This window comes from Notolepis coatsorum (genome assembly GCF_963971535.1).
Source record: "Notolepis coatsorum genome assembly, chromosome: 4".
In the NCBI taxonomy this organism is placed as follows: domain Eukaryota; kingdom Metazoa; phylum Chordata; class Actinopteri; order Aulopiformes; family Paralepididae; genus Notolepis; species Notolepis coatsorum.
In genome coordinates, this window is record NC_140168.1 from 150,724,429 (window position 1) to 150,868,607 (window position 144,179).

The following is a 144,179-nucleotide window of genomic DNA, read 5'->3' on the forward strand; positions in this document are numbered from 1 at the left end:
GGGGTAACCACTGGAATCGCTGAGTGATGAGAGAGGGTGGGGGAAAACGCAAGAATAAAATAAATAAAAATAAAAGCTGTAGGAAACACAAGACACCAGTATAAAATAACTGGGGTAAAAACCCAAAGTAACCACCACTGCCAGTAGTGATGGCCGTGTGAAACGAAGGTTATCCTATAACCCTAGTTACATGAGTTCTTGTGAGCATTCTGCTCTATGGGATTTCACCTGCTTCTTCCTTCCCGAGTCTTGACCTTCATTCGGAAGACAATCAGGGGTCCTCAGTGAGTGAGGAGCAGAATGCTCACAAGAACTCATGTAACTAGGGTTATAGGATAACCTTCGTTACATTTCGTTCTTGTATCTCGTTCTGCTCTATGGGACACAGGAATGGAGCAGGACGCGAGAGCCCGACAAATGCACCCGCTGAGGTCCCCTTACAACCATCCTAGTGAGGGGTGGGGGGGGGGACAGGACCCCGACTGTGTGAAAAAAAGGGGACAGCACCCAAAAAACGCACAAGGTGAGTAGACCACGGGACAGAAGAACCCGCGACTACCCCACCGCGCGCCCCGCTCACTACCAGGGAAACGTACGCAAAGCATAAGCTTGTGTTACCGCTCCCACACCTCGTGGGGTCGGGGTTGTTAAAGACGATGCTGCCGTGGCATCGAGACCTCTCCAGGCATTTACTCGTGACACCACCCTTCAGACCCACCGCCAGCGCATCAAACAGGACACAACAGGTGAAGGCCCTTCTCCGCCTGGCACGCTGTGAGGACCCCCTGAGGAAGAGGCTCTGAAAACTCCTGGAGGAGGAGGCTCTGTGAGGAGGCTCTCTCTCTCTGAGGAGGAGGCTCTGAAAACTCTCTGAGGAGGAGGCTCTGAAGTACTCCATAAGGAGGCTCTCTCACTGAGGGGGAGGCTCTGAAAAACTCCCTGAGGAGGCTCTGAAACTCCCTGAGGAGGAGGCTCTGAAGGGGCTTTCCCCCATAATCCCATGGGGCCAGCTGGCATACCAGGGAGACAACCACTCCAAAAGAGGGGGTTGGTCCCTTAACCCAGGCCGACAGGTAACAAGAGCAAAGCTCGACCTGCGCCTGGAGGACTGTGAACTACACAGCAGCGCCTAGAGGGGCTGACCGTAAAAACAGTACCCCGACGGCCCACCCGCCGAGCAGGGGGGGAGGGGAGGGCGTTCGGCATGCCATGTACAATGTCATAACCTCGTGGGCTCATAATCTCGCGGGTCGGGGTCAACAGGTAACAAGAGCAAAGCTCGACCTGTGCCTGGAGGACCGTGAACTACACAGGAGTGCTTAGAGCGGGGAGGGAGGGGAGGAGCCCCTGTGGTGTCCGGTCCACCCTGGCATTTCCCCCCAGAAATGCACAGGGCCCTTCGGGTTAACAGAATATATTGTACAAGCAACTCTCGCCTGTGACCCAGCGGACACCGGGTTGAACCGATCTGGTCCGGCGTGACCAGGATGAGTCCCGTGTCCTTCAACGCTGCCGCACCTCTTCAAAGGAGAGGGGGATAGGTACACGTTTCGATCAAAACACCACAGGAGGCGCCAACGAGACGGTCTGCATACGTAAAAGCACAGCTCACGGTGGCCCACCCATCGGACGTGAAGCCCCCCTGTTGACGCTTGATCTGCCCCGCCATTTCCCCCCGGAAATGCATGTGAGCCCTCAAGCTGACAGATTCATTTAAAAAAAATATATATATTTATCTTTTTCCCCCTTCTTTTTACGTTTTTCTCCCCTCCCGGTGTTAGTCGTTATGCCAATTCCCAATCCCCTTCCTGGTCGTTGCACACTCTACCCCCTACCGTCGGTCTTGGAGTGCGGAGACTATCACATGCTTCCTCCGACACATGTGTACCCAGCCCACCACTTCTTTTCACCTGGCAGCACGGACTCTTACTGGGAGAGTAACGTGTGGAAGATCACACTACCTCCCTCCAGATCCTTCCCTCGCTGTGCAGGCGCCCCGACCGAACTGTAGGAGTCGCTGTTTACAATGACCCAGACCCACCCACCAGCTTCCCTCCCGCTGACTCTGCCAATCGAGCCAGTATGACGGCCGGCCAAGCCGGAGGCAACGCTGACAGCCGGATTTGATACCAGTGTCTCTTGCATTGGTGACGAGCGCTTAGTCCGCTGCGCCACCCAGCCGCCACAGATTCATTTTCACGAGGAGTGCTCGCCTGAGGCTCGGCAGAGGTAAACTCCTTCCCAGCCGACCGCATAAACGCTGTTATGCTTCCGGTTACGCTACAACATGTAGCACACGCATTTTGCAATTGCTCCGCTCCCACTAACGCTAATTTCGTTTAAAAACATTATTTGGACAGTAAAGAAAGAGAATAGACCACATCGTATGTATTGTTAAGACCCTCTACTAACCATATCAAAAGACAATATGGTTAAAGGTGGAAAGAAGGCAGAGAAAATAACTACGGCAACTCCAACGGCGCAGGACGTAAAAATACGAGATAGACGCGTCCGAACCGTCGCTGGTTCTGAGCCGACGGCGACAAGCTCCGAGGAGGAGAAGGAAGAGGACAACGTACCGGGATCATCGATTACGGTCCCCGTAAGAGAGTCAATAGAGACCAACATAAAAGAAGGTACAGATTCAAGCTCCGTGAGAGGGAGAGCAGTCAGATTTATGGATTCCAACGTCACTGCATCTATCTACCATTTGCCGTCAACTGAAGTAAGCAGAAATCCACCCGATTTCAACACATTGTCTAACCTGATGGTAGAACAGTCTAACATGATGAAAGAACAGTTAGAACAGTCTAACCAGATGAAAGAACAGATGGTAGAACAGTCCAACCTGATGAAAGAACAGATGGTAGAACAGTCTAACCTGATGAAAGAACAGATTACACACATCAAGGCGCTCGAGGCAAACGTCGAGGCTAAATTCGATCGCATCGAGGCTAAATTCGATCACATCGATGAGAAATTAGAAGAAGTCAAGAAAGCGTTCGATGCACAGTCAGAGCGAATCACGACAGTGGAGATTTCGGTGACAGAAAACACAAAAGCAGTCAAGGCGAACGAAGGTATCATGACAGTGATGGGAGAAGAGATGGAAAAAGTTAAAGATGAATACCGGAGGGAAATAAAATTGCTTAAAAACGAAGTGATGGAGAGGCAACTAGAAACCCATCGTTACCACAGGCGGAATAACATCCGCATAGTGGGGCTTGATGAATCAGTGAACTGCGATGACATCAACTTTCCAAACGAGTTATCAAAGATTTTGAATAACTCCGATCCAAACAAAGTGCCAGAAGTGGAACAAGTTTACAGAATTGGTTCCCAGGGGCAAAATACCAACGGGCCGAGAGTCATCATTGTCACTCTGAGGAAAACTACAACAAGGGATGAAATCATCAAATATGCTCGCAACCAACGTGGGAAGATGAAGTATGGTGATAATCCAATATTTATCTACGAAGATTTGAGCAGAGAGGCCATCATCCGACGTCAACCATACAAAGTTGTGATGCAAAAGCTGTACACAGCCGGCCACAAGCCAAGGCTAGCATATCCGGCGCTGTTATCATACTTGGACAATAACGGCCGCAGGTCAGGTCCATTTACACCCTTCGATGCTGAGGATTTCCTGATTCAAAATGCAGCAAATAACCCAAAGCATGACGGAAATGCCGGAATCAGTTAAGCCTCTCTCTAAATATATACCAGTGTAGGAATGACTTTATTGTGTTCATCAATGAGGTCATTCCACCAGTGTTGGAATAACATTGCTGTGTTCATCAAAGTAGCAAACGATATGCAAGTCGTCTATAACAATGTTTACTGTGTATAATACGATTCATAATACATTATAATTTCAGTCTCTGGTCTCTGAGGGGACAAATAAATAAATATCAATGCAAAAAGATCTATCTGGAATATTCTGGGTTTATCGCTCAAATGCCCTGGGTCTCTTAGATCATTCTGGAATGTAAAATAGTCTAGGCACTAGTATATTCTACAACCTTCTAGAATATAAGGCACCATGACAACGAAGTAAAATAGTCTAGGCAATAGTATATTCTACAACCTTCTAGAATATAAGGCACCATGACAACGAAGCATACAACTCTAACAATAACATTCGGTGTGCATACACATAGCATATATAAATTAAATGAAGTGCAATCAGCCCTTAATAATACTTTAAAATTATCCACACATAAACGTATGGGCACAGCAAGGTTATTCTAACAATTTAAGTAATCACTCCATTAAAGGCACATTGAAGCGCTAAAAGGCGCTGCTTTTCTATCTTATCTAATCAGTTGAATCGGTTCTAGTGGCTTCTCCACGCTGATAATTATTTATCTCTTATTCATTATCTATATCTTTCCATTGATTTTTATTTTATTAAATTTTTTCTTCTCATCACCCTATATTTTTTAAATATAATTTAACTTACATTGTTCTTTTCCAATGTTCTTCACATTAAGGTGTCAATATTACTATATATTTTTTAAATATATTGTAACTTACATTATTCTTTTCCAATGTTCTTCACATTAAGTGTCAATACTGATCTACAATCTTTTCCTTTTTTTTTTTCCCTCACACGTTGGTGGAGGGTTCAAAGGAATATGTCGATAAAGGTTTATTCTCTTTTTATTTTATTTTTATTTTTTATCTTTAGTTATTTATCACAATACTTCATTACAGTAAGGGAAGGTGCAAGACCAAAAGCGACATTCTATTGCAATAGAATGGAAATGTTAGATCCTATGGCAATGAGCATAGGAAAATTAGGATTACAATGCTCAGGTTGGGCAATCCGGTGGACCATGGGAGAAAGTCAATTGCGGAGGATGTGTTCTTGGAACACAGGCATGTTCGACTTTCTGGGAGAGGGGAAAATAGGGGATTTTTATTTGTATATATATATGTTTTTAAGCTCAGCTCTCAACGGGACCTCATTAATTGGATGTGCATCTATTGTAGCTTCATACTCCAGAAACATTACCAAAAACTACACGAAAACATGCATAGACTATGGCTAGTTTGAATATAATGGTATGGAACACCGGTGGGATAAACAAACAACACAAGCGCAAAAGCGTGCTTACACTGATGAAAAAAGAACATGTGGACGTGGCACTATTAAGCGAAACGCACATTTTAGAGGGAGACATAAATACGTTAGCGGATAACATATACCATAATATTGGTCACTCTTCTTTTGCTACGAGAACTAGAGGGGTAGCCATAGTCGTCAGACGCAAATTAAATATCGAATTGAAAGGGGTATGGTCGGATGCTGAGGGGCGCATAACTATAGCTAGGATTATACACAATAACAGGAAAATTGCATTGGCAGCGGTATATGCCCCGAATTTGTACGAAGTGGGTTTCTTCACTTCACTAACAGGAGAAATGTTAAACCATCCCGAGTACTCATACATAATAGGTGCGGATTTTAATGCCATTTGGAACCCAAGGATGGACAAAACTTACCTTTCCTTCTCCAGCGAACAAAAGAATTCATCTAAAGCATTAAAAGATTGGTCAAAATCAACAGGAGTAACTGATTTATGGCGTTCACTTAACCCCTTGACCCGCAAGTACTCCTGTCGTTCGGCGAGACACAACACACTATCCAGAATTGATTACGTCTTTGCATCCCCGAGAATATTTGATAAATACGAAGTGGAAATGACACCCAATGCGCTATCAGATCACTGCTACTTAATCCTGAAAGCAACATTTGGTACATTATCTACCCGGGCCCCAAGATGGCGTTTTAATTCGATGCTGCTTAACAACAAGGAATTCATTACACAAATTAAAGAAGCTCTCACAGTATTCCTACAAGTTAATGCTAACTCGGTGCAAGATCCCAGAATATTATGGATGTCGGTAAAGAGTATGATCAAGGATTTCTCGGATAGATTTACCTCCATATTGCGCAAAAATCAAAACACAAAACTGTCTGAAAAAGAAACGCTTTACTCAACGCTTTTTAATTCTTTAAAATACAACAACTCTACTAGACTAGATAACCAAGTTAACATTCTAAAGACCGAGATCAAAGCAATTTACAGACAAAAATCGGAATTGCAAATACGCAGCACTAGACAACAGCAGTACTTCCAAGGTTCTAAACCTAGTCACCTTTTAGCCATGCGACTAAGAATTAATGCAAAATTTGCAGATATAACTGCCATTAGGAAACAACAAGCTCTAGTAACAGAACCCAAAATAATAAACGATACATTCAAAGAATTCTACTCCGATTTATATAACTCAGAAACGACCTTTGATCAAGACAAATTAGACACATATCTTAATCAAATTACTCTCCCTAAACTTACAGATGAAGACGCTAAACAGTTAGAAGTACCGATCACATTAGAAGAACTCAAGAAGGCCATATCCGGAATGAAAAACGGCAAAGCCCCGGGAATTGACGGTATCCCATCAGAAATGTACATTTCTTGCTGGGACATATTTGGACCCTTATTACTAAATATGATCTTATACTCAGTCAAAGAGGGAAGCTTCATCGAACACCAAAATACCGCACTCATTTCAGTTCTTCACAAAAAAGACAAAGACCCCACTGAATGCGGTAGTTACCGTCCTTTAAGCCTCCTCGGAACCGATGTCAAACTGTACTCTAAGATATTAGCCATCAGATTGCAAAAGCATATGACGTCTTTAGTTCATACGGACCAAACAGGCTTCATAAAAGGTCGCCTGATCAATGATAACATAAGGCGAATACTGCACGTACTAGATACAGACAAAGAGGACATCACACCTAAGGCGATACTATCCCTGGATGCTATGAAAGCATTTGACAGGTTGGAATGGTCGTTTCTATGGGCAGTATTGGAAAGGATGGGGTTAGGAAAAGGTTTCATTGATATGATTAAAGTACTATACAAGGACCCATCGGCCATGATTACAACAGGCACAATCATCTCCAAAATCTTTCCGGTATCACGCTCTGCCAGACAGGGTTGCCCTCTTAGTCCCGGACTATTCAATTTATCATTAGAGCCTTTAGCACAATATATAAGACAATCCCAATCCATAGAACCAATCGTAATCAAGGGCACACAACAAAAAATTAGTTTATATGCGGACGACGTAATATTGTTCATGCAAAACCCCAACACCACATTGCCTCATCTGCTCAAGTTGATTGAGAACTTTGGTGATTTATCGGGATTTAAGATAAATTGGCCGAAGTCGGCTTTCCTTCCACTTAACACCCCTGCAAAAAAAGATATAACCCTCCCAGGTGCGATACCGATGGTAAAACATTTCAGATGCTTGGGAGTGGAAATATTCCCCACCATAAGACAAACGGTGAAGCACAATTACACAAAAATACAGAACAAAATCAAGGACGACCTGGACAGGTGGGCAAAACTTAAAAACTCAGTACAGGCAAGGATATCAATAGTTAAGATGGATGTATTACCAAGAATCAATTTCTTCAGCTCAATGCTTCCGTTACCTCCTCCAGAGGGCTACTGGAAAAGATTACAAACCTCCACATACAAATTTATTTGGAATAACAAACCACCTCGCATAAAAAGATCCACCGCACAGAGAAGTAAAGCAGACGGTGGCATGGCAGTCCCAGATTTTTTACAATATTTTAATGCCTTCACATTAAGACCATTGAAGAAGATATGGTTTGACCCCGAGGCTTTGGTATCTTGGAGAAAATTAGAAGAAAACATAGTAGCCCCACAGAGATTGAAAGACATAGCATACACTAAACTTTCAATCAAGCATTGTGAGCGAGAATTTGGCCCAATAATAACCCATGCAATCAGGACATGGCGGGAAACTCAAAGGAAATTTCCTAACAATCAAGTATGGCATAATCACACTCCCATATTCAATAACAATGCTCTCTTAATGGGAAAACGACCTATAAGATTCCCTGTATGGGAAGAAAGAGGCATACACTCATTAGGGGATATTTTTAATAACAAGGGCCTCTGTAGTTATGTCGAAATATGCATAAAGTTTAACCTCACCGAGTCCACATGGCTTTTTTACATACAGTTAAAACTTTGTATGAGATCCCACGGTGTTCCATTACACATACCAATTGAACACCACAGATACCACAAATTTTTCTATGACAGAAATACATTGGGAGGTTTTGTATCAGGTTTTTATTCACAATTACTAACGTCCTCGTACGAAACCCTTCAACTAGACAATGTCTGGAGGAGGGATATACCAGACCTGGAAAATGACTTTGATTGGCAAGGAGCCTGGGCAAATGTCCGACTTACATCAAGGAACCCGGATCATCAACAAATCAATCTGAACTATATTCACAGGACATACTTGACTCCTATAAGGCTGTGCAAAATGGGGCTTATACAAAACTCCAAATGCTCCCAATGTACAAATGGGGACGAAGGAACATTTATGCACATGTATTGGGACTGCCCACCAGTTAAGACATTCTGGGAAGATGTGTCCCAACAATTATCAATACTCGTATTTTGGAATATACCTGTACACCCCGCTGTATTGCTATTGAATGATGTTTTTGAGTTTGCAGTGAACCCACAACTAAAAAGATTGGTTTTATCGGGTATCACAGTAGCTAAAAAACTGATTGCATCACGTTGGTTTCAACCGGAAAAAATGTGCCGGAAAGTGTGGTTTCTTACATATCTTGATGTGATATATCAAGAAATATCAACAGCAAGAATTCTAGGGCTCAATGAATCCAAAATGTTAATGTGGTTAGAAGTGGTGGAGAGAATAAAAGCTAGCCTATAATGGTGATGTCTGGTTAGGAGTGAGGGATAATGGAGGTACTATCCAAGAGGGGGTCCGGGAGGGGGGGATTTGAGCTGGAGCATATGTGTGTAGGGTTTTAGAAAATAGGTATTCGGGGTATATTATATACTAACATTTATATAATTGTAACTTCGCTGGATATACACGGTATACGGTTAAAATGTTATTATTGACTATTTTTGTTTTATCCTGTTTCTGTACTTGCATATATTTTAACCACCTTTACTGAAAGTTTCATTATACATTGTGTGTTGAGTACTGACTTTTAATAAGTTTTGTTTTGCAATAATAAAAAAAATTAAAAAAAAAAAAAAACGCCGTTATGCCGTTCGGACAGACCAGGATCCCTAAAAAGACTGTTTCAAATAAACACTCGAGAACATGCCCGGGGCCAGCACTGACATCGATCCCTTAGGACCAAGCGCTGATATCGAACAGCGTTTAGGCTCGTAAAACCTGAGAATGGTGTTTGGGCGAATTCTAATAAGAAAGAGCCCCCAACCCACCGTCTCTCCCCCCTATTTTGGTAAACCGGGGGAAGACCGGTCCTCGCAAGGACACAGACACAGGGTTTATATACAGAGCCTGGGAAAAAACCATCCGTCACAAATTCCGCTCCCACGAGAGGGGAAGACGCCAGGTTTATCCCGTAGAGACCTCTCTTTTGACAACGCAAGTTGGAATCTGCCACGCAGGTCCCAACTCACGGACATATCCCTCGGGCCAATAAGAAAACGCTAAAACCTGTGCCGTTTACTATGGCCGGGAACCCCAGCCCCACCCCCTAAGCTGGTGGGTATGGGGAACCCTGTAACGTTTGGGGTTTCTATTCTCTCTCAGGAGTGGAAACCCTACTGCCATTCTGGAGTACTTCACGCTGTTCTCTGCACTTAGCTCTGATTGATTGTCACCTGTGATTTGTTGTCACTAATTACTGCATGTGGTTTGCTGGGTATTTTGCCTTTATAGTAATCCTTTTTTCTCCTGTCTGTTGTCGGATCTTCAACAAAAGTACTGCGAGCAGTCGGCCACGGACAGAAGTGGGACATCTGTCCGGTTTTGTTATTATGTTGTGTTAAACAATTTCTCCGTCTTGTGTACGGTGTTCGCTATGCTAAATTATCTCTCAGTTGTAGCCTGGCTACATTATGCTTTCTCGTTCCATTATCTTGCTCTAGTGTTTCTGATAATAAAAGAACACATATTTTGAGAAGAGCAACACCATCTCCGCCTCCTTCTTCCTTTCTACTATTGGACTCAACATTCCTACCTTGAATCATAACAGAACCCCTCCCGCCCCCCGCCCCCGCGACGAGCAGGATATGCAAATACTTTCCCTGACGTCGAGGGAGCTGACAGAGCGAAATCCCACGTACGTACGTCATGACCACGTCGTTTTTACACACAGAAATACGCAATTTTAGAGTAATTAGAGACGAATACTGAAGAACTAGATTAGAGTTTTTTAAAGTGAGGTCCAGGTCCATGAGAGGGATCTGGGCAGTCCCCATAGAAAATTCGAAGTTAACAGGACCAAATCATCAGTTTCTTATTTATTTATTTAACCTTTATTTAGCCAGATAAAACATTGATATGGTCCAAGAGGCCCCAACGAGAGTACAAATATACATACATACATACATACATACATACATACATACATACATACATACATACATACATACATACATACATACATACATACATACATACATACATACAGTACATACATACATACATACATACATACATACATACATACATACATACATACATACATACATACATACATACATACATACATACATGCATACATATATATACATATACATACATACACACATATACACCAATAACAAAATAAAAACACAGTTAAGAATCATACACATAAGCAAATAAACAAACAAACATTATGCACAGCCTATGTACAAAAGAAATAAACAGTTAATCTCTAGTCTTTACAGTTTTCTTCGATTGCATAAACACTCAAATCAAACGTATTACACAATTATCAAAACCTTACACTCAAGGAGCAAAACATATGCCCAGATTTGCACCCCTATAAGCACAAAGTCAGCCTCACACTTTTTGCAAAACAATACACACAGTGATTTGCAAAACACTAAACACACTTGCATTACATTACACATAGAATGTCAAATTACCACACATATGAGCCAATTGGTTAAACACAGCAATCAGATGCACAAACACACCATTGCTTAATTGTAGATACACCAATCAGGTTTAAGCACTATAAAAATGCAGCAGGTGAGTTCACCTGTCTTCAACCAAAATGGAAGGAGAGTGAAGTACTGTACACATAGAACGTGAAAATATACAATACATTCACCAAACACTACACAAGACAACCAATGAAAATATAGATCCAGCTAGGCAACGAGATAATGTCTAGTATTTTCTGTACTCTATTAAAAAAAATTCTATTTTCGTTTTTGATTTACTGTAATTTTAACCTGTACTGGATACAGTATTTTATGTTTGTCTGATATTTGCTGAGCTTACTGTGTTATGCACACTGTAGTACCATGAAAACTGGGACATGTTTTGTTGAAATGTTGACCGATTTGGTTATATGGAGAGAAAATTTATATCTGCATCATTGATTTGGGTATATGGAGAGACAATTTTTTTTCATCAGTCTGCATCATTGATTTGGGTATATGGAGATAAATAAATTATATTTTCATCTACAGCATTGGTCTTGTGTAGTGTTTGGTGAATTTATTGTATATTTGCACATTCTCTGTGTACTTCACTTACAGTACTCTAATCACTGAGAAGTAGAATTGCTAAATGTGTTTTAGGTTAAGCACAGCAGTGTGTAACTGGTTCAAACAGAATTAAGTCATATGAAACGTGTGTTTCATATGGTAACAAAATGTAGTTTTTATAAATTAGTGTATAGTTTGTGTTTAATTTAGCAAAGGATCTGAGGTGTTCTGATAATTGTGTGTGTGGTTGTGCTAATTGTGTGTAGTGTTTTGAAACACCGGGCCCTGTTTTCAAAATCGTGCTTAAGCAATCGAAAAAATTATATACATAATGTTTCAGTCTTCTCATACATTTCTTTTTAGATTTTGGGGTATTTTCCTGCCTTTGGTCCGCTTTGCATTCACATCTCAAATGAACCGCAGCAGGGTTCACTTGCAAGAGTGAATGAGCTTTCACACCACCCCAAACCAACCGGACTATCCGAGGAAATGAACCAGGGTTTGATTAAAGCTTATTATAGTTTATCACAGTATCATGAGCATGTCTTTGTCAGTGGACACTGGACATGGGTATGGATGGCTCCAGGTGCTGCTGCGTTAAAGTGCACATCTTCAATACCTATCTGTACTATTTAAAAGCACAGTGCAGGACACACTCAAAGGTTATCGCACCTCAGAGATGGCAGATGTATGACAGGACAAAGGCCATATGTAATGGCCTTGGGATTGAGGAACATACTACCAGCCAAAGGAGGAAGCAGAAAAGGATGGACAAGTATGTAGTTGAGTCATCTTGTGGCACAAGCTCAGACCTCATGGAGATCAGCTGAGACAGAGACTGTTCTATCCAGTCCTCAACAGAATGCTGCAAGAGCTTGAGAACAGGTTCTCATGAGTTGGAGAACAATGTATGAGAGGCATACAGGCATGTTATCCAGCCTCAGACCAGTTTCTCTCAGTGGAATTGCTGCAACCCCTCGCCACACATTACAATATCCAACTACTGCCAGAGGAGATCACAGTTGCAAAGTGTTTCCTGGCCAGGACAGGCAGAGATGCAGTCCCTACTATCCAAAGTGTCTTTTCCCTCCTGGATGATAATAATGCATTTTATTTATAATGCGCCTTTCAAGACACTAAAAAAAAAGTCCACAAATCGGTGAATGAAAAAATTATATAGGATCAAATGAAAACTACTACTTGCTAAAAATCGATGTTTAAAAGTACAACAAACCGGGGGCGTGGCTAGGTGGTCAATGGAGTAGCACGCGGTTTGTTTGAGCTCTCGTCGAGCTTCTGCTTTATTTTAATTTAATAAGCTTTCTACTTCACGAAACTTGGTGAATTTTACTCAGGAAACATTGATTAAACCAGTGGACAATGTTTTCATGGACAGATGGCGGCGAATCTACGTAAATTCAAATACACCGGGCCGGCCTCCAGTAGGCCCGACAAAGCCTCGACTACCAGTTCCAAGTCGCCGCTAACCACATCGCCAAAGATGCCTGGCGTGGACACTGCAGCCTTGAAGGCGGAGATTCTCCTCACACTAAAGTCGGACTTCGCAGCGCCGATAATATCAGAACTGAAAGAGGCACTTTCCAAAGAGTTCAATGGTATTAGAAAAGATCTGAAAGAGATGAAAGCGGAAATGCGAAGTAGCATTGCGGCATTACACGAGGAGGTTGACAAAATGAGGGTTTCAATCAAGGACGTGGAAGACGGTCTTTCGACGTGGTCAGACGAGGTGGTAACGTTACAAACCACAGTCAAAGACTTAAAGACGGAGGTGGCCGGTCTCAGGGGAAAGTGTGAGGACATGGAAGGGAGAATGAGGAGGTGTAATGTAAGGATACTCGGAGTGGCTGAGACGGATGGCTCGAGTTCCACTGCGTCGGTCTCAAAACTACTGAAAGACGTGCTACAAATGGATAATGAAGTGCTGGTAGACCGCTCGCACAGAACACTGGGGCCGAAGAGGACAGACGGGAAGCCTCGTGCTATCGTGGCTAAACTCCACTACTACCAGGACTGTGTCGAGGTGTTGAGCCGGGCGCGCGCCCAGACTCCATTACAGGTCAACGGAATGACTATTGCTATCTTCTCCGACTATGCCACAGGTGTTGCGAAAGCCAGGGCTGCGTTTACGGAGGTAAGGAAGCTATTACGCGGTCGAGAGGACACCCAGTACGGCATTTTTTTTCCAGCCCGACTTCGCATCACGCACAAGGGAAAAGATAAAGAGTTCATCGATGCAAGTGAAGCAATGAGCTACGTCAGAAAGAACATTGTGCACGCAGCAGCGGGTGAGGTCGGATAGGCTACCTTTGGCACACACAATTCTAGCATTCTTTAGGAAAAAAAAGATAAAGGATTCTTGTGATACTGTTTGCGCTGCACATCACTATAAACTTTTTTGATCAGAAAGGGGAGATACTCGGATATCTATGTGTTATATCTGTACCGTACAGATGTTGTGAATGATGTGCCATCTTGTCCCCAACGGGTTACTGCTTGCTAAAAGGCCACTGTAAAATCTGCTAATTAACAATATAGTGTAATGATCCACCTACTCAGTTTCAAGAATTAATTTACCACTGGTTGTTATTAAGCTATACAACAGACTTAACACCCAGCAAATCTCTGATCCTATATCAACAGACCACATAGAAAGAGAGATGTATCGGTGTGTACGTGCTGCTTATGTTATGCAGGTGATGTGAACAATGTATCATATTAACTTCAACAGGACAATGTATGTATAGAGGCTACTGTAATGACTACTGTGTGATCATCTATGTGTAGCATCATCTGCCTAGCATTGAGAGGACGCCACTGGATACCATATATCAAGCTAAGTGACTCACCAATCTCCAGCAAATTCATTACCCTCTACTTATGATGTACAGGTGATGTGAACAGTGTATAATTTTGGCTCCAATAGGACAATATGTGTATACACATACAGACATATAAATATGTACACACACGCTCACACCTACGATGACGCACGTGCTCGCACACCTAATGGATGCACTATCTAGAGATTCTAGACGTACCACACACACGTAGGCGCATATTACGCGCATGCACAGACACACATGTAGACACACATACAAAAAAGGTTAACCAACGGAAGCAGGCAGCGCACCGGGGAAACCAGGCAGCAGGCTGTAACCTGAGCCTGGAGCACTGCGGACGAGACAGGCGCCAAAGGAGTCAACTGAAAACAGCCCCCCCCGGCGGAAGGGGCGTATGCTGGCGTTGTTGATCACCATGACAAAGCCTCCATTAACAAACCCCCACCCAGAGGGGTCGAGGCAGAGAAGGCTGACATGATTGGCAGACGTCATGAACGTGCAGGGGCACACTCAACTGGGTAACCCGGGAGTTGACTCTGCTCCAACACACCAGGGAATCAACCACCCTCTCGGTACAGACGGTGGTTGTTCCTATAACCCCTCAAGAAAAAACTCCAAAACACACCTGCGGGTATACACCGGCTATACCGCAGTACAAGTGTTTCAGTTTTCAAAAAAGGGTTATTCCAGGCCTACGGGTCGACGAAACATTACTTCGGACCGGGCCCGGCGGCTCGGGAAGCACAGGGTTACCAGAGGAGGTCCAAGACCACCCCAACAGCCCCCTCTTCGCCACGCGTAAGAGAGGAGCGAAAAGAATGGAGAACCAGCCCTAAGCACACCGCACTTGGTATTCCCAGGCGGTCTCCCAACCAAGTACTAACCAGGACCGAACCTGCTTAGCTTCCGAGATCGGATGAGATCGGGCGTGTACAGGTTGGTATGGCCGTAAGCCATTACGATAGTGCAGAGTACAACATGTACCCAACAAAGGGTCTCCATAACGCCTAACCCTGTGACACCCGGGCCGACCCGGCATTTTTCCCCCCGAAAAAAGCACAAGTCCCTCAGGGTACCAGAACAGCAGATCTGCATCCCCGGCGGACAACGGGTTAACTGACCTGGACCAGCGCGACCAGACCAGTCCCGTGCCCTAACCACGCCGACATGCCCACTCCAGAAGAGGGGGTAGGTATGCGTGTCGATCTAAAACATGAAAAGAGGGCGCCACCCAGACGGTCCCATTTGTACCGCGCTCAGTGGCCCACCCCAAGGGCGTGAGACCCCTCTACCTATGTTCTGATCTATTCCGTTCCGCGTCGAGACCCAAACACATCAATGGATAGTCTAGCAAGACACCAAACATTGTTCCTCCACGTCGCCTGGGAGAACGACACGGAGCCGTCGTGCTTCATGTTCCTTCCTCTTTTTATTTAAAAAAGAAAGAAACACAGACTGACATGTATCCCACGTGACGCAGCTGAGGGTACATTTTTTTACATTTTTACATCCCACCACCCTCGCCATAGGGAAGAGACGGAAATCCCCAGAGAGACTTCCCATGCGAGCTGTATAGATTGAAAAGAACATATTGCAACATTGAGCTATGTAATACTTGGGTTAGGGCTTTCCGAGGAGGAGGCACTGAACCAATACACACTCAATAATCTAATTGAATCGAATACACATACAATAGAGCAGAACTCCTTTTTGAAGTTCTACTCACCTTGACAATCTGAGGAGGAGGCTCTGAACTCTGAGGAGGCTCCCTCACTGGGAAGGAGAGTCCGAACTCACAGAAGGCCCGAGGAGGAGCTTTGTGAGGAGGAGCCCCGACAACTCCCTGAAACAGATCCATAACATGGACCTGAACAACTCACGGAAGTCTTACCAACAGAGACGCGTTCAGTGACGTACTCTATGGCGGGGGCATTTCTGCGGTGCAAACGCCCAATCTTCCAGGGCGTGGGACCAGGAAACTCCCCCCCCCTCCCCCCTCTTACCCTGTAACGTGCTGAACAGCAATGTGACAGGAACCTTGAAGGACAGGTGGTTTTACCCCTGACCAACAGAAAAAGGGGGAGGAAAGTGTCGTATATTTCTAAATGAAAACATGAATAAAGCAACTAAAAGTGTACAACATGATAAAGACAGAATGCTGATTGATAGAAGGGCCATTAGATATCCCCATGTGAGTTATTTCTGTGGCCCTAGGCTAAAGAGGTTGAGAGGGAGATCGCCCCGCACTCAGCCAACTGGAGGACAATCTGCCGTCAGGGTTTCACAGATGATGGTTCGCTGATAGGGCAAAAGACTGTTTATGACGTTAGTGCACATTCCACTGGTTCAGAATAGCACCTAATCGGATGAGGTTAGCAGCTGTGGTTTAGGAAATGGCCATCTCAAACAGAAGGAAGGATATAATTATCTTTGAAGGAACTAAACCAAACTGAAGAAACAGTTGGGATCAAAGGTCATATTTACATTAAGCCAAAGCAATTTAAGTTACAACGGCAGCTGCTGCTGACTAAGGTACAGAGGTCAGAAAGGTGACACCAACGGTTGGAATCTCCATTTCACATCACAGTAGCCTGCCACCCGTTAAAAAGTTATCTGTCATACCAAATAACATTTGATAATAGGTTTAGCAATTTCATAAGTTACATGTAGGCATAACTCTTAAAACTATTAGAATAACAGTAGTCACAATAAAGAATAACTCTTGAATAATAAGGATAAAAGAAACCATGACACATGATTCCTTATTGGATAATCAAGAGACAAAGTATTCTATTTTCTATTGAAGGACGTATGCTATTATCTGTGAATCAGGAGCTTACAATCTAGACTATGTAAACATTTTGTCACAAGCATGAGGATGTGGCACTCAGTGAAAAACGAATTCCCTCATAAGGTAATAAATTAAACAGCCCGGCAGATTCTAATTGTGAAACTGTGTAGTGTCAGCAGATCAAGGCTGTGTAACATGTTGTCGCAAGACCTAGGATGACGTGTCGCGACAGACAAGTTCCTGTTAGAAGGAATTTGTCCAAATAGGGAAGCCAGATTGTGGGAGTGACGTCACTAGACAGGCAGGCGAGAGGTCTTGTTCTTCCCTTTTTAAATAGGGCTGATGGAGACAGACAGAGAGACACACCCGGAGACGGGAGCGAGGAGACGGAGAGAATCCTGGAGGGCGAGCCACACAGAAGGAGCCGAGCCGGAGACTCAGAGCCACTGAGACCCGATGACAGACGAATCGCCTCGCAGCAGGAGAGCCTACCACCGAGGAGAGACGAAAAACAAGCGCTCTCTCTGCCTGAGCACTGATACTCACGGAGACCAGGTTGCCTTGGCAACCACACCACCAACCACGAGAGGAACCGAGTGTTGGCATGGGAAACCCGAGACAACAACCATACCACCCCAGCACGAGAAAAGAATGCTCTGACGGCCGCAAGCTGATCCGAGCATGGACCAAACTGCCACATCAAAGAGACAATTAGATATACCAACGAGACGATGTACGTGTTTTGATTTCTAAGCTGTGGTTTATTAAGAAAGAGTAATAAACACCGCAGTTTGTTGATTTGACCACCTCGTCAGCTTCCCTTTAATTGAACCGAACATCTGAAATACCAAACCATGCAGGAGAAGGGTAATAGAAGACTATACGATCACTGAACTTAGATATAGGTATAAATGAAGCTCGAGATACTTCAATTGGTCCGTGACCCGTGCTGCATTCGACCAAAGCCGGTTGGAGACGACGGAAAGCGACTTCTGGAAAATGGACCAGTCCCTCATCGAAGCCCTCTACGACTGAATGATCGTCACCACTTCGGCCGAGGCCAGCGGGACTAGGTAAGTAGTAATGGTGCGTTTAAGATTGGTAGTGGTCGAAGCAGTCTCGCCGTTGGGGTTGCTATTGCTTTAGGTGGAAATGAGATGTAAATGGACCAGGATAATGTTGGTGTTGGAGAAGACCGGGGTCCAGGGTTCACAACCTGGCGCTGGTCTCAGCCACACACCGGCGCTGCACTTAGGAAGCGTAGGGGATAGAGGATGTTCGGTTAGAATGCCTATGATTGGTACAATGCCAGGTGTGGAAAGATTAGTCTGGGTAGCAGTATGGTGACTACCAGTGAGGAGAGGATATAGATGTCTGTATTTAGATAATAGCTTAGGGATAGGTTGGGATAGGTAATTAACTAGAAGGCGTAGGCGTGGAGCGGTAGAACGGGGAATAGTCACAGATATGCGGGAAGAGAGACTGTGAAGTGGCTAAGTGGTTCATTAATGGGTAATGCGGAGTAGTCAGATCTTAAAGAGGAGATTATAGGGTAAGGTAAAGAATGAAATGGGAGAACCGTGATTGTAGTACAGGAGATCCTGGTTCCACGGTGAGGACAGAGTGCAGAAAACGGAGTATAGAGTACTGAGAACAGAGTACAGGGTACAGATAGCATAGAAACAGAGAACGGAGTGATGGGGTTCGGGCCAGATTGCTTAACGAGATAGGGACCTGCTTATAATCGGTACGACTGAGTAATGGACTTTGGAAGACGTTCCATAAGCGAATTACCGAGACTAATCCGACGTCATTTAGGCTCAGATTGGCTATGGTCCAAATCTGAGGAACATCAAACTCGTGGAGGAATGAGGGAAGTAGAAAAAATGGAAATTGTGGTAATAACAGCCACATAAAATTCCAATTCAAGCCGACAAGGGGCTCTACGGGTAGCGGAAAGTACGGTCGAACACACGATTTGGCCATATAAAACTCCGATTCAAGCCGACAAGGGGCGCTACTAAAACTCTCCACGAGCTACTATACATGAATGGAGGGGGTTTCTCAGGGTATAGCAAGTCGGACTCAGTAGATATATGAAGCACTTTGGGAGTAGATACTGCACATGAGATTAGAACTTAGGAGAATATTGTGTGAAATGGGCGAGGTAGGAAATGCGTTTAGGATGAATGTGGCCAAATGAATGGTATGCTTATGAATGGGACATTGTTTTGCTAAGTATATGTGTTTGAATGGATGAATGTTAGGCGCTCTGAGTGAATGCCAATGTATTTTTTGTATTATTGTATAAACACTGGTGGCCAAGGCGGCAGCGGAGAAACCGCAACACTGTCCGGGGGAAGAGGCGTTTATTTAGCTGCCGGCGTTAGCTGAGGGCAACGAGACTAACGTGTGGACGCTGTGTTGCGTTATCGGGTGAATTGAATGAATGGCAAGTGTAACTGAGGGGTACAATTCCCTGACTGTATTGTTAGATATGGTATTTAATACCACTACCTCTTGTACTTTAACTTCTGGCCATCCAGTACATGATATAAGTATGATCAACACTTTCCCACCTGATGAAACGAATCCACACAAATGTACAAATCGAAGGTTTAATATAGCAAAAGGTATATACAACGTTCACTTGTTTACATTTATGATTTGAAATATGCACTTTTATGGCAAATGAGTATTCGTAGGTAAATCAACATTGAATGTCCAATCTCTGGTTACGCAGGGAGTAAGTATACAACCTGGAATATTTAGGAAACGATAGCGATGGTACTTAAATGATTATAGCTGGATACACTAAGGGGGGGGGGGGGGTCCCGCTGGTTGTAAGACAGTAGGAGGGGGGGGTTAGAGAAGCCGCTGGCGGTATCCCATCTGGCCGACGGTTTCTTGGGAGAATTCAAAGTCTTGAACACGGTGCCCACAGAACCTCGGTCCGCAGACGAATACAGCTGGACCCTCTGTGGACGGTAGCTGCCGGTCCACAACGGAGAGACGTGAGGCGACCTCACTGGTGTAGAGCGCCGTCTCACCTGGAGTCCTCTCCGGGGGGTAGTTCCAACACTCCGCAGTGTTGGCCTTTATCCATGGAATAATCAAAGCACCCAAAGCATAATCCAAGCCGTGGAAGGCTCGCCGTCGTCCGGGTAGAGTAATCCAATATACAGGTCCAGTCGCCCTGGCCCGGAGCTCCTCGGATGCAAGAACCACTAGGGGTCTGCCCAGCCTGGTTAAGCGTCCAGATAACGTCAGGAACGATGGGGGTACTGATAACTTTAGAACTCTAACCGAACGATGCACCATACATAAATAGACTATTATTAGCTTAATAGAATACGTCCAACTCGACGGTATAGTGCCAAACTATGACTATTCAACTATTAATCTACACGATATCTCAAAGCCTATTCTGGGGCCAAGTAGGCCTTACTACACCACACGTGCGTCGTGGGGAGGCTTCGCGTCTGTCACTCTGTTGGAGGGTAAAGAACTGGACTAAAAGGAAGTTCTACTTTACTTGCGCCATATATATATGCGCTATGAACAAATAGTACCACTCGTATTTCGCCCGACATATTCCTGCGCGGAACCGGGGCTTGCCACGACATGTTGGGCGGCACGATTGAACTTGGACCTAGGGGTATGGCAACCTGGCGCCAGGTTCTCGTCCAATGGTAGAATGAAACTATTATGGGCTGTTTAGTAGACTAAAGGGATATTCAGTGCATATTGTACAAGGAATATACAGGGGATATCAAACGATATACAAATACAATTAAATATATATATATAAATAAATATATATATTCAGTTTAATCTGATCCTTCACAACAGCCGCCCCCTAATTAGTCCCACCTAATTAGCTAAGCAGAGACAGATTAACCGCACTGTCTACCACTCAAGGTCCGCTGTAAGGGTCAGTCAACTCACAAAGTCATGGGGTCATGGTCATCATCGATAGTATCTGGGAGTCGGGGCAGTTCTATGAGCCTCGCCACGGGACGTGTGTAAGTGCGCCCTTGGACGAGTACTTCAGCTGCTCGGACCTTGCCATCGGCACCGGTGATCACTTTGCTTACGCGGCCAGCCGGCCACATAGCTCTGGGTAGTGACTGGTCAATAATCATGACGACTGTTCCTTCTGTCAAATTGTCTCTCTCTTTTACCCACTTCTGGCGGGTCTGTAGAGACGGTAGGTAGTGAAGTAGGAAGCTGCTCCAAAACTTGTCAGCTAGTACTTGGCTGTACCTCCACATTCTTCGGCCGTTCGCTTCTTCAGGCCTGTACATCGTCTGGGGTAGCGCGGGGTCCAGTCGCCCCATTAGGAGTGTGTTGGGGGTGACTGGGTCGACATCTGCCACATCACTGGAGACGTAACCGAGGGGCTTTGAGTTCAATACTCCCTCGATCTCCGTGAGGACTGTCATTAGGACTTCCTCCGCCACAGTCTGGGCCCCAAGTACGGCGTACGGGGCTGTCTTTATAGAACGTACTTCTCGTTCCCAGGTTCCACCGAAGTGGGGTGCGTTCGGGGGATTAAACTGGAAGTCAATCTGGGATGGAGCGAGGTGGGTCTTAAGTTCTGGGCCCATAGCCTGGAAGCTCTCTCTCAGCTCTCTTTCTCCGCCTTTGAAGTTGGTCCCGTGATCAGACAACAATGTAGACGGTTTTCCTTTCCGTGATGTGAATCTTCGGAAGGCCATAAGGAATGAGTCTGTGCTCATGGTCGGAAGGAGCTCGATATGTATCGCTCTGGTGGTCATGCATTTGAATACAATACCCCACCGCTTCTCGGTGCCTCTTCCTCTCTTTATATACAACGGGCCAAAGCAGTCCATGCCTGTGGAGTGGAATGGCTTGTCGCCGATTCGGAGGCGACAGGGGGGTAAGTCAGCCATCCGTGGTATGCTGGGCTGCGCGCGCCACTTACGGCAGTCTAGGCAGGTTCGCTGGAAGCGCCGTACTGCTTCTCTGCCTTGCAGTATCCAATAACGACGTCTGATCTCCGCGAAGACTCTCTCTGCTCCTGCGTGGTGTACATCCTCGTCGTATTTCTTTATGATCAGCTCTGTGACCTTGTGTCGGCTGTTCAAGACGATCGGGTACTTAATGTCGTCTGGTAGATCGGGGGCTCTCCGCAGGCGACCACCCACTCTGATGAGATTATGGGCGTCACTCTCTGGTGCCAGGTGAATCAATCTGCTGTCTGATGGGACGGGGTTTCCTCCCTGTAGACAGTCTAGCTCATCGGGGAACGAGTCTCTCTGGGCTCGTTGTAGTAGAAGAAGTTCTGCTTCTTCGTAGTCAGCTGCTGACATGTCAGTGGTGGACTGAATCTCTGGGTGGTGCCGCAGGAATGTTCTTTGCTGCGCACTCTCTAGGGTAATGCAGTCATCTATGTTGGGGTCTGTGGAGGCGACTGTGCTCAGTCCACAGAACATAGGTTTCTTGTTCTCAGCCTCCTCGTTACTTGCTTCCCGCGGGGTGGGCGTAGGCCACTCTCCTTCCGGGAGCTTGAGGAATTCTGGTCCGTCACTGTAGATGTCGCGACGGGTTAGGTCATCCAGAGACATTCCCCGGGTGATGACGTCAGCTGGGTTGTGTTTGGTGTCCACATACCGCCAGCTCGCTGCTTCTGTTAACTCTTGAATCTCGGTGACTCTGACTCCCACGAAGACTTTGTATCTGCATGAATCAGACTTGATCCATGTGAGTACTGTCGTGGAATCTGACCACAAGATTGTTCTGTGCACCGGAATGGTGAGTTCACGTTGGATTAACGTGGCTAGATGCGCTCCTGCTAGGGCTGCGCAGAGCTCTAGACGTGGGATAGATTGTTGCTTACGTGGGGCTGTTCTTGAGCGGGCCAGGATGAAAGCAGTGTGTATCTTTCCTCCCTTCTCTTGGGCACGCAAGTAGGCCACCGATCCGTAGGCTACTTCGGAGGCGTCGCTGAAGACGTGTAGATCAATCTCGCATGTCTCTGGCCTCACTGTGGATGGGAAGTAGCTGCGGCGTATGTTGACGCCTGGGAGTGAGCGGAGTTCCGTCTCCCACTCTCTCCATGTTGAGGCAAGGTGTGCGGGTATTGGGTCGTCCCAGCCCTGGTCCTTGTCCCATAGTGCTCGTACAATCATCTTTGCCCTGGTGGTGTAAGGTAGAATACATCCCAACGGGTCATGTTGTCTGGCGAGTGTTCTGTACACACTCCGTCTGGTGCTCGGTGTCGCAATGTATGACGCCGTGGATGGCGGATACATCGGCGAGCGTTGGGGGAGAGGCCTCCTAGGCGAGTCCCCTCTTGCGCCTCTCTGTGGGCTGGTACCGACAGGGTACCATGGCCCGCTGGTCCAGGGGCTATTCCTCGGGGCTGGTCGTGCGTCGTGCTCACCCGTGAATAGAGTCGGGGGTCTGTAGCGCAGCGCCGCGGGGGTATAGCCTGGACTGTACTGGACCTCCTGGTCCGGTGGAGTACTGTGCTGTCGTCGGGCTTGGTTCTCCTCCTCTCCCTCTTCTTCCTCTATCAGGTCTTCCAGATCCTGTAGTCGTTTATTTAGCTTCTCCGCAGTGTATGCCGCTCCTTCCTTGTAGCTGGGTCTCGCTTGGACCGGTCTGGGAAGGGGGTCTGCGGGGGGTATAGGCTCGGTCTGTTGGTCAAGTTCAGGGTCGCTTGCTCGTTTAGGAGGCGCTGCCCTTGACTGTTGTCTCGACGAGTTCCTTGAACCCCTGGCGGAGGGAGAGGGTGTTGCCCTGGGGATCATCAGCCGCTTCATTAGCCGCGCCCGTAACTTGTCGCGCTCGGCTTGTAGTCTGTCGCGCTCGGCTTGGCGCTGGATGAGATCGATGTTGCGCTCTGCTTCTCTTTGGGCATAGTCAGCGGCGCGCTGGGCTTCGGCGGCGGCGCGCTCTGCTTCTCTTTGGGCATAGTCAGCGACGCGCTGGGCTTCGGCGGCGGCGCGCTCTGCTTGTCTTTGGGCACCGTCAGCGGCGCGCTGGGCTTCGGCGGCGGCGCGCTCTGCTGCGGCGGCGGCGCGCTCTGCTGCGGCCCGGTCTCTTACCATATTAATTTCCGTCTGAAGGCGTCTCATCTCCCGGCGTATGCGCTCTTCTTCGCTCCGTTGCTGCGCTTGGAGGCGTTCTCTTTTAATGGTAAAATGTTCGTGCTCGCTAAGCGTCTGTGCTTGGAGACGATCGCGTTCACCCTGAAGTCGATCGCGTTCGGTAGAGGCTGTCAGGCTGACGAGGAACGCCTGTTGTAGCATCCTCTCCGCTTCGCTGGGGGAAGGCGGTTGTGGAGGTGAGCCGCTCCTGCGTGAGCCGCTCCTGGGGGTACTCGTTGGGGAGTCCTGGAGCTCTATTTCCTCGGCGCTCTCCTCCTCTTCTTCCGTGCAGAGTTCTCTCTCTGTAGGGTTGTCTTCCTCCCGGGGGTGGTCGGGAACTACTTCTTCTGTAGTGGCGGGGGGTAAAGGCATGTCCGCTCCCTCCTGGTCCCCACCGTGAGCTTGTTCAGTTACATTAGGACCTACTAGGGCCTCTGTGGTCGGGGAAACCTGGTCGTTAAGGTCAGACATAATTTTACTTTCTACTTTTACCGTGTTTACCGTTTGTCGAAGGCTAGGTAGTTGACTGACAGTGTAAGCCTCTAAGTACTGAGGTGTCTGTCGTCTGCGCCGCGGGCGTTCTAGGTTAGGAGGACCGTTTCGTGGAGTGTTCATCATAGGCCATTTCAATATTAATAACACTATATTAATATTACACTAGTTACCATCCGGCTCGAAGGACCAATTGTAACTGAGGGGTACAATTCCCTGACTGTATTGTTAGATATGGTATTTAATACCACTACCTCTTGTACTTTAACTTCTGGCCATCCAGTACATGATATAAGTATGATGAACACTTTCCCACCTGATGAAACGAATCCACACAAATGTACAAATCGAAGGTTTAATATAGCAAAAGGTATATACAACGTTCACTTGTTTACATTTATGATTTGAAATATGCACTTTTATGGCAAATGAGTATTCGTAGGTAAATCAACATTGAATGTCCAATCTCTGGTTACGCAGGGAGTAAGTATACAACCTGGAATATTTAGGAAACGATAGCAATGGTACTTAAATGATTATAGCTGGATACACTAAGGGGGGGGGGGGGGTCCCGCTGGTTGTAAGACAGTAGGAGGGGGGGGTTAGAGAAGCCGCTGGCGGTATCCCATCTGGCCGACGGTTTCTTGGGAGAATTCAAAGTCTTGAACACGGTGCCCACAGAACCTCGGTCCGCAGACGAATACAGCTGGACCCTCTGTGGACGGTAGCTGCCGGTCCACAACGGAGAGACGTGAGGCGACCTCACTGGTGTAGAGCGCCGTCTCACCTGGAGTCCTCTCCGGGGGGTAGTTCCAACACTCCGCAGTGTTGGCCTTTATCCATGGAATAATCAAAGCACCCAAAGCATAATCCAAGCCGTGGAAGGCTCGCCGTCGTCCGGGTAGAGTAATCCAATATACAGGTCCAGTCGCCCTGGCCCGGAGCTCCTCGGATGCAAGCACCACTAGGGGTCTGCCCAGCCTGGTTAAGCGTCCAGATAACATCAGGAACGATGGGGGTACTGATAACTTTAGAACTCTAACCGAACGATGCACCATACATAAATAGACTATTATTAGCTTAATAGAATACGTCCAACTCGACGGTATAGTGCCAAACTATGACTATTCAACTATTAATCTACACGATATCTCAATGCCTATTCTGGGGCCAAGTAGGCCTTACTACACCACACGTGCGTCGTGGGGAGGCTTCGCGTCTGTCACTCTGTTGGAGGGTAAAGAACTGGACTAAAAGGAAGTTCTACTTTACTTGCGCCATATATATATGCGCTATGAACAAATAGTACCACTCGTATTTCGCCCGACATATTCCTGCGCGGAACCGGGGCTTGCCACGACATGTTGGGCGGCACGATTGAACTTGGACCTAGGGGTATGGCAACCTGGCGCCAGGTTCTCGTCCAATGGTAGAATGAAACTATTATGGGCTGTTTAGTAGACTAAAGGGATATTCAGTGCATATTGTACAAGGAATATACAGGGGATATCAAACGATATACAAATACAATTAAATATATATATATAAATAAATATATATATTCGGTTTAATCTGATCCTTCACAACAGCAAGTGTGATGGAACTAAAATGATGTGTAAAGTTCGTTGAAATTTTTCAAAACGGTGGTGTTGGGGTCTGAATTGAATGTAGAAGCGATCAAAATAAACGAAGTTTTTGGAGCTGATGACGTCACTGGGAGCGTCTAAGCTTGGGGAGCGTTGGATTTAATATACTGTGTATTTCGGCCAGGCGGGGCCAAACGGGCGAGCGTACTAGGATAAAGATAATGATATATGTTCTGTGAACGGGGGCTAAATAGGATTAAAGTTATGTTGCGGGGTATATCAGGGGTTGTGTAAACGTCGCGATGCGTTGTGCCGCTCGGATCAACAGGATAATGGGCCGTTTAGGAGAAGTGATGTTGGATGCTAAGCTAAGCTAATGGAGCTAGCAGTACTGAGCTAACGAGGCTAAGATGCTAAGCTACTTGTGCTAACAATATAGCATGATTGAACTCTCGGGGAATATCGTGTGTTGCTACTCTTGGTGGCTGGCGCGAGACCTTGGAGGGGCGAGGACAGGGGACTTCCGGTGTAGGGGGTTCTGGGGATTGTGGTTTTGTGGTTGAGGTGAGACGTCGAGTTGACGTCGAGTCAGGTGGTGTTATGTGATGACGCACTTGCGGGGGAGGGCGTGGGCGCCTCCTGCAGGACGTTGTGGATGCTGTAGTGCAATGGGGTGATGGACAAACGTTCCAGCGGAGGGCGGTGTTGCCTCTTTGATAGTTACACCTCTCCTTCACAGGTAAACGAGGTGCAGTAGGCAACGGCAGAACAGTTGTGGTTATTATAGGTTTTAGGTAGCGACCATCTGTGGGAATTTGTAAATTCTTTTTATCGTTTTTTTTCAGTTATTGATGACGAATGTTTATACTTGTTTGATTATCAATCTGTATTTGTTATGGGCCAAGTATAATGGCGATAGTGGGATGGAAATGTGTTAGATGTGTGGGTTTGTTTTGTGGCTTTTCTAGATGTTATTCGAATTATAGGCTGCTGATGTGAATGAGTGTTGGGACATGTGGACGGTATGTGTCTGTCTGCACATGCGCGCCACGGTCGGCCGGCGCAAGGAGGATGGACTATGGGCTTTTGTTGAAGGCAGTGGACGGTGAAGGGCTATAGGGGGCGATGTTGGACAAGACTTGTTGGAGTGAGACGTGTGTATAGTGCGAGACTTGTGTGAACCCCCCCCCCCTTTTTTCCTCCGTGTCTCTTCCTCCCTCCTTCACACTCTCCCCTCCCTGCCTCCCTGCCTCCCTCCCCTCCCTCCCTCCCTCCCCCCTCCCTCCCTCCCTCCCTCCCTCCCTCCCTCCCCCCCTCCCTCCCTGCCTTCCTCCCTCCCTCCCTCCCTCCCTGCCTTCCTCCCTCCCTCCCTCCCTCCCTCCCTCCCTCCGCTCCATCCCTCTCTCCCAGCTTGACTTTGTGAAATGACAGGTGCACAAAGGAAGTTTTGTTCGGGATAGGTTGCCTTTATGGTGGGCTTGGAGTGTTGGTTATGTTAATGTAGTGTTTACTTTCTAAATTAGGATTACTTAGGGATAAATAGAATATTCATGGTCATTTTGGAGCCCTCCCCCCTCCCTCTATGTCTCTCCTCCCTCCCTCTCTCTCCCTCTATCTCTCTCTCCCTCCTTTATCTCTAGTTACTGTTGGGCGGCCAGGGTTGATTCAGGTTGTGGTGCCCCGGCAGTAGGATTTAAAGTATGGTGTTAGATGTTAGGAGCTCCATGCGGACTCTTTTAGTCTGATTGGAGTTAAGGTTTGATTTAAGTTAAAGTTGGCAGCAGATGATGGTGATAGTGTTTGAAGTCCTGTGGGTTAACTGGACCATGCAATACGGGGTAGTCTGCTGATTAAGTATAGACGGTTTTGGTTATAGTTAATGTTGCATTGTGGGCCCCCCCCCCCCCCTTCCTCCCCTTAGTCCCTGTATCCTTGTGTCCCTCCCTCCTTTTTCTCTTCCATCCACCCCCCTCTGTCTCTCCTTGTATTTCTCCCTGTGATTCTCCATCCCTAGCTTTGCGGCATGTTGTGGGTTAGTGGTTGTATGTTTATTTGGACTGCGTTGTTATTGTGTATGTGAAGTAGGTTCCAGATGGGCGTTGGCCTGTCTGGGTGCAGGTGATGGTGGATTGAGTTGTGGTATTCCTTGGTAGGGAGCTTGGGGTGTTTCCGTTCAGGTTCGAAACTGAAGGGAGGACGCTTTGGGCTGTGAGTTGACGGTTCGTTGTGTGTTCAGGGAACTGGGTGAATATTGCAGGTGGCATAGTGCGGGTGTCCATGAATTTATTAACATGGCCAGCTGTGCTATGTGACGGTCAGGGTTTTAGTGATCTGAGTTGCTAAAAGTTTATTGTTTTCCCTGATTGGTAGTTGGAAGCAGTAACAACACTAATGGATTTGTATTAGTGTTGTGAGGGGGTAGTGGTTGTGTGTAAGGATGTAAGTGTGTGTGTGGGGATGAGTGAAATTGATGTTGTATGAGGAGTGTGAAGCAAAAGCGAATAATACATTTAGTCGATACGCTAATCGGGCATTTAAAGTAAGAAATAAGATCGGGATGAACAGATTCATCAAAGCAAAAAGAAATTGGAACAGATGGCTAACCAGGTTTACAAAGGATTATTAGACAATTGATAAGCGTGGGACTAATGATTATTTTTCCCAGAGAATCAGGTGAAAAGAAAACACAAGAGATTGGAACCTCCAGTGTTCCTGTGGGAGGAACGGACAAACACAAGATAAGCTGTATCGTTATATTTAAGCAGATCACACCATAGCTCTCTAAATATTTTAGTATAGTGTTGCCCGACATTTCCAATGCATAACGAATAGTGGAAATTAGGGCTGGGCGATATGGCCTAAATATGATATCACGATATTTTCTGACCTTTCGGCGATACACGATACGCATCACAATGTTTTTCTTTTTTTCCCCAAACAATTCATTATGAGGCTTACCAAGACAGTATTTGAGTTTGCAAGCTAACATTAAAGACAAAATAAAATACCCATGCATTTAGCATTTTTATATTATATATTAGATTTAGATTATTGGATTATTAGATTATATATTGCATATATTTAGCAATGAGATATTATATGATTTAGATATGAAATATGATGAATTGAAAATGGGGGACCCTGATGTAAACAAGACGAAAGTCTTTCTCTGGTCTGCATCCTCCAGTCCACTGTTGACTGTTGTTGTATTGAGCTGTACTGTATTGTACCCATGCTGCAATCTGTTAATAACGTTTTCATTCATTCAGACGGCAAACAGAATCATTTTGATTGACAGTCGCGTCTGCCAATTACGTCACATCGCTTGCACCCGCCCAGCTGTTCTTAGCACCAATCGGCAAGCGCGTATTCATTTTTTACTTCCGCCATTGGAGAGCTCAATGACAACAACAATGGCAGCGGTAGCTCGCCGCGGCCGACGTTTAGCTTTTAGGTCCGTACGACTGGAGGCATAATGATTTTACTGCAACGGATGTTATAATAAAAGCCTTTCCATACATCTGTCTGATTGAAAACTTTATTAACAGACCGCAGAATGGGCACAACTGAGTCAGCACGGGCTGAGATATGAACGACTAATGCTTGCTATATCTAGGTCGACCTCGGACGTTGCTATGTAAATACGCTGATGTTATTGAAAGTGTAACTATATAACGTTAATGCCACAAAACGAATGCCTTTGTTATCATAAGTAGTAACTTTTGATGCAGTAGTGTGTGTGTGGGGCGGCGCTGTTCAAAAGTGTCAACGTGTGGACCAGATTGACGCGACACAAGCCTCTTGGGCAAAACATCACGATATCCACGATACGTTTAAAAAGTGTATCGTTAATGAACTGTACCCGATATTTATATAATATCGTCATATCGCCCAGCCCTAGTGGAAATAACAGGGAAATGCCACTGACGATTAAGTTGGATGTTTTTGCTTTCTTTCTGCACAGGTGCTCGGCCGGACAGGAGCTCTAACGATTTCCATAACCAACTGGGAAACGGCAATAGAAGCCTTGGTATAAGTATGAATGATAAGCCAGTTATCAATCCTTGTCTGCACAGTAAAAGTTTGACAGTGTGAGTGTTTTAACTCAAGTAAGTAGAAATAGTGTTAGAGACGGAGAAACTGGTTTTTTCAAACGGTGATTGCAGGAGTGTTTGAAAGTGGAGTGAATGACTGTAACATCGGAAGTTAAGCGTTAGATGCGATAATAATAGAATAACAAAGACGAGAGTAAACAATCAGTCTGTTTCAGTAACCTGTAGTAAAAAAAAAAAAAAAAAAAAACAACAACAACAACAATATGGAAAAGGCCCTTAGTGATCAGGCCATTGGGGGGAGAAGGCCGAGAGCCTCTGCAGACATTTCCCAGATAGACTTTACCAGTGATGATAATCTGATTGATTGGAATAGGATGGACTTCTCTCATGTGACCAGTGCGATAGAAGAACTTGAAATGTTGACTTTGGTTCCAATACAGGGGAGAGAACCTGTGACAACGGTGTTACTCCAACCAGAACCGATCCAAGCTGGAGTGTCCATTGCAGGCGACTGCAGTTTAACCAAGGGACAGAAAAAGAGACTGAGAAGAGCGGCGTTGTTACAGCAGTCCCACGAAGTCCACTCTGGCCGGATGGCTGGAACTGAGACCGACAGCAGGTATGGAACTATACACGAACAGTTTCTACAGCCCACCCGTTTCTCATGTCCAGTCGTCCCTCGAGACCAAAGCGGGGATGAGAGGCGGGGCCCAGCGATGGGAAGTCAATCCGCCAGCGCTGAGATGGGGGAAGAGGCGTTGTCCTATAGACAAAAGAGAGCGTTTGTGACAGCGTTCGAACAACACGAGGCAGTTCATCGAGATCTGATGAAGACACAGCTGGAGATCGGTCAAGCCGCACACGAGACTCAGAGATTGGAACAAGAACTGGCAAGAAAGGCTGCGCTACTAGAAGCGACAGCTATTGAGGTCATGCTTCGGGCGTCTGACCTAGGCCGCCGTGATCAAAGAGTGCCCTGTGCTCCGTTGCCCGGACAGGGAACTGGGCCGCGACAGGGTGAGCAGAACCGCAGGAGGGGTGAGTTTCCAGGCCCCTCCCAACAAGAGAAGGCCCGAGGAGAGGCAGCAGAAAAGGACAGGTATGCCCCTCTCTCCTCCAGGCAACAGGACATGCAACCAGGGAACAGGAGAGGGGTTGACCTGGCGAGGACTGTGGGGTGCCAGCCGAGAGACTGCGGGAGTCGTGGTAAACTGGGACCACCTGGGTGGCCGGCGTCGGCTGTGTGCTGGCATTGTTGGGAGATCGGCCATCTCGCTCGGTCATGTGACAAAGGGTGGCGGGCTCAGCAAAAGTCCAGTAGAAAGCGAGAGTCCATCAGAGAACAGAGTTGCTGGAAATGTGGAGAGTTGGGACATTTTCAGAGGGGCTGTAAATAGGTTTTGTCTGCATAGGTCATAGGTTGAATAAGAGCGAAGCGGAAATGCACAAACAAAGCTAAAAGTGCTCGGGAAAATGGAGTTATTGATAAATTAAAATGGAAGATGCGACTGATTAAAATAAGGATAGAGGCGAAGATACATAGATAGGGTTTGATTAAGTGTGCAAGTTACTAAAATGGTTTGGAAGACTAACCAGGGAAAGTTGGGGCTGTAGATGAGGTGAAGTAACTGAAAATTGCATGGGCTAATCGTACTAACAAGAATTGATGATGTTAAACAGGAACAATGGAACATTTAAAATTAGACAGAGTTAAAAACAAAGGACTATTTATAGTAGTGATTACATACTTGATCCAAGGGTGGTCAAGGAGACTAAAAAAAAAAAGAAAAAAAAGAAACACAACAATATTATTATTTCATTACTTATTTTATTTCTTTTTGGATTTTTGATTTAGCTGTCTTAGTTTTTGCGGGGGTATTTATGCCTCTAGATGATAGTTAAATTCTGTTGGATGGGTGTGTAGCATGTAGGCACTCACGATTTTTGTTTATTTGCAATTTTGTTTGTTTTTCTTTGATACTCTATTTTTTATAGGAACTGGCTGGCTGGGAGGGATCTCTCACCGGTCAGGGATAGCAGGTGGTGGTGACACAGCGAGACTGGTAGGGAGTCTGATGTAATAAGCTGGAAACGGAGAATGGACGGGAGCTGGTTCATGGTTTGTTTTCCGCTCATTAAGAGTCCAGATGTAGAATCTGGGGGGTTGTGTCACATTTTGGGATATGGTAAGTGTTGGGGAAACGTGTTTCTCTGTCTATAGGTAAGCTCTGTAGGTTTTTGGTCGCAATTGGCCGAATTAGTGTTCATGTAGGGTGCAGACATGTGTATTTGATGATTGACTTATGGGAGACTCTACACCGGCTTGTTGAAGGCTGGCGGAGTGTGTGGGATGTGTGTTTGAAGGGACTGTGGTTTGTTGCCATTTCTGTTGGTGATTGGCCTCGTCTAGAGCTGGCTGTCCGGACCGAGGAGCTGTCTGGAAACGAGGTATTGATAGTGAAATAATGGATATTCCACTTTCAAGGGTGGAAGTGGTAGTTGTGTTGAACTTGAGATATTTGATCTAGGAAAACAGTACAGCACAAAAAGAAATGAGACAAAGGTGATTTGATTGAATGATAACATAAGAAGCTGTGAAATACATAGATAATTAATTTGGAGAAAAATGTATTGTCAAAATGCAGAACAGTAGAGATGTATCTGCGAAAATAAAAGTTTCCAATCTATTGTGTGTTTGTAAATAATAATCCAAAATGCAAAAAGGACAGAGGGAAAATCGTTTCCTTCTGTGGAGAATCGGAGCAGTACCGAGACCCGCATACAACAAAGAAGAGGCGGTGATTAGCACAAGATACAACAAGAAGAAAACAGTCAAAATGAGTTAGCAGTAAAGACCTTAGGAGGTTGAAATAGGGATAACTGACAGGGATGAATGTGAAGAATAATTGAGGCCTCAGTGGTCTTTTCAAGGAGAAGAAATGATTTATGTTGCTTGTTTGAATTTCCCCCAAATGTTTAGAGTGTTAATCTTTTAGTGGTGTGATGTATTAATCTTTTCTTGCAGAGTCCATTACACAAAATAGACATTTGGTAATTACATGGATAAAATAGTCTAAACAAAAAAAGCTATTATTGAAAGAGTGTTTCTTGTAAAAACAGGAACAGCTTTCTTAGTCTAAAGTCGTATTTATAACTGATAAGGTGTATAACTGTGAAAGGAGGAAAAGGTAGGTGAAATGATGATTTTGTAACTGTACAGATGGAAAGGGGTTTGGTAGTTCGATTGGTGTCAATTTTGGATTTTTTTGAAATTTTAGAAAATATTAGAAAAAATGATAATTATGATTTTAATGTTTAATTTAGAAAATATTGGTGCTGTATAGTGGGTTATTAAACCCCCTAAGGGTGGATTGTCGTATATTTCTAAATGAAAACATGAATAAAGCAACTAAAAGTGTACAACATGATAAAGACAGAATGCTGATTGATAGAAGGGCCATTAGATATCCCCATGTGAGTTATTTCTGTGGCCCTAGGCTAAAGAGGTTGAGAGGGAGATCGCCCCGCACTCAGCCAACTGGAGGACAATCTGCCGTCAGGGTTTCACAGATGATGGTTCGCTGATAGGGCAAAAGACTGTTTATGACGTTAGTGCACATTCCACTGGTTCAGAATAGCACCTAATCGGATGAGGTTAGCAGCTGTGGTTTAGGAAATGGCCATCTCAAACAGAAGGAAGGATATAATTATCTTTGAAGGAACTAAACCAAACTGAAGAAACAGTTGGGATCAAAGGTCATATTTACATTAAGCCAAAGCAATTTAAGTTACAACGGCAGCTGCTGCTGACTAAGGTACAGAGGTCAGAAAGGTGACACCAACGGTTGGAATCTCCATTTCACATCACAGTAGCCTGCCACCCGTTAAGACAGTGCAAATAAAAAGTTATCTGTCATACCAAATAACATTTGATAATAGGTTTAGCAATTTCATAAGTTACATGTAGGCATAACTCTTAAAACTATTAGAATAACAGTAGTCACAATAAAGAATAACTCTTGAATAATAAGGATAAAAGAAACCATGACACAGGATTCCTTATTGGATAATCAAGAGACAAAGTATTCTATTTTCTATTGAAGGACGTATGCTATTATCTGTGAATCAGGAGCTTACAATCTAGACTATGTAAACATTTTGTCACAAGCATGAGGATGTGGCACTCAGTGAAAAACGAATTCCCTCATAAGGTAATAAATTAAACAGCCCGGCAGATTCTAATTGTGAAACTGTGTAGTGTCAGCAGATCAAGGCTGTGTAACATGTTGTCGCAAGACCTAGGATGACGTGTCGCGACAGACAAGTTCCTGTTAGAAGGAATTTGTCCAAATAGGGAAGCCAGATTGTGGGAGTGACGTCACTAGACAGGCAGGCGAGAGGTCTTGTTCTTCCCTTTTTAAATAGGGCTGATGGAGACAGACAGAGAGACACACCCGGAGACGGGAGCGAGGAGACGGAGAGAATCCTGGAGGGCGAGCCACACAGAAGGAGCCGAGCCGGAGACTCAGAGCCACTGAGACCCGATGACAGACGAATCGCCTCGCAGCAGGAGAGCCTACCACCGAGGAGAGACGAAAAACAAGCGCTCTCTCTGCCTGAGCACTGATACTCACGGAGACCAGGTTGCCTTGGCAACCACACCACCAACCACGAGAGGAACCGAGTGTTGGCATGGGAAACCCGAGACAACAACCATACCACCCCAGCACGAGAAAAGAATGCTCTGACAGGCGCAAGCTGATCCGAGCATGGACCAAACTGCCACATCAAAGAGACAATTATATATACCAACGAGACGATGTACGTGTTTTGATTTCTAAGCTGTGGTTTATTAAGAAAGAGTAATAAACACAGCAGTTTGTTGATTTGACCACCTCGTCAGCTTCCCTTTAATTGAACCGAACATCTGAAATACCAAACCATGCAGGAGAAGGGTAATAGAAGACTATACGATCACTGAACTTAGATATAGGTATAAATGAAGCTCGAGATACTTCAAAATGATTACCAGTTCACCCCTTTACGACCCCTCACCCATGATACGATGTAATGACAAGCAGAGCATGACCCAGTCATAGCATGCTACATGAAGTATCTAACAGCTTCACATAGCTCATGTGCTAACCTGCTATCTGATTTTTACTAAGGAAAAAACACAGAATAGAGAGGGCCCCCTTTAAGAGCCCCGGTACCAGACTTACATATGTGCTTCTGTGGGCCAAACCTAACCCAGTTGTAGATCACAAGACACACACAACCCTTCATCACAACAAAAAATGGCAAAGTACACTCTTGCAACAGAGGAACGCCGTTTTTCATAACGAGAGAATACAGAATCCTCGATTACGTATTGGCCACAGGCCTTGCCAAGCACACATGATAAGTGACCAAACAATCTTTTCTTTAGGAAAATATAGTTTCTCAAGCGGAAAGCACAACCCCAGCAATTAAGCAGAGGGTTACATCGTATCCCCACAAACACAGTGACACAATATACTGTAACAACATGTCTGAGAGGAGGGTGGGGAAGCCCCAGGGAAACCGGGGGGACCACCCCTCCTTCCTTACCCTTGATACGACCAAGTTGAACAGGTAACCCTGTTAATATGTGAACACACTGTTCATTGTCATTACAGGCTGAGAAAAGAATTCATTCCTCAATCACATGTCACTAAGAATAGCGTCATAGGTTAATTAACCCGCTTAGTTGTGAGTTCACGTTACATGAAGACACATGTTCTCATCACAACTAACCAGATCATTTTTACACATGTAAACAACAACCCGATTTCTATGGAGAGAGAAGCTATACCAGTGACAAGACAATTCACACACAACACGCGTCGTATCCTCAATGTATTGCAGCAACACACGTTTTGGAAAACATCGTTATTACAAAACATTTAGAAGGGAAGGAAAGAAGAAGTGTTTAAAGTCCGGTCGGGACCTTCCTACCCTGAGCGCAGGCCAAGAGAACTGCAATCTGGCTAACGGGGCACCGAAGTTGAACACAGCATCCCTGTGTTGACGACGAGGGTAACGTCGTTGCGCCACCCTGCTGCTACGTTTCTCCATGTTTGATGCAGTCCTCGCTGGCAGGGCTCCCGGTGTAGGTTCGACTAACATCCTCTGTCAAAGATGACGTCGTAGTCAGAGTGTTTAAGGCATGTTATAGTCATAGAAAACGTTCAACAGTGTAGCATTAAGCTAACAGCCATTCGACTGATAGCAACAAGCTAATGTTTACTAGCCTGGTAAACACAGCGAGCTAACGCCGCAGCTAACAGCTGACTGGCTAACACAGTAGGCCACAACTAGCACGCCAGCTAAGCAGCTATCCGACTGATAGCAACAAGCTAACGTTTACTAGCCTGGTAACACAGCGGGCTAGCGTCGCAACTAACAGCTGACTGGCTAACACAGTAGTCCACAAACTAGCACTCCAGCTAAGCAGCTATCACCTGAACTGTATACAACGACATAACAAGCCACACTTCAGACAGGCCGCTGTCCAAGTCCCTCCCCTAAGAGGGAAAAGAAAAAGAATGTCAGAACACAGTTTTCAACGGTGATCCAGACATACAGCGGGGCCAGCACAGTTCCCATTTCGGGCTGCAGCCGACTTTGAGCATGGAACTCCCGATAAAGAAGATCCTATGCCCACATTTCCTCGTTAGGGTATACTTTAATTTTTATATGAAAGATGGGGCCTGCACGGGACAGAGAAGCATCCGCTCGAGAATCCTGGGTTCACCAGGACCTGGTCGCGGCCCACTAGATTGACCATCATGGGCGTCAGACCAAGATCCTCCGACCGCCGTTTAAGCCGAGCAGAGGACCCCAGCCTGGAGTTGGCGTTTCGTAAATTGTCAGCTAACCCCCACAGCATCAACAACAACCAGAGCTCGCAAGCAAAACAGTACGTACCCCATCCTGGAAACAACCGCTTCTCACAACAGTCGTTGTTTCCCACAGTCCAGCTGTGTGGCCAGAGGGCAACCCCATCCAGCCGCAGCAAGGAGAACTGTAGCTGGGGAGCATGTCAGCGGCGTGAGCTCCCAATACGAAAAAGCCGTTTGAAGGTCAGAATCAGGGGCGGAGCTAGGGGGTGGCTACCTGGGCTCAAGCCCCGGATGTATTCTGAAAAGCCCTGAATCTATTTAAAAAAAAATAAAAAAATTAAAAAAAAAAATAAAAAAATGTTTTTTTTTTTTTTTTTACAATTCATCATTGTTACATGAAAATATGTTTGCACCAGATTTAGCAGAAGCTAATTTCCATCTGTGGTCTATCCAGCTGCTAACTGTATTTGAGTGAGTTAAGTCTTGGTGTTATGGTAGACTCAGACCTAAGCTTTAAATCACAATCAACAAGTTGACAAAAACTTAATTCTTCCACCTTAGAAACATAGCTAAAGTACGGCCATTTATAAATCAAAAGGACGCTGAAAACCAGATCCATGAATTTATCTCAAGCCAACTCGACTACTGTAATGCACTCCTTACCGGCCTCCCGGAAAAATACGATGATAACTATTTTATTGCAATGCACTATTGCATTATTTTATTCTATTTACTAACTATTTTATTGCACTGCACTATTTTACTTTGTATCAGTGAATCATAGACGCCTGGCCATAAGAGCATTCGGAGCATCTCTGGTCTCCCACTATTGAACTTGGGGGAGCAAAGGTATGATCTTGCTCCACCACTTTTTGATTATATAAAAAATATGATATATCCCCCCCCAATATATAAATCTAACCATAACTACGTTATGGTTAACTGAGTTTTATAGTGAAAAGAGCAGCTTTATTGGTCAAGATTGAAGGCTCTATATTGCAGGAAATTGCACGTATAGGTTCATTAAATTCAAAAAAAATCTGTCCCTTGCCTGCCCAAAATAAAAAAAAAAAAGAAAAAAAAAGGGGGGCCCATCTGGGCTAAGCCCCGGATCTCCTACAATCCTAAATCCGCCCCTGGTCAGAATGATCATCATCTTCCAGACACTCCAATAACGAAGACAATATCGCCGTATTTTCTCGAAAATAGTGAGAGAGAAAATAAAGATATGATGTCAACGTATCTTCCCGTTCTTTTGTTTTCCAACTTTCTTCTACTAACAACCTCGTCAAGTGGGGATCTACCGAAGGCACTTCCTTGTGGTGAAAGTGAAGAAGGAGGCGAGTAGGTGACCACACACCTGCTTATGAAGGTAAGCGGATGGGGGTGTGGCCAGACGAATGTTGGGATGTAAAAGTACATGGTGGAATTTTTTATTCAGTGCTCGTGCACGAAGTGAAGTACAGTGCAGTATGATGCTGAGCAGAGCCATAACGAAACAGAACTACATTTCCCTCAAACCCTGCTTTAAAGCCTGCATTGGTACGGCAAAAGTCACGTGACCTATGCCGTCCGAAGCAGTAAGTGTATTGTTCTCTCAGTGAATCATGTGACTGGTTTCGACATGGCAAGACTGTTTTGTAACGTGAGACTGTTTGCGCGGCATTCTACTCTACATAAACGCCAAAACATTTCATTCGATGTGGGGTTTTGTAGTAGGAGTGTGCATGTGCATAGTTGTTATTGAGTTGTTTTGAGCCAGCTAAGAAGAGAAGCCGTTCTCAAATGTGGGAACACTTTGATCTGATCAGTCCTAATAAGGTATTATGCATTATACTCCTTAATAATGTGTAATTCTGAGAGTGTACAAATAAGAGTAGCATTCGTTTTCTATATGATTAGATGTTGTGTAGCCTATTTATTATGCTTTGTAGAGACCATCAAATAATTTGTTTGGATGCAAGTAGATTTTTCTACAGGTCAAGTGCTTGCTGTGTCATAAGCAGGGCATCATGGCTAATCTCTCTGTAAAAGGTGAAGAAGCTGACTCTACAGTTCGTCGGACCCCCGGGTACAAACGTCTGGAGCGTCATACATGAGCTGTGGTGGCCGACGCCCCCTTCCTCACCATCATCTCCGGATCAAACCAACCAAGCGTTGTTAGATCTTCAAGATGAGATTTTGAATGAATGAATGAATGAAGTTTATTTTTTCGGTCTTGTTTACAGACAAATCAAACACACCCGTGTGGACTTACAAAAGGAAACGAAAAAAGGAAGTAAAATCACAAATGTACATAAAGGCAAGCTCACACACAAAATCCAAAATCAATGACCGAAAAAAAGGAATAGGCTGAAGCACATGCTTATTTTTGCCTATCCTTTACAAATTCTTAAAAACTAAATATATTTTGATATAAGAAAGAAAAACTTAAAATCTGCTGCAAGATATATGTTTTACTCAAAACTGTTCCTGAATTATTTGATCCTCTAAGGTTTTTTAAATCTCCCCTGAGAAGTACACAACTTCAACCCGTCACTAAGGCTATTCAATAATTTAACTCCCAAAATTTAAACACATCTAGCTTTTACATTAGTTCTTACTTTTTACATTTTCAAGAATTGTGCAGGATTCAGTGCCGGGGTATTCACCCCGTAGCCCGGATATAGACTCTCCTGTGAATTCATCTCTGACTTTGGATCAACCAGACGGTTTGCGTCCTTCTGAATTAAGGCTGAGCCCAAACGTTCAAACGTTCTGACCTTCGTTCGTTACGTTGGCATTCGAATTCTGAATCAACATTCGAATTTTAAATGTCTAATAAGAAAAATATATATATATATTTTTTTATGTGTCTATTCATTCTGTTTAAACCAATGGGGTTTTTCTTCACAGTTGCAGATAAAGATTAGGCTACACTAATATTATAGTATTAAAAACTGATGAGTTTAAAGTTGATTTAATAAAAAAAAAATACTAATTTAATCAGATTAATGACTTTATTCAAATTGAGGATTTAGTTTGAGGATATTTATTTATATATATATATATATATATATATATATATATATATATATATATATATATATATATATATATATATATATATATATATATATATATATATATATATATATATATATATATATATATATATATATATATATATATTTATTTATTCTTTTCTTTTCTTTTTTTTTATTAAAAATTATGGTTCGAACGTTTGTTCGAAAAACCCTGATGAAGTTCGAAGCCCAAAAACAGGCTTCGGGGACAGCCCTATTCTGAATATGATAAAAGGATGAGTTGCATGCTACTTTGCTCTCTGGGGTTCTTGATGATCAGATGAAAGAAGATTAGCTACGGCTGCCAGACAGAGCCTCCCAGCCAGACACAACATCTATGTCTCTTTCCTCCTGAGTCGTATTATTTATTCATTCGTTTTAAAGAATTAATGAAGAAATGATGGACCAATAGATTTCTTCCAGGAGTGATGAGAGTGTTGGAAAGTCAGGGCATTGTATCTACACCGTCCAGAGTGCAGGGAGCTTCAGAAGCTTTTCTTCACAAATTGAAGAATGTGGAATATATTCAGGAGAACATTTAAAAGATCACCGCTGCATTGGCAGATAAAGATGATGTCAAAATGTATTTGATGAATGAACGTGTTACCTTCTGGAACAACCCTGAACTGCACCCTGTGTCTTAGAATTTCTTAACTTTGTGTGTTAAATATATGTTACGTGGTTTTCTGACCTATATGAACTCACATCGCTTTTAAAACATGCTATCGCTAATCAAGTCAATGACGTATCGTGTAAGCGTGAATGTCAATACAGCTTAAAACCTTTTGAAAAGATGATGGTGCTTGTGAGAGAGAAAGGAGGGGTATATAATTGGAAATATTTGGAACTCTCAAAGGATAAAAGTCTTCTTTTTTAAAACATCATAGGTAGAATTTTAGATATGATGAATGATCATTTTGATAGAAATTGCAGTGTACTCTTATGCTTGTACACTGCAATAGTAGATGCAATTGCTTTTAAACTGAAGAATCAACATTGTATTGATATTAATTATATCCTTGATGTACTGCATGCCTCTATTATTGAGAAAAAAGGTTACATTATTCTTTGCAGTGTTGGAGTGGGTGGCCAGGCAACATGGGGTAAGGTCGTGTTTCAATTCGGCTCTCCAAAGTACCTCTTAACATGCAAGGGCCCACCGGCACTTTGGCAACCACTAGTGGCTCGGGTGTGTATATTTTGTAATACAATATATATATATATATATATATATATATATATATATATATATATATATATATATATATATATATATATATATATATATATCGAATTGAAGGCTTATTTGTTGCCTGTCGATAGCGACAAAATCAGAAACCTCAGAATGTCATCATTCAAAAGTGACCAGGCTCATGCATGTGCTATAAGTATAAAGTATGTTTGCAAAAAAAGTATGCATGGGGTGCTCCAGTAGCACACCATGTTACCGCGCTCGCGCGGGACTCCGTGCTGCGTCACAGATCTGGTTGACTCCGAGTTCGATTCCCAGACTCGCCGTCATTTGCCGAATGTCTCCCCCTGCTCTCTCTCCCGTTTCACCCTGCAACTGTCCGTCATGCTTGACCAGAAAAGCGATAAACGCTAAAAAATTAAGTTTAAAAAAAAAAAAAAAAGTATGCAGTCCTCAAAAACGAAAACCAAAATAGACACTTTTGGGGGCGCAGGTTAATGAAGCAGATATTTTATGAGAGTGGGGACAGAGCTTGCCACCTGTTGGAATACCGCATAGGGAAACAACAAGCCCTGTCAACTGTAGCCAAAATGAAGTCAACCAAAGAAGGGAACAACTCGTATTTAGCAAATCAGCCTTCGCAGAGTTTTATAGAATGCTTTATAAGAATACCGGTATCTGTAATGAAGTGAATGAGATAAAAACTTTTTTGCAAAACATTAAACTCTCAAATCTGTCAGAATCGGCAAGAGACAAAATGGAAGCCCTGATTAAAGATTTTGAAATTAGAGAAGTCATTGGAAATCTTAGAAAATAATAAAAGTCCAGGCCCGGACAGATTTTCTAATAGTTTCTATCAGACATTTGTGGAACTTTTAGCCCCCTTATTGCTGCAGGCATATTGATTGATTGATTGAAAAGTTTATTAACAGATTGCAGAATGGGTACAGTACAGTACAGCTCAATACATACAATTGTTAAGGGGATGCAGACCAGAGAAAGACTTTCGTCTTGTTTACATCAGGGTCCCCCATTTTCAATTCATCATAACATATGTGACATACATGACATACAGATAGACAGTACTGCTACATCTATACATTTATGACATATCAGATTTGCAAATACAGTACTGTTTGTGATACAAAAGTGTCCAGAAAAGGAGTGTATATACATTTGGCATAGAAACTGTACATTGGAGGAGGTTGGTTGGGTGGGGTGGGGTTGGGTGGGTTGGGTGAGGGCTGTACATTGGAGGTGGGGGGGGGGGGGGGGGTTGGGAAGGGGACACACACACATTTTACACTGTACATTGGAATATTGACAAAGCCTTACTTGGTCATTTACTGTACAACTAGGTTAGGACATTTGTAGGGGCCAGTTTCGAATTGCAGTCTCACGTAGGTGTTTTTTGAGAGTGTTTTTGAAGGTGGGTAGTGATTCACATTCCTTTACAGCTTTAGGTAGGGCGTTCCACATTGATGTGGCATAATTGCGAAACGTGTTTAGTCCCTTGTTTGAGCCGAATCTGGGTTTTACATGATTTGTGGAGCTCCCTCTGGTGTTGTGATCGTGGTATTCACTGACCTTTGGGAAGTATTTTGACATGTACATGGGTACCTTGGTCGCGTAGTGTATCTTGTAGACCAGGCCCATTGCAAGTTGCTGTACTCTGTCGTCTACTCTAAGCCATCCTAGGTTGTCAAAGTGGGCAGGGGTGAGGTGGGTTCTAGGAGTCAGGTCAAGTAGTAGTCTGACTAGCTTGTTTTGAGATGTTTGTAATTAGTTTTTTAGTGCCTTTGAGGTGCTTTGGTACCATGAGGTGCAAGCATAGTCGTAGTACCCTTGAATGAGTGCTCCTGCTAGAGTCTTCAGGGTATTCTTGTTTACCAGAGAGGAGATCCGGTACAAGAATCGCGTTCGTTGGTTGACTTTTTTTATTACATTGGATGCCATTTTGTCACAGGAAAGATTAGCCTCTAGGATGGAACCCAGGTAGGTAATTTCATCTTTCCTTGTGATAATATTGTCACCCACTGTAACCGAGAAGCCGTCGGTCTTGCTGAGTTTGTTATTTGAACCGAAGAGAATGGACTCTGTTTTGCCCATGTGTAATGATAGTTTGTTGTCGGCGAGCCATATGCAGATTTTGCCTAGTTCCGAGCTGAGGGCTTTTTCAACCTGTAACTTGTTCTTGTCAGAGACCAGCAGGGCTGAGTCGTCCGCAAACAGGAACAAGTTGCAGTCACAAGCTGACGACATGTCATTTGCATAAATTAGGAATAGTAGCGGTCCTAGTATGCTTCCTTGTGGAACACCACAGCTCACTGTGAGGGGGGGGGATAGGGTACCGTTTACTTCCACCATCTGTTCCCTCCCCTCCAGGTAGGATTGTATCCAGCTCACTGATAAACTATCAAAACCAATTGCTTTTAGCTTGTCAATCAGAATGGTGTGATTGACAGTGTCGAAGGCCTTTTGTAGGTCCAGCATGACCATGCCGCAGTATTTGCCCGCGTCCACCTCTTGTTTGATGTGGTCGTTCAAGTAGAGAAGGCATGTGTCAGTGGAGTGGGATGTTCTGAAGCCAGATTGGAATTCGTAGATTAGATTTTTTTCCGCGAGGTACTTTTCGATCTGTTCGTATACTATTTTTTCCATGACTTTCGAGATGGATGTAAGGATAGAAACAGGGCGGTAGTTACCTGGGTCTAATATGACCACTCATTTCAGACTAAAACACTCCCTGAAACGTGGGGGGACGCTATTGTCACAGTGATTCACAAAGAGGGGAAAGATGCAACACTATGTGGATCCTACCGCCCAATATCTTTACTGAACTGTGATTTAAATGTTCTTAGCACTATTTTAGCCTGGAGGCTGAATTATGTCATGAATCCTGTTTGATCAGTATAATTTATTTTAGAACAGGCAGATATTCTGGTAATAATATACGAAGGCTCTTGAATGTGATGGCGTTTTCCCAGAAGGGGCAGGATGAAGCAATGGTCTTAGGATTGGATGCCGAAAAGGCATTTGACCGGGTTTCGTGGGAATTTTTATTTCAAACTTTCGAAAAATTTGGTTTTGGCCCAATATTTATTAATTATACTAGAGTATTGTATTCAGATCTGAAGTCCTCTGTGCGTGTGAATGGCAACATTTCCACCCCTTTCAGCTTACAATGGGGAGTTCGGCAGGGTTGCAGTCTTTCTCCTCTACTGTAGGATATTTCAATAGAAATTGATAAGGGAAGAGGTGAATATTAGGGGAGTGAAGGTGGGCGGGGAAGAACATAATATTTCTATGTATGCTGATGATGTCCTCTCTACCTATCTGATCCAGTGAGGTCGATTCCATGCCTTATGAGTACAATTAAAACATTTGGTTATTACTCTGGATATAAAATCAACATAGATAAAACAGAGGCACTGGCTATTGGGGGGAACATTTCTCAACAAGCGAGATCCCTCTTCCCTTTTAAATGGCCAAGTACTGGTATTAAATATTTAGGCATTACTATAACACCCACATTTGACCAATTGTATAAGGCCAACTACACCAGGCTTATCAATAAGGGCCAGCCGTGTATAGGTATAACAGACTGACAGCCAATGAAATGGGTGCATTTGTCACGCTGTCCAAGGAGCTGAACTGCTCTCGTGCAGCCGTGTTCGAATCCCGGTCGGGGCAAAAGCCTGTCATACTCTGCATCCCCTTAAACATTTTGTGTATTGAGCCGTACTGTATTGTACCCATTCTGCAATCTGTTAAATAAAGTTTTCATTCATTAATTCTGTCTCTGTCTCTCCTTGTTGCACATATTTAGATCATCATTAGATTGCAGCGGCAGAGGTTTTTGTCAACATAAATCATGTTAATTTATGCACAGGACTGTGTGTGGATGACCACCTCTGGGGTCAAACACCATCTCCTCAGTCTTCTTAACATTTAAAACCAGACAGTTATTGTCGCACCAGTTTACAAACCTCTGGATTTCCAAATAATAGTCAGCTAGGTCACTGTCATTCTTAATTAGAGCTAAAATGGCAGCATCATCAGAAAATGTTCATATCATATCTGGTGAATTACCTAGCTCATGGAAGTCGGCTATGGTTCTCCCCTTGTTAAAGTGCGGAGACCCCTCTGACCTAAATAATTATCGCCCTATTTCCAGATTGTCTGTAATGGCCAAAGTCTTTGAATCTCTTGTAAACAAACTGAAAGAGTTTCTAGCTGACCATAATATTCTTAACAAGTCTCAGTCAGGCTTCAGATCCATAGTACTTCAGCGACTATGCTAGTCTCAAATGACACAATTGAAGCACTAGACAAGAAAAAAACACTGTGCAGCATTGTTTGTTGATCTGTCTAAAGCGTTTGACTCTGTGGATCACGCATTACTGCAGAGGCTTGGCTGCATATAGGTCTTGGTAAAAACGGCTTTGAGCTGGTTTAAAAGCTATCTATCTGAAAGAACTGTGTCTCAGTAATAATAATAATAATAACTTTATTTGTATAGCACCTTTCATACAGGGGATTGCAGTTCAAAGTGCTTTACATCAGTAAGAAATAAAACATAAAATCAGTGTAAAACAAGCAGCAAGAGCAAAGCATAAAGTGGGATAAAATAATGCAGATATATTAATCAATTCATATCAGAACCTCACGTTCCAATATGCTTCTGTAATCCGTTACAAAACATGATAAGGTTATAGTATGCACCCAGCAGATAGTGGGGCGTAAAGATAAAAGTAGAAATAAGTCAAATGAGCAGACGTATAAAATCACAGTTTTTCACATTAGGATCTAACATCCTTTAGGCCACCTTGTTTATAGTTTGATTCAGTTTTAGTAGAATGTAAAATACATGAATGATGAAATGAGCACATAAAGTGCAGACATACTATAAAATCCTCTGATATATAAAATAAAGGAGAATAAAGACATGGGGAATAAAACATCCCCTGCCGCTTCAAGGCCTCCAGCTCCCTCTGAAAAAACTCTGTCTCAACAAAGTCCTGGAATGGCATCCTGGGATTGGTGAGTCCTTCTGCTGCATAGGTCTGGAAGACCTTAGTGGAGCAGTAGAAGTATCTCACCGCTCCAGTCTGATAAAAAAAAAAAGTGGATGGTGGAGCCATCTCTGAGGAACCGGGACTTTGGCTGACCACAGGCGAGGCAGTTGCGTGTCCTCTTGGGGAGCCGCTGTTGTTGTTGTTGCTGCTGCTGCTTCTCCAGCATCTCACTGAATGAATGAATGAAAACTTTATTTAACAGATTGCAGAATGGGTACAATACAGTACGGCTCAATACACACAATTGTTATGGGGATGCAGACCAGAGAAAGACGTTTGTCTTGTTTATATCAGGGTCCCCCATTTTCAATTCATAGTGACATTTATGACACACACAACATACATGACATCATGACATAGGGACATACATGACATACAGGTATATACAGTAGTACTGTTACATTTGTGACATATACGATATGCAAATATACAGTACTGTTACCCATAGATCCTAACATGGATTATATACATATGACGGGGAGGAGACTGTACATTAGGAGGGGGTGGGTTGGTGGGAGAAAAAATATATACCTCACGATCTTCTCCACTGCAGCCTGGTGTGGCTGGAGCTGGTGGATTCACCAGGGCTGGCGGAAAAGTGGTGACAGGGACACTGACCGCTTGACTGCCTGCACAAACATAAACAAATTAAATAAAAAGATTTTAAAAATCAATTGTTATTGAGAGAAAGTAAACTGGTGAAAAATAGACAACAAGTGTTGTCAAGAGTCAAGAGTCACTTTATTGTCCCATCAGCTGGGAAATTTGTCTTGGGCTTACACCCACTACAGCCACAGACACATACATACAGACATGACACAACACAACTGACTCCAAACAATACACAATATAAAAGATACAGTAAAGTACCTGCACAGCAGGATGTCTGGCAACACCACATTAGAATAGTATACACAAATAATATAATATTAATATTAATATTATAGTATACACGATAATATAACAACCAAACATCCGTTATTCGATAGTTGCCCTTTATCTGGCACTATTTAAAAGTTGAACTGATATCAGAATAAAGGAGTTTTTAAACCTATTTAGTCTAGAGCGTGGAACTCTAAACCTCCTCCCAGAGGGCAGTAGCTCATACTGTCTGTGTTGGTGTTGTTGTTACTGTGAAAAAATAAATGAAAAATGCATACACTGTAATGCCGCAACAATTACCAATGTGTTTTTACACAAATGGCTTAATAAAGGAATCTGACTATTCTATTGGGGTGACCTTTCACCCCTATGATCTTCCATGCGGTCTGCATCAGACGGACCAGTTTGGACTTTAATTGTACAGACAGGTTACCAAACCAAGCTGTAATACCATATCTGATGACTCTCTAATACAGATTGGTAGAAAAGTAACATACATTTTTGATATACACCATGCACTCTAAGGCGACGTAGTCGTTGTTGTAGTCTGCTACACAGGCTATCTACATGGGTGTTCCAGGTTAGTGTGTTATCGACAAAAATCCCAAGATATTTATATGAAGAGACCTGTGAGATGGACTGTGTGTGGATGACCACAGGCCTGTGGTCCCCAACACCTCTGGGGTCAAACACCATCTCCTCAGTCTTCTTAACATTTAAAACCAGACAGTTATTGTCGCACCAGTTTACAAACCTCTGGATTTCCAAATAATAGTCAACTAGGTCACTGTCATTCTTAATTAGAGCTAAAATGGCAGTGTCATCAGAAAATGTTATGAAGCGGTTGTTAGGATAGATGCTTCTGCACTCGTTTGTATATAAGGTAAAAAGCACAGGTGAACTTACTATACCCTGGGGAGCTCCAGTGCTCAGGGTTCTAGATTCTGAAAGAGTGCCGTTAACACTGACAGACATACGGTGTACGGTTAGTTAAAAAGGAATGATACCATTTTATAATGAGAGGGTGGACATTAAGCCCATTCAGCTTCTCAATTAAAAGGTGCAGCTGTATCGTATTAAAAGCTGAACTAAAATCTACAAATAAAAGTCGGACATAAGAGGTAGGATCCTCTAAGTGCTTAGATATAAAATGAACCAAGGCTGAGGCCGCATCATCAGTACCTGGGGGTCGCGGCCTGAAAAGTTTGGGAACCCCTGAGTTAGACAACAAGTGATGTGTGGGGGAGATGTCAACTACTAACTAACAGTTATTTGTAGACATATGTCTGACTTCAGTATAATTAGAATTACCTGTGTCCATAAAAGAGCCAACATCACTTTGCAGGCCAGTTTGTGCTGCTGCCGGGGAAAAAGGCAGGGGAGAGCTCACTGATGTCACAGCTCTCCTGGAAAACACACCAAATTGCTATTAGTGATTAGCTGGTAAACAGCTGGACAACACTGTTAGACAACAGGAATGTGTAAAAATCAAGTTGAATGAAGATTACCTGTGAGGTGACTCCCTTTCTATCATCTGATGTGTGGTGGGCATGGGGGAAGTGAAACACCACAGGAGGGATAGACCGTGGGCTGCTCTGCTTTTACAGCAACAGGAAGAGGAGGAGGAGGGGTTGACTTTAGGGACTTGTGTTGGTCACAGTCCGGTGGAACTGGACCACAGCCTGGTTCAAGGTACTGCAGTCCAAACCTCTCCCCCGTGTCCCTGACAGAGAGGTGGAGCGCTGGGTATTTGATTAGCCATCACCATCTCCTCCGTCAGTGCTGCAGACTTGTCTTGCAAGGAGGGATTGTCTTTGATCCTCCTTGCCTCCTCAGAAGGGGTCCTGCTGTAGATGGCCCGGTGGACCCTTCCTGAAAGAGACATCCATCCTTCCAGGGAAGAAGTTGAACTTCTTCATTATTTCCTGTACAAAGCAAAACACTATATGACATATCTTTATATTACACAGACAAGCTGCAGCGTTCTGGAACACCATCCCATCACACATCCGCGGTACTAATACACTCAGGTCCTTCACACAGACTCAAATCAGGTCTGTGACCATTAGCAAGTCACGTCTCAGTCCAGCTGCCCAACCCCTGTACACTTGCCCACTAGCCTGACTGTCCTGATTATGTATATGTGTGCCTGCCTGCCTATACAGTGCTTATACATGTATGGGCTTTGATTTGTCCCTGTACACTGTTTTTTTTTGTTTTCTTTTATATAGATGCATGAATGCCTAGTAGTGAGTACAGAATATGTTTTAAATTGTTTTTATATTAGCTTTAATGTCCTTCTATTTTTCTGTTTGTTTCTGGCTTAAACATCTAGCCCAGGGACTACAACTGAAAACTAGCAACCCTGCTAATGTTGGCATATTTACAGTTTTTAATTTGTATTCATTTATAAATGTATAACTGTTGATTGATATGCACTGTCCCTGATCAAATAAACGGAGTAAAAAATAAAAGCATAGCAGATAGTGAGATAGATATATAGGACACAATGTATTAATGTAACAGCTTTAATCAAATGTAAACGTTGCAAACTCCCATCTTAACGTTATTATATAATAGATCTGCTGTGCAGAAACAAAACACGACAGTTTAACCTATTGGTAAACAAACGTATTGTTGAAAATATACACTGACTGCTGTTGTGACATTGTTTGGGATTTTATACTGTAGTTTACATTTGAAAAAGAAAACGAACTCAGTCACTCGGTAAATCAATCTCTTTAACAGCGGCAACACAAACCCAATAACCTATTGGTAAACAAACGTATTGTTGAAAATATACACTGACTGCTGTTGTGACATTGTTTAGGATCGTATTTAGTAGTTTAAACTCACCTTCAAACGTTAGTTTTGCTGCTATTCGAAAGGCAACAGGTTAATGCTTCCACGTTCGCGTTTCAAAACACAATTCATGATTAAATCCAAATGTTGAAAGAGTGCCAACACAGACCCAAAAACAGTTTAACCTATTGGTAAACAAACGTATTGTTGAAAATATACACTGACTGCTGTTGTGACATTGTTTAAGATATTATTGACTAGTTTACATTTGAAAAATAAACGCGACTCCAGTTGCAAAACAAGGTCTTCTTCTTCTTCTTCTTCTTCTTCTTCTTCTTCTTCTTCTTCTTCTTCTTCTTCTTCTTCTTCTTCTTCTTCTTCTTCTTCTTCTTCTTCTTCTTCTTCTTCTTCTTCTTCTTCTTCTTCTTCTTCTTCTTCTTCTCCTAAATGTGGATACAGCAGCGCAGCATCCACAAACTCGCAACAGCGCCACTATATGGCCAAAATAATACATGGTTTTGAATTATCTGGTAGTCTAAGCCAGGGGTTCCCAAACTTTTCAGGCCAGGGCCCAGAAAATAAGGCGTCAGAGAGCCGCGGCCCAATGCACATCGTCTGGCTTTATTTTTTTTTTTTTTTGCCAGGCGACCGATTTTTTAAGCCAAATATCACTTCAATCCTATTAAGTTAGTTCAAGTTAGTTATTCATTTATATGTGCTATTTATGAGAGGGCTAACTTGTTGCAAAATAATAATGATAATAATAATAGCCTCATTAAAATACTATTGTTGCTTCGGTTGTTTTCAGCGTTTTATGTGCATAATCTGTTATTTAGTTTGAAATGTTTGTTGAAATAAGTAGATTTTTCGTTTTTGTTTATTTATTAAGTTAATATAAAACCATATAGTCACATTTTAGAATACAATAGAATAGAATTTTAGAATACAACTAGAAACACTGTCCTGGCCTGCTTCTAAGTTCAGTGGCCTGACAAAAAAATAAATAAATAATTTTTTTTTTTTTATCATCTCGCGGCCCACCCGTGGCTGTTCGCGGCGCACCTTTGGGTCGCGACCCCGACTTTGGGAACCACTGGTCTAAGCTAGGGGTGTCAAACTCATTTTCACAGAGGGCCACATCAGCATTATGGTTGCCCTCAAAGGGCCAAAGACCGTATAAATGTTAATGTAATGTAAAATAAATGTAGCTACACATTTACATATTGTTAAACATGGTGTTTCTGTATTTATTACTTATTCAAGTTATACATATTGCATATTCATTTGCATAAATGTAAAAATATATGTTAGCTTATGTTATTTTAACAAATAATTTTAGTTTATCAGAACTCCATATTACTCCACCAATCAATGATCAAACCATTCAAGTAAATAACAAAGAAGAATATCATCAAATACAAGCTATGACATTAAGTTTGTTCAAAACCTTTTTGTCACAGTCAAGAGGGGCAGAACTCCAGGCCTCCAGCTCCCTCTGAAAAAACTCTGTCTCAACAAAGTCCTGGAATGGCATCCTGGGATTGGTGAGTCCTTCTGCTGCATAGGTCTGGAAGACCTTAGTGGAGCAGTAGAAGTACAGTATCTCACCGCTCCAGTCTGATAAAAAAAAAAGTGGATGGTGGACCCATCTCTGAGGAACCGGGACTTTGGCTGACCACAGGCGAGGCAGTTGTGTGTCCTCTTGGGGAGCCGCTGTTGTTGTTGCTGCTGCTGCTGCTTCTCCAGCATCTCACTGAATGAATGAATGAAAACTTTATTTAACAGGGTACAATACAGTATGGCTCAATACACACAATTGTTAAGGGGATGCAGACCAGAGAAAGACGTTTGTCTTGTTTACATCAGGGTCCCCTATTTTCAATTCATAGTGACATTTATGACACACACAACATACATGACATCATGACATTTATGACATAGGGACATACATGACATACAGGTATATAGTACTGTTACATTTGTGACATATACAATATGCAAATATACAGTACTGTTACCCATAGATCCTAACATGGATTATATACATATGACGGTGAGGAGACTGTACATTAGGAGGGGGTGGGTTGGTGGGAGAAAAAATATATACCTCACGATCTTCTCCACTGCAGCCTGGAACACAGGGGACTCCTGGAGGCAGCCCTCAGCCAATGGCACCAGGGCTGGCGGCAAAGTGGTGACAGGGACACTGACCGTTTGACTGCCTGCACAAACATAAACAAATTAAATAAAAATATTTTAAAAATCAATTGTTATTGAGAGAAAGTAAACTGGTGAAAAATAGACAACAAGTGATGTCAAGAGTCACTTTATTGTCCCATCAGGTGGGAAATTTGTCTTGGGCTTACACCCACTACAGCCACAGACACATACAGACATGAGTATGACACAACACAACTGACTCCAAACAATACACAATATAAAATATTCAGTAAAGTACCTGCACAGCTTTTACAGCAACAGGAAGAGGATTGATCCTCCTTGCCTCCTCAGAAGGGGTCCTGCTGTAGATGGCCCGGTGGACCTTTCCTGAAAGAGACATCCATCCTTCCAGGGAAGAAGTTGAACTTCTTCATTATTTCCTGTACAAAGCAAAACACTATATGACATATCTTTATATTACACAGACAAGCTGCAGCGTTCTGGAACACCATCCCATCACACATCCGCGGTACTAATACACTCAGGTCCTTCACACACACTAAGCATGGCCATTAGCAAGTCACGTCTCAGTCCAGCTGCCCATTGCCCAACCCCTGTACACTAGCCTGACTGTCCTGATTATGTATATGTGTGCCTGCCTGCATATACAGTGCTTATACTGTACATGTATGGGCTTTGATTTGTCCCTGTACACAGTTTTTTTTTATAGATGCATGAATGCCTAGTAGTGACTAGTGAGTACAGAATATGTTTTAAATTGTTTTTATATTAGCTTTAATGGCCTTCTATTTTTCTGTTTGTTTCTGGCTTAAACATCTAGCCCAGGGACTACAACTGAAAACTAGCAACCCTGCTAATGTTGGCATATTTACAGTTTTTAATTTGTATTCATTTATAAATGTATAACTGTTGATTTATATGCACTGTCCCTGATCAAATAAACGGAGTAAAAAATAAAAGCATAGCAGATAGATAGTGAGATAGATAGATAGGACACAATGTATTATCGTTATTATATGATAGCTCTGCTGTGCAGAAACAAAACACGACTCAGTCAGCTTCACTGAGTACATCCAACTGTTGAAACTGCCAACACAAACCCAAAAACAGTTTAACCTATTGGTAAACAAACGTATTGTTGAAAATACACTATGACTGCTGTTGTGACATTGTTGGGATCTTATACTGTAGTTTACATTTGAAAAAAAAACGAACTCAGTCACTCGGTAAATCAATTCAATTGGAGTCTCTTTAAACAGCGGCAACACAAACCCAATAACCTATTGGTAAACAAACGTATTGTTGAAAATATACATATATGACATGTTCTCCTTCTCCTAAATGTGGATACAGCGGCGCAGCATCCACAAACTCGCAACAGCGCCACTAATGGCCAAAATAATACATGGTTTTGTAAACAGGGAGTGGATGGTTGTTAAGGGAGTGGATGGTTGTTAAGAGGGGAGTGGATGGTTGTTAAGGGTAACTACTCAAGGGTCCCGCCCCCCCCCCCCCCCCCCACCCACTCAACCACCTCCAATGTGCAGCGCCCCCCCCCCCCCCCCCCTACCCAACCTCCTCCAATGTACAGTTTTTACGTCAAATGTATATACTCTCTTTTCTGGACTCTTTTTGTATCACAAACAGTACTGTATTTGCAAATCTGGTATGTCATAAATGTATAGATGTAGCAGTACTGTCTATCTGTATGTCATGTTATATATGTCCTGATGAATTGAAAATGGGGGACCCTGATGTAAACAAGACGAAGGTCTTTCTCTGGTCTGCATCCCCTTAACAATTGTGTGTATTGAGCTGTACTGTATTGTACCCATTCTGCAATCTGTTTGTAGACACCTGAATATGTCTAACAATAATTCAATGTGTCTAACGTTAATTCCTTGCATTCTCTGTGTTCACGATGACGTTGTGTAACTTGCTGACCCCTCTTGATCCTCCCTATCCTAACATTGACACTTAATAGTGGGACATGATACAGGTACCGCCAGGGGGAGCTGGTGGCGACGTTGGGCAGGGGGACACAGGTGAAGAAGGATGGGCTCAGGGCGCTGCGCCGGCGGCGGAACTTCCTCTTCATCGTTTTCCAGAGAAGGAAGAGGTCGCTTGGAGCTGGAGCTCTGGACATCAAGCATGCAAGATATAAACCCAGTTACGAGGCGGGTTAGTAATGGAATATGCGATCGCTTAGCTTTCAGTTAATGCTAAAGAGACATTGTGAACGAAGAAGCAGACAAGCTACTGCCGAAGAGTGTGGTAGATATTGCACATGTTGCGTTTTAGCTAAAGTATAGGTGTCATGACAGGGGGTCGTCCCGACCCACAGCTTAGCTTCAGTTAGGCTAGCACCACAGTTTAGCCCGCGTGTCGCCCCACCCCTTCAGCCCAGCAGCGGACGTCACTGCACTGCACGCACCTCCAGCCCCTCCGAGCCGTTACCCCAGCAGTCACCTGCCTAACGTCTACCCAGCCCCGCCGCCTGCTATCACGGGACCTCTCGAAGGCCATCTCACCACACGGACGTTCGGTGGTGGGAGCAGGCCCGCCCTTGGTTAAGTACACTCAAGTCAGTTACAGTGAGCGCTCAGAGTGCTGGAACTTTATCGGTAGACATTCTCTTTGTGCGGCGCGGGCCCTTTAAGGGCGAAGAGAAGCAGTACTTTGAACTGACACTGGTAACAGTGTTTAGGGGCGCCCCGACATTTATTATTTTGGGGAAGCCTGCTATAGATAGGACTTTTGTTTTCAACGTGGGCCCACTGTCTTTTGGTTGAATGTGGTGTGATAACGTGTGTTCTTTTATAAAAATTCCCATTGAATAGCTCCTGTATCCCTCTCCCTCTTCCTCCCCTCTCTCCCCACCTACGGGGAAACAAACAGGTATCTAAACCCTTAAAGGGACGGGTTTTATTACTGTGTCTTGCCCAGTGTGGGAAGAACTTTAGTCATTACCGTAGAGCGAGAGCACTAGGTGCCCAGTGTGGAAAGAGCTTTGATTCTTGTGTAAATACATGTCAAAAGAATAAGATTTTCAGTAAAAGAGAGCTAAATGGGAACACTGTGTGCGTGTCTGTTAACACTTTGATCGCCATTGGTTAAATTCATAATTTACCATCCCTCGCCATCTCTATTTGTCTATGGAGAAGTTCCCCTTCTTTGCAGGGCTATAACTTTTTAAATTGTATTGCTAAATTGACATTATTATGGCCCATTCAATGTCCTATATCTATTGTTCAGGGTGTAGCAACGTTATACTTTTTCATTCACATATTCATAATAAAATACGGTCTAAAGTATAAGTATGTTTTTATCGTTTTCTGCAGCTTTCTCCAGAACTTGATTTATAGCCCTAAATGCATTATATTGATGATCAAATACAGTTTGGTAGGAATCTGTGCGAGATAAAAAATGTCAACTGGATGTGCTTCTAGGAGTTACTACGTATGATCTGATGTTGACCGGATGGGCGGGGGGTCATTTATAATTCCGTGGGCAACGTTATATCATTCATCTAGTGTGGGTGATATGATCATCAGAGCAGTTAGTAAAGAACACGTTGGAAAATAACGCTGGATCTTACCGTATCTTCCTCGCGCCGTTGGGCGATGAGCGTGGAGCAGAGATATTCATATTATGGGATGTAGAAATACCCGATCCATTTCCAGGTTGTATAATAGTATATACGTCCAAATCATGTTGTTTGTCGAGTTATTTGCAACCGATCGACATCCATTGTGTCAAGATGGAGTCCTGCTAATGATAGCGAGTGCCCGGACGAAATATGGGTGAGCAGTGTGAGCACCACTTCATCCACATGACTTCCTGTTGGGCGATCTGCCGATCGGCCACCAGATGGCGCTCTTGAACCGCTAGAGAGTTGAGTGGAGCTCAGCAGTATATCTCAGGTCCCCGGGGGAGAAATATGATTTCGATCACAGATTTTTGAAATATTGATATCAAAGACGTGTTACGGTGTCTTCGGCAGAATGAGCATGGCGGGGAATGACGAGTTATGGCGTTTCCGGTGATTAAAGTGTTAATGTGCATTCTGTCTAACCCTTTCCTTTCCGGGTAATGCTCATTATTGTTTAACCCTTTCCCCACCCCCTGCCTATGCCTCATTGGGACAGGTCTCTACTCGCCAATCAGGAAGGGTACTGCTTTGGGGAGAAAGTATATCATCCATCATTACTGCCATCGGGTGTGGGAGGGCACAGGAAGTATTGGGGGAAGTGTGGGTGTGTGGGGAGCTACTGCTAATCACCCTGGAGGGCAAGAAGGACCAGCGCACCACCCCTAGGTTAGTGAATCCTAGGCCCCATCCACTCCCTCTGCTAAACCTCCACTCCATTACTCCTGGCCTACAGACGGGGACTCAGCCGGACCCAGCTCTGCTGCGTTCCCACTACCAGGTGGCAGTGTACATCCACTCCCATAAAGCAGGGATAATCCACCCTGCTACATTTGGCGTCACAAACAGGATCAACATCCTAACTCACTTCCTTGACTGACCGAGAGAGAGACCAACGATGTCCGAAGAACAGACCTGTGCCGAGCCGGAAACGGCGGCGAAAGATGAGGCGCTCCAGGAAGAGTGCAGGGCCCAGGCGGCGCTACGGGAGCAAACACGTGGCCGGCGCGCCTCCCCCGAGGTAAAGGAAGAAGAAACAGAAGCAATGAGAGACTTGACCGCACAAGTGGAGGCCCTGAGGGGTCGGTTCCACGACCAGGCAGGCCTCCTCGACCGACAGGCGATGTACCTGGAGCAGGCCCCGAGCGACCAGCGAGAAGCCCTCGCCTTAGCCAAGGCCGTCCTCGAGAGACACGCCCGTGAACCCCAAGCGACCCCCTCGACCGTGTATGTCCAACGGGACCGAAAATGCAGCGAGTTCGGAGGGGGAAAAGAGAGGGGAGAGCTGTCAATAGAGGACTGGATCCGGGCAATGAAGTCGCAGTTCCGAGCGAGCAAGGTGCCAGCCGAAGACCAGGTGGAGGTATTACAACTCCACCTGAAAAGCGAGGCTAGGGGAGCTCCAGTAGCTCACCGCGTATCTCGGCGCTATTTCTGCGTCGGGAGGAGCCGTGCTGCGTCACGGTTCTGGTTGACTCCGAGTTCGATTCCCGGACCCGCCGTCATTTGCCGAATGTCTTCCCCAGTTCTCCCTCCCGTTTCACTCTACAACTGTCGGTCATGCTTGACCAGAAAAGCGATAAACGCTAAAAAATAAAGTTTAAAAAAATGAAAAGCGAGGCTAAGCAAACGGTGCGGTTCATGATGGAAGAGCCCTTCCCGGACCCAGACGCCCTGTTCAAGGTACTAGAAGTGACCTACGGGGACAAAGCCCCTGTCAGTGTCTGTCTGGGGGAGTTCTACGACCGCAAGCAGGCAGCCGGCGAGACCGTGAGACAATTTGCATATGACTTACAAGAGATGCTTCGGCGTCTACAGCGGCGGGCACCCACGCGGGTCCCAGACACCGCCACCCTGCTACAGGAGCAATTCGTTCTAGGCCTGAGAGACGACGCACTGCGGCGGGAGATGAGACGATATCAAAGAGAGAAAGGGACGCTGACGTTCCTCGAATTAATGCTGGCCGCGATCGACTGGTCCGAAGAGGAGGAGGCACTGTCCACCGCTAAGAGTTCCGGCCGGGGCACGATACACGCCGCCGCCGCGGAGAGACACGAAACCCCTGTCGACGTGTCCGCACTACAAGAATCCATCCGCCAGCTGGTCGCGGGCCAAGAACTGCTCCTCCGGGCCCTGCAGTCCGAGCGAGACAGCCCCAAAGAGGCTTCCCTGGATGCCGTTCCCGGGGAGACGTGCCCGCTACCCCGCGTAGACTACCCCGCCGGAGCGAGGATGGAAGACTGATCTGTTACGCCTGTCAACAGCCGGGGCATATCAGTAGAGAATGTCCACTCCAAGCCGGTGGACCGCGCCCAGCACCTTCCCCCGCACCCGAAGCTTCGGGCTCACAGGGACGCCTATCTAGAACACGAGGGGCGATCGACGCCGTTGCGGCAGGAGCCGTCGACTCGATAGCCACGGGCCCAGAGACCCAAGCTGTATACGGGGGTTGTTACACTCTAGACGTACAGATAGACGGCGTCAAGACCTGCTGCCTCTTACGACACCGGATCCGAGGTTACTACCATGACCGAAACCCATTTCAAACAGCAATTCAAGACGAAGAGACTGTCCTCCGCCACCTGGGTCACCCTCACGGCCACCAACAGGGTGCCTCTTCGCTGAAGTGGAGTGTCTAGGAATGAAGTTCCCTGGAAAATGTGTGTTCGTAGTAAAAGACGACCCCCATTGCAGCTCAGCGGGAAACGCCGTCCCGGGCCTCCTGGGGATGAACATACTCAGCGGGGTGTATGACCTCTTCGCCGGAATGGAGGGGATACGCCCAACTGGTCGCTATCGCTCCGACGCCGGGAGCGCCGCTCTGCGCCGCATCGTCGCTGCCGTTGCTCACGAGGAACAGGGGTGCACCGCCCTGGGGAGAAGGGGGTACGTGAAAGTGGCTGGCCGAGACCCGGTGGTCATTCCCCCCCGCAGTGAAGTGGTCGTCCAGGGCCGCTGCGAGATGTCGGCGAAGATACAAAGCCCCGTAATGCTTGAGAGTACTCCGAGTGCCAACCTACCGCCCGGCCTACTGGTGGCCAACGTAGTGGCCCACGCCCTAAATGGGAGGGTGCCCATGCGTCTGTTAAACCCGACCTACACAGCCATCATGCTCCGGCCCCGGTCCCGACTGGCGGAACTCCGCCGCCCCCGTCAAATACTGCCCAAAGAAAGGGTGACCGTGGAAGAAGTTGCCGGAGGATTGAGGGTGATGGCGATTGAAGCCGGAGACAACCCGACTCCGGCGGCCGCCGACGGGAAGACCCGACGACTAGCCGTGCCCGTGCAAGCGAACCCCCAAGATCTCACCCAGGGGCAAGTAGACCGACTGAACCAGGTATTGGAGAAACACAAGACATGTTCTCCCTCGACGACGGAGACTATGGATACACTACCACGATCACTCACTACATCCCCACCGGGGACGCGCATCCCATCAAACAACGGCACCACCGGATACCGCCTCACATCTTTCAGGAGGTGAAACGACACGTGCAAGACCTGGTCGCTCAGGGTGTCCTAGTGGAGAGCTGTAGCCCACGGGCGCCGCCCGCCGTGATAGTGATCAAGAAAGACAGCTCTGTGCGATTCTGTTGCGACTACCATTGACTAAACAATGTGACACACCCAGATGCGTACCCTCTACCCCGCATAGAGGAGTCCCTAGATGCCCTCGGGCAGGCCAAAATCTTCTCATCCCTCGAGCTCACGGCTGGCTACTTTCAGGTGGCGGTGAAAGAGGAGGATCAAGAAAAGACGGCCGTCACGACGCCCTTCGGCCTATATCAGTGGACCCGTATGCCCTTCAGGCTGTGCAATGCGCCGGCGACGTTCCAGCGGTTGATGACCGTGGTGTTAGGGGACCTCGCTTTCGATGTCCTGTTGGTCTACCTGGACGACGTGTTGGTGTTCTCACGGGACTTCGAGAGCCACTGTCAGAAGCTGGACCTGGTGTTCGGACGCCTCCGCGAACACGGCCTCAAACTCAAGCCCCGGAAGTGTTTCCTCCTCAAGGCGTAAGTAAAATTCCTGGGACACATTGTATCTGCGGCCGGGGTCCAAGTCGACACCGACAAAGTAAAGGCCCTGGAGGACTGGCCGGCGCCACGCTCGGCGAAAGAAGTGCGACAAGTGATCGGATTCATGTTGTACTACGGCGATTCGTGCCCCACTTCGCCCAAGTGGCGCAACCTCTGCATGCCCTCATGGGAAAAGAAAAGAAAGGGTTCAATAAAGGACGGACCGAGGCCTTCCAATGGACTCCAAAGTGCCAGGAGGCCTTCGACCACCTGCGAGGGTGCCTAATGACGCCACTGGTGTTGGCATATCCGGACCTCCAACTCCCCTTCGTAGTGACCACGGACGGAAGCTACTTGGGGCTGGGAGCCGTGCTGAGTCAGAAGCAAGAGGGCGTAGAGCGCGTCATCGCCTTCGCGAGCAGGGGCCTACGAGGATCCGAAAGAAATGACCGGAATTACAGCGCGTTCAAGCTGGAGCTCCTCGCCCTGAAGTGGGCGATCACCGAGAAGTTCCGAGACTTTCTGCTCTACTCCCAATTCACTGTGGTCACCGACCACAACCCTTTGCGGTACCTGGACACAGCCAATTTGGGGCGGTGGAGCAGCACTGGGTCGCCCAGCTGGCCGAATACGACTTTGTGGTACATTACAAGCCCGGCCGACTCAACCAAAATGCCGACGCCTTGTCACGCATCCCGATGAGGCAAGAACCAGAAGTAGCAGACACCGAAAAAGACTTTCTAGCGATCACGGCGGAAGGCGTTCGTACTCGGCTGGGCCCCGAGGAACGGACTGAACCGCCGGAAGTCTCAGCAATCGACCTGAGGCAACCGGGCCAGGTGGCCCCGGTGGAAGGAGTCCGTGCTCGCCTGAGCCCCGAGGCACGGACCGGCCCGTCACGGGCCCCCGCTCTAGCCGCAAGGCCAACCGGCGAAGGCTTCGTAGTGATCCCGGCGGAAGAAGTCCGGGCTCGCCTAGGCCCCGAGGACCGGACCGACCCGCCGGGGGTCCCGGCGATCGTCGCAAGACAAATAGTGGCGCAGAAGGGGAACAGCGGATACAGCTGGGACGAACTACGGCAATTCCAGGCGGAAGACCCCGAACTAGGACCGGTATGGCAGGCGGTGACCCGTGGGACCCCACCCACTAAAGCCTTGTTGCAGGATGTGAACCCATGCCTCCGCAAGTTATACGGGCAGTGGGAGCGGTTCAGTCTACACAAGCAAGTACTGTTTCGACACGTTAGCGACCCCCGAGACGGGGAAGAGGTCCTGCAACTGGTGGTGCCGGAGGCACTGCGGCAACACATATGAGACCCAACACGACTACGGGGGACACTTCGGTAGACGGGGGACTATAGACCTGATGAGGCGAAGTTACTTCTGGATAGGGATGGCAGCAGAGGTGAATGGCTGGGTGCAACAGTGCAAGCAGTGTGCGCTTGCCCGGGACGTATTCCCTAAGTCCCAGGCCCCGATGACCTGCACCAACGTGACTGCGCCCATGGAAGTCCTAGCCATGGACTTTACCATGTTGGAGATGTCGACGGGTGGCTATGAGAACGTCCTGGTGTTGACCGATATGTTTACCCAATTCACTATCGCCATCCCGACCAAAGATCAGACCGCCAAGACCACCGCCGCTGCACTCATCCGGCATTGGTTTGTGTACTACGGCTGCCCCGCTCGGCTCCATGCCGACCAAGGTCGAAATTTTGAATCTGGCGTCATCAAAGAACTCTGTAGACTTTACGGGATCTCTAAGATCCGTACTATGCCCTACCACCCCCAGGGGAACGGCCAATGCGAGAGGTTTAACCGGACCATGCATGATATGCTGCGTAGCTTGCCCGCGGACAAGAAGCGGGACTGGAAAGAACACCTGCCGGAGCTGGTACTTGCGTACAACTGCCACGTGCACTCTTACACGGGGTACGCCCCCTTCTACTTGCTCTTCGGGAGGGATGCAAGGATGCCCAGGGACATACTGGGTGGCAAAGATGCCGTGGACGGCGATGCGGAGAACTTGGACGAGTGGGTCCAAAGGCACCACGAGCGACTGAAGGCTGCTGCGGAGGCCGCGGGAGCCACAGCTAAGCATACGTCTCATAGACGCAAACGGATCTACGACCGAAAGTCCAGAGGCGCGCTCGTAAGGGCCGGAGACCGGGTTCTGTTGAGGAACCATCGACCCAAGGGTCGTAATAAGATCCAAGACAAATGGGAACCTACGCCCTATCTGGTGGTTGCACAGAGTCACGAAGGGACGCCTGTCTTCACCGTCCAGCCTGAAGAAGGGAGCCCGGAGAAGACTGTCCATCGGGACCAGCTCAAGCCCTGTACCTTTCCCAATTCCAACCGGGAAGGGCATGCGCGGGTCCCCCGGAGGACTCCTACGCGTTCGCAGAGCTCTTCCGAGACAGACGTGGAGCCCGCCGTTTATCGTCCTCGGAAACCGTGTCCCAGAGCATGTAACCCACTCAGGTCCCCTCGGGTCGTCGCTGAGGTCGTGCCCGACGCGGGAGAAGAGGTGGAGTCGGACTCATCAGGAGAGGACGGCGTAGATGGAGGCGAGGAGGGCGATGCAGGCGACCAGCCTGTAGCTCAGGAGGACGAGGCCGCTGACACAGGGTCGGAAATGAGAGGGGTCGGACCACTCCGGCCACAGAGGAGTACTAGAGGTCGGTTACCCGTCCGGTATCGTCACGACTATGTGCTCAAGAGTGTGTTCATTGAACAGTGTTTGCAAATTGTGAATAGTTGTGTGAAATTGTTGGTCTAAGGACCGTGTACATGTATGCGTTTCACTGGTGTAACTCCACTAAACTGGGGGTTGTGTAACTTGCATTGGGACTTTGCAAGTTTAAAGTAGGGGGAAATGTAGACACCTGAATATGTCTAACAATAATTCAATGTGTCTAACGTTAATTCCTTGCATTCTCTGTGTTCACGATGACGTTGTGTAACTTGCTGACCCCTCTTGATCCTCCCTATCCTAACATTGACACTTAATAGTGGGACATGATACAGGTACCGCCAGGGGGAGCTGGTGGCGACGTTGGGCAGGGGGACACAGGTGAAGAAGGATGGGCTCAGGGTGCGGCGCCGGCGGCGGAACTTCCTCTTCATCGTTTTCCAGAGAAGGAAGAGGTCGCTTGGAGCTGGAGCTCCGGACATCAAACATGCGAGATATAAACCCAGTTACGAGGCGGGTTAGTAATGGAATATGCGATAGCTTAGCTTTCAGTTAATGCTAAAGAGACATTGTGAACGAAGAAGCAGACGAGCTACTGCCGAAGAGTGTGGTAGATATTGCACACGTTGCGTTTTAGCTAAAGTATAGGCGTCATGACAGGGGGTCGTCCCAACCCACAGCTTAGCTTCAGTTAGGCTAGCACCACAGTTTAGCCCGCGTGTCGCCCCACCCCTTCAGCCCAGCAGCGGAAGTCACTGCACTGCATGCACCTCCAGCCCCTCCGAGCCGTTACCCCAGCAGTCACCTGCCTAACGTCTACCCAGCCCCGCCGCCTGCTATCACAGGACCTCTCGACGGCCATCTCACCACACGGACGTTCGGTGGTGGGAGCAGGCCCCGCCCTTGGTTAAGTACACTCAAGCCAGTTACAGTGAGCGCTCCGAGTGCTGGAACTTTATCGGTAGACATTCTCTTTGTGCGGCGCAGGCCCTTTAAGGGCGAAGAGAAGCAGTACTTTGAACTGACACTGGTAACAGTGTTTAGGGGCGCCCCGACATTTATTATTTTGGGGAAGCCGGCTATAGATAGGACTTTTGTTTTCAACGTGGGCCCACTGTATTTTGGTTGAATGTGGTGTGATAACGTGTGTTCTTTTATAAAATTCCCATTGAATAGCTCCTGTATCCCTCTCCCTCTTCCTCCCCTCTCTCCCCACCTACGGGGAAACGAACAGGTATCTAAACCCTTAACACATTCCCTGCCACGCTTATATCCATCAATGTTTGATCACTGCCACCAGTCTAAGCCTATGGAGATGTTTACCTTCTTTGCAGGGCTATAACTTTTTTAATTGTATTGCTAAATTGACATTACTATGGCCCATTCACCATCGATTATCTATCGTTCAGGATGTAGGAACGTTTAACTTTTTCATTCACAGGTTCATACGAAAATACCGTCTAGAATATAAATATGTTTTTATTGTTTTCTGCAGTAATTCCTAGAACGTGAGATATAGGCACAAACGCATATATAGATTATCAAATGCCATTTGTTGCCGATCCACGCTATATTAAAAATTTCAACTGTACATGATCCTAAACGTTATGACTGATCATGCGCGGATGAACGGAGGGGGGGGGTCATTTATAATTCCGTGATCGTCGTTAAATGCTTTATGTAGTATGGGTGATATATTGATCAAAGCAGTTTGCATGGATAATAATAAACAAACAGGCTGAAAGTAACGTCAGCGTCCTCTTACCGTCGGGCGATGAGACTGGAGCAAAAATATCCCACTTATTTGACGCGATCGAGTCGATCCATTTCCCGTTTGTATAATAATAATACACGCCCAAATCATGTCGATTATTGAGTTATGGCAGCGATCCATATCCACGGTGTGTGGCTAGAGTCCCGCAACAATATGCAAGTGCTGGACGCATTTCGGAGATGCACGAGGTCGACTCGGCCATTTCCGGTTTGGCAACTCGCTGATCATCCACCAGGGGGCAGTATTGAAGCGTTGCAGAGTTGTGCCGAGTCCCACTGCATCAGACTAGGCTCCGTAAGGGAATTATGAATAACATGGCGAAAATATGAAATATGATCTCAATTACGTTGTACGCCGTGGATTGGCAGAATTTGCATGAACTTGAAACACGTCGTACAACGGTATTGGCGTTGGATGTGTTAAAGGGACGGGTTTTATTACTGTGTCTTGCCCAGTGTGGGAAGAACTTTAGTCATTACCGTAGAGCAACAGCATTAGGTGCCCAGTGTGGAAAGAGCTTTGATTCTTGTGTAAATACATGTCAAAAGAATAAGACTTTCAGTAAAAGAGAGCTAAATGGGAACACTGTGTGCGTGTCTGTTAATGTGCATTCTGTCTAACCCTTTCCTTTCCGGGTAATGCTCATTATTGTTTAACCCTTTCCCCACCCCCTGCCTATGCCTCATTGGGACAGGTCTCTACTCGCCAATCAGGAAGAGTACTGCTTTGGGGAGAAAGTATATCATCCATCATTACTGCCATCGGGTGTGGGAGGGCACAGGAAGTATTGGGGGACGTGTGGGTGTGTGGGGAGCTACTGCTAATCGCCCTGGAGGGCAAGAAGGACCAGCGAGCCATGGAAGTTCAAAGAGTGAATTTTGATGTTGATGTTTATTATGTAAATATGTATGTAAGTCAGAAGGAGATAGCAGAGGCTACAACCACAAATATTATTTTATGTGACATGGGTAGAACGGGAGAACAATTGGAAAAGAAATATGACACAAGTTAAGGGTGTAAAGATGATGTCGTTAAATGTGAATGGTATGAATAACCCGATAAAGAGGAGTAAGGTGATGACGAAACTTAAAAAAGAAGAGGCGCAGTTCATTTTCTTGCAAGAAACGCATCTTATATCACAAGAACATGAAAAGCTGAAGAGATTCGGGTATGAAAACCTGTTCTATAGTTCTTTTAAACAGAACCTTAGAAGAGGAGTAGCTATACTAATTAAGAACACAGTGAAATTTGAGATGATCAAGGAAATAAGGGACAAGGAGGGAAGGTATGTGTTGGTCAAGGGGAAAATGGAAGGTCAAATGGTAACACTAATAAATGTATATGCTCCACCGGACAGTGAGAAATATCTATTTGAAACGATCTTTGATATTATAGCGTTGGAAGGGGAGGGGGTCCTGATCTGTACAGGTGATTTCAATGTGGTACTGAATTATGACATAGACACGACTAGCACAAAGAAATGGAGGACAAACATTAGCAAATATATGAATATACATATGGCAGAATTAGGAATCATAGACATATGGAGAGCAATGAACACGCTAGATAGAGAATATACGCACTATTCACACCCGCACACAACGTATTCAAGGATAGACTATTTTCTCATGACAACAGGGGACAGATATCGGGTGGAAGAATGCAGGATAGGAGTGACGGATATTTCAGATCATAGCGCAATATATCTGACAGTAAATCTTAAAAGTATACAGAGGAATACAGTTTGGAGACTGAATGTAGGACTATTGAACAACAAAGGTTTGGTTAACCAGGTGAAGGAAGACATAATTAGATATAGAGAAGAGAACGATAATGGGGAGGTAGATCCAAACATTTTATGGGATGCACTAAAGGTAGTAATACGGGGAATATTGATAGCAAAGACAGCATTACTCAAGAAGGCTAGAATAGGGACATACCAGAACTTGATAAAGAAGCTGAAAGAATTAGAGAAAGAACACCAAAGCTCAAAGAACCAGAAGACACTTAGAGGTTAAGGAAGTTAGAGGACAGATAAACAGGGAGCTGCTGTCAGAAATAGAGAAGAAAGCTAGATACATGAAACAGACATACTATGAAGGGGGACCGAGGGCGACCAGACTGTTAGCTAGACGAATTAGGACGCAACAAAAAATAAACACAATACATACAATAAGGGACACAAACACAAACAAAATACTGAGAGAACCAGCGGAAATAGAGAACGCATTTGAAGAATATTATAGGAAACTATACACACAACCGATAGCGGCAGGGGAGGAGGAGATAGAAACATTTTTAGAAAAATTGGATTTACCATCAATAGGGAAGGAACAGAATGGAATATTAAATGCAGAAATCACAGAACAAGAAGTGGGGAATGCGATCAGTAGGGCAAAGAGTAGTAAGTCACCGGGTAGCGACGGATTCCCCTCGGAATTCTACAAGACATTTAGGCAGGAACTGAGCCCCATGTTAGAAGCAGCATTCAGACACACAATGGAAAAAGGCACAATGCCACCTTCATGGAAAGAGGCCATAATTACTACAATTCCAAAAGAAGGGAAAGATAGAGAACTGTGTAGTAGTTTCAGACCTGTGTCCATACTTAATGTAGATTACAAGATGTATACATCAATAATATCCAAAAGATTTGAGACATTTATGACAGATATAATAGACAAAGACCAGACTGGATTCATTAAAGGAAGGCAGACACAGGATAACATAAGGAAGACAGTGCAGATAGTAGAGGAGATACAAAGGGAAGGAGGAAGTGCAGTATTAGTTAGCCTAGATGCAGAAAAAGCCTTCGATAGTGTAAGCTGGTTATTTCTATATAAAGTATTAGAGAGATTTGGATTAGACAAAAACGCTATGAAAACAATTAGGGCATTATATCAAGAACCGACGGCTAGGATTAAGGTGAATGGTAGTCTGACGGACCGGATTAAACTAGAGAGAGCTACCAGACAGGGTTGTTGTCTTTCGCCGACGCTCTTCGATGTATTCATCGAACCACTGGCCCAACTAATTAGACAGACCAAAGACATCAAAGGGGTGGAGATAAGGGGGACGGAACATAAATTGGGATTATTCGCAGATGACGTGATAGTATATATGAGACAACCAGACACAAGCTTCCCGACACTGATGGATCTGCTGACAGAATATGGATATTACTCAGGGTATAGACTTAATGTGATGAAGACACAGACATTAGCACTGAACTACACACCAACGATAGAGATCAAAGAAAAATACAAAATCAAATGGGACATGGACAGGATCAAGTACCTAGGGGTGAACATCACAAGAGGGGGGGAGGGGCTATACGATGCAAACTATACACAGATAAATCAGAAAATCAAGAGAGATCTAGAAAGATGGACGGTGATGCCCCTAGATTTCAGTTCAAGGATCGAAATCATTAAGATGAACATATTACCAAGGTTACTATACCTATTTCAATCCCTACCTATATTAATACCACAAAAACAATTTAGGGAATGGGATAGACAGATATCAAGATTCATTTGGGGGGGGAAAAGGCCAAGGATCAGATATGTGACTCTACAATTACCAAAGGAGAAAGGAGGGATGGCAGTACCCAGTTTAGAAAGCTATTACTATGCAGCACAGCTTAGAACAGTAGCATGCTGGTGCAATGTGAACTATGAGGCCAAATGGAAAGATATAGAAACCAAAAGAGAGGGATTCAAAGTGCAGGCACTGATAGGAGAGAGGGAGCTGTTCAGAAGACAGGAACAACTACTAGATCCAATTACCAGATTCACTATAAACATATGGAACACAATAGTAAAGAAATACAAGCTAGAAAAAGAATCTAAGATACTGAGATGGATAGCACACGACAACAAATTCAGACCAGGGATAGAAGATCATGGGTTCAAGAGGTGGGAACGGGGGGGTATAACAGCAATGTGCACGATGACAGAAGAAGGGGAGATGCAGACTCTACAAAAATTGAAAGAAAGATACGGACTAGAGAATAGGGACCACTTTAGATATTTACAGATTAGGGACTACTATAACAAGGAAATAAAGCAAGATAGAGACAAAGAACAGAATGGGGTAATTAAGATCAAGTTCAAGTTCAAGTTCAAGTTCTTTAATAGTTGTCATACAGAAGTACAGAATACTTTCATACAAAATGCTTCTTACTGTTACGCTCCAGAGACTGTGCTAGACAAGATAGTATCAAATAACATAATAACATAATATAGCATGAATTTAGAAGAAGAAAATGAGGTCACAGTTGTTCGGTATAGACATATGTACAATGTTCTGAGTTACCATATAATATACAATACACAATACTATGCAGTGTACTAATGTACAGTACTATCTAGTGCAAAGCAGAAATGGGATGAGGTACAATTTTAGGTACAATTTACAGTAAGGTGTACGAGTTGTAGTGCAATCCTTCATCCATAAATATAAAGTGTGGGGAGTGGGTGCTACGGTGTGTTTGTTTAAAGTGGGTGTGTGCTATAAAGTGTGTGTAGTGGGTGCTACAGTGTGTTTGTTTAAAGTGAGTGTGTGCGTGTGGATGTGTGTGCTATGTGTGTTTGGTGGTTGTTGTTGTGTAGTGTTCATTCATTGTTCGTTTAGCAGCCTGATGGCCTGGGGATAGAAGCTACTTCTGAGTCTTTCTGTGCTCGCCTTGAGACTCCTGTATCGCTTGCCTGACGGCAGCAGTTCAAAGAGGCAGTTGTTCGGGTGGCTCGAGTCCTTAATAATTCTCTTAGCCTTCCCCTTGCAACGCTTGTAGTAAATGTTCTGGAGGGTGGGGAGCCCCCCTCCAATTGTGCGTTCGGCTGAACGTGTCACTCTTTGTAGTCTGCTTTGGTCTTTTGCAGTGCTATTCCCAAACCAGGAGGTGATGTTGCCGGTCAAGATGCTCTCTATTGTACATGAGTAGAAGTTCTTAAGGATCTTCTGGCTGACTTGGAACTTCCTTAGGCGCCTGAGGAAGTAGAGGCGTTGTCGTGCCTTCTTCACCACACTGTTAATGTGTATGGTCCATGTCAAGTCCTCGGATATGTGGGCTCCGAGGTACTTGAAGCTGTTGACTCTCTCAACCGGTGCCCCGTCGATGCTGAGGGGGCTGTAGTCCTTGACCCCCGACCTCCTGAAGTCCACAATCATCTCCTTTGTTTTGCTGACGTTCAGGGAGAGGCTGTTTTCCTGGCACCATCCCGCCAGGACCTTGACCTCTTCCAGGTAGGCCCTCTCGTCGTTGGCAGAGATCAGGCCCACCACCACTGTGTCGTCAGCAAATTTGACGATTGTATTGCTACTCTGCTGAGCCACACAGTCGTGTGTGTACAGGGAGTAGAGGAGGGGACTCAGAACACAGCCCTGGGGGGCCCCTATGTTGAGGGTGATGGATGAGGAGGTGCAGTTGCCTGCTCTCACCACCTGGGGTCTGCCAGTCAGGAAGTCCAAGACCCACTGGCAGAGGTCATAGCCCAAGCCCAGGTCCCTGAGCTTGGCTATGAGTATGGAGGGGACTATGGTATTGAATGCCGAGCTGTAGTCGATGAATAGCATTCTCACATAGTTCCCCTGCCTCTTGTCCAGGTGTGATGCTGCTGTGTGCAGCACATGGGATATGGCGTCCTCCGTGGACCTGTTGGGGCGGTATGCAAATTGCAGGGGGTCCATGTTGATGGGGAGGGAGGAGCAGATGTAGCCCTTTACTAGCTTCTCAAAGCACTTCATGGCTATGGAGGTGAGAGCTACAGGGCGGTAGTCGTTGAGGCAAGCAGGCTTGGATTTTTTGGGTACAGGGATAATAGTGGACTTCTTCAGGCAGGTGGGGATGACAGCCTGTTCTAAGGACAGGTTAAATATGTCAGTGAATACTGGGGCCAGTTGGTCGGCACAGACTTTTAGGACGCGGCCGGGGATGCCGTCCGGACCTGCTGCCTTCCTGATATTCACTTTTTTAAAGGTCCGCCTCACCTCATGCTCTGTTACCCTGAACACTGCGCCTCCATCAGCAGCCGACCCCCCCCCCCCCCATTGCCGAGGCTTGTGAGCTGGTGTTGTTATTACCAGCATCAAACCTCGCATAGAAGGTATTGAGGTCGTTTGCTAAGGAGATGTCACTGTTCAGTTTGAGGGAGGCGCCTTTGTAGTCTGTCATCGTTTTGAGCCCCTGCCACATAGCTCTAGAGTCAGCTTGTTCAAACTGGAGTTCAATTTTATCCCTGTAGCGCCGTTTGGCCTCTGACACTGTCCTCCTTACGTTGTGTTGCGCCACCTTGTGGTCATTCATGTTGCCTGCCACTAGGCCGTCATTGTATGCTTTGGTGCGCTCTCTCAGAGCTTCAGATAATGGTAAAGTCATACGAAGGACGGAAGGGGAGGGTGATATCAGCACTATATCAGGCAATAATGGACAGTAAGGGAAATACAACATTGTATGTGAAAGAAAAGTGGGAAAGAGAGTTGGAAATAGAGATAACAGAGGAGGAATGGTATGACACATGTAAGACACAACAAACAACCACAGGATCAAGGATATGGAGGGAGTTTTGGTGGAAAAATATAATTAGATACTTTATAACACCAGAAATACAGGGCAATTACACACCAGCAAAGAAAACATGTTGGAGGGAGTGTGGACAGGAAGGGGCGAACCATACACACATATTCTGGGGATGTCAGAAGATAAGGCACTACTGGGAAGAGATAGGAGGGATAATAAATTAAATAATAGGATACGAAATACCCCAGGGAGGCCAAGTGTTGTATTTGGGGAATCTGTCACAGGAAGGAATCCAAGGGGAAGACAAATATTTTATTAAGATATTGATAGTGGCAGCCAAGAAAGCTTTAACTAAACTGTGGTACAAGGTAGAAGTGCCGACAAAGGATCAATGGATAGAGTTGGTAGAGGGGATACAGGAAATGGAGAGAATCACACATCTGCTGAGGCTGCAAGAAGAAAAGTTTGAATGGAAATGGGAAGAATACAGGAGGGGAAGTAACGACATCACAGAGGTTTGAAAAGGATACAAGGAAATGAATAAAAATGTAAATAAATAATGCAAATGTAGAATGGACCGAAGGACCCATGTCACACTTTTTCTTTACTCATTTTTTTTCTATTTGTTTTAATTTATGTACTGTGTATTGTCTATGAATGTTGTCTATGTATGTTGTTGAAAAAATGAAAATAAAAATGTAAGTTTAAAAAAAAAAGGACCAGCGCACCACCCCTAGGTTAGTGAATCCTAGGCCCCATCCACTCCCTCTGCTAAACCTCCACTCCAATACTCCTGGCCTACAGTCGGGGACTCAGCCGGACCCAGCTCTGCTGCGTTCCCACTACCAGGTGGCAGTGTACATCCACTCCCATAAAGCAGGGATAATCCACCCTGCTACATGTTAGTAAAGTTTTCAATCAATCAATCAATCAATCCCCTACCCTCTCCCAAGCATCTGTCTATTACTGAGACATTACAGGCATGCTGGTAACTGAGAATGTGCTATACAAGGTATTTGTATGTCTGTAGCGTCTTAATTTTGTGCTGAATAAAGACAATAAGTGAAAAAAAAGGATATGGGTTTTAATTAAGTAAATGCACACGTGTAACTGAACAGATTAGCAAACAATGTACACTTCATACAAAAAGATCTAGCTGATTTCTTGTTATAACAAGAAAAATATATAATTATAACGAGAAACCAGGCAGATTTTTTTTTACGAATTAATGTAACAGCCAAATTGATGATCCATATTCGGTGGCTCACGTGTCATCGCTGTTTACAAACCAAAGGGGTCTAGACTTTTAAACGTCATGCAATATACATTCACAACGACAGGTGGCGCCAAAGTGCGGCCAAACGTGTGTTCCCCTGCCGACTGAAGCACAAGCATCCAGTGCTGCGTCTATGCTTTAAGCAAGTGGCTTGTCCTTCCGCGTTCCCGTTTTGCGCTCTGATTGGCCATGCACGTTTCTGGACATGTGCACCAATCGTGGGACGGCAAGTTTTTGGACGGTTAAGTTAAGCTTAGGCACTCTTTCGAAGTTGGTACTTATTTTGTCTTAGAGCGTGACGGCAAGTTATTTCGACGGTTAAGCTTAGGCACTCTTTCGAAGTTGGTTATGGTTAGAGTTTGTCTTAGAGCATGGCAATAGAACGCCAGGTAGTTTGCAGGCTGTTCGACGCGGAAATGGGCAAAGACACAGCTCGTCACGCTATTGGGCGCACATGTCACATGACCAGAAACATGCATGGCCAATCAGAGCGCAAAACGGGAACGCGGAAGGACAAGCCACTTGCTTAAAGCATAGCCGCGTTATTTTTTTCCGTAGCCGCATTTCTGGCAGACGCTCTCTGATTGGCCACTGACATGTTTGCCCAATCGCGTGACGAGCTGTGTCTTTGCCCATTTCCGTGTCGAACAGCCTGCAAACTACCTGGTGTTCTATCGCCATGCTCTAAGACAAACTCTAACCTTAACCAACTTCGACAGAGTGCCTAAGCTTAACCGTCGAAAGAACTTGCCTTCACGCTCTAAGACCAACTCTAACCTTAACCAACATCGAAAGAGTGCCTAAGCTTAACCGGTGTAGAAACAGGCGTCGGCCAATCAGAGAGCGTCTTGCCAGAAATGCGGCTACGAACTCCACTGGATGTCACCCAGACCTTCAGTGAACAGCACACTATTTCTATTTGTGTATGTACCCCAGTTTCTATTGCATGTAGTGTTTTATTACACGTATATGTACATACATACCAACTGTTTCGCCTGTTTTATTCTCCACCAATTGATTATTCATAGCAACACTACTATCACCGACATCTAAGAAGGGAGATCCTCCCCCTTGAACGGCCCTTCTAAGGTTTCTCCCCTGCCTGTGGTGCTTTTTTCCCCATTGCTAGGTTTTTAGTGAGTTTTTCCTTACCTTTGCATGGGGTATGTCTCGGAGTTTTGCATTCATTCATTTTACATTTTATTTTGGATTCATGGTGTTTTTTGTTTTTGTTCAAGTTTCTTTAATAGTTGTCATACAGAAGTACAGAATACTTTTATACAAAATGCTTCTTACTGTTACACTCCAGAGACTGTGCTAGACAAGATAAGTATGAAATAAAATAGTATAGCATGTAAAATAGAAGCAAAAATAGAGGTCACAGTGTTCAGTATAGACATATGTACAATGTTCGATGCAGAATAGAAGTAACTGAGTTACCATACAATATACAATATACTATGCAATGTACTAATATACAATACTATATAGTGCAAAGCAGAAATGGGATGAGGTACAATTTAGGTACAATTTACAGTAAGGTGTACGAGTTGTAGTGCAAATCCTTTACCAATAAATATAAAGTGTAAAGTGTGTTTAGGTGATCTAAAGTGTGGAGAGTGGGTGCTGCAGTGTGTTGTTTGTTTAAGTGAGTGTGTGCGTGTGGGTGTGTGTGCTGTGTGCATTTGATGGTTGTTGCATAGTGTTTATTGTTCGTTGAGCAGCCTGATGGCCTGGGGATAGAAGCTTCTTCTGAGTCCTTCTGTGCTCGCCTTAAGACTCCGGTATCGCTTGCCTGACTGCAGCAGTTCAAAGAGGCAGTTGTTCGGGTGGCTGGAGTCCTTGATGATTCTCTTAGCCTTACCCCTGCACCGATTGTTGTAAATGTTCTGGAGGGTGGGAAGCCCCCCTCCAATTGTGCGTTCGGCTGAATGTGTCACTCTTTGTAGTCTGCTACGGTCTTGTGCAGTGCTATTCCCAAACCAGGAGGTGATGTTGCCAGTCAGGATGCTCTCTATTGTACATGAGTAGAAGTTCTTAAGGATCTTCAGACTGACTTGGAACTTCCTTAGGCGCCTGAGGAAGTAGAGGCGTTGTCGTGCCTTCTTCACAACACTGTCAATGTGTGTGGTCCATGTCAAGTCCTCGGATATGTGGGCTCCGAGGTACTTGAAACTGTTCACTCTCTCAACCGGTGCCCCGTCGATGCTGAGGGGGCTGTAGTCCTTGACCCCCGACCTCCTGAAGTCCACAATCATCTCTTTTGTTTTGCTGACGTTCAGGGAGAGGCTGTTCTCCTGACACCACTGTGACAGATTCTCTACCTCTTCCAGGTAGGCCCTCTCGTCGTTGGCAGAGATCAGGCCCACCACTACTGTGTCATCAGCGAATTTGATGATTGTGTTGTTGTTCCGCTGTGCCACGCAGTCATGTGTGTACAGGGAGTAGAGGAGGGGGCTCAGAACACAGCCCTGGGGGGCCCCTATGTTGAGCATGATGGATGAGGAGGTGCAGTTGCCTGCTCTTACCACCTGGGGTCTGCCCGTCAGGAAGTCCAAGACCCACTGGCAGAGGTCATAGTTCAAGCCCAGGTCCCTGAGCTTGGCTATGAGTTTGGAGGGGACTATGGTATTGAATGCTGAGCTGTAGTCGATGAACAGCATTCTCACATAGTTCCCCTGCCTCTTGTCCAGGTGTGGTGCTGCTGTGTGCAGCACATGGGCTATGGCGTCCTCCGTGGACCTGTTAGGGCGGTATGCAAATTGCAGGGGGTCCAGGTTGATGGGGAGGGAGGAACAGATGTAGCCCTTCACTAGCTTCTCAAAGCACTTCATGGCTATGGAGGTGAGAGCTACAGGGCGGTAGTCGTTGAGGCAAGCGGGCGTAGATTTTTTGGGTACAGGGATGATGGTGGACTTCTTCAGACAGGTGGGGGTGACAGCCTGTTCTAAGGACAGGTTAAAGATGTCAGTGAATACCGGGGCCAGTTGGTTGGCACAGACTTTTAGGACGCGGCCGGGGATGCCACGCGGTCCGCCTAAATATTAAAGGCAACCAACTTGTGTCTAGCCACGCCCAACTTGCGTCTAGCCACGCCCCCGCGGCAGCAGCAGAGCGTAGCGGCAGAGCTGCGGAGCTCCGTCGCGGCAGCATTATGTAGCAGTAATCCCCCCTTTTTTACCATCGACAACTAGCTCAACTGGCAGCGGTCCGTTGGTGACAAGTTCGATTCCCTTCAATTTTATTTTTTAACGTGCATTCTTTCGCCGGTTAAGTTTAGGCATGTTAACTTTAAGCATTGTTTCGGAGTTGGTTAAGGTTAGGCATTGTTTCGGAGTTGGTTAAGGTTAGAAGGGTTAAGTTTAGGCACTGTTAAGGAGCTGGTTAAGGTTAGAGTTTGTCTTAGAGAATGGCAATATTCTTTCGGAGTTGGTTATGGTTAAGGTTAAGGTTAGGCATTGTTTCGGAGTTGGTTAAGGTTAGAAGGGTTAAGTTTAGGCGCTGTTAAGGAGCTGGTTAAGGTTAGAGTTTGTCTTAGAGAATGGCAATAGACAGCCTATTTCCGCGCTGCAGCGCGAGGCAATAGACAGCCAGGGCAGGGATTAAAGCAAAAAAAAATCTCCTGACTGAACTTTTTTTCAGGCCAAGTCATATTCTTATTTTAACCTCCACTGTATTTCTTCTTAATAGCGTTGGCGTTTTAAGGGAGCCTACTTGTTTCGGTTTTCGTCGATAATCCAATGTACAGTTACCCCCCTCACCCCGCCTACCCAACCCCCCCCCCCTCCCCCCCCAACCACCTCCAATGTACAGTCCCCCCCCCCCCTCCACCAAACCTCCTCCAATGTACAGTTTCTTCGTCAAATGTATATACTCTCTTTTTTAGACTCTTATTGTATCACAAACAATACTGTATTTGTAAATCTGGTATGTCATAAATGTATAGATGTAGCAGTATTATCTATCTGTATGTCAAGTATGTCATATATGTTATGATGAATTGAAAATGGGGGACCCTGATGTAAACAAGAGGAAAGTCTTTCTCTGGTCTGCAACTGCAACCCCTTAACAATTGTGTGTATTGAGATGTACTGTATTGTACCGATTCTGCAATATGTTATAACAATCAATCAATATTTAACAGATTGCAGAATGGGTACAATACAGTACGGCTCAATACACACAATTGTTAAGGGGATGCAGACCAGAGAAAGACGTTTGTCTTGTTTACATCAAGGTCCCCCATTTTCAATTCATAGTGACATTTATGACATACAGTACACAACATTTATGGCATAGGGACATACATGACATACTACAGGACAGGTATATAGTAATGTTACATTTGTGACATATACGATATGCAAATATACAGTACTGTTACCCATAGATCCTAACAGAGATTATGTACATTAGGGTGGGTGGGAGAAAAAATATACATACGGTGGGGAGAGAATATACAGTGGGGAGGAGACCGTCTACAGATACACCTGTGATGTTGCTACGGAGTTAAGCTAATAAAGGATACTCACAACCACAGCAGAGGACTCACATATTTGTACTGTGAAGTAACACGACAATGACAAATGCGTTGTTTCTGTTTTTCTTTTTGACATAGTTGCGGAACACGGAACAAGTTAACAACTCACCACCGTCTACAGCCCCTGCATCATACTGTAGCCTAGCCAGTCTCTTGAAACACTGCTATCTTCAAACTTCCATCCTCTCGAAACTTTCTATTGTTGGGTGGTGCCGCTCATCCTTTTCGTCTGAGAACACTGCGTGTGTTTTCTTTTTAGTGGCCGGCTTACTCCTTCTGTTGTGAAGGATCAGATTAAACCGAATATATATATTTATTTATGGATATATATTTAATAGTATTTGTATATCGTTTGATATCCCTTGTATATTCTTTGTACATATACACTGAATATCCCTTTAGTCTACTACAGCCCATAATAGTTCATTCTCTCATTGGACAAGAACCTGGCGCCAGCAGACAGGCCCCTTGAGTCAAGTTCAATAGTGCCGACGAACATGTCCCAACTAGCCCCGGTTCCGCGTAGGAATACGGCTACCGAAATACGAATGGTACTATTTGTTCACCGTGCATATAAATAGGGCGCAAGTAAAGTAGAACTTTCTTTTAGTCCATTAGTCCTTTACCCTCCAACCTAGTAACAGACGTGAAGCCTCACCCACGACCCACGTGTGGTGCAGTATGGCCTATTTTGGCCCCAGAATAGGCATTGAGACCTCGTGTAAATTCATAGCTGAATTGTCATAGTTTGGCACTGTACCGTCGAGTGGGACGTATTTCTATTAAGTTAATAATAGTCTATTATGTATGGTGCATCGTTCGGTTAGAGTTCTAAAGTGAGCAGCACCCCCATCGTTTCCTCGCGTTATCTAGAGTCTTAACCAGGCTGGGCAGACCACGCGTGGTGCTTTCATCCGAGGAGTTCTGGGCGAGGACGAGTGGACCTGCACATTGGATTACCTACCCGGACGACTGCTGAGCCTATACGGCATGGAATATCTATTTGCTTTGGGTGCTTTGATTTGTGGAGCGGATAACAGCCAACGCCAGTGAGTGTTGGAATTACCCCCGAGAGGAGCCCAGGTGAGACGGTGCTCAACCCAGACAGAGGCCGCCTCGCTTCTCCTTCGTTGTGGACCTACAGCTACCGTCTACAAGAGGGCCCAAGTGTATTCATCTGTGGATCAAGATCCTGCAGGCACTGTTTTCTGTACCTGAATTCTCCCCAGGAATCGTTGGCCAGATGGGATGCAGCTGACGGCTCTCCAAACCCCCCCCCCCTTACTGACTTACAACCAGCAGGACCTCTTTAGTATCCCGCTATAATCCTTAAGTACCATCGCTATAGTTTCCCTAAAGAACCAGGTTGTATACTTGCTTCCTGCGTAACCAGAGATTGGACATTCAGTGTTGATTTGCCTACGAATACTCATTTGCCTTACAAGTGCATTCAAATCATAAATGTAATTAAGTGAATGTTGTATATACCTTTTGCTATATTAAACCTTCGACTGTTATATTTGTGTGGACCTAGTTTCATATGTGGGAAAGTGTTCATCATACTTAGATATCGTGTACTGGATGGCCAGAAGTTAAAGTACATCAAGCGGTAGTGGTTTAATGATACCATACTTATCAATACAGTCAGGGAATTGTACCCCTCAGTTACAATTGGTCCTTCGAGCCGGAGGGTAACTAGTGTAATATTAATATAGTGTTATTAATATTGAAATGGCCTATGATGAACACTCCACGAAACGGTCCTCCTAACGTAGAACGCCCGCGGCGCAGACGACAGACACCTCAGTACTTAGAGGATTACGCTGTCAGTCAACTACCTAGCCTTCTACAGACGGTAAACACGGTAAAAGTAGAAAGTAAAATTATGTCTGACCTTAACGACCAGGTTACCCCGACCACAGAGGCCCTAGTGGGTTCTAATGTAACTGACCAAGCTCACGGTGGGGACCAGGAGGGAACAGACATGCCTTTACCCCCCGCCAATACCGAAGAAGTAGTCCCCGACCAGCTCCGGGAGGAAGACAACCCTCCAGAGGTGGAACCCTGCACGGAACAAGATGAGGAGAGCGCCGAGGAGATAGAGCTCCAGGACTCCCCAACGAGTACAGCCAGGAGCGGCTCACCTCTACAAGCGTCTTCCCCCAGCGAGGCGGAGAGGATGCTGTCACAGGCGTTCCTCGTCAGCCTGACAGCCTCTACCGAACGCGATCGACTCCAGGGTGAACGCGATCGACTTCAGGGTGAACGCGATCGACTCCAAACACAGCAACGGAGCGAAGAAGAGCACATACGCCTGGAGATGAGACGCCTTCAGACGGAAGAGAATATGGCAAGAGACCGGTCCAACACCCAGCGCGCCGCTGACGGTGCCCAAAGAGAAGCAGAGCGCGACATCGCTCTCATCCAGCGCGAAGCCGAGCGCGACAGACTACAAGCCGAGCGCGACAGACTACAAGCGCAGCTAATGGAGCAGCTGATCACCAGGGCAACACCCTCTCCCTCCGCCAGGGGTTCAAGGGCCTCGTCGAGACAACAGTCAAGGGCAGCATCCCCTAACCGACCAAGCGACCCTGAACTTGACCACCAGAGAGAGCCTATACCCCCCGCAGACCCCCTTCCCCGACCGGTCCAAGCGAGACCCAGCTACAAGGAAGGAGCAGCATACACTGCGGAGAGGCTAAATAAACGACTACAGGATCTAGAGGATCTGACAGAAGAAGAAGAGGGAGAGGAGGAGAACCAAGCCCGACGACAGCACAGTACTCCACCGGACCAGGAGGTCCAGTACAGCCCAGGCTATACCCCCGCGGCGCTGCGCTACAGACCCCCGACTCTATTCACGGGTGAGCATGACGCACGACCAGCCCCGAGGAACAGCACCTGGACCAGCGGGCCATGGTACCCTGCCGGTACCAGCCCACAGAGAGGCGCAAGAGGAGACTCGCCTAGGAGGCCTCTCTCCCAACGCTCACCGATGTGCCAGCCATCCACGGCGTCATACATTGGCACACCGACGTTTCCAGACTTCACCCATGAGAATCGAGCACAGTACACGGAGCTCCGGATGTGCTTAGAGACAATGATGGTGGATGTCGTTGACGAACGCCACAAGTATGCAATATTACTGAAGCACCTGAAAGTACCCCGAGCGCACAATATAGCGCTAGCCTATGCCACCTCTACGACCCCATACACCGCGGCTCTAGCAGCGCTGGACCAGAGATATGGACGTATATGGGATTACGTAATCCAAGAGATAAGGCATATTGACCGCCTACCCCCAGCAACAGACAATCGCTCACTAGACGACCTGTCTATAAAAGTGCAGTCCCTGGTAGGGATGCTGGGAGCGCAACGAGAAAAGGGTATGCACGAGCTATACGCCAACTCTAACGTCGAGAGGATTTTAGAGAAGCTGCCGCCTGCCAGACAAGAGCGCTTTAGGCGGCAAAGAGACCACCGTGATCCTAACGGTCCCGAACCATCCCTCCTCGATTTAGCCGACTTCCTGAAGAGAGAAGTCAGCAGCCTACGCTTGGATACATTCGTGCGGAGCACACCAAGCTCCAGAGAGGGACCTAGGAGAGTAAACGATGGAAGAAGATCAGTGACTGTCATGCACCAATCAGAATCAGTACAGAGCAGTAAGAACCACAGTACCCCCTCGAGAAAAGAGAAGTGGAAGATGGTGTGCCCGTACTGCGAGAAGGAACACTGGCTGTCACAATGTGACCTGTTCAAGAAGATGAATGCAGAAGAAGTTAGTCAATGGATAAAGTCCAACAGGCGCTGTTACCGATGTGCGCGCAGTCACATGGCAGCCGAGTGCCGCCTAAAGAAGAGGTGCAGTCGGTGTGACGGAGCCCACCTAGATGTCCTACACGACAGTAACAAAAGAAAGCCTGCACCTGTACCATCGAGCAGCACAAAGGCAAGTGTCATGTACATTGACCCCGCCAGCAGCAGCGGCGCCCAGGTGCTCTTAAAGGTAGTCCGTGTAACATTGAGCCACCAAGATAAAGTCATGGACACTTACGCCGTCCTTGATGACGGGTCAGAGAAGACCCTTCTCCTCGCATCCGCTGCGGCCCAGCTGGGACTGCGGGGGAGTGAGAACCAGATGACGATTCGGACAATAAGAAGAGATTTAAAGACGATAAAAGGCGAGAATGTCTCCTTCACTATCGCAGCAAGCGGGCAGCCAGAGAGACGGTATAGGATTACAAATGCTTTCACCAGCCAAGAAATAGGACTATCACAGTACACCTACCCCATCGCCAAGCTGATGGATAAATATGTGCACCTGCGTCAACTACCTATCCCGCTCATAGACGGCGCCACCCCGACCCTGCTGATAGGCTCCGACCATGCAGACCTCATAGTCCCGATAGACCGGGTCCATACAGGACCCAGAGGCTGTCCTGCAGCAGTCGAGACCCGCCTAGGATGGACACTACAAGGCCCCCTCGCTAAATCTCTCAACCGAACAGCAGCCACTAGCTGCCTCCACTCCAGAGTGACAGAAGAAGACACCACTCTCCTGCAGCATGTCGAGAGGCTATGGACACTAGAGACAATGCCCTTTAAGAACGAAAAGAAAGACATTCGTTCTAAAGAAGACATTTACGCCATAAACCTCCTCGAGCAAGGGACAAAGAGAGTCACAGTCGGCGGAGTGATGAGATACGCAACTCCACTCCTGAGGCGAGAGGGAATGCCCACCTTTCACGCCACGAAAGAAGCTACGGAGCGGTATCTATTGAACACAGAGCGGCGCCTAGCCAAAGACCCCGCTCAAGAGAGTGTGTACCGCGCTGAGATTGAGAAGCTAATCACAGCGAGACACGTAATGAAGATTGACATTAAAGAGGCCGATCAGACGACCGAATCATGGTACGTGCCGCACCACAAGGTCCACCACAACGGCAAGGATCGCATTGTGTTTAACTGCAGCTACCAGATCGGATCCCAGAATCTGAATAAAGAGCTCTTGCCCGGCCCCACACTCGGCCCCTCTCTACTAGGCGTGCTACTACGCTTCCGCCAGGACAAGGTGGCTATCAGCGGGGATATCAAAGGGATGTTCCTGCAGGTGAGACTAGTGGAGGAGGATAAGCCCCTACTGCGGTTCCTATGGAGAGAGAGGATCGGAGATGAGCACCCAGCCATCTACCAATGGGAAGTCCTCCCCTTCGGAACCACATGCAGCCCATGCTGTGCTACATTTGCACTGCAGAAACACGTCGCAGAGGACCCAGCAGCAGATGAAGAGGTCCGACACAGTGTGAAGAACAGTTTCTACGTGGACAACTGTTTACAAAGCGTTTCGACCCAAGAAGAAGCCGAGGCTCTCCTACTCAAGCTACGCGCCTCCCTGATCAAAGGCGGCTTTGATCTCAGGCAGTGGGCCAGCAGCGACCCGCAAGTATTGCGCAGCCTCTCCCCCGCGGACAAGGCAGCCAGTAGCGAGACCTGGATGGCGACCATCCCAGGAGAAGCCCAAGAAATGACACTAGGACTAGTCTGGCGCTTCAAAACAGACTCGCTCCACTATAGACACAAACCCCTGACCACGGAGCAGGGAAGGTCGACGGCGATACCGACCACCAGACGGAGTGTGTACAGAACACTCGCCAGACAATATGACCCGTTGGGATGTATTCTACCTTACACCACCAGGGCAAAGATGATTGTACAAGCACTATGGGACAAGGACCAGGGCTGGGACGACCCAATACCCGCACACCTTGCCTCCACATGGAGAGAGTGGGAGACGGAACTCCGCTCACTCCCAGGCGTCAACATACGCCGCAGCTACTTCCCACCCACAGTGAGGCCAGAGACATGCAAGATGGATCTACACGTCTTCAGCGACGCCTCCGAAGTAGCCTATGGATCTGTGGCCTACTTGCGTGCCCAAGAGAAGGGAGGAGAGATACACACCGCTTTCATCCTGGCTCGCTCAAGAATAGCCCCACGAAAGCAACAATCTATCCCGCGTCTAGAGCTCTGCGCAGCCCTAGCAGGAGCGCATCTAGCCACGTTAATCCAACGTGAACTCACCATCCCGGTGCAAAGAACAATCTTGTGGTCAGACTCTACGACAGTACTCACATGGATCAAGTCTGATTCATGCAGATACAAGGTCTTCGTGGGAGTCAGAGTCACAGAGATCCAAGAGTTAACAGAAGCAGCGAGCTGGCGGTATGTGGACACCAAACACAACCCAGCTGACGTCATCACCCGGGGAATGTCCCTAGATGACCTCACCCGTCACAACATCTACAGTGACGGACCAGAGTTCCTCAAGCTCCCGGAAGAAGAGTGGCCTACGCCCACCCCACGGGAAGCGAGTAAAGAGGAGGCTGAAAACAAGAAACCTATGTTCTGTGGATTGAGCACAGTCGCCTCCACAGCCCCCAACATAGATGATTGCCTCACCCTACAGAGTGCGCAGATAAAGACATTCCTGTGGCACCACCCAGAGATTCAGCCCACCACTGACATTTCAGCAGCTGACTACGAAGAAGCAGAACTTCTTCTACTACAACGAGCCCAGAGAGACTCGTTCCCCGATGAGCTAGACTGTCTACAGGGAGGAAAGCCCGTCCCATCAGACAGCAGACTGCTCCACCTGGCACCCGAGAGTGACGCCCATAATCTCATCAGAGTGGGTGGTCGTCTGCGGAGAGCCCCCGACCTACCGGATGACGTTAAGTACCCGATAGTCTTGAACAGCCGACACAAGGTCACAGAGCTGATCATAAAGAAATACGACGAGGATGTGCACCACGCAGGAGCAGAGAGAGTCTTCGCGGAGATCAGACGTCGCTATTGGATACTTCAAGGGAGAGAAGCAGTGCGACGCTTCCAGCGAACCTGTCTAGACTGCCGAAAGTGGCGCGCGCAGCCCAGCATACCCCGGATGGCTGACCTACCTCCCTGTCGCCTCCGACTCGGCGACAAGCCCTTTCACTCCACAGGCATGGACTGTTTTGGCCCGTTGTATATAAAGAAAGGAAGAGGAACCGAGAAGCGGTGGGGTATTGTATTCAAATGCATGACCACCAGAGCGATACATATCGAACTCCTTCCAACCATGAGCACAAACTCATTCCTTATGGCCTTCCGAAGATTCACATCGCGGAAAGGAAAACCGTCTACATTGTTGTCTGATCACGGGACAAACTTCAAAGGCGGAGAAAGAGAGCTGAGAGAGAGCTTCCAAGCTATGGGCCCAGAACTTAAGACCCACCTCGCTCCATCCCAGATTGACTTCCAGTTTAATCCCCCGAACGCACCCCACTTCGGTGGAACCTGGGAACGAGAAGTACGTTCTATAAAGACAGCCCTGTACGCCGTGCTTGGGGCCCAGACTGTGGCGTAAGAAGTCCTAATGACAGTCCTCACGGAGATCGAGGGAGTATTGAACTCCAAGCCCTTCGGTTACGTCTCAAGTGATGTAGCAGATGTCGACCCAGTCACCCCCAACACACTCTTGATGGGGCGGCTGGACCCCGCGCTACCCCAGACAATGTACAGGCCTGAAGAAGCGAACGGCCGAAGAATGTGGAGGTACAGTCAAGTACTGGCTGACAAGTTTTGGAATAGCTTCCTACTCCACTATCTACCGTCTCTACAGACCCGCCAGAAGTGGGTAAAAGAGAGAGACAATTTGACAGAAGGAACAGTCGTCATGATTATCGACCAGTCACTACCCAGAGCTATGTGGCCGGCTGGCCGCGTAAGCAAAGTGATCACCGGTGCCGATGGCAAGGTCCGAGCAGCTGAAGTGCTCGTCCAAGGGCGAACTTACACACGACCCGTGGCGAGGCTAATAGAACTGCCAAGACTCCCAGACACTATCGATGACGACCATGACCCCACGACTTTGTGAGTTGACTGACCCTTACAGCGGACCTTGAGTGGTAGACAGTGCGGTTAATCTGTCTCTGCTTAGCTAATTAGGTGGGACTAATTAGGGGGCGGCTGTTGTGAAGGATCAGATTAAACCGAATATATATATTTATTTATGGATATATATTTAATAGTATTTGTATATCGTTTGATATCCCTTGTATATTCTTTGTACATATACACTGAATATCCCTTTAGTCTACTACAGCCCATAATAGTTCATTCTCTCATTGGACAAGAACCTGGCGCCAGCAGACAGGCCCCTTGAGTCAAGTTCAATAGTGCCGACGAACATGTCCCAACTAGCCCCGGTTCCGCGTAGGAATACGGCTACCGAAATACGAATGGTACTATTTGTTCACCGTGCATATAAATAGGGCGCAAGTAAAGTAGAACTTTCTTTTAGTCCATTAGTCCTTTACCCTCCAACCTAGTAACAGACGTGAAGCCTCACCCACGACCCACGTGTGGTGCAGTATGGCCTATTTTGGCCCCAGAATAGGCATTGAGACCTCGTGTAAATTCATAGCTGAATTGTCATAGTTTGGCACTGTACCGTCGAGTGGGACGTATTTCTATTAAGTTAATAATAGTCTATTATGTATGGTGCATCGTTCGGTTAGAGTTCTAAAGTGAGCAGCACCCCCATCGTTTCCTCGCGTTATCTAGAGTCTTAACCAGGCTGGGCAGACCATGCGTGGTGCTTTCATCCGAGGAGTTCTGGGCGAGGACGAGTGGACCTGCACATTGGATTACCTACCCGGACGACTGCTGAGCCTATACGGCATGGAATATCTATTTGCTTTGGGTGCTTTGATTTGTGGAGCGGATAACAGCCAACGCCAGTGAGTGTTGGAATTACCCCCGAGAGGAGCCCAGGTGAGACGGCGCTCAACCCAGACAGAGGCCGCCTCGCTTCTCCTTCGTTGTGGACCTACAGCTACCGTCTACAAGAGGGCCCAAGTGTATTCATCTGTGGATCAAGATCCTGCGGGCACTGTTTTCTGTACCTGAATTCTCCCCAGGAATCGTTGGCCAGATGGGATGCAGCTGACGGCTCTCCAAACCCCCCCCCCCCCCTTACTGACTTACAACCAGCAGGACCCCTTTAGTATCCCGCTATAATCCTTAAGTACCATCGCTATAGTTTCCCTAAAGAACCAGGTTGTATACTTGCTTCCTGCGTAACCAGAGATTGGACATTCAGTGTTGATTTGCCTACGAATACTCATTTGCCTTACAAGTGCATTCAAATCATAAATGTAATTAAGTGAATGTTGTATATACCTTTTGCTATATTAAACCTTCGACTGTTATATTTGTGTGGACCTGGTTTCATATGTGGGAAAGTGTTCATCATACTTAGATATCGTGTACTGGATGGCCAGAAGTTAAAGTACATCAAGCGGTAGTGGTTTAATGATACCATACTTATCAATACAGTCAGGGAATTGTACCCCTCAGTTACACCTTCCATTATCGTTATTATGCTGACGTTAGCTAATAACTATGTGTTGGGGATAAAGGTTCCGCACGGACCATATTGTTTGTTACATTGCTGTCGGCAAACTCGCTCAGAGTGTCAACATAGTGTTGACATTGAGTTGATGTTAGCTGCTAGATGGCTATCCAAATCCACAACAGCCAGGCAGCCAACCGTACAAAATACAGTCTCAGCCAATCACACCGATTTGTACAGTTAGTTAGCTCCACTCCATTGCGAAATAAAAGTTAGCCAGCCAGGACAGCCCGTATTAGCAAGCTACAGTTGCTAGGTAGCTAACCGTTAGCCACCCGAAGAACGGTAGCTAGCTAACGTTAGCCACAGCTTCAAAAACGAATTTCAATTATGTTATGAGCTATCAGCTAGCCAGCTAGATAACGTTAGAGAACGCCTCGTGTAGTAAACTAAAGTGAATAGTTTACTGGGCCATTGTTTAATGCTTCAGTGGTGTTAAAAGAGGACCTGCACGCTTGCTATCTTCGGTGCAAATGATACGGGTCTGTGACAAGACAGGTCTGTGAGGGGGAGGGCACTGTGAGCAGCGTGTGTGCGTCAAGCTCACGTTTGATTGGTTAGAATGGTCAAAATGCCCTACGCATCTACAAACATATTATACCAGGTAGCCAATTCCGTCAGACTCCAAATCAAATTGACGGAAAAAAAAATAAAAGAAAAGACTGAAATCCGTCTGGAGACGGAACGCTTTAATGCATGCAGCCTATTTCCGCGCTGCAGCTCTCTCGCGCTGCCGCGGTCACATGGGCGTAGTAGCCAATCAGAGAAACGCCGAAAATATTCACGCGTCCGGTCCTGCTGTGTCCGCCTCGCGTGTTGCTTATTAACAGCGGAACAGTGCAAAAATGCTTCCGCTTTCGTCACCGCACGCCACTACGGTAATGCGCCTTTCTTTTCACCCCGCTTAGACAAATGCATATGGCATTTCCGCATACATTGCAACGAATCACTTGGAACCTCGGCTGTCTTTAGCTATGAGTGAACACAACGCAACATTGTAACGTTAACGTGTACTTTACTATACCGGTCCATAAAAAATAAGCTCAGAGTGAGGAGCGGAGAGAATCCCTCCCTCCTCCGCCCCTTCTAGTAGTATAGTATAGTCGACCCTGCCAATTCCACAGCACTCTCTCCGTCCTGCGTGTAATTCAAAGCCCGTCTTTTAAGCCTCTACCTCCGGACACAATCCACGCACCTCTCGGTGTCTGCAGTGTGAGTGGACACAGACAGTGCAGGCGAACCGCGGTCTGCTGCTGTGTTGTTGTATGAATTATTATTATTATTATTATTATGCTTGTGTTTTTTTTTTTTGGTGTCCCACTTTTAAGACAAGTGTTCCCCGGCGGCATCCCTATAATATATCTGAGCAGCGTGTTGTGTGACGAAGGTGTTCCCGATGGGCGAAATGCAAACAATGGGTTATTATTACAATGGTATAATAGGGCCTATGAATATATATACTCCTGGATTTAATAAAATCGCGTGCCGTTGTTATTATTCCAACTGACGATGCCGGGTCGCGCCCATCGGGAACACCTTCGTCACACAACACGCTGCTCAGATATATTATAGGGATGCCGCCGGGGAACACTTGTCTTAAAAGTGGGACACCAAAAAAAAAAAAAAAAGCATAATAATAATAATAATAATTCATACAACAACACAGCAGCAGACCGCGGTTCGCCTGCACTGTCTGTGTCCACTCACACTGCAGACACCGAGAGGTGCGTGGATTGTGTCCGGAGGTAGAGGCTTAAAAGACGGGCTTTGAATTACGCGCAGGACGGAGAGAGTGCTGTGGAATTGGCAGGGTCGACTATACTATACTACTAGAAGGGGCGGAGGAGGGAGGGATTCTCTCCGCTCCTCACTCTGAGCTTATTTTTTATGGACCGGTATAGTAAAGTATTACAATGTTGCGTTGTGTTCACTCATAGTTAAAGACAGCCGAGGTTCCAAGTGATTCGTTGCAATGTACGCGGAAATTACATTATGCATTTGTCTAAGCGGGGTGAAAAGAAAGGCGCATTACCGTAGTGGCGTGCGGTGACGAAAGCGGAAGCATTTTTGCACTGTTCCGCTGTTAATACCCAGATAGTAAAAGGTGTTAATTCAATGTTGATTTATGGTCACAATGCTTGATTTTTGGTTAAGGTCGACGATTGATGTTGAATCACCCATTAACCGCTAAAGCAATTGACTAATGTTGAAAACATATCATTGAATCAATATTGTTTTGTGGTTGCATTTTAATGATTGAAATGCCAATATCTAATAAATGTTGAATCAACGTATGGCTGCTGCTCAACGTATGCTGTCGTCATTGTCTCATCACCCAGACTGCACTGCACTTGTGCCCCGCCTCCCAGAATGCACCTGTGCGGCAGCTTCCTGGCAGCTAGCTACCTCATGTCTCCATTGTCTCTCTGCATGGTGAGTACTGCATGGCAATAATGTCGATTATGTTGTATGTTGTATGTTGTATGTATGCTTTCGATTGCAAACGCCAGTGGAGTAGTGCCGTGTTCGTTTTTACATGGTAGAGAATATTATATTAACCGTTATGCATGCCTGCTAGCTGAAGCTAATTTAGCTAGTAGCGTTAGCAGTTAGCTATAATGTTTCTTGATTTTGGTGTTTAGTGATATCCACCTGTTGCATATAAGAATATAAGAGGCCAGGTATCAACGTTAGCTCCCGGAACAATAGCCAGTTAGTTAGCACCAGCCAGGTATCAACGTTAGCTCCCGGAACGATAGCCAGTCAGCCAGCACCAGCCAGGTATCAACGTTAGCTCCCGGCTAACTGGCTATCGTTCCGGGAGCTAACGTTGATACCTGGCTGGTGCTAACTAACTGGCTATCGTTCCGGGAGCTAACGTTGATACCTGGCAACATTGAATTAACGTTTTTAAAATCAAACGTTTTCAAGTATTATTATCACTACTATGTCACAAATACATGTAGAATGTAAAACGTTAGGTTGGCAATAGTTTAGCAATAGGTTAAAAGTGAGTTTATATCATTTTAAGTTTTTTTTTCAACTCGCGTTTTTGACCCGGAAGCGGAAATGAAAATGTTGAACGATCAGAATTGGAATCTTTTTGCGGCCATTTTCAATAGGACCTCGCTAGCTATCTGCCAGTGTTGAAATTTCACCAAACTACACTTCCTGTGGTCCGCTATGGTCGTTCAAAGTTCGGCGTTCTGAATGAAACATATCAATAATTGTTATGATTCGCGATAATAAGCTACAAAAGGTAACGTTTTTGACAAATATTGAAACGCAGTCAGTTTCTCCACACTATTGTAATCATGTAGGAATAATTAGATCTGAAATTAGTTACAAAATGATTACACTGTGGGAGAAATAAAAAAGTACAGTCGATTACATTAAATATCAGTATATGTTATTATGCACGCTTGGTGATACTATATCCAAATTGAACTCGGCCATTTGAAAGATACTATATGTATATATATATAAATGTGCGAATTGGCTATAATAAGGTAATGTATAAGCATATATTCTATATTCTATAATAATATTTCAAATTGCATTGGTCCGGATGGGAGAATTCAGTACTGTATATACAAAACCTTCAATTTGATCATATTCCCTTTATTAATGTCCTTAGATCTTTTGTACACATGATCTCAAGAGGGTACTGAATGAGCTCAGTGGCAGTTTTTTTAAGTTTGGTCATTATTATCATGGTTTTATTCACTGTCAAAGATGAAAAGAAAAATCATAATTCATATTTTCCTTTGTTTCATCAGAATTTAAGCAAGCCTAGTAATAGACACAATATTTCTGACACTGAGAATACATTCATTGAGGTCCATAGATGTTCCTAGATACCAAGAATATGCAAATAGCCCTTGTAGAAGTGGAGCAATATTCCATTTACCTAGGTATACATTTTTACTGATTTTCACCTGGGGTGGAACAGGTTAAACTGTTAAATGGTCATTTTAAAACTAATATAAGAAATTAATGTATAGTGGTATATTTATGAGGGGAAAGCATATTTGCAACAACTTTTAACATTTATACAGGTAGGTTATTGATAACTAATTCTGTTATGAGTGTCATATTACAGTGACATTCATACAGTATCCTTTGATTTCACATAATTTAATTATTATTTCACAATAAAATGCTGTAATCAAAATCCTCTGTAATATCACATCAGATTTTGTAATCTCACAATAACATAGCAATATTTCACATTTAATTATTATTTCACAATAATAGTAATCAAAATCGAAAGACCATTTGCATATTATTGGTATCTAGGGACATCTATGGACCTCAGGGAATGTATTCACATTGTCAGAAATATTGTGTCTATTGCTTATTTTTATAACGTGATTTTTTTCTGTGGCTTATCTAAATACTAATTTGATGCTATGACTATGTTTATATCGCTATATGCTTCATCTCCCCTTTAAGCTTAGGCACTCTTTCGAAGTTGGTTAAGGTTAGAGTTTGTCTTAGAGCATGGCGATAGAACGCCAGGTAGTTTGCAGGCTGTTTGGCGTGCCACTGGTCCTGCTAATGTTGAATGAATGAATGAAAACTTTATTTAACAGATTGCAGAAGGGGTACAATACAGTATGGCTCAATACACACAATTGTTAAGGGGATGCAGACCAGAGAAAGACGTTTTTGTCTCGTTTACATCAGGGTCCCCCATTTTCAATTCATAGTGACATTTATGACATACACATGATGACATTTATGTCTCCCCCCTTTTTTCTTTCTTTTTCCAGAATCACGTACCAGTTTCAAGAAGCCGCACGTTGCAGCAATTGAAGCAAAGACCTGTTCTAGCCAAGTAAATACCACAATTTATGTACCATTACATTGACTATATAGTTAGAAGTTTGGTTATATGCATGGTATTTTCTAATGAACAATATAACAATAATATAATAATGGACTCTCTTGATATTGATCAAAATGTAGAATTATGCAAGTGTTTCACCCTGCACATTGCAATGCAGCACATTAATCAGGACCCTCCCCCCTTTTTTCTTTCTTTTTCCAGAATCACGTACCAGTTTCAAGAAGCCGCACGTTGCAGCAATTGAAGCAAAGACCTGTTCTAGCCAAGTAAATACCACAATTTATGTACCATTACATTGACTATATAGTTAGACGTTTGGTTATATGCATGGTATTTTCTAATGAACAATATAACAATAATATAATAATGGACTCTCTTGATATTGATCAAAATGTAGAATTATGCAAGCGTTTCACCCTGCACATTGCAATGCAGCACATTAATCAGGACCCTCCCCCCTTTTTTCTTTCTTTTTCCAGAATCACGTACCAGTTTCAAGAAGCCGCACGTTGCAGCAATTGAAGCAAAGACCTGTTCTAGCCAAGTAAATACCACAATTTATGTACCATTACATTGACTATATAGTTAGACGTTTGGTTATATGTATGGTATTTTCTAATGAGCAATATAACAATAATATAATATGGACTCTCTTGATATTGATCAAAATGTAGAATTATGCAAGTGTTTCACCCTGCACATTGCAATGCAGCACATTAATCAGGACCCTCCCCCCTTTTTTTTTTCTTTTTCCAGAATCACGTACCAGTTTCAAGAAGCCGCACGTTGCAGCAATTGAAGCAAAGACCTGTTCTAGCCAAGTAAATACCACAATTTATGTACCATTACATTGACTATATAGTTAGACGTTTGGTTATATGCATGGTATTTTCTAATGAACAATATAACAATAATATAATAATGGACTCTCTTGATATTGATCAAAATGTAGAATTATGCAAGTGTTTCACCCTGCACATTGCAATGCAGCACATTAATCAGGACCCTCCCCCCTTTTTTCTTTCTTTTTCCAGAATCACGTACCAGTTTCAAGAAGCCGCACGTTGCAGCAATTGAAGCAAAGACCTGTTCTAGCCAAGTAAATACCACAATTTATGTACCATTACATTGACTACAGCACCTCATCACTATGTCATCTTATTCTCGGGCTAAAAGACGTAGAGTCAACAAATTACTGAGAGAGACAGAGCAGGCTATCCTCACTGATTATAAGTTAATTGTTGCTGCTAATTCAAGGACAAACCATCACTCTTTAGAGAACTACAACACCCCATCTGGTGTTTCACAGCGTAGACAGATGGCCGGTGATGACGGGCAGCTTATGAAAGGCAAGTCTATTGGACATGGTGTAATTCCTCGTGTGATTTGCTGCTTATTTTTATTTCTCACTTAATGATTTTAACTCTTCTTCTGAAGACCTTACCATCCAGAAGAATAATTCAATGCTGGCTGAATTACTTGTCGTGGTGAAGGATCTATCGAGAGATGTGCAGTTCATCAAGACCGAGTTGGCTGAGGGCAACATATCTGGTGGGACCAGGGGACACGGGGTGGCCACCACAACCACTATGCTCCCCTTCCAGCTGCCAATCGCCAGTGAACAAGACTTCAATGAGGCAGAATCATTACTGATGGAGCAATCAGTCCGTCAAAAGATGGTAATTTATTGAACTGCATTCATTTATCAAATGTAGATCGTTTCAATGTGGTCTTGTTCAGGGGAAAAATGTGTTTAGCACTTTCTAGTTCAAAACGTGTTAGAGCTTGTATATCTGCTATTTATGAAACGTTTTGAAATTGTTCAAATATACCGTTTACATATGGACAGGAGGGTTAATGTGGTTAAACCTAATGACTGGCATGGGCTGGAATATCAGTGCATGCATAAAGTGTGTGTATAAACAAGTTGGTTGCTCTGTGTTCATAAAATAAACGCTATGCTGTTTCTAACGCAGGGCCTTCATTTTCTTCTCTCTGATTTAGATTTCTCGCCTGGCTTTGGTAGGAGGCACCAATTCAGAGAACCTGATCAGACTGATGTTGAAAACTGCTATGACCAACGCCCTGGCCAGTGGGTTCAACTGGGCTGGAAAGAAAGACAAGCGTTGTTCAGAAAGCAAGAAGCCATTCAAGCACACCACACTACAAGCCTATATTTGGTGCAGTGGCGTCGCGTGGGTAAAATAACAGGGGAAGCCAAAAAAAAATTATTAAAAAAAAAATTATTAAATATTTTTATTAGTGTTTTTTTTTTTTTTTTTAAGTCAAGCAGTCACCATGTACACTACAGTATGGCTCGGCGGCCAGTCAAACGTTCTTTTTATTTATTTAACAGATTGCAGAATGGGTACAATACAGTACGGCTCAATACACACAATTGTATAAGGGGATGCAGACCAGAGAAAGACGTTTGTCTTGTTTACATCAGGGTCATTAATACTGCTGGAGCATTGGTTAATTTTTGGTCAGATTTTTCCTTGCGCGATTTTGCGCGCCGCGTGGGAGCAAATTCGAGACACATATTCAGTTGCAAAAAGGTGTCCCACGGTCTCCTCTATGGCCGTGAATATTTTCACGCGGATCGGAATCACGGCGCGCCCGTGGGACACTTTTCCGTTTCGGCGAGTTTATTCCACGCTTTCTGTTTTCCTTTTCTAAGCATTTTAGGGGCTACATGTGAATCAGTAAAAGTTGCGGGACGCCCAGATGTTTCCACGATAGAAAGCTCGCGTGGATCCCATAATAGGCTCACTTAATACAGCGTTTTTAAAATCATGCAACATTTTCAGGGTCGCGAGCCGACCTTTTCCCATTGTTTTCGATGATGGAAGTGATTTAGGAAAAGATTCGGCACGCCGAGAGGTCCCCGTGGATTTAATCTCGCGAGGATCGGGGCAATATTCGGCCCGTGGGAACAGTTACGGGTTAATACAATGTTCAGAGTGCAGAGGGGAAAATATGCTGAGTTCTTTTCCTCTCAGCCCCGTTTTAAACTTTTAGGGTGTGGCAGTCAGCTCGAATCTGATTGGCTAGGATCGGATTTGGACTCTATAATGCTGGAAGCCTGGAGAAAGAGACCTACCATCTGCCTCCTCTCCTGCTGCAGTGAGCATAGTGAGGCTGACAGTGTGTTAGAGGGAGTGAGAAGGAGAAGAGGGAGACATTTAAAAAAAAAAAAAAAAATTATAACACAGATGCACAGATGAAAAAGAATGTAAACTATATTAAAAAAAATTATATATATATATATATATTTTTTTTCATATTTCATATTTGATATTAATTCATATTTTAATATTAGGGAGGCATGGCTTCCGTTGGCTTCCATAAGGATTCGCCACTGATTTGGTGAGCTTCCTCCCCTGCAAACTACTTCATAGGTTAAGTTTAGGTAGTGAGGTGGTGATGCTGGTGATGCTGGTGATTCAGAATATAATTATGCTGTTGCAAAAACTTAAAAAAAAAGTGTTATGTTGGAATAAAGTGATGAAAGTGCAACCTATAAGAAATGGACAACGTAATTGAGCTTTAGAGGTGCATGGATACACATTGTATTGCCTAGATGGTGTCAGGCTAGGCGATTGCTTAATTCTCTTTCCTGTCCAGTCTAACTGGATGCTGACTGTAGCTTGTTACTGTAGACCTACAGAGTGAGTAATTGAGTGATTAAAAAAAATCGCACTCGTGTGAAGTGAGGGCCGGGTGCTCTTATCATCGTACATCATCTCACCCACCTCTCTTCCTCCCTTTTTTATTTTTGTGTCTATCAGCTGCTGCTCAACAGTTTGACCCCAAGCTGACCGACCAGGACTACAGCGAAACTGTCAAGAAGTGGCTTCGTTATGCGCCAGACCGGGAGGGAGGCATCTCAAGGAACCGAAGTGACCCAAACTTAAGTCAAGCGAACCAGAGTCAAACTTAGGGTACCCCAGCACAGCACAGCACACACTGTTTCCCTGGTTCATACAGTACAAGGAATTACCCTGGCATCTACTTGAATGACTTATGCTGCTTCAGCCTGTTCTTGGAACCGAAGTGACCCAAACTTAATTGTCAAGCGAACCAGAGTCAAACTTAGGGTACCCCAGCACAGCACAGCACACACTGTTTCCCTGGTTCATACAGTACAAGGAATTACCCTGATGGACACTGTTCTTCCATGGACGGCATCTACTTGAATATGCTGCTTCAGCCTGTTCTTGGAACCGAAGTGACCCAAACTTAATTGTCAAGCGAACCAGAGTCAAACTTGGGGTACCCCAGCACACTGTTTCCCTGGTTCATACAGTACAAGGAATTACCCTGGACATTGTTCTTCCATGGATGGCATCTACTTGAATGACTTATGCTTCAGCCTGTTCTTGCAGTGTTTATTTTTTTTATTTTTTATTTTAACCTTTATTTACCCAGGGTAGGTTCGCTGAGCACAGATGCTCTTTTTCAGCTACGCCCTGCTTCACATTCACAGAGTTCCATTCACACCTGGGAGCTGCCCAGGCCTAACAAAATTAATAGTTGGTTTCAGGTTGCCGACCGACCCTGCCGATTTAGGTGCGACCCAATATATTTTATGAGTTTTTAGAAAAAATTATAAATTTTTTTTTTTTTTTTTTTTTTTTTTTTTAATAAAGTTTCATAGAAATCTTAGTCAAACATTTAGTATTATGGATATTAAACATGCTGGCAGAGTACATGCATCCATGTTGTTGTGAACATTTTCATTAAATAAAGAAATTCCCTATCCATAGTCGCCGTGGGAAAGAATAAAATAAAAAAATAAAATAAAATAAATTCCCTACCTACCCATGGCCAAACTGACAACCAACCTGAAACCAACTATTAATTTTGTTAGGCCCCAGTACAACCACAGTCTGACACTGTTGGCCACTGAGCAACTCCACTGGAGCAGTTGGGGGTTTAGTGCCTTGCTCAAGGGCACTTCAGCGGTTGGTGTTAAGGGTATGGGAGAGAGTTATATGGGAGAGAGTTATAGAAACATTAGGGGTGTAACGGTACACAAAATCCACGGTTCGGTACGTACCTCGGTTTTGAAGACACGGTTCGGTATTATTTTGAAATTGCTTTTCATTTATCTATTTATTTAACTGTATTAAACAATATAAAACGAATTGGCCATAATTGACTGAGCAAACTAATGCTTACTGCTGTAACCTACTAATAACACTTAAGTAAATCTGAAGATTATTATATAGCAGATGCCTTGGAGGATAAGTCGTGGACAACTGTAGATCATCTAAGCTCCACTGTGTTTAAATTCAAATCCTATGCCATTGTTTATATTTAACCCTTGTCTGAAAACTAAAGTATTATACTCTTATTAGGGGACTAAATTGAAAAACTCCATAAAAAGATTATGTTGAAATAATTTCCCACTTTCTTTTCCATAAATATTTTATTCAACTTCAGCCCTGATCATAACCATTTTTTATATTATTTTTGTAATGAAATACTCCCACTTTTCTGAAAAGAGTTGTTAAATATGACAAAAAAAGAATATGTGGTGGTTATGATCGGGCTGAAGTGGAATAAACAATTTATGAAGAGTAAAAAAAAAAATACAAGATAATTAAAAGATTATGCCACATATTATGTTGGCTCATCACTGCAAAGTTATCAAACAAATACGAATCTGATCAAACACAAGGGTTAAGTTGTTGTTCCCTTTCTAATTTCCTCAAACATCTAGTCTAGTTAATGTGATCAATATTATTTGACAATTGATGCTTTTTGTTGGACATTTCAGTCAGTAGTGAGCTCATACTTTGAGCTCATAAATTTATAGTTAAAATGATTGCAATCTTGTCTTCGTTGTGCATGAATGCGTGTGCTCACCACACACAATATGTGTGTCACTATTCTGGCAGTGGCTATATTGTTAATGAAAGCCTGTTATAAGGTCTGTTATTTGTTTTTTGTGAAAAGTTTTAGTCACTGGAAGTTCTGATACCCTAGAAAAAAATTAATTTTCATATTAAAGCCATGTTGTCATTTTTGTTCACACATTTTTGGAAATATGGTCATATAAGAATTGTATTATTATTTATTTAACAATAGTGTGTTTAACAGCAGGAAAAAAACATGTAATGTTATGATGTATACATATCAGCAGCAATATTTTAATGTAAAATGTACATTAATCAGTATTGATTCCTTAACTTTACAAGTTACAAGTAGATGTACAAGTTACAAATGTACAAGTAGAGTACCATTTAGATTATGGTTGAATAAACATTGATGTCTAACATTGATTCAATATAAAATCAACTAAAATGTGCATGTAGATTACCATTTAGATTATGGTTGAATAAACATTGATGTCTAACATTGATTCAATATAAAATCAACTAAAATGTGCATGTAGATTACCATTTAGATGATGGTTGAATCAACATTGATATAGTATCAGCTATGGTTGACACCTAACGTTGATTCAACGTTAGGGTCATAGACAACGATCTATATAATTTAGATGTCAGGCTTCAACATAGATTCAATATTTCTGCTGAACCCTATTTCAACGTTGATTCACTCATTTTTTGCTATCTGGGTAAGCAACACGCGTCCGCCTCACCTCATGCTCTGTTACCCTGAACACTGATTCTCCATCAGCAGACACCCCCCCCCCCCCCCCATTGCCGTGGCTTGTAGGCTGGTGTTGTTATTCACAGCCTCAAACCTCGCATAGAAGGTATTGAGATCATTTGCTAAGGAGATGTCACTGTTCAGTTTGAGGGAGGTGCCTTTGTAATCTGTCATTGTTCTGAGGCCCTGCCACATACCTCTAGAGTCAGCCTGTTCAAACTGAAGTTCAACTTTATCCCTATAACGCCGTTTTGCCTCTATTACTGCTCTCCTGACGTTGTATCTTGCCGTCTTGTGTTCATCCATGTTGCCTGTCACAAGCCCGGTGTTGTAGGCTGAGGTGCGCACTATCAGAGCCTCACGGACGGATTTATCTACCCAGGGCTTTTGATTTGGGTAGATTCTAATTGTGGTAGAGGGGATTGTTTCTTCTACCAGAGTACAGACAAAGTCAAGCACCGTTTCAGTGTATTCGTTAATATTGGCTGTGTTATCACGGAATACATTCCAGTATGTGCATTCAAGTGCAGCCTGGAGTGTCTCCTCTGACATCACAGTCCAACGCTTAACCTCTCGCGATACTACCGGCGTTCGCTTGAGACTGTTTATATTTTGGCAAAAGAAAGATGGCGGCGTGGTCCGACTTACCGAATGGACTAAGAGCCTGTGACTTGTACCCATTCTTAAATTGCGAGTATACATGGTCTAATATGTTCTCTTCTCGCCTCTGGTAGGACAGGTCACATGCTGATAGAAATTCGGCAACACCTTGAAATCGGCAGCACATCGGCGCGCTGTTGAAATCGCCCAGAACCAAAATGGCAGCGTCAACATTAGCTGTCTGAAGTTTATTTACCTCGTCGTGTAGCTTTGAAAGTGCGGCCCCAGTGTTCGCTTGTGGTGGGATATATACTCCGATCATGATGATGGACGTTAGCTCCCTCGGGAGGAAGAAGGGTCGGCATTCGATGGTGATAAACTCCAGGTCTGGGGAGCAGTGGTTAGACAATTCCTTTGCGTTGCCTATATCGCACCACTCCTTGTTTAGCATCTTGATTTATTGTGATGTTTCTTCTTGACTCGTTTAAAGAAGTTACAGTGGGTGACAATATTGTCACAAGGAAAGATGAAATTACCTACCTGGGTTCCATCCTAGAGGCTAATCTCTCCTGTGACAAAATGGCATCCAATGTAATAAAAAAAGTCAACCAACGAACTTGATTCTTGTACCGGATCTCCTCTCTGGTAAACAAGAATACCCTGAAGACTCTGGCAGGAGCACTCATTCAGGGGTACTACGACTATGCTTGCACCTCATGGTACCAAAGCACCTCAAAGGCGCTAAAAACAAAATTACAAACATCTCAAAACAAACTGGTCAGACTACTGCTTGACCTTACTCCTAGAACCCACCTCACCCCTGCCCACTTTGACAACCTAGGATGGCTTAGAGTAGACGACAGAGTACAGCAACTTGCAATGGGCCTGGTCTACAAGATACACTACACGACCAAGGTACCCATGTACATGTCAAAATACTTCCCAAAGGTCAGTGAATACCACGATCACAACACCAGAGGGAGCTCCACAAATCATGTTAAACCCAGATTCGGCTCAAATAAGGGACTAAACACGTTTCGCAATTATGCCACATCAATGTGGAACACCCTATCCAAAGCTGTAAAGGAATGTGGATCACTACCCACTTTCAAAACCTCTCTCAAGGGACACCTACGGGAGACTGCAATTCAACACTGGCCCCTGTAAATATCCTAACCCAACCCCCTCCAATGTACAGTCATTTACCTAGTATGGTTGTCAATAGTCCAATGTACAATTTTGTTTGTTGTACAGTGTCTCCTCCCCGCCCCCCCCCCCCCCTCAATGTACAGTTTTGCTTGTTTATACAGTGTGCCCCCCCCCCCCCAACCACCTCCAATGTAAATTACCCAGTATGGTTGTCAATATCCCAATGTACCCAACCCCCCCCACCCAACCTCCTCCAATGTACAGTTTCTACGTCAAATGTATATACTCCCTTTTCTTGACTCCTTCTGTATCACAAACAGTACTGTATTTGCAAATCTGGTATGTCATAAATGTATAGATGTAGCAGTACTGACTATCTGTATGTCATGTATGTCATATATGTCCTGATGAATTGAAAATGGGGGACCCTGATGTAAACAAGACGAAAGTCTTTCTCTGGTCTGCATCCCCTAAACAGTGTTTTGCCATTCTAATGCCATTATCTGCATTGTAGGGCTATTTAGACTGTCTTAGTAAGGTTGCAGGCTTGAAATTTAGCACTTGTAAAAAGATATTCGCTTTTGAAATAAAAACACATTCTAAACAGTGTTTTGCCATTCTAATGCCATTATCTGCATTGTAGGGCTATTTAGACTGTCTTAGTAAGGTTGCAGGCTTGAAATTTAGCACTTGTAAAAAGATATTCGCTTTTGAAATAAAAACACATTCTAAACAGTGTTTTGCCATTCTAATGCCATTATCTGCATTGTAGGGCTATTTAGACTGTCTTAGTAAGGTTGCAGGCTTGAAATTTAGCACTTGTAAAAAGATATTCGCTTTTGAAATAAAAACACATTCTAAACTGTGTTTTGCCATTCTAATGCCATTATCTGCATTGTAGGGCTATTTAGACTGTATTAGTAAGGTTGCAGGCTTGAAATTTAGCACTTGTAAAAAGATATTCGCTTTTGAAATAAAAACGCATTCTAAACAGTGTTTTGCCATTCTAATGCCATTATCTGCATTGTAGGGCTATTTAGACTGTCTTAGTAAGGTTGCAGGCTTGAAATTTAGCACTTGTAAAAAGATATTCGCTTTTGAAATAAAAACACATTCTAAACAGTGTTTTGCCATTCTAATGCCATTATCTGCATTGTAGGGCTATTTAGACTGTCTTAGTAAGGTTGCAGGCTTGAAATTTAGCACTTGTAAAAAGATATTCGCTTTTGAAATAAAAACACATTCTAAACAGTGTTTTGCCATTCTAATGCCATTATCTGCATTGTAGGGCTATTTAGACTGTCTTAGTAAGGTTGCAGGCTTGAAATTTAGCACTTGTAAAAAGATATTCGCTTTTGAAATAAAAACACATTCTAAACAGTGTTTTGCCATTCTAATGCCATTATCTGCATTGTAGGGCTATTTAGACTGTCTTAGTAAGGTTGCAGGCTTGAAATTTAGCACTTGTAAAAAGATATTCGCTTTTGAAATAAAAACACATTCTAAACTGTGTTTTGCCATTCTAATGCCATTATCTGCATTGTAGGGCTATTTAGACTCTTAGTAAGGTTGCAGGCTTGAAATTTAGCACTTGTAAAAAGATATTTGATTTTGAAATAAAAACACATTCTAAACAGTGTTTTGCCATTCTAATGCCATTATCTGCATTGTAGGGCTATTTAGACTGTCTTAGTAAGGTTGCAGGCTTGAAATTTAGCACTTGTAAAAAGATATTCGCTTTTGAAATAAAAACACATTCTAAACAGTGTTTTGCCATTCTAATGCCATTATCTGCATTGTAGGGCTATTTAGACTGTCTTAGTAAGGTTGCAGGCTTGAAATTTAGCACTTGTAAAAAGATATTCGCTTTTGAAATAAAAACACATTCTAAACAGTGTTTTGCCATTCTAATGCCATTATCTGCATTGTAGGGCTATTTAGACTGTCTTAGTAAGGTTGCAGGCTTGAAATTTAGCACTTGTAAAAAGATATTCGCTTTTGAAATAAAAACACATTCTAAACTGTGTTTTGCCATTCTAATGCCATTATCTGCATTGTAGGGCTATTTAGACTGTCTTAGTAAGGTTGCAGGCTTGAAATTTAGCACTTGTAAAAAGATATTCGCTTTTGAAATAAAAACACATTCTAAACAGTGTTTTGCCATTCTAATGCCATTATCTGCATTGTAGGGCTATTTAGACTGTCTTAGTAAGGTTGCAGGCTTGAAATTTAGCACTTGTAAAAAGATATTTGATTTTGAAATAAAAACACATTCTAAACAGTGTTTTGCCATTCTAATGCCATTATCTGCATTGTAGGGCTATTTAGACTGTCTTAGTAAGGTTGCAGGCTTGAAATTTAGCACTTGTAAAAAGATATTCGCTTTTGAAATAAAAACACATTCTAAACAGTGTTTTGCCATTCTAATGCCATTATCTGCATTGTAGGGCTATTTAGACTGTCTTAGTAAGGTTGCAGGCTTGAAATTTAGCACTTGTAAAAAGATATTTGATTTTGAAATAAAAACACATTCTAAACAGTGTTTTGCCATTCTAATGCCATTATCTGCATTGTAGGGCTATTTAGACTGTATTAGTAAGGTTGCAGGCTTGAAATTTAGCACTTGTAAAAAGATATTCGCTTTTGAAATAAAAACGCATTCTAAACAGTGTTTTGCCATTCTAATGCCATTATCTGCATTGTAGGGCTATTTAGACTGTCTTAGTAAGGTTGCAGGCTTGAAATTTAGCCCTTGTAAAAAGATATTCGCTTTTGAAATAAAAACACATTCTAAACAGTGTTTTGCCATTCTAATGCCATTATCTGCATTGTAGGGCTATTTAGACTGTCTTAGTAAGGTTGCAGGCTTGAAATTTAGCACTTGTAAAAAGATATTCGCTTTTGAAATAAAAACACATTCTAAACAGTGTTTTGCCATTCTAATGCCATTATCTGCATTGTAGGGCTATTTAGACTGTCTTAGTAAGGTTGCAGGCTTGAAATTTAGCACTTGTAAAAAGATATTCGCTTTTGAAATAAAAACACATTCTAAACTGTGTTTTGCCATTCTAATGCCATTATCTGCATTGTAGGGCTATTTAGACTCTTAGTAAGGTTGCAGGCTTGAAATTTAGCACTTGTAAAAAGATATTCGCTTTTGAAATAAAAACACATTCTAAACAGTGTTTTGCCATTCTAATGCCATTATCTGCATTGTAGGGCTATTTAGACTGTCTTAGTAAGGTTGCAGGCTTGAAATTTAGCACTTGTAAAAAGATATTCGCTTTTGAAATAAAAACACATTCTAAACAGTGTTTTGCCATTCTAATGCCATTATCTGCATTGTAGGGCTATTTAGACTGTCTTAGTAAGGTTGCAGGCTTGAAATTTAGCACTTGTAAAAAGATATTCGCTTTTGAAATAAAAACACATTCTAAACTGTGTTTTGCCATTCTAATGCCATTATCTGCATTGTAGGGCTATTTAGACTCTTAGTAAGGTTGCAGGCTTGAAATTTAGCACTTGTAAAAAGATATTTGATTTTGAAATAAAAACACATTCTAAACAGTGTTTTGCCATTCTAATGCCATTATCTGCATTGTAGGGCTATTTAGACTGTCTTAGTAAGGTTGCAGGCTTGAAATTTAGCACTTGTAAAAAGATATTCGCTTTTGAAATAAAAACACATTCTAAACAGTGTTTTGCCATTCTAATGCCATTATCTGCATTGTAGGGCTATTTAGACTGTCTTAGTAAGGTTGCAGGCTTGAAATTTAGCACTTGTAAAAAGATATTCGCTTTTGAAATAAAAACACATTCTAAACAGTGTTTTGCCATTCTAATGCCATTATCTGCATTGTAGGGCTATTTAGACTGTCTTAGTAAGGTTGCAGGCTTGAAATTTAGCACTTGTAAAAAGATATTCGCTTTTGAAATAAAAACACATTCTAAACTGTGTTTTGCCATTCTAATGCCATTATCTGCATTGTAGGGCTATTTAGACTGTCTTAGTAAGGTTGCAGGCTTGAAATTTAGCACTTGTAAAAAGATATTCGCTTTTGAAATAAAAACACATTCTAAACAGTGTTTTGCCATTCTAATGCCATTATCTGCATTGTAGGGCTATTTAGACTGTCTTAGTAAGGTTGCAGGCTTGAAATTTAGCACTTGTAAAAAGATATTCGCTTTTGAAATAAAAACACATTCTAAACAGTGTTTTGCCATTCTAATGCCATTATCTGCATTGTAGGGCTATTTAGACTGTCTTAGTAAGGTTGCAGGCTTGAAATTTAGCACTTGTAAAAAGATATTCGCTTTTGAAATAAAAACACATTCTAAACAGTGTTTTGCCATTCTAATGCCATTATCTGCATTGTAGGGCTATTTAGACTGTCTTAGTAAGGTTGCAGGCTTGAAATTTAGCACTTGTAAAAAGATATTCGCTTTTGAAATAAAAACACATTCTAAACTGTGTTTTGCCATTCTAATGCCATTATCTGCATTGTAGGGCTATTTAGACTGTCTTAGTAAGGTTGCAGGCTTGAAATTTAGCACTTGTAAAAAGATATTCGCTTTTGAAATAAAAACACATTCTAAACAGTGTTTTGCCATTCTAATGCCATTATCTGCATTGTAGGGCTATTTAGACTGTCTTAGTAAGGTTGCAGGCTTGAAATTTAGCACTTGTAAAAAGATATTCGCTTTTGAAATAAAAACACATTCTAAACAGTGTTTTGCCATTCTAATGCCATTATCTGCATTGTAGGGCTATTTAGACTGTCTTAGTAAGGTTGCAGGCTTGAAATTTAGCACTTGTAAAAAGATATTTGATTTTGAAATAAAAACACATTCTAAACAGTGTTTTGCCATTCTAATGCCATTATCTGCATTGTAGGGCTATTTAGACTGTATTAGTAAGGTTGCAGGCTTGAAATTTAGCACTTGTAAAAAGATATTAGCTTTTGAAATAAAAACGCATTCTAAACAGTGTTTTGCCATTCTAATGCCATTATCTGCATTGTAGGGCTATTTAGACTGTCTTAGTAAGGTTGCAGGCTTGAAATTTAGCACTTGTAAAAAGATATTCGCTTTTGAAATAAAAACACATTCTAAACAGTGTTTTGCCATTATAATGCCATTATCTGCATTGTAGGGCTATTTAGACTGTCTTAGTAAGGTTGCAGGCTTGAAATTTAGCACTTGTAAAAAGATATTCGCTTTTGAAATAAAAACACATTCTAAACAGTGTTTTGCCATTCTAATGCCATTATCTGCATTGTAGGGCTATTTAGACTGTCTTAGTAAGGTTGCAGGCTTGAAATTTAGCACTTGTAAAAAGATATTCGCTTTTGAAATAAAAACACATTCTAAACAGTGTTTTGCCATTCTAATGCCATTATCTGCATTGTAGGGCTATTTAGACTGTCTTAGTAAGGTTGCAGGCTTGAAATTTAGCACTTGTAAAAAGATATTAGCTTTTGAAATAAAAACACATTCTAAACTGTGTTTTGCCATTCTAATGCCATTATCTGCATTGTAGGGCTATTTAGACTGTCTTAGTAAGGTTGCAGGCTTGAAATTTAGCACTTGTAAAAAGATATTCGCTTTTGAAATAAAAACACATTCTAAACAGTGTTTTGCCATTCTAATGCCATTATCTGCATTGTAGGGCTATTTAGACTGTCTTAGTAAGGTTGCAGGCTTGAAATTTAGCACTTGTAAAAAGATATTCGCTTTTGAAATAAAAACACATTCTAAACAGTGTTTTGCCATTCTAATGCCATTATCTGCATTGTAGGGCTATTTAGACTGTCTTAGTAAGGTTGCAGGCTTGAAATTTAGCACTTGTAAAAAGATATTCGCTTTTGAAATAAAAACACATTCTAAACAGTGTTTTGCCATTATAATGCCATTATCTGCATTGTAGGGCTATTTAGACTGTCTTAGTAAGGTTGCAGGCTTGAAATTTAGCACTTGTAAAAAGATATTCGCTTTTGAAATAAAAACACATTCTAAACAGTGTTTTGCCATTCTAATGCCATTATCTGCATTGTAGGGCTATTTAGACTGTCTTAGTAAGGTTGCAGGCTTGAAATTTAGCACTTGTAAAAAGATATTCGCTTTTGAAATAAAAACACATTCTAAACTGTGTTTTGCCATTCTAATGCCATTATCTGCATTGTAGGGCTATTTAGACTCTTAATAAGGTTGCAGGCTTGAAATTTAGCACTTGTAAAAAGATATTCGATTTTGAAATAAAAACACATTCTAAACAGTGTTTTGCCATTCTAATGCCATTATCTGCATTGTAGGGCTATTTAGACTGTCTTAGTAAGGTTGCAGGCTTGAAATTTAGCACTTGTAAAAAGATATTCGCTTTTGAAATAAAAACACATTCTAAACAGTGTTTTGCCATTCTAATGCCATTATCTGCATTGTAGGGCTATTTAGACTGTCTTAGTAAGGTTGCAGGCTTGAAATTTAGCACTTGTAAAAAGATATTCGCTTTTGAAATAAAAACACATTCTAAACAGTGTTTTGCCATTCTAATGCCATTATCTGCATTGTAGGGCTATTTAGACTGTCTTAGTAAGGTTGCAGGCTTGAAATTTAGCACTTGTAAAAAGATATTCGCTTTTGAAATAAAAACACATTCTAAACTGTGTTTTGCCATTCTAATGCCATTATCTGCATTGTAGGGCTATTTAGACTGTATTAGTAAGGTTGCAGGCTTGAAATTTAGCACTTGTAAAAAGATATTCGCTTTTGAAATAAAAACGCATTCTAAACAGTGTTTTGCCATTCTAATGCCATTATCTGCATTGTAGGGCTATTTAGACTGTCTTAGTAAGGTTGCAGGCTTGAAATTTAGCACTTGTAAAAAGATATTCGCTTTTGAAATAAAAACACATTCTAAACAGTGTTTTGCCATTCTAATGCCATTATCTGCATTGTAGGGCTATTTAGACTGTCTTAGTAAGGTTGCAGGCTTGAAATTTAGCACTTGTAAAAAGATATTCGCTTTTGAAATAAAAACACATTCTAAACAGTGTTTTGCCATTCTAATGCCATTATCTGCATTGTAGGGCTATTTAGACTGTCTTAGTAAGGTTGCAGGCTTGAAATTTAGCACTTGTAAAAAGATATTCGCTTTTGAAATAAAAACACATTCTAAACAGTGTTTTGCCATTCTAATGCCATTATCTGCATTGTAGGGCTATTTAGACTGTCTTAGTAAGGTTGCAGGCTTGAAATTTAGCACTTGTAAAAAGATATTCGCTTTTGAAATAAAAACACATTCTAAACTGTGTTTTGCCATTCTAATGCCATTATCTGCATTGTAGGGCTATTTAGACTCTTAGTAAGGTTGCAGGCTTGAAATTTAGCACTTGTAAAAAGATATTTGATTTTGAAATAAAAACACATTCTAAACAGTGTTTTGCCATTCTAATGCCATTATCTGCATTGTAGGGCTATTTAGACTGTATTAGTAAGGTTGCAGGCTTGAAATTTAGCACTTGTAAAAAGATATTCGCTTTTGAAATAAAAACGCATTCTAAACAGTGTTTTGCCATTCTAATGCCATTATCTGCATTGTAGGGCTATTTAGACTGTCTTAGTAAGGTTGCAGGCTTGAAATTTAGCACTTGTAAAAAGATATTCGCTTTTGAAATAAAAACACATTCTAAACAGTGTTTTGCCATTCTAATGCCATTATCTGCATTGTAGGGCTATTTAGACTGTCTTAGTAAGGTTGCAGGCTTGAAATTTAGCACTTGTAAAAAGATATTCGCTTTTGAAATAAAAACACATTCTAAACAGTGTTTTGCCATTCTAATGCCATTATCTGCATTGTAGGGCTATTTAGACTGTCTTAGTAAGGTTGCAGGCTTGAAATTTAGCACTTGTAAAAAGATATTCGCTTTTGAAATAAAAACACATTCTAAACTGTGTTTTGCCATTCTAATGCCATTATCTGCATTGTAGGGCTATTTAGACTGTCTTAGTAAGGTTGCAGGCTTGAAATTTAGCACTTGTAAAAAGATATTCGCTTTTGAAATAAAAACACATTCTAAACAGTGTTTTGCCATTCTAATGCCATTATCTGCATTGTAGGGCTATTTAGACTGTCTTAGTAAGGTTGCAGGCTTGAAATTTAGCACTTGTAAAAAGATATTCGCTTTTGAAATAAAAACACATTCTAAACAGTGTTTTGCCATTCTAATGCCATTATCTGCATTGTAGGGCTATTTAGACTGTCTTAGTAAGGTTGCAGGCTTGAAATTTAGCACTTGTAAAAAGATATTTGATTTTGAAATAAAAACACATTCTAAACAGTGTTTTGCCATTCTAATGCCATTATCTGCATTGTAGGGCTATTTAGACTGTATTAGTAAGGTTGCAGGCTTGAAATTTAGCACTTGTAAAAAGATATTCGCTTTTGAAATAAAAACGCATTCTAAACAGTGTTTTGCCATTCTAATGCCATTATCTGCATTGTAGGGCTATTTAGACTGTCTTAGTAAGGTTGCAGGCTTGAAATTTAGCACTTGTAAAAAGATATTCGCTTTTGAAATAAAAACACATTCTAAACAGTGTTTTGCCATTCTAATGCCATTATCTGCATTGTAGGGCTATTTAGACTGTCTTAGTAAGGTTGCAGGCTTGAAATTTAGCACTTGTAAAAAGATATTCGCTTTTGAAATAAAAACACATTCTAAACAGTGTTTTGCCATTCTAATGCCATTATCTGCATTGTAGGGCTATTTAGACTGTCTTAGTAAGGTTGCAGGCTTGAAATTTAGCACTTGTAAAAAGATATTCGCTTTTGAAATAAAAACACATTCTAAACAGTGTTTTGCCATTCTAATGCCATTATCTGCATTGTAGGGCTATTTAGACTGTCTTAGTAAGGTTGCAGGCTTGAAATTTAGCACTTGTAAAAAGATATTCGCTTTTGAAATAAAAACACATTCTAAACTGTGTTTTGCCATTCTAATGCCATTATCTGCATTGTAGGGCTATTTAGACTGTCTTAGTAAGGTTGCAGGCTTGAAATTTAGCACTTGTAAAAAGATATTCGCTTTTGAAATAAAAACACATTCTAAACAGTGTTTTGCCATTCTAATGCCATTATCTGCATTGTAGGGCTATTTAGACTGTCTTAGTAAGGTTGCAGGCTTGAAATTTAGCACTTGTAAAAAGATATTCGCTTTTGAAATAAAAACACATTCTAAACAGTGTTTTGCCATTCTAATGCCATTATCTGCATTGTAGGGCTATTTAGACTGTCTTAGTAAGGTTGCAGGCTTGAAATTTAGCACTTGTAAAAAGATATTCGCTTTTGAAATAAAAACACATTCTAAACAGTGTTTTGCCATTCTAATGCCATTATCTGCATTGTAGGTGTTATGGTTTGTAACCGACCCCAATCGCACAACACAAGACAGGTATGATGGTTTGCCAAGAAACAGATATTTATTTAGAACAGGGAAAAAGGGGCACTGTCCCTTTAAGGGAGAAAACACAAAACACTGGAAATACACAAGAGGGGAAGGTAAAGTGCCTTGAAGAGGTGGGCAGGTAAAGGGAACACTATGGGAAGGTAAAGGGAACGCCTAAGGGAAAGTTAAGGGAACGCCTTGGGAAGGTTAAGGGAACGCCTTGGGAAGGTTAAGGGAACGCCTTGGGAAGGTTAAGGGAACGCCTTGGGACAGAGGACTAGGGACTAGGAGAGCTAGGGATAGAGGACTAGGGACTAGGAGAGCTAGGGATAGAGGACTAGGGACTAGGAGAACTAGGGATAGAGGACTAGGGACTAGGAGAACTAGGGAACAGGTTCTGGGGAACCGAGGGCCAGGTTCTGGTGACAGAGGGAACAGAGGCCCGCGGAGGCGGGCTGGGGACGGGGAGGAACTGGGGACTGGTGGGAAAACATCTGGGCCGCTCTGCAGAACAGAGGAGAGAGTTAATGCACAAAAGGGAAAAAACAGAGCAGGTGCAGAACAGTCCAAATAACAAAGTGAACAAAGTAATAATATCTTCGTGTGACAAACACACAGGGGGAGATGTAAAGTCCAAAAATACTATTCTAAGTGAGAACCAAAAACAGGGGCATTACGCTGGGAGATGAAATGTCCAAACTAACTAACAGGGGCAATACGCTGGGAGAGTGACATCACAATCAAAACTCACCCAGGCGTATGCGTAAAGGTACGGGACAGCAGCGGGAACGGGGGACAAAAGCATTACGCTGAGTGAGTGACATCACAATCAAAACTCACCCAGGCGTATGCGTAAAGGTACAGGGACAGCAACGGGAACGGGGGCAAGGGCACTACGCTGAGTGAGTGACATCACAATCAAAACTCACCCAGGCGTATGCGTAAAGGTACAGGGACAGCAACGGGAACGGGGGCAAGGGCACTACGCTGGGTGAGTGACATCACAATCAAAACTCACCCAGGCGTATGCGTAATGGTACAGGGACAGCAACGGGGCGAGGGCATCGCCACCGGGTGGCTGGCTGTCCGAGCCGAGGAACAGAGCGCTGGAACAGTGGCAGTGACGAGGGCATCGTCCACCGGGTAGCCGCTGTCGGAGCCGAGGAACAGAGTGCGCGCCACACCTTGGTGTGCGCGTCGGAACAGGGAGCTGGAACAATGGCGGTGGCGAGGATGTCGTCCACCGGGTAGCCACTGTCGGAGCCGAGGAACAGAGTGCGCGCCACACCTTGGTGTGCGCGTCGGAACAGGGAGCTGGAACAGTGGCGGTGGCGAGGATGTCGTCCACCGGGTAGCCACTGTCGGAGCCGAGGAACAGAGTGCGCGCCACACCTTGGTGTGCGCGTCGGAACAGTGGCGGTGGCGAGAGCGTCGTCCACCGGGTAGCCGCTGTTGGAGCCGAGGAACAGAGTGCGCGCCACACCTTGGTGTGCGCGTCGGAACAGTGGCGGTGGCGAGAGCGTCGTCCACCGGGTAGCCGCTGTTGGAGCCGAGGAACAGAGTGCGCGCCACACCTTGGTGTGCGCGTCGGAACAGTGGCGGTGGCGAGAGCGTCGTCCACCGGGTAGCCGCTGTTGGAGCCGAGGAACAGAGTGCGCGCCACACCTTGGTGTGCGCGTCGGAACAGAGAGACGCCTCGGGGTGCGTCTGCGAGGAGGAGTGTGCCAAGCACGAAGGTCTGGAAGATGCGCGTCTGTGCGCTGGTACGGAGGAGCGTGCCAAGCTCGAAGGTCTGGAAGATGCGCGTCAGTGCGCTGGGACGGAGGAGCGTGCCAAGCTCGAAGGTCTGGAAGATGCGCGTCTGTGCGCTGGGACGGAGGAGCGTGCCAAGCTCGAAGGTCTGGAAGATGCGCGTCAGTGCGCTGGGACGGAGGAGCGTGCCAAGCTCGAAGGTCTGGAAGATGCGCGTCTGTGCGCTGGGACGGAGGAGCGTGCCAAGCTCGAAGGTCCGGGAGATGCGCGTTGGTCTAGATGTGCGTCAGGACGAACAGCTGCGCTGGGGTCTGCAGTGGAGCGCTGGGGTGCCTCCCGTGGAAGTTACAGGGAGCGCAGAACAGTCTCCTCCACAGGCTACGGCGACAGCAGACGAAGGCTGGAGCAAACATCTCAAGGCTGGAGAGATCCATCTTACAGCATTGGTAGACCAGAGGATCTCCCGAAAGAGTCTAGATGTTAGAGAATATGACTCAGCATGAATACAACACGACCCCACGCCGAAACGAGGGGAAGCGCCCTGGTATTTAAAGCCCACAGGGGGACTAATTAGCCTGCCACCACAGGTGCGAGAGATAATAGAATATCAAACAGGTGTGGCCACTAAGGGTAAGGAACGAGAGGGTGGGGGCTAGAGAGAGTGAGTAGGGAATTCCTAACAGTAGGCTTAAAGAAGACAGAGAATAGGGAATTCCTAACAGTAGGCTTAAAGAAGACAGAGAATAGGGAATTCCTAACAGTAGGCTTAAAGAAGACAGAGAAAAGGAAGTGAGCAGCGGGCAAAACCTCACAGTATCCCCCCCTCCAACGGGAGCCACCCGGCGACCCAAAACAAATACAGACAGAGTGGCAGGGGGCAAAACAAGACAAAAACAAAGGCACTGGCCAAGCCAGTAGGGGAAGCCACCACAAGAGTGGGGCTAGCAAACGAAACAGGGTCGCCGAGGGGTAACTAGGGTAGCAGAGGGGCAACTGGGGGAACTGGTCTAGAGGAACTGGGTCTAGAGAACTAGTCTAGCGAACTGGGCAAGAGAACTGGTCTAGAGAACTGGTTTAGAGAACTGGTCTAGAGAACTGGTCTAGAGGAACTGGTCTAGAGGAACTGGGTCTAGAGAACTGGTCTAGAGCACTGGTCTAGAGAACTGAGGGGCAAGCAGGGTAGCTAAGGGGTAACCATGGAAGCACCGGGAAAGGGCTAGCAGAGGGAAGGTTAGCTGCCAGGGCACTGATAGCTACAGGGCCTATGCTAGCCGTACTGCTACATCAACATAGAGGCTGCGCTAGCTGCCGGAGCTAGGCTGGCAGACAGGGCTGGACCAGCATGAGAGCACAAGCTAGCTGGAAGGACAGTCCTAGCTGTGTGAGAAAAACTGACCTTGCTAGCTGAAAGGGCAGTCCTAGCAGTGGGATAAACTACACAAAAAAGTGGAGGCCATGCAGAGGGACCGGGTTAGCTGCTTGGGCCTGGCTAGCTACAGGGCCTATGCCAGCTGCAAGGCTGCATTAACATAGAGGCTGTGCTAACAGCCGGGGCCAAGCTAGCAGACCGGGGCTCTGCTGAGGGACTGGGTTAGCTGCCAGGGCATGGCTAGCTACAGGGGGGTCAAACAGGGCAAAACGGGAAGCTAACAGGGGAGCTAACCGGGGAGACTAACAAGCTAAACAGGGGAGTAACAGGCTAACAAGGGAGCTAAACAGGACTAACAAGGAAGTTAAACTGGGCTAACAGGGAAGCTAACAGGGCTAACAAGGGAGCTAGAGGGAACAAGAAAAAAAAAGGCAAACTCAACATACACCGTCTGTGCTGGCTGGGGTCGTCGATTTGGTGGGGTCGTACTGTTATGGTTTGTAACCGACCCCAATCGCACAACACAAGACAGGTATGATGGTTTGCCAAGAAACAGATATTTATTTAGAACAGGGAAAAAGGGGCACTGTCCCTTTAAGGGAGAAAACACAAAACACTGGAAATACACAAGAGGGGAAGGTAAAGTGCCTTGAAGAGGTGGGCAGGTAAAGGGAACACTATGGGAAGGTAAAGGGAACGCCTAAGGGAAAGTTAAGGGAACGCCTTGGGAAGGTTAAGGGAACGCCTTGGGAAGGTTAAGGGAACGCCTTGGGAAGGTTAAGGGAACGCCTTGGGACAGAGGACTAGGGACTAGGAGAGCTAGGGATAGAGGACTAGGGACTAGGAGAGCTAGGGATAGAGGACTAGGGACTAGGAGAACTAGGGATAGAGGACTAGGGACTAGGAGAACTAGGGAACAGGTTCTGGGGAACCGAGGGCCAGGTTCTGGTGACAGAGGGAACAGAGGCCCGCGGAGGCGGGCTGGGGACGGGGAGGAACTGGGGACTGGTGGGAAAACATCTGGGCCGCTCTGCAGAACAGAGGAGAGAGTTAATGCACAAAAGGGAAAAAACAGAGCAGGTGCAGAACAGTCCAAATAACAAAGTGAACAAAGTAATAATATCTTCGTGTGACAAACACACAGGGGGAGATGTAAAGTCCAAAAATACTATTCTAAGTGAGAACCAAAAACAGGGGCATTACGCTGGGAGATGAAATGTCCAAACTAACTAACAGGGGCAATACGCTGGGAGAGTGACATCACAATCAAAACTCACCCAGGCGTATGCGTAAAGGTACGGGACAGCAGCGGGAACGGGGGACAAAAGCATTACGCTGAGTGAGTGACATCACAATCAAAACTCACCCAGGCGTATGCGTAAAGGTACAGGGACAGCAACGGGAACGGGGGCAAGGGCACTACGCTGAGTGAGTGACATCACAATCAAAACTCACCCAGGCGTATGCGTAAAGGTACAGGGACAGCAACGGGAACGGGGGCAAGGGCACTACGCTGGGTGAGTGACATCACAATCAAAACTCACCCAGGCGTATGCGTAATGGTACAGGGACAGCAACGGGGCGAGGGCATCGCCACCGGGTGGCTGGCTGTCCGAGCCGAGGAACAGAGCGCTGGAACAGTGGCGGTGACGAGGGCATCGTCCACCGGGTAGCCGCTGTCGGAGCCGAGGAACAGAGTGCGCGCCACACCTTGGTGTGCGCGTCGGAACAGGGAGCTGGAACAATGGCGGTGGCGAGGATGTCGTCCACCGGGTAGCCACTGTCGGAGCCGAGGAACAGAGTGCGCGCCACACCTTGGTGTGCGCGTCGGAACAGGGAGCTGGAACAGTGGCGGTGGCGAGGATGTCGTCCACCGGGTAGCCACTGTCGGAGCCGAGGAACAGAGTGCGCGCCACACCTTGGTGTGCGCGTCGGAACAGTGGCGGTGGCGAGAGCGTCGTCCACCGGGTAGCCGCTGTTGGAGCCGAGGAACAGAGTGCGCGCCACACCTTGGTGTGCGCGTCGGAACAGTGGCGGTGGCGAGAGCGTCGTCCACCGGGTAGCCGCTGTTGGAGCCGAGGAACAGAGTGCGCGCCACACCTTGGTGTGCGCGTCGGAACAGTGGCGGTGGCGAGAGCGTCGTCCACCGGGTAGCCGCTGTTGGAGCCGAGGAACAGAGTGCGCGCCACACCTTGGTGTGCGCGTCGGAACAGAGAGACGCCTCGGGGTGCGTCTGCGAGGAGGAGTGTGCCAAGCACGAAGGTCTGGAAGATGCGCGTCTGTGCGCTGGTACGGAGGAGCGTGCCAAGCTCGAAGGTCTGGAAGATGCGCGTCAGTGCGCTGGGACGGAGGAGCGTGCCAAGCTCGAAGGTCTGGAAGATGCGCGTCTGTGCGCTGGGACGGAGGAGCGTGCCAAGCTCGAAGGTCTGGAAGATGCGCGTCAGTGCGCTGGGACGGAGGAGCGTGCCAAGCTCGAAGGTCTGGAAGATGCGCGTCTGTGCGCTGGGACGGAGGAGCGTGCCAAGCTCGAAGGTCCGGGAGATGCGCGTTGGTCTAGATGTGCGTCAGGACGAACAGCTGCGCTGGGGTCTGCAGTGGAGCGCTGGGGTGCCTCCCGTGGAAGTTACAGGGAGCGCAGAACAGTCTCCTCCACAGGCTACGGCGACAGCAGACGAAGGCTGGAGCAAACATCTCAAGGCTGGAGAGATCCATCTTACAGCATTGGTAGACCAGAGGATCTCCCGAAAGAGTCTAGATGTTAGAGAATATGACTCAGCATGAATACAACACGACCCCACGCCGAAACGAGGGGAAGCGCCCTGGTATTTAAAGCCCACAGGGGGACTAATTAGCCTGCCACCACAGGTGCGAGAGATAATAGAATATCAAACAGGTGTGGCCACTAAGGGTAAGGAACGAGAGGGTGGGGGCTAGAGAGAGTGAGTAGGGAATTCCTAACAGTAGGCTTAAAGAAGACAGAGAATAGGGAATTCCTAACAGTAGGCTTAAAGAAGACAGAGAATAGGGAATTCCTAACAGTAGGCTTAAAGAAGACAGAGAAAAGGAAGTGAGCAGCGGGCAAAACCTCACAGTAGGGCTATTTAGACTGTCTTAGTAAGGTTGCAGGCTTGAAATTTAGCACTTGTAAAAAGATATTCGCTTTTGAAATAAAAACACATTCTAAACTGTGTTTTGCCATTCTAATGCCATTATCTGCATTGTAGGGCTATTTAGACTCTTAGTAAGGTTGCAGGCTTGAAATTTAGCACTTGTAAAAAGATATTCGCTTTTGAAATAAAAACACATTCTAAACAGTGTTTTGCCATTCTAATGCCATTATCTGCATTGTAGGGCTATTTAGACTGTCTTAGTAAGGTTGCAGGCTTGAAATTTAGCACTTGTAAAAAGATATTCGCTTTTGAAATAAAAACACATTCTAAACAGTGTTTTGCCATTCTAATGCCATTATCTGCATTGTAGGGCTATTTAGACTGTCTTAGTAAGGTTGCAGGCTTGAAATTTAGCACTTGTAAAAAGATATTCGCTTTTGAAATAAAAACACATTCTAAACTGTGTTTTGCCATTCTAATGCCATTATCTGCATTGTAGGGCTATTTAGACTGTCTTAGTAAGGTTGCAGGCTTGAAATTTAGCACTTGTAAAAAGATATTCGCTTTTGAAATAAAAACACATTCTAAACAGGCTTTTGCCATTCTAATGCCATTATCTGCATTGTAGGGCTATTTAGACTGTCTTAGTAAGGTTGCAGGCTTGAAATTTAGCACTTGTAAAAAGATATTCGCTTTTGAAATAAAAACACATTCTAAACTGTGTTTTGCCATTCTAATGCCATTATCTGCATTGTAGGGCTATTTAGACTGTCTTAGTAAGGTTGCAGGCTTGAAATTTAGCACTTGTAAAAAGATATTCGCTTTTGAAATAAAAACACATTCTAAACTGTGTTTTGCCATTCTAATGCCATTATCTGCATTGTAGGGCTATTTAGACTGTCTTAGTAAGGTTGCAGGCTTGAAATTTAGCACTTGTAAAAAGATATTCGCTTTTGAAATAAAAACACATTCTAAACTGTGTTTTGCCATTCTAATGCCATTATCTGCATTGTAGGGCTATTTAGACTGTCTTAGTAAGGTTGCAGGCTTGAAATTTAGCACTTGTAAAAAGATATTCGCTTTTGAAATAAAAACACATTCTAAACAGTGTTTTGCCATTCTAATGTCATTATCTGCATTGTAGGGCTATTTAGACTGTCTTAGTAAGGTTGCAGGCTTGAAATTTAGCACTTGTAAAAAGATATTCGCTTTTGAAATAAAAACACATTCTAAACTGTGTTTTGCCATTCTAATGCCATTATCTGCATTGTAGGGCTATTTAGACTGTCTTAGTAAGGTTGCAGGCTTGAAATTTAGCACTTGTAAAAAGATATTCGCTTTTGAAATAAAAACACATTCTAAACTGTGTTTTGCCATTCTAATGCCATTATCTGCATTGTAGGGCTATTTAGACTCTTAGTAAGGTTGCAGGCTTGAAATTTAGCACTTGTAAAAAGATATTCGCTTTTGAAATAAAAACACATTCTAAACAGTGTTTTGCCATTCTAATGCCATTATCTGCATTGTAGGGCTATTTAGACTGTCTTAGTAAGGTTGCAGGCTTGAAATTTAGCACTTGTAAAAAGATATTCGCTTTTGAAATAAAAACACATTCTAAACAGTGTTTTGCCATTCTAATGCCATTATCTGCATTGTAGGGCTATTTAGACTGTCTTAGTAAGGTTGCAGGCTTGAAATTTAGCACTTGTAAAAAGATATTCGCTTTTGAAATAAAAACACATTCTAAACTGTATTTTGCCATTCTAATGCCATTATCTGCATTGTAGGGCTATTTAGACTGTCTTAGTAAGGTTGCAGGCTTGAAATTTAGCACTTGTAAAAAGATATTCGCTTTTGAAATAAAAACACATTCTAAACTGTGTTTTGCCATTCTAATGCCATTATCTGCATTGTAGGGCTATTTAGACTGTCTTAGTAAGGTTGCAGGCTTGAAATTTAGCACTTGTAAAAAGATATTCGCTTTTGAAATAAAAACACATTCTAAACAGTGTTTTGCCATTCTAATGCCATTATCTGCATTGTAGGGCTATTTAGACTGTCTTAGTAAGGTTGCAGGCTTGAAATTTAGCACTTGTAAAAAGATATTCGCTTTTGAAATAAAAACACATTCTAAACAGTGTTTTGCCATTCTAATGCCATTATCTGCATTGTAGGGCTATTTAGACTGTCTTAGTAAGGTTGCAGGCTTGAAATTTAGCACTTGTAAAAAGATATTCGCTTTTGAAATAAAAACACATTCTAAACAGTGTTTTGCCATTCTAATGCCATTATCTGCATTGTAGGGCTATTTAGACTGTCTTAGTAAGGTTGCAGGCTTGAAATTTAGCACTTGTAAAAAGATATTCGCTTTTGAAATAAAAACACATTCTAAACAGTGTTTTGCCATTCTAATGCCATTATCTGCATTGTAGGGCTATTTAGACTGTCTTAGTAAGGTTGCAGGCTTGAAATTTAGCACTTGTAAAAGGATATTCGCTTTTGAAATAAAAACACATTCTAAACTGTGTTTTGCCATTCTAATGCCATTATCTGCATTGTAGGGCTATTTAGACTCTTAGTAAGGTTGCAGGCTTGAAATTTAGCACTTGTAAAAAGATATTCGATTTTGAAATAAAAACACATTCTAAACAGTGTTTTGCCATTCTAATGCCATTATCTGCATTGTAGGGCTATTTAGACTGTCTTAGTAAGGTTGCAGGCTTGAAATTTAGCACTTGTAAAAAGATATTCGCTTTTGAAATAAAAACGCATTCTAAACAGTGTTTTGCCATTCTAATGCCATTATCTGCATTGTAGGGCTATTTAGACTGTCTTAGTAAGGTTGCAGGCTTGAAATTTAGCACTTGTAAAAAGATATTCGCTTTTGAAATAAAAACACATTCTAAACAGTGTTTTGCCATTCTAATGCCATTATCTGCATTGTAGGGCTATTTAGACTGTCTTAGTAAGGTTGCAGGCTTGAAATTTAGCACTTGTAAAAAGATATTCGCTTTTGAAATAAAAACACATTCTAAACTGTGTTTTGCCATTCTAATGCCATTATCTGCATTGTAGGGCTATTTAGACTGTCTTAGTAAGGTTGCAGGCTTGAAATTTAGCCCTTGTAAAAAGATATTCGCTTTTGAAATAAAAACACATTCTAAACAGTGTTTTGCCATTCTAATGCCATTATCTGCATTGTAGGGCTATTTAGACTGTCTTAGTAAGGTTGCAGGCTTGAAATTTAGCACTTGTAAAAAGATATTCGCTTTTGAAATAAAAACACATTCTAAACAGTGTTTTGCCATTCTAATGCCATTATCTGCATTGTAGGGCTATTTAGACTGTCTTAGTAAGGTTGCAGGCTTGAAATTTAGCACTTGTAAAAAGATATTCGCTTTTGAAATAAAAACACATTCTAAACTGTGTTTTGCCATTCTAATGCCATTATCTGCATTGTAGGGCTATTTAGACTCTTAGTAAGGTTGCAGGCTTGAAATTTAGCACTTGTAAAAAGATATTCGCTTTTGAAATAAAAACACATTCTAAACTGTGTTTTGCCATTCTAATGCCATTATCTGCATTGTAGGGCTATTTAGACTCTTAGTAAGGTTGCAGGCTTGAAATTTAGCACTTGTAAAAAGATATTCGCTTTTGAAATAAAAACACATTCTAAACAGTGTTTTGCCATTCTAATGCCATTATCTGCATTGTAGGGCTATTTAGACTGTCTTAGTAAGGTTGCAGGCTTGAAATTTAGCACTTGTAAAAAGATATTCGCTTTTGAAATAAAAACACATTCTAAACAGTGTTTTGCCATTCTAATGCCATTATCTGCATTGTAGGGCTATTTAGACTGTCTTAGTAAGGTTGCAGGCTTGAAATTTAGCACTTGTAAAAAGATATTCGCTTTTGAAATAAAAACACATTCTAAACTGTGTTTTGCCATTCTAATGCCATTATCTGCATTGTAGGGCTATTTAGACTGTCTTAGTAAGGTTGCAGGCTTGAAATTTAGCACTTGTAAAAAGATATTCGCTTTTGAAATAAAAACACATTCTAAACAGGCTTTTGCCATTCTAATGCCATTATCTGCATTGTAGGGCTATTTAGACTGTCTTAGTAAGGTTGCAGGCTTGAAATTTAGCACTTGTAAAAAGATATTCGCTTTTGAAATAAAAACACATTCTAAACTGTGTTTTGCCATTCTAATGCCATTATCTGCATTGTAGGGCTATTTAGACTGTCTTAGTAAGGTTGCAGGCTTGAAATTTAGCACTTGTAAAAAGATATTCGCTTTTGAAATAAAAACACATTCTAAACTGTGTTTTGCCATTCTAATGCCATTATCTGCATTGTAGGGCTATTTAGACTGTCTTAGTAAGGTTGCAGGCTTGAAATTTAGCACTTGTAAAAAGATATTCGCTTTTGAAATAAAAACACATTCTAAACTGTGTTTTGCCATTCTAATGCCATTATCTGCATTGTAGGGCTATTTAGACTGTCTTAGTAAGGTTGCAGGCTTGAAATTTAGCACTTGTAAAAAGATATTCGCTTTTGAAATAAAAACACATTCTAAACAGTGTTTTGCCATTCTAATGTCATTATCTGCATTGTAGGGCTATTTAGACTGTCTTAGTAAGGTTGCAGGCTTGAAATTTAGCACTTGTAAAAAGATATTCGCTTTTGAAATAAAAACACATTCTAAACTGTGTTTTGCCATTCTAATGCCATTATCTGCATTGTAGGGCTATTTAGACTGTCTTAGTAAGGTTGCAGGCTTGAAATTTAGCACTTGTAAAAAGATATTCGCTTTTGAAATAAAAACACATTCTAAACTGTGTTTTGCCATTCTAATGCCATTATCTGCATTGTAGGGCTATTTAGACTCTTAGTAAGGTTGCAGGCTTGAAATTTAGCACTTGTAAAAAGATATTCGCTTTTGAAATAAAAACACATTCTAAACAGTGTTTTGCCATTCTAATGCCATTATCTGCATTGTAGGGCTATTTAGACTGTCTTAGTAAGGTTGCAGGCTTGAAATTTAGCACTTGTAAAAAGATATTCGCTTTTGAAATAAAAACACATTCTAAACAGTGTTTTGCCATTCTAATGCCATTATCTGCATTGTAGGGCTATTTAGACTGTCTTAGTAAGGTTGCAGGCTTGAAATTTAGCACTTGTAAAAAGATATTCGCTTTTGAAATAAAAACACATTCTAAACTGTATTTTGCCATTCTAATGCCATTATCTGCATTGTAGGGCTATTTAGACTGTCTTAGTAAGGTTGCAGGCTTGAAATTTAGCACTTGTAAAAAGATATTCGCTTTTGAAATAAAAACACATTCTAAACAGTGTTTTGCCATTCTAATGCCATTATCTGCATTGTAGGGCTATTTAGACTGTCTTAGTAAGGTTGCAGGCTTGAAATTTAGCACTTGTAAAAAGATATTCGCTTTTGAAATAAAAACACATTCTAAACAGTGTTTTGCCATTCTAATGCCATTATCTGCATTGTAGGGCTATTTAGACTGTCTTAGTAAGGTTGCAGGCTTGAAATTTAGCACTTGTAAAAAGATATTCGCTTTTGAAATAAAAACACATTCTAAACAGTGTTTTGCCATTCTAATGCCATTATCTGCATTGTAGGGCTATTTAGACTGTCTTAGTAAGGTTGCAGGCTTGAAATTTAGCACTTGTAAAAAGATATTCGCTTTTGAAATAAAAACACATTCTAAACAGTGTTTTGCCATTCTAATGCCATTATCTGCATTGTAGGGCTATTTAGACTGTCTTAGTAAGGTTGCAGGCTTGAAATTTAGCACTTGTAAAAAGATATTCGCTTTTGAAATAAAAACACATTCTAAACTGTGTTTTGCCATTCTAATGCCATTATCTGCATTGTAGGGCTATTTAGACTGTCTTAGTAAGGTTGCAGGCTTGAAATTTAGCACTTGTAAAAAGATATTCGCTTTTGAAATAAAAACACATTCTAAACAGTGTTTTGCCATTCTAATGCCATTATCTGCATTGTATGGCTATTTAGACTGTCTTAGTAAGGTTGCAGGCTTGAAATTTAGCACTTGTAAAAAGATATTCGCTTTTGAAATAAAAACACATTCTAAACAGTGTTTTGCCATTCTAATGCCATTATCTGCATTGTAGGGCTATTTAGACTGTCTTAGTAAGGTTGCAGGCTTGAAATTTAGCACTTGTAAAAAGATATTCGCTTTTGAAATAAAAACACATTCTAAACAGTGTTTTGCCATTCTAATGCCATTATCTGCATTGTAGGGCTATTTAGACTGTCTTAGTAAGGTTGCAGGCTTGAAATTTAGCACTTGTAAAAAGATATTCGCTTTTGAAATAAAAACACATTCTAAACAGTGTTTTGCCATTCTAATGCCATTATCTGCATTGTAGGGCTATTTAGACTGTCTTAGTAAGGTTGCAGGCTTGAAATTTAGCACTTGTAAAAGGATATTCGCTTTTGAAATAAAAACACATTCTAAACTGTGTTTTGCCATTCTAATGCCATTATCTGCATTGTAGGGCTATTTAGACTCTTAGTAAGGTTGCAGGCTTGAAATTTAGCACTTGTAAAAAGATATTCGATTTTGAAATAAAAACACATTCTAAACAGTGTTTTGCCATTCTAATGCCATTATCTGCATTGTAGGGCTATTTAGACTGTCTTAGTAAGGTTGCAGGCTTGAAATTTAGCACTTGTAAAAAGATATTCGCTTTTGAAATAAAAACGCATTCTAAACAGTGTTTTGCCATTCTAATGCCATTATCTGCATTGTAGGGCTATTTAGACTGTCTTAGTAAGGTTGCAGGCTTGAAATTTAGCACTTGTAAAAAGATATTCGCTTTTGAAATAAAAACACATTCTAAACAGTGTTTTGCCATTCTAATGCCATTATCTGCATTGTAGGGCTATTTAGACTGTCTTAGTAAGGTTGCAGGCTTGAAATTTAGCACTTGTAAAAAGATATTCGCTTTTGAAATAAAAACACATTCTAAACAGTGTTTTGCCATTCTAATGCCATTATCTGCATTGTAGGGCTATTTAGACTGTCTTAGTAAGGTTGCAGGCTTGAAATTTAGCACTTGTAAAAAGATATTCGCTTTTGAAATAAAAACACATTCTAAACTGTGTTTTGCCATTCTAATGCCATTATCTGCATTGTAGGGCTATTTAGACTGTCTTAGTAAGGTTGCAGGCTTGAAATTTAGCCCTTGTAAAAAGATATTCGCTTTTGAAATAAAAACACATTCTAAACAGTGTTTTGCCATTCTAATGCCATTATCTGCATTGTAGGGCTATTTAGACTGTCTTAGTAAGGTTGCAGGCTTGAAATTTAGCACTTGTAAAAAGATATTCGCTTTTGAAATAAAAACACATTCTAAACAGTGTTTTGCCATTCTAATGCCATTATCTGCATTGTAGGGCTATTTAGACTGTCTTAGTAAGGTTGCAGGCTTGAAATTTAGCACTTGTAAAAAGATATTCGCTTTTGAAATAAAAACACATTCTAAACTGTGTTTTGCCATTCTAATGCCATTATCTGCATTGTAGGGCTATTTAGACTCTTAGTAAGGTTGCAGGCTTGAAATTTAGCACTTGTAAAAAGATATTCGCTTTTGAAATAAAAACACATTCTAAACAGTGTTTTGCCATTCTAATGCCATTATCTGCATTGTAGGGCTATTTAGACTGTCTTAGTAAGGTTGCAGGCTTGAAATTTAGCACTTGTAAAAAGATATTCGCTTTTGAAATAAAAACACATTCTAAACAGTGTTTTGCCATTCTAATGCCATTATCTGCATTGTAGGGCTATTTAGACTGTCTTAGTAAGGTTGCAGGCTTGAAATTTAGCACTTGTAAAAAGATATTCGCTTTTGAAATAAAAACACATTCTAAACAGTGTTTTGCCATTCTAATGCCATTATCTGCATTGTAGGGCTATTTAGACTGTCTTAGTAAGGTTGCAGGCTTGAAATTTAGCACTTGTAAAAAGATATTCGCTTTTGAAATAAAAACACATTCTAAACTGTGTTTTGCCATTCTAATGCCATTATCTGCATTGTAGGGCTATTTAGACTGTCTTAGTAAGGTTGCAGGCTTGAAATTTAGCACTTGTAAAAAGATATTCGCTTTTGAAATAAAAACACATTCTAAACTGTGTTTGCCATTCTAATGCCATTATCTGCATTGTAGGGCTATTTAGACTGTCTTAGTAAGGTTGCAGGCTTGAAATTTAGCACTTGTAAAAAGATATTCGCTTTTGAAATAAAAACACATTCTAAACTGTGTTTTGCCATTCTAATGCCATTATCTGCATTGTAGGGCTATTTAGACTGTCTTAGTAAGGTTGCAGGCTTGAAATTTAGCACTTGTAAAAAGATATTCGCTTTTGAAATAAAAACACATTCTAAACTGTGTTTTGCCATTCTAATGCCATTATCTGCATTGTAGGGCTATTTAGACTGTCTTAGTAAGGTTGCAGGCTTGAAATTTAGCACTTGTAAAAAGATATTCGCTTTTGAAATAAAAACACATTCTAAACTGTGTTTTGCCATTCTAATGCCATTATCTGCATTGTAGGGCTATTTAGACTGTCTTAGTAAGGTTGCAGGCTTGAAATTTAGCACTTGTAAAAAGATATTCGCTTTTGAAATAAAAACACATTCTAAACAGTGTTTTGCCATTCTAATGTCCATTATCTGCATTGTAGGGCTATTTAGACTGTCTTAGTAAGGTTGCAGGCTTGAAATTTAGCACTTGTAAAAAGATATTCGCTTTTGAAATAAAAACACATTCTAAACTGTGTTTTGCCATTCTAATGCCATTATCTGCATTGTAGGGCTATTTAGACTCTTAGTAAGGTTGCAGGCTTGAAATTTAGCACTTGTAAAAAGATATTCGCTTTTGAAATAAAAACACATTCTAAACTGTGTTTTGCCATTCTAATGCCATTATCTGCATTGTAGGGCTATTTAGACTTCTTAGTAAGGTTGCAGGCTTGAAATTTAGCACTTGTAAAAAGATATTCGCTTTTGAAATAAAAACACATTCTAAACAGTGTTTTGCCATTCTAATGCCATTATCTGCATTGTAGGGCTATTTAGACTGTCTTAGTAAGGTTGCAGGCTTGAAATTTAGCACTTGTAAAAAGATATTCGCTTTTGAAATAAAAACACATTCTAAACAGTGTTTTGCCATTCTAATGCCATTATCTGCATTGTAGGGCTATTTAGACTGTCTTAGTAAGGTTGCAGGCTTGAAATTTAGCACTTGTAAAAAGATATTCGCTTTTGAAATAAAAACACATTCTAAACTGTGTTTTGCCATTCTAATGCCATTATCTGCATTGTAGGGCTATTTAGACTGTCTTAGTAAGGTTGCAGGCTTGAAATTTAGCACTTGTAAAAAGATATTCGCTTTTGAAATAAAAACACATTCTAAACAGTGTTTTGCCATTCTAATGCCATTATCTGCATTGTAGGGCTATTTAGACTGTCTTAGTAAGGTTGCAGGCTTGAAATTTAGCACTTGTAAAAAGATATTCGCTTTTGAAATAAAAACACATTCTAAACTGTGTTTTGCCATTCTAATGCCATTATCTGCATTGTAGGGCTATTTAGACTCTTAGTAAGGTTGCAGGCTTGAAATTTAGCACTTGTAAAAAGATATTCGCTTTTGAAATAAAAACACATTCTAAACTGTGTTTTGCCATTCTAATGCCATTATCTGCATTGTAGGGCTATTTAGACTCTTAGTAAGGTTGCAGGCTTGAAATTTAGCACTTGTAAAAAGATATTCGATTTTGAAATAAAAACACATTCTAAACAGTGTTTTGCCATTCTAATGCCATTATCTGCATTGTAGGGCTATTTAGACTGTCTTAGTAAGGTTGCAGGCTTGAAATTTAGCACTTGTAAAAAGATATTCGCTTTTGAAATAAAAACGCATTCTAAACAGTGTTTTGCCATTCTAATGCCATTATCTGCATTGTAGGGCTATTTAGACTGTCTTAGTAAGGTTGCAGGCTTGAAATTTAGCACTTGTAAAAAGATATTCGCTTTTGAAATAAAAACACATTCTAAACAGTGTTTTGCCATTCTAATGCCATTATCTGCATTGTAGGGCTATTTAGACTGTCTTAGTAAGGTTGCAGGCTTGAAATTTAGCACTTGTAAAAAGATATTCGCTTTTGAAATAAAAACACATTCTAAACAGTGTTTTGCCATTCTAATGCCATTATCTGCATTGTAGGGCTATTTAGACTGTCTTAGTAAGGTTGCAGGCTTGAAATTTAGCACTTGTAAAAAGATATTCGCTTTTGAAATAAAAACACATTCTAAACAGTGTTTTGCCATTCTAATGCCATTATCTGCATTGTAGGGCTATTTAGACTGTCTTAGTAAGGTTGCAGGCTTGAAATTTAGCACTTGTAAAAAGATATTCGCTTTTGAAATAAAAACACATTCTAAACTGTGTTTTGCCATTCTAATGCCATTATCTGCATTGTAGGGCTATTTAGACTGTCTTAGTAAGGTTGCAGGCTTGAAATTTAGCACTTGTAAAAAGATATTCGCTTTTGAAATAAAAACACATTCTAAACAGGCTTTTGCCATTCTAATGCCATTATCTGCATTGTAGGGCTATTTAGACTGTCTTAGTAAGGTTGCAGGCTTGAAATTTAGCACTTGTAAAAAGATATTCGCTTTTGAAATAAAAACACATTCTAAACTGTGTTTTGCCATTCTAATGCCATTATCTGCATTGTAGGGCTATTTAGACTGTCTTAGTAAGGTTGCAGGCTTGAAATTTAGCACTTGTAAAAAGATATTCGCTTTTGAAATAAAAACACATTCTAAACTGTGTTTTGCCATTCTAATGCCATTATCTGCATTGTAGGGCTATTTAGACTGTCTTAGTAAGGTTGCAGGCTTGAAATTTAGCACTTGTAAAAAGATATTCGCTTTTGAAATAAAAACACATTCTAAACTGTGTTTTGCCATTCTAATGCCATTATCTGCATTGTAGGGCTATTTAGACTGTCTTAGTAAGGTTGCAGGCTTGAAATTTAGCACTTGTAAAAAGATATTCGCTTTTGAAAAAAAAACACATTCTAAACAGTGTTTTGCCATTCTAATGCCATTATCTGCATTGTAGGGCTATTTAGACTGTCTTAGTAAGGTTGCAGGCTTGAAATTTAGCACTTGTAAAAAGATATTCGCTTTTGAAATAAAAACACATTCTAAACAGTGTTTTGCCATTCTAATGTCATTATCTGCATTGTAGGGCTATTTAGACTGTCTTAGTAAGGTTGCAGGCTTGAAATTTAGCACTTGTAAAAAGATATTCGCTTTTGAAATAAAAACACATTCTAAACTGTGTTTTGCCATTCTAATGCCATTATCTGCATTGTAGGGCTATTTAGACTCTTAGTAAGGTTGCAGGCTTGAAATTTAGCACTTGTAAAAAGATATTCGCTTTTGAAATAAAAACACATTCTAAACTGTGTTTTGCCATTCTAATGCCATTATCTGCATTGTAGGGCTATTTAGACTCTTAGTAAGGTTGCAGGCTTGAAATTTAGCACTTGTAAAAAGATATTCGCTTTTGAAATAAAAACACATTCTAAACAGTGTTTTGCCATTCTAATGCCATTATCTGCATTGTAGGGCTATTTAGACTGTCTTAGTAAGGTTGCAGGCTTGAAATTTAGCACTTGTAAAAAGATATTCGCTTTTGAAATAAAAACACATTCTAAACTGTGTTTTGTCATTCTAATGCCATTATCTGCATTGTAGGGCTATTTAGACTGTCTTAGTAAGGTTGCAGGCTTGAAATTTAGCACTTGTAAAAAGATATTCGCTTTTGAAATAAAAACACATTTTAAACAGTGTTTTGCCATTCTAATGCCATTATCTGCATTGTAGGGCTATTTAGACTGTCTTAGTAAGGTTGCAGGCTTGAAATTTAGCACTTGTAAAAAGATATTCGCTTTTGAAATAAAAACACATTCTAAACTGTGTTTTGCCATTCTAATGCCATTATCTGCATTGTAGGGCTATTTAGACTCTTAGTAAGGTTGCAGGCTTGAAATTTAGCACTTGTAAAAAGATATTCGCTTTTGAAATAAAAACACATTCTAAACTGTGTTTTGCCATTCTAATGCCATTATCTGCATTGTAGGGCTATTTAGACTCTTAGTAAGGTTGCAGGCTTGAAATTTAGCACTTGTAAAAAGATATTCGCTTTTGAAATAAAAACACATTCTAAACAGTGTTTTGCCATTCTAATGCCATTATCTGCATTGTAGGGCTATTTAGACTGTCTTAGTAAGGTTGCAGGCTTGAAATTTAGCACTTGTAAAAAGATATTCGCTTTTGAAATAAAAACACATTCTAAACTGTGTTTTGCCATTCTAATGCCATTATCTGCATTGTAGGGCTATTTAGACTGTCTTAGTAAGGTTGCAGGCTTGAAATTTAGCACTTGTAAAAAGATATTCGCTTTTGAAATAAAAACACATTTTAAACAGTGTTTTGCCATTCTAATGCCATTATCTGCATTGTAGGGCTATTTAGACTGTCTTAGTAAGGTTGCAGGCTTGAAATTTAGCACTTGTAAAAAGATATTCGCTTTTGAAATAAAAACACATTCTAAACAGTGTTTTGCCATTCTAATGCCATTATCTGCATTGTAGGGCTATTTAGACTGTCTTAGTAAGGTTGCAGGCTTGAAATTTAGCACTTGTAAAAAGATATTCGCTTTTGAAATAAAAACACATTCTAAACTGTGTTTTGCCATTCTAATGCCATTATCTGCATTGTAGGGCTATTTAGACTGTCTTAGTAAGGTTGCAGGCTTGAAATTTAGCATTTGTAAAAAGATATTCGCTTTTGAAATAAAAACACATTCTAAACAGGCTTTTGCCATTCTAATGCCATTATCTGCATTGTAGGGCTATTTAGACTGTCTTAGTAAGGTTGCAGGCTTGAAATTTAGCACTTGTAAAAAGATATTCGCTTTTGAAATAAAAACACATTCTAAACTGTGTTTTGCCATTCTAATGCCATTATCTGCATTGTAGGGCTATTTAGACTGTCTTAGTAAGGTTGCAGGCTTGAAATTTAGCACTTGTAAAAAGATATTCGCTTTTGAAATAAAAACACATTCTAAACTGTGTTTTGCCATTCTAATGCCATTATCTGCATTGTATGGCTATTTAGACTGTCTTAGTAAGGTTGCAGGCTTGAAATTTAGCACTTGTAAAAAGATATTCGCTTTTGAAATAAAAACACATTCTAAACTGTGTTTTGCCATTCTAATGCCATTATCTGCATTGTAGGGCTATTTAGACTGTCTTAGTAAGGTTGCAGGCTTGAAATTTAGCACTTGTAAAAAGATATTCGCTTTTGAAATAAAAACACATTCTAAACAGTGTTTTGCCATTCTAATGCCATTATCTGCATTGTAGGGCTATTTAGACTGTCTTAGTAAGGTTGCAGGCTTGAAATTTAGCACTTGTAAAAAGATATTCGCTTTTGAAATAAAAACACATTCTAAACAGTGTTTTGCCATTCCAATGCCATTATCTGCATTGTAGGGCTATTTAGACTGTCTTAGTAAGGTTGCAGGCTTGAAATTTAGCACTTGTAAAAAGATATTCGCTTTTGAAATAAAAACACATTCTAAACAGTGTTTTGCCATTCTAATGCCATTATGTGCATTGTAGGGCTATTTAGACTGTCTTAGTAAGGTTGCAGGCTTGAAATTTAGCACTTGTAAAAAGATATTCGCTTTTGAAATAAAAACACATTCTAAACTGTGTTTTGCCATTCTAATGCCATTATCTGCATTGTAGGGCTATTTAGACTCTTAGTAAGGTTGCAGGCTTGAAATTTAGCACTTGTAAAAAGATATTCGCTTTTGAAATAAAAACACATTCTAAACTGTGTTTTGCCATTCTAATGCCATTATCTGCATTGTAGGGCTATTTAGACTCTTAGTAAGGTTGCAGGCTTGAAATTTAGCACTTGTAAAAAGATATTCGCTTTTGAAATAAAAACACATTCTAAACAGTGTTTTGCCATTCTAATGCCATTATCTGCATTGTAGGGCTATTTAGACTGTCTTAGTAAGGTTGCAGGCTTGAAATTTAGCACTTGTAAAAAGATATTCGCTTTTGAAATAAAAACACATTCTAAACTGTGTTTTGCCATTCTAATGCCATTATCTGCATTGTAGGGCTATTTAGACTGTCTTAGTAAGGTTGCAGGCTTGAAATTTAGCACTTGTAAAAAGATATTCGCTTTTGAAATAAAAACACATTCTAAACTGTGTTTTGCCATTCTAATGCCATTATCTGCATTGTAGGGCTATTTAGACTCTTAGTAAGGTTGCAGGCTTGAAATTTAGCACTTGTAAAAAGATATTCGCTTTTGAAATAAAAACACATTCTAAACTGTGTTTTGCCATTCTAATGCCATTATCTGCATTGTAGGGCTATTTAGACTCTTAGTAAGGTTGCAGGCTTGAAATTTAGCACTTGTAAAAAGATATTCGCTTTTGAAATAAAAACACATTCTAAACAGTGTTTTGCCATTCTAATGCCATTATCTGCATTGTAGGGCTATTTAGACTGTCTTAGTAAGGTTGCAGGCTTGAAATTTAGCACTTGTAAAAAGATATTCGCTTTTGAAATAAAAACACATTCTAAACTGTGTTTTGTCATTCTAATGCCATTATCTGCATTGTAGGGCTATTTAGACTGTCTTAGTAAGGTTGCAGGCTTGAAATTTAGCACTTGTAAAAAGATATTCGCTTTTGAAATAAAAACACATTTTAAACAGTGTTTTGCCATTCTAATGCCATTATCTGCATTGTAGGGCTATTTAGACTGTCTTAGTAAGGTTGCAGGCTTGAAATTTAGCACTTGTAAAAAGATATTCGCTTTTGAAATAAAAACACATTCTAAACTGTGTTTTGCCATTCTAATGCCATTATCTGCATTGTAGGGCTATTTAGACTCTTAGTAAGGTTGCAGGCTTGAAATTTAGCACTTGTAAAAAGATATTCGCTTTTGAAATAAAAACACATTCTAAACTGTGTTTTGCCATTCTAATGCCATTATCTGCATTGTAGGGCTATTTAGACTCTTAGTAAGGTTGCAGGCTTGAAATTTAGCACTTGTAAAAAGATATTCGCTTTTGAAATAAAAACACATTCTAAACAGTGTTTTGCCATTCTAATGCCATTATCTGCATTGTAGGGCTATTTAGACTGTCTTAGTAAGGTTGCAGGCTTGAAATTTAGCACTTGTAAAAAGATATTCGCTTTTGAAATAAAAACACATTCTAAACTGTGTTTTGCCATTCTAATGCCATTATCTGCATTGTAGGGCTATTTAGACTGTCTTAGTAAGGTTGCAGGCTTGAAATTTAGCACTTGTAAAAAGATATTCGCTTTTGAAATAAAAACACATTTTAAACAGTGTTTTGCCATTCTAATGCCATTATCTGCATTGTAGGGCTATTTAGACTGTCTTAGTAAGGTTGCAGGCTTGAAATTTAGCACTTGTAAAAAGATATTCGCTTTTGAAATAAAAACACATTCTAAACAGTGTTTTGCCATTCTAATGCCATTATCTGCATTGTAGGGCTATTTAGACTGTCTTAGTAAGGTTGCAGGCTTGAAATTTAGCACTTGTAAAAAGATATTCGCTTTTGAAATAAAAACACATTCTAAACTGTGTTTTGCCATTCTAATGCCATTATCTGCATTGTAGGGCTATTTAGACTGTCTTAGTAAGGTTGCAGGCTTGAAATTTAGCATTTGTAAAAAGATATTCGCTTTTGAAATAAAAACACATTCTAAACAGGCTTTTGCCATTCTAATGCCATTATCTGCATTGTAGGGCTATTTAGACTGTCTTAGTAAGGTTGCAGGCTTGAAATTTAGCACTTGTAAAAAGATATTCGCTTTTGAAATAAAAACACATTCTAAACTGTGTTTTGCCATTCTAATGCCATTATCTGCATTGTAGGGCTATTTAGACTGTCTTAGTAAGGTTGCAGGCTTGAAATTTAGCACTTGTAAAAAGATATTCGCTTTTGAAATAAAAACACATTCTAAACTGTGTTTTGCCATTCTAATGCCATTATCTGCATTGTATGGCTATTTAGACTGTCTTAGTAAGGTTGCAGGCTTGAAATTTAGCACTTGTAAAAAGATATTCGCTTTTGAAATAAAAACACATTCTAAACTGTGTTTTGCCATTCTAATGCCATTATCTGCATTGTAGGGCTATTTAGACTGTCTTAGTAAGGTTGCAGGCTTGAAATTTAGCACTTGTAAAAAGATATTCGCTTTTGAAATAAAAACACATTCTAAACAGTGTTTTGCCATTCTAATGCCATTATCTGCATTGTAGGGCTATTTAGACTGTCTTAGTAAGGTTGCAGGCTTGAAATTTAGCACTTGTAAAAAGATATTCGCTTTTGAAATAAAAACACATTCTAAACAGTGTTTTGCCATTCCAATGCCATTATCTGCATTGTAGGGCTATTTAGACTGTCTTAGTAAGGTTGCAGGCTTGAAATTTAGCACTTGTAAAAAGATATTCGCTTTTGAAATAAAAACACATTCTAAACAGTGTTTTGCCATTCTAATGCCATTATGTGCATTGTAGGGCTATTTAGACTGTCTTAGTAAGGTTGCAGGCTTGAAATTTAGCACTTGTAAAAAGATATTCGCTTTTGAAATAAAAACACATTCTAAACTGTGTTTTGCCATTCTAATGCCATTATCTGCATTGTAGGGCTATTTAGACTCTTAGTAAGGTTGCAGGCTTGAAATTTAGCACTTGTAAAAAGATATTCGCTTTTGAAATAAAAACACATTCTAAACTGTGTTTTGCCATTCTAATGCCATTATCTGCATTGTAGGGCTATTTAGACTCTTAGTAAGGTTGCAGGCTTGAAATTTAGCACTTGTAAAAAGATATTCGCTTTTGAAATAAAAACACATTCTAAACAGTGTTTTGCCATTCTAATGCCATTATCTGCATTGTAGGGCTATTTAGACTGTCTTAGTAAGGTTGCAGGCTTGAAATTTAGCACTTGTAAAAAGATATTCGCTTTTGAAATAAAAACACATTCTAAACTGTGTTTTGCCATTCTAATGCCATTATCTGCATTGTAGGGCTATTTAGACTGTCTTAGTAAGGTTGCAGGCTTGAAATTTAGCACTTGTAAAAAGATATTCGCTTTTGAAATAAAAACACATTTTAAACAGTGTTTTGCCATTCTAATGCCATTATCTGCATTGTAGGGCTATTTAGACTGTCTTAGTAAGGTTGCAGGCTTGAAATTTAGCACTTGTAAAAAGATATTCGCTTTTGAAATAAAAACACATTCTAAACAGTGTTTTGCCATTCTAATGCCATTATCTGCATTGTAGGGCTATTTAGACTGTCTTAGTAAGGTTGCAGGCTTGAAATTTAGCACTTGTAAAAAGATATTCGCTTTTGAAATAAAAACACATTCTAAACAGTGTTTTGCCATTCTAATGCCATTATCTGCATTGTAGGGCTATTTAGACTGTCTTAGTAAGGTTGCAGGCTTGAAATTTAGCACTTGTAAAAAGATATTTGCTTTTGAAATAAAAACACATTCTAAACAGTGTTTTGCCATTCTAATGCCATTATCTGCATTGTAGGGCTATTTAGACTGTCTTAGTAAGGTTGCAGGCTTGAAATTTAGCACTTGTAAAAAGATATTCGATTTTGAAATAAAAACACATTCTAAACAGTGTTTTGCCATTCTAATGCCATTATCTGCATTGTAGGGCTATTTAGACTGTATTAGTAAGGTTGCAGGCTTGAAATTTAGCACTTGTAAAAAGATATTCGCTTTTGAAATAAAAACGCATTCTAAACAGTGTTTTGCCATTCTAATGCCATTATCTGCATTGTAGGGCTATTTAGACTGTCTTAGTAAGGTTGCAGGCTTGAAATTTAGCACTTGTAAAAAGATATTCGCTTTTGAAATAAAAACACATTCTAAACAGTGTTTTGCCATTCTAATGCCATTATCTGCATTGTAGGGCTATTTAGACTGTCTTAGTAAGGTTGCAGGCTTGAAATTTAGCACTTGTAAAAAGATATTCGCTTTTGAAATAAAAACACATTCTAAACTGTGTTTTGCCATTCTAATGCCATTATCTGCATTGTAGGGCTATTTAGACTGTCTTAGTAAGGTTGCAGGCTTGACATTTAGCACTTGTAAAAAGATATTCGCTTTTGAAATAAAAACACATTCTAAACAGTGTTTTGCCATTCTAATGCCATTATCTGCATTGTAGGGCTATTTAGACTGTCTTAGTAAGGTTGCAGGCTTGACATTTAGCACTTGTAAAAAGATATTCGCTTTTGAAATAAAAACACATTCTAAACAGTGTTTTGCCATTCTAATGCCATTATCTGCATTGTAGGGCTATTTAGACTGTCTTAGTAAGGTTGCAGGCTTGAAATTTAGCACTTGTAAAAAGATATTTGATTTTGAAATAAAAACACATTCTAAACAGTGTTTTGCCATTCTAATGCCATTATCTGCATTGTAGGGCTATTTAGACTGTATTAGTAAGGTTGCAGGCTTGAAATTTAGCACTTGTAAAAAGATATTCGCTTTTGAAATAAAAACGCATTCTAAACAGTGTTTTGCCATTCTAATGCCATTATCTGCATTGTAGGGCTATTTAGACTGTCTTAGTAAGGTTGCAGGCTTGAAATTTAGCACTTGTAAAAAGATATTCGCTTTTGAAATAAAAACACATTCTAAACAGTGTTTTGCCATTCTAATGCCATTATCTGCATTGTAGGGCTATTTAGACTGTCTTAGTAAGGTTGCAGGCTTGAAATTTAGCACTTGTAAAAAGATATTCGCTTTTGAAATAAAAACACATTCTAAACAGTGTTTTGCCATTCTAATGCCATTATCTGCATTGTAGGGCTATTTAGACTGTCTTAGTAAGGTTGCAGGCTTGAAATTTAGCACTTGTAAAAAGATATTCGCTTTTGAAATAAAAACACATTCTAAACAGTGTTTTGCCATTCTAATGCCATTATCTGCATTGTAGGGCTATTTAGACTGTCTTAGTAAGGTTGCAGGCTTGAAATTTAGCACTTGTAAAAAGATATTCGCTTTTGAAATAAAAACACATTCTAAACAGTGTTTTGCCATTCTAATGCCATTATCTGCATTGTAGGGCTATTTAGACTGTCTTAGTAAGGTTGCAGGCTTGAAATTTAGCACTTGTAAAAAGATATTCGCTTTTGAAATAAAAACACATTCTAAACTGTGTTTTGCCATTCTAATGCCATTATCTGCATTGTAGGGCTATTTAGACTGTCTTAGTAAGGTTGCAGGCTTGAAATTTAGCACTTGTAAAAAGATATTCGCTTTTGAAATAAAAACACATTCTAAACTGTGTTTTGCCATTCTAATGCCATTATCTGCATTGTAGGGCTATTTAGACTCTTATTAAGGTTGCAGGCTTGAAATTTAGCACTTGTAAAAAGATATTCGCTTTTGAAATAAAAACACATTCTAAACAGTGTTTTGCCATTCTAATGCCATTATCTGCATTGTAGGGCTATTTAGACTGTCTTAGTAAGGTTGCAGGCTTGAAATTTAGCACTTGTAAAAAGATATTCGCTTTTGAAAAAAAAACACATTCTAAACAGTGTTTTGCCATTCTAATGCCATTATCTGCATTGTAGGGCTATTTAGACTGTCTTAGTAAGGTTGCAGGCTTGAAATTTAGCACTTGTAAAAAGATATTCGCTTTTGAAATAAAAACACATTCTAAACAGTGTTTTGCCATTCTAATGTCATTATCTGCATTGTAGGGCTATTTAGACTGTCTTAGTAAGGTTGCAGGCTTGAAATTTAGCACTTGTAAAAAGATATTCGCTTTTGAAATAAAAACACATTCTAAACTGTGTTTTGCCATTCTAATGCCATTATCTGCATTGTAGGGCTATTTAGACTCTTAGTAAGGTTGCAGGCTTGAAATTTAGCACTTGTAAAAAGATATTCGCTTTTGAAATAAAAACACATTCTAAACTGTGTTTTGCCATTCTAATGCCATTATCTGCATTGTAGGGCTATTTAGACTCTTAGTAAGGTTGCAGGCTTGAAATTTAGCACTTGTAAAAAGATATTCGCTTTTGAAATAAAAACACATTCTAAACAGTGTTTTGCCATTCTAATGCCATTATCTGCATTGTAGGGCTATTTAGACTGTCTTAGTAAGGTTGCAGGCTTGAAATTTAGCACTTGTAAAAAGATATTCGCTTTTGAAATAAAAACACATTCTAAACTGTGTTTTGTCATTCTAATGCCATTATCTGCATTGTAGGGCTATTTAGACTGTCTTAGTAAGGTTGCAGGCTTGAAATTTAGCACTTGTAAAAAGATATTCGCTTTTGAAATAAAAACACATTTTAAACAGTGTTTTGCCATTCTAATGCCATTATCTGCATTGTAGGGCTATTTAGACTGTCTTAGTAAGGTTGCAGGCTTGAAATTTAGCACTTGTAAAAAGATATTCGCTTTTGAAATAAAAACACATTCTAAACTGTGTTTTGCCATTCTAATGCCATTATCTGCATTGTAGGGCTATTTAGACTCTTAGTAAGGTTGCAGGCTTGAAATTTAGCACTTGTAAAAAGATATTCGCTTTTGAAATAAAAACACATTCTAAACTGTGTTTTGCCATTCTAATGCCATTATCTGCATTGTAGGGCTATTTAGACTCTTAGTAAGGTTGCAGGCTTGAAATTTAGCACTTGTAAAAAGATATTCGCTTTTGAAATAAAAACACATTCTAAACTGTGTTTTGCCATTCTAATGCCATTATCTGCATTGTAGGGCTATTTAGACTGTCTTAGTAAGGTTGCAGGCTTGAAATTTAGCACTTGTAAAAAGATATTCGCTTTTGAAATAAAAACACATTTTAAACAGTGTTTTGCCATTCTAATGCCATTATCTGCATTGTAGGGCTATTTAGACTGTCTTAGTAAGGTTGCAGGCTTGAAATTTAGCACTTGTAAAAAGATATTCGCTTTTGAAATAAAAACACATTCTAAACAGTGTTTTGCCATTCTAATGCCATTATCTGCATTGTAGGGCTATTTAGACTGTCTTAGTAAGGTTGCAGGCTTGAAATTTAGCACTTGTAAAAAGATATTCGCTTTTGAAATAAAAACACATTCTAAACAGTGTTTTGCCATTCTAATGCCATTATCTGCATTGTAGGGCTATTTAGACTGTCTTAGTAAGGTTGCAGGCTTGAAATTTAGCACTTGTAAAAAGATATTTGCTTTTGAAATAAAAACACATTCTAAACAGTGTTTTGCCATTCTAATGCCATTATCTGCATTGTAGGGCTATTTAGACTGTCTTAGTAAGGTTGCAGGCTTGAAATTTAGCACTTGTAAAAAGATATTCGATTTTGAAATAAAAACACATTCTAAACAGTGTTTTGCCATTCTAATGCCATTATCTGCATTGTAGGGCTATTTAGACTGTATTAGTAAGGTTGCAGGCTTGAAATTTAGCACTTGTAAAAAGATATTCGCTTTTGAAATAAAAACGCATTCTAAACAGTGTTTTGCCATTCTAATGCCATTATCTGCATTGTAGGGCTATTTAGACTGTCTTAGTAAGGTTGCAGGCTTGAAATTTAGCACTTGTAAAAAGATATTCGCTTTTGAAATAAAAACACATTCTAAACAGTGTTTTGCCATTCTAATGCCATTATCTGCATTGTAGGGCTATTTAGACTGTCTTAGTAAGGTTGCAGGCTTGAAATTTAGCACTTGTAAAAAGATATTCGCTTTTGAAATAAAAACACATTCTAAACTGTGTTTTGCCATTCTAATGCCATTATCTGCATTGTAGGGCTATTTAGACTGTCTTAGTAAGGTTGCAGGCTTGACATTTAGCACTTGTAAAAAGATATTCGCTTTTGAAATAAAAACACATTCTAAACAGTGTTTTGCCATTCTAATGCCATTATCTGCATTGTAGGGCTATTTAGACTGTCTTAGTAAGGTTGCAGGCTTGACATTTAGCACTTGTAAAAAGATATTCGCTTTTGAAATAAAAACACATTCTAAACAGTGTTTTGCCATTCTAATGCCATTATCTGCATTGTAGGGCTATTTAGACTGTCTTAGTAAGGTTGCAGGCTTGAAATTTAGCACTTGTAAAAAGATATTTGATTTTGAAATAAAAACACATTCTAAACAGTGTTTTGCCATTCTAATGCCATTATCTGCATTGTAGGGCTATTTAGACTGTATTAGTAAGGTTGCAGGCTTGAAATTTAGCACTTGTAAAAAGATATTCGCTTTTGAAATAAAAACGCATTCTAAACAGTGTTTTGCCATTCTAATGCCATTATCTGCATTGTAGGGCTATTTAGACTGTCTTAGTAAGGTTGCAGGCTTGAAATTTAGCACTTGTAAAAAGATATTCGCTTTTGAAATAAAAACACATTCTAAACAGTGTTTTGCCATTCTAATGCCATTATCTGCATTGTAGGGCTATTTAGACTGTCTTAGTAAGGTTGCAGGCTTGAAATTTAGCACTTGTAAAAAGATATTCGCTTTTGAAATAAAAACACATTCTAAACAGTGTTTTGCCATTCTAATGCCATTATCTGCATTGTAGGGCTATTTAGACTGTCTTAGTAAGGTTGCAGGCTTGAAATTTAGCACTTGTAAAAAGATATTCGCTTTTGAAATAAAAACACATTCTAAACAGTGTTTTGCCATTCTAATGCCATTATCTGCATTGTAGGGCTATTTAGACTGTCTTAGTAAGGTTGCAGGCTTGAAATTTAGCACTTGTAAAAAGATATTCGCTTTTGAAATAAAAACACATTCTAAACAGTGTTTTGCCATTCTAATGCCATTATCTGCATTGTAGGGCTATTTAGACTGTCTTAGTAAGGTTGCAGGCTTGAAATTTAGCACTTGTAAAAAGATATTCGCTTTTGAAATAAAAACACATTCTAAACTGTGTTTTGCCATTCTAATGCCATTATCTGCATTGTAGGGCTATTTAGACTGTCTTAGTAAGGTTGCAGGCTTGAAATTTAGCACTTGTAAAAAGATATTCGCTTTTGAAATAAAAACACATTCTAAACTGTGTTTTGCCATTCTAATGCCATTATCTGCATTGTAGGGCTATTTAGACTCTTATTAAGGTTGCAGGCTTGAAATTTAGCACTTGTAAAAAGATATTCGCTTTTGAAATAAAAACACATTCTAAACAGTGTTTTGCCATTCTAATGCCATTATCTGCATTGTAGGGCTATTTAGACTGTCTTAGTAAGGTTGCAGGCTTGAAATTTAGCACTTGTAAAAAGATATTCGCTTTTGAAAAAAAAACACATTCTAAACAGTGTTTTGCCATTCTAATGCCATTATCTGCATTGTAGGGCTATTTAGACTGTCTTAGTAAGGTTGCAGGCTTGAAATTTAGCACTTGTAAAAAGATATTCGCTTTTGAAATAAAAACACATTCTAAACAGTGTTTTGCCATTCTAATGTCATTATCTGCATTGTAGGGCTATTTAGACTGTCTTAGTAAGGTTGCAGGCTTGAAATTTAGCACTTGTAAAAAGATATTCGCTTTTGAAATAAAAACACATTCTAAACTGTGTTTTGCCATTCTAATGCCATTATCTGCATTGTAGGGCTATTTAGACTCTTAGTAAGGTTGCAGGCTTGAAATTTAGCACTTGTAAAAAGATATTCGCTTTTGAAATAAAAACACATTCTAAACTGTGTTTTGCCATTCTAATGCCATTATCTGCATTGTAGGGCTATTTAGACTCTTAGTAAGGTTGCAGGCTTGAAATTTAGCACTTGTAAAAAGATATTCGCTTTTGAAATAAAAACACATTCTAAACAGTGTTTTGCCATTCTAATGCCATTATCTGCATTGTAGGGCTATTTAGACTGTCTTAGTAAGGTTGCAGGCTTGAAATTTAGCACTTGTAAAAAGATATTCGCTTTTGAAATAAAAACACATTCTAAACTGTGTTTTGTCATTCTAATGCCATTATCTGCATTGTAGGGCTATTTAGACTGTCTTAGTAAGGTTGCAGGCTTGAAATTTAGCACTTGTAAAAAGATATTCGCTTTTGAAATAAAAACACATTTTAAACAGTGTTTTGCCATTCTAATGCCATTATCTGCATTGTAGGGCTATTTAGACTGTCTTAGTAAGGTTGCAGGCTTGAAATTTAGCACTTGTAAAAAGATATTCGCTTTTGAAATAAAAACACATTCTAAACTGTGTTTTGCCATTCTAATGCCATTATCTGCATTGTAGGGCTATTTAGACTCTTAGTAAGGTTGCAGGCTTGAAATTTAGCACTTGTAAAAAGATATTCGCTTTTGAAATAAAAACACATTCTAAACTGTGTTTTGCCATTCTAATGCCATTATCTGCATTGTAGGGCTATTTAGACTCTTAGTAAGGTTGCAGGCTTGAAATTTAGCACTTGTAAAAAGATATTCGCTTTTGAAATAAAAACACATTCTAAACAGTGTTTTGCCATTCTAATGCCATTATCTGCATTGTAGGGCTATTTAGACTGTCTTAGTAAGGTTGCAGGCTTGAAATTTAGCACTTGTAAAAAGATATTCGCTTTTGAAATAAAAACACATTCTAAACTGTGTTTTGCCATTCTAATGCCATTATCTGCATTGTAGGGCTATTTAGACTGTCTTAGTAAGGTTGCAGGCTTGAAATTTAGCACTTGTAAAAAGATATTCGCTTTTGAAATAAAAACACATTTTAAACAGTGTTTTGCCATTCTAATGCCATTATCTGCATTGTAGGGCTATTTAGACTGTCTTAGTAAGGTTGCAGGCTTGAAATTTAGCACTTGTAAAAAGATATTCGCTTTTGAAATAAAAACACATTCTAAACAGTGTTTTGCCATTCTAATGCCATTATCTGCATTGTAGGGCTATTTAGACTGTCTTAGTAAGGTTGCAGGCTTGAAATTTAGCACTTGTAAAAAGATATTCGCTTTTGAAATAAAAACACATTCTAAACTGTGTTTTGCCATTCTAATGCCATTATCTGCATTGTAGGGCTATTTAGACTGTCTTAGTAAGGTTGCAGGCTTGAAATTTAGCATTTGTAAAAAGATATTCGCTTTTGAAATAAAAACACATTCTAAACAGGCTTTTGCCATTCTAATGCCATTATCTGCATTGTAGGGCTATTTAGACTGTCTTAGTAAGGTTGCAGGCTTGAAATTTAGCACTTGTAAAAAGATATTCGCTTTTGAAATAAAAACACATTCTAAACTGTGTTTTGCCATTCTAATGCCATTATCTGCATTGTAGGGCTATTTAGACTGTCTTAGTAAGGTTGCAGGCTTGAAATTTAGCACTTGTAAAAAGATATTCGCTTTTGAAATAAAAACACATTCTAAACTGTGTTTTGCCATTCTAATGCCATTATCTGCATTGTATGGCTATTTAGACTGTCTTAGTAAGGTTGCAGGCTTGAAATTTAGCACTTGTAAAAAGATATTCGCTTTTGAAATAAAAACACATTCTAAACTGTGTTTTGCCATTCTAATGCCATTATCTGCATTGTAGGGCTATTTAGACTGTCTTAGTAAGGTTGCAGGCTTGAAATTTAGCACTTGTAAAAAGATATTCGCTTTTGAAATAAAAACACATTCTAAACAGTGTTTTGCCATTCTAATGCCATTATCTGCATTGTAGGGCTATTTAGACTGTCTTAGTAAGGTTGCAGGCTTGAAATTTAGCACTTGTAAAAAGATATTCGCTTTTGAAATAAAAACACATTCTAAACAGTGTTTTGCCATTCCAATGCCATTATCTGCATTGTAGGGCTATTTAGACTGTCTTAGTAAGGTTGCAGGCTTGAAATTTAGCACTTGTAAAAAGATATTCGCTTTTGAAATAAAAACACATTCTAAACAGTGTTTTGCCATTCTAATGCCATTATGTGCATTGTAGGGCTATTTAGACTGTCTTAGTAAGGTTGCAGGCTTGAAATTTAGCACTTGTAAAAAGATATTCGCTTTTGAAATAAAAACACATTCTAAACTGTGTTTTGCCATTCTAATGCCATTATCTGCATTGTAGGGCTATTTAGACTCTTAGTAAGGTTGCAGGCTTGAAATTTAGCACTTGTAAAAAGATATTCGCTTTTGAAATAAAAACACATTCTAAACTGTGTTTTGCCATTCTAATGCCATTATCTGCATTGTAGGGCTATTTAGACTCTTAGTAAGGTTGCAGGCTTGAAATTTAGCACTTGTAAAAAGATATTCGCTTTTGAAATAAAAACACATTCTAAACAGTGTTTTGCCATTCTAATGCCATTATCTGCATTGTAGGGCTATTTAGACTGTCTTAGTAAGGTTGCAGGCTTGAAATTTAGCACTTGTAAAAAGATATTCGCTTTTGAAATAAAAACACATTCTAAACTGTGTTTTGCCATTCTAATGCCATTATCTGCATTGTAGGGCTATTTAGACTGTCTTAGTAAGGTTGCAGGCTTGAAATTTAGCACTTGTAAAAAGATATTCGCTTTTGAAATAAAAACACATTTTAAACAGTGTTTTGCCATTCTAATGCCATTATCTGCATTGTAGGGCTATTTAGACTGTCTTAGTAAGGTTGCAGGCTTGAAATTTAGCACTTGTAAAAAGATATTCGCTTTTGAAATAAAAACACATTCTAAACAGTGTTTTGCCATTCTAATGCCATTATCTGCATTGTAGGGCTATTTAGACTGTCTTAGTAAGGTTGCAGGCTTGAAATTTAGCACTTGTAAAAAGATATTCGCTTTTGAAATAAAAACACATTCTAAACAGTGTTTTGCCATTCTAATGCCATTATCTGCATTGTAGGGCTATTTAGACTGTCTTAGTAAGGTTGCAGGCTTGAAATTTAGCACTTGTAAAAAGATATTTGCTTTTGAAATAAAAACACATTCTAAACAGTGTTTTGCCATTCTAATGCCATTATCTGCATTGTAGGGCTATTTAGACTGTCTTAGTAAGGTTGCAGGCTTGAAATTTAGCACTTGTAAAAAGATATTCGATTTTGAAATAAAAACACATTCTAAACAGTGTTTTGCCATTCTAATGCCATTATCTGCATTGTAGGGCTATTTAGACTGTATTAGTAAGGTTGCAGGCTTGAAATTTAGCACTTGTAAAAAGATATTCGCTTTTGAAATAAAAACGCATTCTAAACAGTGTTTTGCCATTCTAATGCCATTATCTGCATTGTAGGGCTATTTAGACTGTCTTAGTAAGGTTGCAGGCTTGAAATTTAGCACTTGTAAAAAGATATTCGCTTTTGAAATAAAAACACATTCTAAACAGTGTTTTGCCATTCTAATGCCATTATCTGCATTGTAGGGCTATTTAGACTGTCTTAGTAAGGTTGCAGGCTTGAAATTTAGCACTTGTAAAAAGATATTCGCTTTTGAAATAAAAACACATTCTAAACTGTGTTTTGCCATTCTAATGCCATTATCTGCATTGTAGGGCTATTTAGACTGTCTTAGTAAGGTTGCAGGCTTGACATTTAGCACTTGTAAAAAGATATTCGCTTTTGAAATAAAAACACATTCTAAACAGTGTTTTGCCATTCTAATGCCATTATCTGCATTGTAGGGCTATTTAGACTGTCTTAGTAAGGTTGCAGGCTTGACATTTAGCACTTGTAAAAAGATATTCGCTTTTGAAATAAAAACACATTCTAAACAGTGTTTTGCCATTCTAATGCCATTATCTGCATTGTAGGGCTATTTAGACTGTCTTAGTAAGGTTGCAGGCTTGAAATTTAGCACTTGTAAAAAGATATTTGATTTTGAAATAAAAACACATTCTAAACAGTGTTTTGCCATTCTAATGCCATTATCTGCATTGTAGGGCTATTTAGACTGTATTAGTAAGGTTGCAGGCTTGAAATTTAGCACTTGTAAAAAGATATTCGCTTTTGAAATAAAAACGCATTCTAAACAGTGTTTTGCCATTCTAATGCCATTATCTGCATTGTAGGGCTATTTAGACTGTCTTAGTAAGGTTGCAGGCTTGAAATTTAGCACTTGTAAAAAGATATTCGCTTTTGAAATAAAAACACATTCTAAACAGTGTTTTGCCATTCTAATGCCATTATCTGCATTGTAGGGCTATTTAGACTGTCTTAGTAAGGTTGCAGGCTTGAAATTTAGCACTTGTAAAAAGATATTCGCTTTTGAAATAAAAACACATTCTAAACAGTGTTTTGCCATTCTAATGCCATTATCTGCATTGTAGGGCTATTTAGACTGTCTTAGTAAGGTTGCAGGCTTGAAATTTAGCACTTGTAAAAAGATATTCGCTTTTGAAATAAAAACACATTCTAAACAGTGTTTTGCCATTCTAATGCCATTATCTGCATTGTAGGGCTATTTAGACTGTCTTAGTAAGGTTGCAGGCTTGAAATTTAGCACTTGTAAAAAGATATTCGCTTTTGAAATAAAAACACATTCTAAACAGTGTTTTGCCATTCTAATGCCATTATCTGCATTGTAGGGCTATTTAGACTGTCTTAGTAAGGTTGCAGGCTTGAAATTTAGCACTTGTAAAAAGATATTCGCTTTTGAAATAAAAACACATTCTAAACTGTGTTTTGCCATTCTAATGCCATTATCTGCATTGTAGGGCTA

General features: G+C 42.5%; 1 long non-coding RNA gene across 1 annotated transcript; it reads right to left on the bottom strand.

Moving 5' to 3' along the window:
- Positions 1-48,898: 48,898 nt before the first annotated feature.
- LOC311226855 lies at positions 48,899-50,629 on the bottom strand. The gene is made up of 3 exons (XR_014619554.1): positions 50,410-50,629; positions 49,062-49,478; positions 48,899-48,959 (listed from the first exon to the last, which is right to left on the bottom strand). It is a non-coding gene; the product is annotated as an uncharacterized lncRNA (long non-coding RNA).
- Positions 50,630-144,179: the final 93,550 nt, after the last annotated feature.